At 35.5% G+C, this 116,501-nt stretch overlaps 6 protein-coding genes across 10 annotated transcripts in view; all 6 read right to left on the bottom strand.

The window, feature by feature from the left end:
* Positions 1 to 1,530: 1,530 nt before the first annotated feature.
* On the bottom strand, positions 1,531 to 35,108 carry yrk (Yes-related kinase). 3 transcript variants are annotated; one of them, XM_048201733.1, is made up of 14 exons: positions 34,896 to 35,108; positions 22,257 to 22,293; positions 19,849 to 20,107; positions 19,661 to 19,763; positions 19,391 to 19,489; positions 19,200 to 19,303; positions 18,176 to 18,325; positions 15,407 to 15,571; positions 12,210 to 12,365; positions 11,471 to 11,650; positions 10,029 to 10,105; positions 6,699 to 6,852; positions 6,304 to 6,435; positions 1,531 to 2,847 (listed from the first exon to the last, which is right to left on the bottom strand). In XM_048201733.1, the coding sequence occupies exons 3-14, from the start codon at positions 20,054 to 20,056 to the stop codon at positions 2,639 to 2,641; spliced, it is 1,737 nt and encodes a 578-aa protein (XP_048057690.1). In that variant the 5' UTR covers positions 20,057 to 20,107; positions 22,257 to 22,293; positions 34,896 to 35,108; the 3' UTR covers positions 1,531 to 2,638. The 3 variants fall into 3 exon arrangements, with proteins under 3 accessions (XP_048057690.1, XP_048057688.1, XP_048057689.1); XM_048201731.1 differs by lacking the exon at positions 12,210 to 12,365 and having other exon boundaries at positions 34,896 to 35,106; XM_048201732.1 differs by lacking the exon at positions 15,407 to 15,571 and having other exon boundaries at positions 34,896 to 35,101.
* A 2,911-nt stretch (positions 35,109 to 38,019) lies between these two features.
* sesn2 (sestrin 2) lies at positions 38,020 to 48,657 on the bottom strand. Of its 2 annotated transcripts, XM_048201729.1 has the most exons (11): positions 48,383 to 48,657; positions 46,075 to 46,318; positions 45,237 to 45,305; positions 44,641 to 44,829; positions 43,262 to 43,444; positions 41,454 to 41,666; positions 41,228 to 41,369; positions 40,889 to 41,001; positions 39,352 to 39,542; positions 38,995 to 39,139; positions 38,020 to 38,590 (listed from the first exon to the last, which is right to left on the bottom strand). In XM_048201729.1, the coding sequence occupies exons 2-11, from the start codon at positions 46,078 to 46,080 to the stop codon at positions 38,504 to 38,506; spliced, it is 1,338 nt and encodes a 445-aa protein (XP_048057686.1). In that variant the 5' UTR covers positions 46,081 to 46,318; positions 48,383 to 48,657; the 3' UTR covers positions 38,020 to 38,503. The 2 variants fall into 2 exon arrangements, with proteins under 2 accessions (XP_048057686.1, XP_048057687.1); XM_048201730.1 differs by lacking the exon at positions 46,075 to 46,318.
* A 1,779-nt stretch (positions 48,658 to 50,436) lies between these two features.
* On the bottom strand, positions 50,437 to 64,665 carry matn1 (matrilin 1). Of its 2 annotated transcripts, XM_048201727.1 has the most exons (8): positions 64,562 to 64,665; positions 60,953 to 61,299; positions 58,297 to 58,519; positions 56,934 to 57,062; positions 56,219 to 56,623; positions 55,985 to 56,137; positions 55,823 to 55,903; positions 50,437 to 51,105 (listed from the first exon to the last, which is right to left on the bottom strand). In XM_048201727.1, the coding sequence occupies exons 1-8, from the start codon at positions 64,641 to 64,643 to the stop codon at positions 51,056 to 51,058; spliced, it is 1,470 nt and encodes a 489-aa protein (XP_048057684.1). In that variant the 5' UTR covers positions 64,644 to 64,665; the 3' UTR covers positions 50,437 to 51,055. The 2 variants fall into 2 exon arrangements, with proteins under 2 accessions (XP_048057684.1, XP_048057685.1); XM_048201728.1 differs by lacking the exon at positions 56,934 to 57,062.
* Positions 64,666 to 70,000: 5,335 nt separating this feature from the next.
* On the bottom strand, positions 70,001 to 79,768 carry LOC125275061 (lysosomal-associated transmembrane protein 5). Its single transcript, XM_048201726.1, has 7 exons — positions 79,610 to 79,768; positions 76,261 to 76,369; positions 74,506 to 74,582; positions 72,397 to 72,525; positions 72,189 to 72,284; positions 70,494 to 70,586; positions 70,001 to 70,273 (listed from the first exon to the last, which is right to left on the bottom strand). Exons 1-7 carry the CDS (start codon positions 79,676 to 79,678, stop codon positions 70,199 to 70,201), a joined length of 648 nt encoding a protein of 215 aa, XP_048057683.1. The 5' UTR covers positions 79,679 to 79,768; the 3' UTR covers positions 70,001 to 70,198.
* Positions 79,769 to 82,894: 3,126 nt separating this feature from the next.
* Positions 82,895 to 93,220, bottom strand: LOC125275060. Its single transcript, XM_048201725.1, has 9 exons — positions 93,067 to 93,220; positions 89,694 to 90,620; positions 88,023 to 88,129; positions 87,817 to 87,917; positions 87,631 to 87,734; positions 87,002 to 87,224; positions 85,171 to 85,565; positions 84,788 to 85,098; positions 82,895 to 83,016 (listed from the first exon to the last, which is right to left on the bottom strand). Exons 1-8 carry the CDS (start codon positions 93,179 to 93,181, stop codon positions 84,797 to 84,799), a joined length of 2,274 nt encoding a protein of 757 aa, XP_048057682.1. The 5' UTR covers positions 93,182 to 93,220; the 3' UTR covers positions 82,895 to 83,016; positions 84,788 to 84,796.
* Positions 93,221 to 101,253: 8,033 nt separating this feature from the next.
* The window catches only part of sdc3 (syndecan 3), a 40,026-nt gene continuing 24,778 nt past the window's right edge, over positions 101,254 to 116,501 (bottom strand). Inside the window, exons 2-5 of the mRNA XM_048201724.1 lie at positions 111,926 to 112,007; positions 109,138 to 109,793; positions 107,390 to 107,609; positions 101,254 to 102,583 (exon numbers count right to left, since the gene is read on the bottom strand). Coding sequence (XP_048057681.1) covers positions 102,417 to 102,583; positions 107,390 to 107,609; positions 109,138 to 109,793; positions 111,926 to 112,007 — 1,125 coding nt within the window. The 3' untranslated portion in view covers positions 101,254 to 102,416. The remainder of the gene's footprint in view (positions 102,584 to 107,389; positions 107,610 to 109,137; positions 109,794 to 111,925; positions 112,008 to 116,501) is intronic.

Raw genomic sequence — 116,501 nt, 5'->3', positions numbered from 1 at the left:
AGTAAAAGTTTAAAAAAATCACAAGTGGGTTATAACTGGTGTGCTTTATGTCATAGATCAAAACGTGAAAGTATTTAGAGGCTTTGTTAACCACAGACCTTATTTCAGGCGATTTAGCAAAAACCCATTCAAAAAACCCATCTAGACTTTACGGCGTTGGAACCGGAAGTCCTAAAATGCTAACTCGCTTCCGGGTTTTGCCTACAAAAATAAGTCATCCCTGAGGCACTCTATTTGGGTGTGAGCAAAAACACGCCGTTTTTGTGTGTGTCCCTTTAAATGCAAATGAGCTGGGCAGCTTTCCAGAAGAGGGCGGAGCTTTAACAGCTCACGCTTCGGTTGCTCAACAACAACAAAGCAGGAGAAACTCACGCAGCCAAAATGACGACGGTGTTCAGCCTTTATACAATGTTCAAACCGGAGTCGACACTGATGGAGAGAGTTACAACTTTTAGAATGAAACTGGACGTTTCTGAACGGTTAGTGGATAAATTTATGTAGTTGCTGTGGAGTTGATTCAACTCATCGACTAGCATGTGCTGTCATGTTAATCTTTTGTGCAAATATAGCATTGAATTGACCCTCGTTTGTGGCGTAAAATAAACAACACTACTACAACAACTCTTCATCTTCTCTAAAGCAGCCCAACATGGCCTTGTCCCCTTTGTTGCGTGTTCTCGGGGGCGGGGTTTATGTAAATTTTAGGGTTTGTGATGTCACCAACCTTGGAAGAATCTAGTTGTAGTTCCTACCAGCCGTTTGTTGTAGTCCTTAAAAAAGCGATTTCTGTAAAAGAAGATATCTCCCTTTACATTGAACTTTGAGCGTCGTAATTCAGTAGATGTTTATGCTCTAACAGCAACATTACACACTAACTAAAATTAAAAAAAAATGAAATCATAATCAAGGACCCATTTAAGACTTCACTTGTTACATTATGAATCAATGTTTTTTAAAATAAACTCTTGAATGAATGATTGATTCAATAAAAAATCGATTCAGTCACTTTTCAAAAGGTGATTTACCGTAGAAACTATAATCTTTTAATCCCAGTAATTCTATGATCATTTGAATTGTTTCATACTACCTACTATTCAGGTTGATTGGGACACTTTTTTCCAGTCATCTCAATGGCAAAAAGTATCCCACACAGGCTTCTGAGCTGGCATTTAGGTGTCTTTTTTAATGCTGCTCAGAGGTGGCATACGCATACATGCATTTACACTTATTTCAACTGTATACTTTGATACTAGTGGCTGAGGTGGGTCAGAGTCAGGCATAATTTGGTCTGGCTTTTATGCAACATTATGTCCATACACAGAATTTTGAACAGGTACAGAATAGCCTTAACTGTACTGTGTAAGGAAGCGTGTAGAGACACAGCGAATTGGTGTTATTTAGGAATAAGAGCAAGTGGGTGTTTGAATCAAGATCTTTTAACCATCAATACTGCAGCTGTAATGTGAAAGCATCCTGCAAAAGTGTGAGTGTGGACATTGAGGAGTAAAAGAAACATGTTCGACACATGGGTTCAGTTCAGTAAGCTCAGTATAATAAAATGCACGAACATTACATAACTGTAATACACATTCTTCAGAGTTACAGTAGAATATCACTGACCCTGAATAGAGGAACAGGTTTGATATCCACTTAAATTATAAACCAAATCACAGAGATATGATGTAAAATACAGTGTAAAAATCCAGGAAACAAAACAATAAAAACAGTAGTTTTTCTTCTCATTTTAAAGGACAGCTCTGAAGGAAGTCTTTTTGAATGCCAACATCAATATTGTGTCTTTAAAGTCACCATAAAACAACAGAATTGCTCTCTAACAAGATAATACAAGACTGCTAGCTTCAAAATTAAACAAAAAGGATTATTATAAAGCGATAACATGACTGGCTAAATGAACGCGGCCTAGAGAAACAAACACAAGAGCACTTCAAACTGTTTTGATCAGCTGCGTCTTGAGATGAACACACAAGATTTAATTTATGGCTTCTGCATATCAAGACCTTTGCATTCAATTTGCTTTGCAATTTTTTTTGCCAAACAAAAAAAATAAAGACTGAATTGCTACATTCAAAAATGCACATTCGGGAGCTGGAAGAGCTTTCTTTGTGATTGGAGTATAGACCTGCATGTCACATTCATGTGTGAAAATCTCAGTTATCCGGATTTCCAGTAGAGATTTTCTATTTTATATCAGAGCAAAATGTTCAGTTGACCAGAATAACTCATTAGAAATGACTTGAATATGACAAAATTCAAATGCAGTGGTGGATACAGTGAAACAGGCAGGTATTAATATGATTAAATAGGTAATTATTTGCTATTGCCTAAACAAAGAGATGGAATAAGGTGTATTAATATGCGCTGTCATATTTAAAGTTAAAGAACCAACATTAACATTGTTTTATTTCTTCAAAAAAGTGACCCAATCTTGCAGTATCTTGGAAAGCATTTTCAGTTTGAAGCTCTCAAGCTAAAGCACAAGATCAGAAATTGCACTAAAGCACGTTCAGAGCCTGTGATTGAGGATCCGTGGATCAGTTTATGGAGGTATGGTGATAGAAAGTAAAGGCAATTGCATCTTTCCTGAAGGATATATTGAACTAATGCACATATGCGTCTATCACAGGTTCTCTCCAGGCTGGTACTGGGGTTCAGTAGCAGTAAAGTAGTCCTCCAGGAAGCTCTGCAGGTACTCAAAGGTGTGCCTCTCGTCCGGATCCTTCCTCCAGCACTGCAGCATCAGCTCGTGCAGAGACGCCGGGCAGCCCTGCGGAACCGGCATTCGATACCCACGCTCCACCTGTTCCAGCACCTCTCTGTTGTTCATCCCTACACAAATTCAAACACATAGAAAGAGAAATAAATATACATCAGTTTGGGATAAGTACGATTTTTATTATAAGAATAACTTGCTGCGTCCTGATTCGTCCTACTTAAAACACGCCCTAAAAGTGTCTACTCTTCTTGTGAAGAAAAAGTACATACATTTGAGTGTGTAGCAGGTAACAATAACAGTTAAAGACTTTTATAATGAACTTTTGGTTAGACTTTATTTCGATAGTCCACTTTAGACATTCTACTCACTATAAGTAACTTTGCAACTACATGTCAACCAACTCTCACTAGAATATTAGTACACTGTTAGGTTTAGGTTAGTAAAATAAGTTGACGTAATTAAACGGTTACTTATATAGTCAGTGGAATGTCTGTTGGAAGCATCAAAATAAATTGTTAGCAGAAAATACTACAGAGTGGGTAACAATATTGTAAGAAACACAATTGTGAATTTAAAGTTCAAATTCTTTAAAGGGGTGGTTCAATGCGATTTCACTTTTTTAACTTTAGTTAGTGTGTAATGTTGCTGCTTGAGCATAAACAGTATCTGCAAAGTTACAGCACTGAACGTTTAATGCAAACGGAGATATTAGCTGTGTCTGAAACCGCTCCCTATCCACTATATAGTCCACTATATCGGGTGTCGGCCATTTTGTAGTGGTGTCCGAATTCTGAGTGAACGACTTCATTCCCTACATTCGTTCACTACTTTATACCCACAATTCTCTCTGATTTCGAGTGTAGATTCGATGTACACTTGCTGAAGCACTATTTCCCAAAATCCAATTTTTTTAACCTTTTCTTTTTTTAATTAATCACTACTTGAATAAAACCTACTAAAATGTAGGGGGACATTATTATATAGATGAATTTAAAAAAAAAAGAAATTATATTAATAAAAATATATTCATTATTAAAATATATTATGTAGGCATTAAATCAATTTAATGTGTTTTACTAACAGCAATGTGTTTTAATATTTTGCGGCACTGTTAACTCATTAATCTTTAAAAGATGATAATTTAGTGGATGATTTAAAAAAAATCGTTAATCATAGGTAGCGTATTCAAATCATAACGGTCGCCTGAGGGCGCTCAAAGACCACGTAATCTGTGAGCGTGAGAGTTTCTAACAACTTTATTAAAAAGGATAAATACATGAAATTATGTACACTTGTTAATGTGTTTATTTTTGTTTGCAGTATTTTATAGTATTAAATGATTATGAACACATTAAGCATGACAAAAAATTACATAATTGATTAAACTACAAAGCTGGCACGTATGATTACAAAATAAAGTCATTATGATTGTTATTGTTATTAACATTATTTTATAATGTAAATAACATGTAGGATAAAATAGTTTTAAAGCGTGTCGAGCCGTTTCTGAGATCTCCGACGCACAGTGTATACGTCAGCGTCCGAATTCACTCACTTCATTTCGTTCACTCCATACAGATATAGTGCACTCAAATGCCATACACTATATAAGGATTAGTGAATGAGTGAACGAGTGAGCGGTTTTGGACACAGCTATTGTCTTTTAAAGTTATGGCAGTTTATTGCCTACAAAAACGGCCGGTTTGGACTACAACGAGCTTCTTCCCGGGTTGGTGACATCATAAACCCTTGCTATTAACATAAACACTGCCCCCGGGAACACGCAACAAAGTGGGCGAGGCCATGTGGCGCAGCAAAATGGAAGTGGAAGAGTTGTTTACACCGGACGCGAGCGGCGCGACGCGACGCGTCAAAAGATAATAGAACCCATTATAATCTGTGATATTTTCTACACTGGATGCGGCACTGAAGAAGCTTCCAGAATCTACACGAGTTCAATGCTGGATTTGCACAAAAGCTATTACTGAAAGATGAAGCAGTTCCCACTTTAAAAGCAGAAGCTGCTGTTTATTGGCTTCAAACTGTAAGTACGTTTTATTGTTTGTAAGTTACATGTCTTTTAAACGTAATGTTATAGTTCTGTTGCTATTTTTAATGCATCAAGGACATATACAAAGAGCAACTCGTTTTGCTAGCCAGTTAGCTAAGTTCTAGTGCAACAAACACCAGCAAACGTCTATGTTCATAGACAAACAGTTGTTCATGCTATAAATTAAACGCTACCTTTACAAAAATGCTACTACTCAGTCATGTATTCGGCTACAGTAAAGCTTTAATCAGGATAAAACTGTATATTGAAAGCTAACAAACAGCAGTGACAGCATATCTAAACACTTTGACATAAATACCATTCTTAAACGTCCTTTAAAAGCCACGATTGCAGAGGTTCTGCTTTACCCTCTTCATCTGGGTCTGATTCGGCTCAATTTGATACAGCAATACAGACGCCATTATTTACATTTCCAGCTTTCAGCTCAAAATCCCCCACAGATCATTTATTATAGCTTGTCAAATTTGCCCCTATTTGGGTGTGAGCAAAAACACGCCGTTTTTGTGTGTGTCCCTTTAAATGCAAATGAGCTGCTGCTCCCGTCCCCCTTTCCAGAAGAGGGCGGAGCTTTAACAGCTCGTGCTTCGGTTGCTCAACAACAACAAAGCTGGAGAATCTCACGCAGCCAAAATGACGACGGTGTTCAGCCTTACATTGTTCAAACCGGAGTCGGACACTGATGGAGAGACTCAGGAAGAAGTTACAACTTTTAGAATGAAACTGGACATTTCTGAATGATTAGTGGATAAATTTATGTAGTTGCTGTGGAGTTGATTCAACTCATCCACTAGCATGTGTCGTCATGTTAATCTTTTGTGCAAAACCCGTATGGACGCCCACTATACATAGTGCACCTGTTTGCCAATGGTTTATGTTTATGATGATTGCTATCAAATGCTGTGAACGGTCTAATATTTTTTTCAAAATATCGCTCGGACAGAAACGCTCCTTTTTTATCGAGCTTGCCAGGGTCAACTTGCAGGCTATCCAAGCTAACGAGACTCTATATAGTGTTCAGTGCTCGTCTGTGCAGCCAATGACAGAACAGTTAGCATGTTTTGCTCAAACTTTTGCCATGGCCTTAGAACTAGTACACAGTTTTCACTTGCGAAAACAAAATGGTGGCGCCGTGGGTGGAAACGTGCAGATTAAGGGGCAGTGATATTATAATAAGATCCCCTTCCTACGCCACAAGAGGAGTGAAATCTGAGCGGCTCGTTTTTTCACATGCTTGCAGAGAAAGGCTTGCCAAAACAAAGTTACTGGGTGGTCCTTTTTCACATTTTCTGGGTTGGTAGATGCACCGGGGGCCCAATTATAGCACTTAAACATGGAAAAAGTCAGATTTTAATTATTAGAAAAAATCTAATGGGACAGCAAAGTTTACAGCATTTATGAAAATTCCCAATTATTAATTTACTATTATTTTATCTCATTCTGCCATTGTACAAGTGTGTCTATAGAAGAATAGCCATAGTGATTTAGAGACGTGACGCACCTGGGTAAGGCACTCTGCCCTTGGTGATGAGCTCAGTCAACAGGATACCAAAAGACCACACATCTGATTTGATGGTAAATTTACCATAAAGAGCAGCCTCTGGGGCGGTCCACTTTATCGGAAACTTTGCTCCTATAATATGAGGATCGAGACAATCAGTTCAGCACACATTTAATAATGCTTTATAAAAATTACAGATTAAATGGAAAGTGTTGAACAAAATGACCGAGATGCAGCAGCCCAGAATCGAGAAATGAAATGAGTATTAGAACAAAATGAGCTGGAATGATATTGAGTAGAGGCCAAGAAAGAGATAAATAACATTTGATAGTATCAAATAAAGGATGAAACTCTGGTAGATTAAGATCAAGTTTAGGTCATAGACTGTCAGTGACCTTGTCTAGCTGTGTACTCATTGTCCTCAATGAGTCTAGCCAGCCCAAAGTCTGCAATCTTACAGACCAGACCGTCTCCAACCAGGATATTGGCAGCTCGCAGGTCTCTGTGGATGTAGTTCATCCGCTCAATATAGGCCATGCCTGCAGCAATCTAGAAGAAGCAAAGCACTTTCATTACAATACTTAAGAAGTGAGATTGATATTAGTTTTAGGGTGTGTTCACACTTGTAGTTCAGTTCTCTTGCTTCTTTTGGTCCAGATCAAAATAAATAAAATGATACATTTAGTCCTGGTTTGCATTTTTAACACCGATCCTAAAGACACAAAACAAAAAAAAGCCTTATTGACGTATATTTTGCTACCGAACATCCAAAGCAATGCTGTGCACTGGGCTAAATACGCTTGTTATATGTGTGTACATATGAGAGTATTTTTACTAGCTGAGAACTCAAAAAGAGCTTATAAAATGTTTAAAGGAGTCAAAACAGCACTAGGAATTTTTCAGTCACACACAAATTAAGAAAACGTGGTTCTGACGCCTGTAATGGCAACATCGCGTCTATGACGGGAAGAACCAAGCATTCTTGAGCATTCTGGGTCACATCTTGTGACATCACATCCTGTTTTTGGTTCGTTTAGACGTCTTTTGTCCGTGTTGCAGTCATATTTCAGTCAAACCACACCAGGTTTCAGATTGCAGCGTTCACACTTATTCAAACTGCACTAATAGAGCAATCACACCAGTTTATTTTAATTGAACCAAACCTGCCAAGTGTGAACACGGCCTTAATAAAGACATGCTCTCGAAAAGAGAAAGAAAGATGCTTTTCGTTTCGTTTTTCGAGGCATCTTATTTTTTCTATTCAAAGGTTTGAGGGTGATTGGCCCTGTACAGAACGACTGGGTGTGCATTTCATGGTAATACTCTGATCCAGGATGTGAAGATCTATTATAGCTTGATATGTTACCATTTATAGGGATGGGAAATATAAAGAACAATTCTGGTAATGCTCACGAGTCATTCATTCGAGAATCACACTACATACAGTGGCATGAAAAAGTATGTGAACCCCTTGCAGAATCTGTGAAAATGTGAATAATTTTAATAAAATAAGTGAGATCATACAAAATGCATGTTATTTTTTGTTTAGTACTGTCCTGAGTAAGATATTTCACATAAAAGATGTTCACATTTAGTTCACAAGACAAAACAATAGCTGAATTTATTAAAATAACCCCATTCAAAAGTTTGTGAACCATTGAATATTAATACTGTGTGTGGTTATCTGATGATCCACGACTGTTTTTATGTTTTGTGATGGTTGTTCATGAGTCTCTTGTTTGTCCTGAGCAGTTAAACTGAGCTCTGTTCTTCAGAAAAATCCTCCAGCTCCTGCAGATTCATCAGTTTTCAAGCATTTTTGCATATTTGAACCCTTTCCAGCAGTGACTGAATGATTTTGAGATCCATCTTTTCACACTGAGGACAATTGAGGGACTCAAACACAACTATTAAAAAAGGTTCAAACATTCACTGATGCTCCAGAAGGAAACACGATGCATTAAGAGCCGAGGGGTGAAAACTTTTGAACAGGATGAAGATGTCACAATTTTTCTTATATTTTAATTGATCTTATATTTAAATATCATTGTTTTTCATTTAGTACTGCCCTTCGGAAGCAACAGAAGATATCTGCATGTTTCCCGGAAGAAACATTAAGTACAATTTACCTTGATATTTGAATTCAAAAGTTTTCACCCCCCGGCTCTTAATGCGTCTTGTTTCCTTCTGGAGCATCAGTGAATGTTTGAACCTTTTTTAATAGTTGAGTTTGAGTCCCTCAATTGTCCTCAGTGTGAAAAGACGGATCTCAAAATCATCCAGCCACTGCTGGAAAGGGTTCAAATATGCAAAAATGCTTGAAAACTGATGAATCTGCAGGAGCTGGAGGATTTTTCTGAAGAACAGAGCTCAGTTTAACTGATCAGGACAAACAAGAGACTCATGAACAACCATCACAAAACATAAAAACAGTCGTGGATCATCAGGTAACCACACACAGTATTGAGAATCAATGGTTCACATACTTATGAATGGGGTTATTTTAATAAATTCAGCTATTGTTTTGTCTTGTGAACTAAATGTGAACATCTTTTATGTAAAATATCTTACTCAGGACAGTACTAAATAAAAAACAACATGCATTTTGTATGATCTCACTTATTTTATTAAAATTATTCACATTTTCACAGATTCTGCAAGTGGTTCACATACTTTTTCATGCCACTATAGGTCACGCTGTTTGTTTTCTCACGACTCATTCATTCACACCAAGAAAGATAACTATAACGATTTCTATATTTGCGTCCACACCCACGAACTATAATGGTCTGTTTATTCTAAGCTCACGTGCTGCGGTTTCAAAGTGTGTTCAACATGTTTTTGCTGTTCTTGTTGCATTTACACAGCTTCAACCAGCAGATGTCCTCAGCATGCTATGTTTCGAGAGAATAGCTAGTGTAATCGATATGATCTAACAGTGAATTTAGCTGACGAAGTCAATATAGTGGAATAAAAACAACGCCTAGTCTTTTTCAACTTCAAAGGAAGCAAGACAATGTTGTTGAAACTAGCGCTGGATACCTGAGGTCATTTTTTATGTTACACTGTTTGCTAGCCTGGCATAATGATCTCATCGTTAATACCTCTCACCGTTTATTCCGAGGGTATGACCAATTGTTTTCCACATATCCAGTTTTCTTTAAAGTAGTAAAAGAGGGGTTGACATGTCAAACAGTTGTGGCTTTTTCTGGACCTCAGCGATTAACTATGATTAACTACGATTAAAATGTGCGAGTCCTTAAATAAGAATGGATTCTGATTGGCTGTCAGTGTTTAATTGTTTAACAGCTGGAAAAATCGTTCTGAAAGTGATCCCAACGATATCGTTTCTCTATATCATTATAGATGTGGTGTGGATAGTGCTGTTCTTTTATATTTAGTACTACATCTTTATCGTTATCTTTAAAGTTATCGTTCTTGGTGTGAACGCACCTTTAGACTACAGGTCACGTTGTATTTTTTGATTCACGAGACAGAACATCGGCTTATACGGTTCACTGTTGCGCACTTGTGGAATAGATGCACATTTTTAAAAAACGCTAATGGAAGTGAAAATCATTCGGGTCTGTTTTTTATTGATATAACCTGTTCAAAACAAGAAATGGTCCCAGATTTAAGCATTTAACACTAAGTTGCTTCAGAAAGACTGTTCCAGTAATGGATAACAAGTGTTTGGTAGATATTTGTTGACTAAGAAGCCTTACCTGGGCCGCCATGTCCACGAGTTGAGGCAATTTTAAATTTCTGCCATCTCCATCTTTCAAGAAGTCCAACAAACTTCCTAAACCACAGAAGCATCAAAGCAAAATGTTTATGTACTTTTATACACTGCAAAAAATGCTGTTCTTACTTAGAGTTTTTGTCTTGTTTCTAGTCAAAATATCTTAATATCTTATCTTAGTTTTTCCTTAAAACAAGCAAAATAATCTGCCAATGGGGTAAGCAAAATAATCTTATTTCAAACCAAAAATAAGATATATAATCTTGTTTTCAGTTTGGATTATTTTAAGGAAAAACTTAATTTTGACTTATTTTTCCTAAAAACAAAAAAATAATTTAACTTGTCAAGAAAATGCTTCTTGATCTAAGAATTTTTAGATATTTAGACTGGAAACAAGACAAAAATTCTAAGTAAGAACAGCATTTCTTGCAGTATATATTAATATATATATAATTTTTTGTAATATTTATATAATATAAAATACATTATCGTTCAAAAGTTGGGGGTCAATAAGATTTTTTTGAAAGAAATTAATACTTTCAGCAAGGATGCTTAAAATCAATCAAAAGTGACACAGTGAAGACATTTATAAAATAGTTTGATTTTAAATAAATACTGTTGCTTTGAACCTTCTATTAATCATAGAACCCTGGAAAATATTAAGCAGCACAGCTGTTTTCAACATTGATAATAATCAGAAATATTTCTCGAGTTGAATTAGCAGCTGAAATTGGGAAAATAATAGGGAAGGAGTTGTAATTTTCATTCATTACACTGTACCTAGGAAAAATACCTAAAACACTTTTAAACAGAGATAAATACTTATTAAAAATACTCTTAGCAAGTAGTCGGAAGGCCATAACACGTAAATGGCTGCAGATTGATCCTCCAACAAGAGATCAGTGGATGGAAATTGAAAACAATATATATATTGTATGGAGAGACTTACATTTTTTGTTAGAATTAATTAGGAGAAATGTATTAAGTATTGGCACAAATGGATTGTGTACACAGACCATTGAGTATATGTGAGATATTGCATGCCAAAGAGTGCATGGAAATTGTATTGTCTTGACTTTGTAATGCCTATGATGACCCCTTGTTCTTTGTTTCCAATAAAAAAAAAAAGTAAAAATCAAATCATCATATTAGAATGATTTCTGAAGGATCATGTGACACTGAAGACTGGAGTAATGATGCTGAAAATTCAGCTTTGATCACAGGAATAAATTACATTTTAAAATATATTCACATAGAAAACAGTTCTTTTAAATTGTAATAACATTTATTTACTTAACATTTTTATCAAACAAATGCAACCAAGGTGACTTCTTTCAAAAACCGACCTCAAACTTTTGAACGGTAGTGCATATAAACATTTTGGCCATGCGTTCTCTCAGAAAACACTCTCTTAACTGTATATACCTTGAGTCATGAACTCAGTGATGATGTAGATGGGCTCCTCAGACACCACAGCATACAGCTGTACCAGTTTATCATGCCGGAGCCTCTTCATGATCTGGGCCTCGTCCAGGAAGGCCTCCGGAGACATGGTACCTGGCTTCAGGGTTTTGACTGCAACTTTAGTTGTGCCATTCCACATGCCTACACACAGAAATGGTGTCAGACACAGTCGGAAGAATTGTTTGGACATGGCAATGTTTAGGGGATGAGAGAAGGGGTAGGGAGAAACAGATGTAGAGGCATCTGGGAATACGGCCACACACCAAAGCAACAGGAAGCTGGGATTACTGCAGACAACTGTATACTCTGCTACTGGAAAAGAGCTGAACTTTTTTTTTTACTTTCTTTTTAAATTATGCAATGTTTGGCGAATGTGCTGTTGCATTTTTAATGTCACAATAAACATCGACACAGTGCTAAAATGCTATTGGGGTTTAGCTGACGTAGTGCATTTGAGGATTAGCTGACAGTTCAGAACCACAGACTGATGCTTGGCAAAGCAGGGTCAATCACAGCATTTGTTCAGCATTGTGAATCGCCCACAAAAGGACACCTTTCCATGTTCTCTTGTCATTTTAACTGGACTGAAATAGCGTGCATGGAAAAATGTGCTAAAGAAGGCTGATGCATCCTTTGGGAACACTGGGTGTAGCTTTAGCAAATGCTGACATGGACATTGACACTGTCGTATCCCTCTCACCCATCCAGACGTCGCCAAAACAACCCTGACCCAACTTCCTGTTGAGCTGCAGCGTTTCCCGGGCGATCTCCCAGGCGTCCCGCCCTAAACCCAATGTTTGGGGCGTGGAATTTGGACAGGCTTTAGTCAAGTAGCAACATAGCCCATCATTACTACCTGTTAAGAGTGTTGAAAGAGAGAAAGAGGGAGGGGGGAATGGAAAAGGAGGGAAACAGGGTGGCATGCAATGTTAGAAGGACCAGAGAGAGAGAGAACAAAAACAGCACAGCCTTACGTTATTTCCCTGACATCCATTCTTGCATCTACGCAGTGCCTCGCATATTGTTTTATGTGACTTTCTTTCTTCTATTGGAACGTAAAAGAAGATGTTTTGAGAAATGTCTCTGGTTTTTTGTCCATACAATAAAATTCAATGGTAACCAAAACTGTTTGCTTACCGACATTACTCAAAATATTCTTTTGTGTTTTGCAGAAGAAAGAAAAATCATTCAGGTTTGGTAGGACATGGGGGTTGTGAGTACATGATTTTTATTTTTGGGTGAACTCGCTCTTTAAAGGTACAATATGTAACTTTTTTGTTCAAAACTAACAAAATTTGTCAATGCATCAGCAGTCCTTCTTCCAAAATGTGTTTTTTGTCTTACCCTGATTCATTTATGGTATGGAAGCTTGTTTCTGCCAGTAAATTAAAAAAATAAAAAAGGTAATTGCGAGTTTTTATCTCACAATTCTGACTTTTTTTCTCAGAATTGCGAGTTATAAAGTCAGAATTGCGAGATATAAAGTAGAATTGTGTTTTATAAAGTCAGAATTGAGATATAAACTTTCAATTCTGAGAAAAAGCTTCAGTCTTTTCCCCCTCACAATTGGACATTATAACAGGCAATTACGAGTTTATATGTTGCAATTCTGACTTTAAAAGTTTTTATCTCACAATTCAGACTTTTTTTCTCTGAATTGCAAAATATAAATTCACATTTGCAAGTTATAATGTCAGAATTGAGATATAAACTTGCAATTCTGAGAAAAAGCACCAGTCTTTTCCCCCTCACAATTGGACATTATAACAGGCAATTACAAGTTTATATGTTGCAATTCTGACTTTAAAAGTTTATATCACACAATTCTGACTTTATATCTCATAATTCTGACTTTTTTTCTCAGAATTGCGAGTTTATATCTCATAATTCTGTCTTTTTTCTCAGAATTGCGAGTTTATATCTTGTAATTCTGACTTTTTTTCTCAGAATTCGGAGTTTATATATCACAATTCTAACTTTATAACATGCAATTGCGAGTTATAATGTCAGAATTGTGAGATATAAACTCCCAATTCTGAGAAAAAACATCAGTCTTTTTTCCCCTTACAATTGGACATTATAACGGAGCAACTTTTCTCTGTTTACGGATCTGACGAGACACGCATGGGCAAGTGATGTACGAAGTATCCTGCGAAAACCATCCCGACAGGTCTAAAACATATTCACTTATAACAGGCGTACCATAGAATGGAAGCTTGTTTCTGCCATAAAAAAATAAAAATAAAAAATGTTATTGCAACTTTTTATCTCACAATTTGGACTTTTTTTTTCTCACAATTGCGAGTTTATAGCTCACAATTCTGACTTTTTTTCTCAGAATTGCGAGTTATAAAGTCAGAATTGCGAGATATAAAGTAGAATTGTGTTTTATAAAGTCAGAATTGAGATATAAACTTGCAATTCTGAGAAAAAGCACCAGTCTTTTCCCCCTCACAATTGGACATTATAACAGGCAATTACAAGTTTATATGTTGCAATTCTGACTTTAAAAGTTTATATCACACAATTCTGACTTTATATCTCATAATTCTGTCTTTTTTCTCAGAATTGCGAGTTTATATCTTGTAATTCTGACTTTTTTTCTCAGAATTCGGAGTTTATATATCACAATTCTAACTTTATAACATGCAATTGCGAGTTATAATGTCAGAATTGTGAGATATAAATTCTGAGAAAAAACATCAGTCTTTTTTTCCCTAACAATTGGACATTATAACGGAGCAACTTTTCTCTGTTTACGGATCTGACGAGACACGCATGGGCAAGTGATGTACGAAGTATCCTGCGAAAACCATCCCGACAGGTCTAAAACATATTCACTTATAACAGGCGTACCATAGAATGGAAGCTTGTTTCTGCCATAAAAAAAAAAAAAAAAAAATGTTATTGCAACTTTTTATCTCACAATTTGGACTATTTTTTTCTCACAATTGCGAGTTTATAGCTCACAATTCTGACTTTTTTTCTCAGAATTGCAAAATATAAACTCACATTTGCAAGTTATAATGTCAGAATTGAGATATAAACTTGCAATTCTGAGAAAAAACGCACAATTGGACATTATAACATGCAATTACGAGTTTATATCTCACAATTCTGACTTTATAACTCGCAATTGTGAGTTTATATTTTGCAATTCTGAGAAAAAGTCAGAATTGTGAGCTATAAACTCTCAACTGCGAGAAAAAAGTCTGAATTGTGAGATAAAAAGTTAAAGCCTGTTATAAGTGAATATATTTTAGACCTGTTGGGATGGTTTTCGTGGGAAACTGCGTACATCACTTGCCCGTGCATGTCTCGTCAGATCCGTTAACAGAGAAACGTTGCTCTGGCTACTTTGGCGTGTGTATGGTGTGGGAGTGGCATAGGTTTGCAAGCAAGAAAGGTTGACAGGGAGCCTGTTTATTAATTTTATTATTAGGTATTTTATTAAGGTATTTTATTGAAGAGATAATGTAGCTCTCTAACAGAGGTCATCGTAAAGCATTATCTATTGTGAAGGCTCATTTCATCTGTGCTGGAACTTAGTATTGTGTCTATTAATGGGTAAAGCTACAGTAACGTCTTCAGCTAGTCAGCTTGAGATCCTTTCCATCTAAACTGGTTATATCTCTTAAGCCTAGTAGTGAATGATTTATAAACAGCAGGATAACCATATTCATCCGCAGTCACCGAAGCACAACCAAAACAATGTTCTTCCGCAAAATGCACGCAGTTTTGTTTTTTAACTGCTAGAGGGCCAAAGTTACATAATGTACCTTTAAAAGAAATGTAATATTTTTACAAGGCACTGTACCACGGGCAGGGTGAGCAAGGTTGTGTGAGGTTTGTTCCCTTCCTCCTGCAACATGTTCCCATGCTTTTTGTGGTTCCTACCCATCCACACTTCACCAAACTGGCCATTGCCCAGTTTCTTAATGAGCTGAAGTGACTCCCTGGGAATCTCCCAAACATCCTTAGTCTTCACTGACAGGTCAGCCAGCTTAGGCATGCCCCGTCTACAGCTGCCAATCAAACGGCAGCACAGCCCTGCTGCACGCTCTGGAAGAACAGAGTACGGAAAAAAAGAAAGACATGGATAGAGACGAGAGGAGACAGAAATGCAACACAAGCAGGCGATATAAAAAAAAAAACATTTACAAATACACAAATCACATTAAAGGTGCCCTAGAACTTTTTTTTTTAAAAGATGTAATATAAGTCTAAGGTGTCCCCTGAATGTGTCTGTGAAGTTTCAGCTCAAAATACCCCATAGATTTTTTTTAATTCATTTTTTTAACTGCCTATTTTGGGGCATAATTAGAAATGAGCCGATTCAGGGTGTGTGGCCCATTAAATCTCGTGCTCCCCGCCCCAAGAGCTCGCGCTTGCCTTAAACAACATAAAGAAAAAGTTCAAACAGCTAATATAACCCTCAAAATGGATCTTTACAAAGTGTTCGTCATGCAGCATGTCTAATCGCGTAAGTACAGTGTTTATTTTGATTTGTTTACATTTGATTCTGAGTGAATTTGAGGCTGTGCTCCGTGGCTAACGGGCTAATGCTACACTGTTAGAGAGATTTATAAAGAATGAAGTTGTGTTTATGAAATTATACAGACTGCAAGTGTTTAATAAATGAAAATAGCGACGGCTCTTGTCTCCGTGAAATACACTAAGAAACGATGGTAACTTTAACCACATTTAACAGTACATTAGCAACATGCTAACGAAACATTTAGAAAGACAATCTACAAATATCACTAAAAATATCATGATTATCATGGAATCATGTCAGTTATTATTGCTCCATCTGCCATTTTTCGCTGTTGTCCTTGCTTGCTTACCTAGTCTGATGATTCAGCTGTGCACAGATCCAGACGTTAATATTGGCTGCCCTTGTCTAATGCCTTTCATAATGTTGGGAACATGGGCTGGCATATGCAAATATTGGGGGCGTACACCCGACTGTTACGCAACAGTCGGTGTTATGTTGAGATTCGCCTGTTCTTCGGAGGTCTTTTAAACAAATGAGATTTATATAAGAAGGAGGAAACAATGGAGTTTGAGACTCACTGTATGTCATTTCCATGTACTGAACTCTTGTTATTCAACTATGCTGAGGTAAATTCAATTTTTAATTCTAGGGCACCTTTAAAGAAGGAATCACAAGCACATTTATGCATGAAAAACCTGTATGATACATGTTCACTCAGCAGAGGGCGCCAGAGCTCACTGACAGCCAGTGGACGTCAGCATAAGTCAGAATAGTGTTAGTGAGTTAAACTAATAATACTATAAACTATTCTCTAATGTAATATAACTATTATTACAGTAGAAATACCTTAATAGATGAATAAGCGAATGAAGTAACTGACTGTGTTAACATTAATTTGTGATAGTTTTTCTACTGTCTCACTTCAGTTACACACTACTGCTCAAAAGTTTGGGGTCAATAAGATTTGTTAATGTTTTTATAAATTTTTTGATATTGTGAAATATTATTACAACTTACAATAACTGTTTTCTACGTAAATATATTGCAAAATGTAATTTATCCCAGTGACGCACAGCTGAATTTTTGTCACATGATCAGATATCACATGATATGATTGAATAACATTATTTTTAAGAAATAATATTTATGATGATATTTCTGATTATTATTACCAAATTTGTACTGATTCATATTTTGTGTAAACCGTGACATTTATTTGAATTAGAAAATGTTTATGTAACAATGTAAAAAAGTCTTTATTGTCAGTTTTGGTCAATTTAATGCATCCTTGTTAAATAAAAAAATCTTACTGACCCCAAAAATTGTGTGTTCAATCCAACTCATTAGCTAGCAAACAGTAGTAATACAGTTTATTTAAATAAAAGAAGCAATCTGGTAACATTTGTATTAGTAAAACTGGGACTATTTCAAAATGTAGAGCACAAACTCAGGAAAATGTGTTCAGCATGTAAACTGAAAGTAAATTTTCTGTGGTAATTGGTGGTTTGCCCCATATTTGAAGTTAGGTGGTCTAATTTCAGTTTTACTGTTGAAGTGAATCTGTCTGAGAAGAACCGCTGTATGTTCATGAGAGCTTACATGTGGGTGTGTGCGAGTGACTGTAGATTCAACAATAACAGTGAAACAGGAAGGCTGATAGCACAAAACTGACAGGTTGAGTAGGAGGATCACTAACAGAAACAGATACAAAAAATGATGCACTCAGTCGAAGCAGAGAAAGTCATTTGGACACTAAGAGGAAATGAAGATGGGCAAAGATAAACTGACCTGCTTGATAACTTTTTTTCGCAGTAAATATCAACACATTTGGAGCCAATAAACAATGCTTCCTTCTGAAGAAATTCTTTAATATCAGACAGAAACTTTAAAGGCGTCTTATTATGCTTTTTCACATTTCTTTAGTGTGTAATGTTGCTGTCTTAAAGAAACGGAAACTAAGTGTTCAGACAGAGGGTGAAAACAGGTGATGCAACAATGTAAATTATATTTAAAAAAAGGCTTTTTGAACATTTAATGATGTATTCTAGTACACCACATAAACAAAATTATGAACCTGTAAATGAGCATTTATTAAAATATGCTCTCATGGATGTTGTTGAAATCACAGTATGTTAAGGGCGTGTGAAGTGTACTTGTGTTGCACCGACCTTTATAATGGTCCACCAGCTGCGGGACGGTATCAAACTGTGTCCTTGTTGTGATGTAATAACCGCCATTGTCAAGCTTCCTAATCTTATAGTGCTTGACATGATCGCCCTTCGCATCATCCCAGTCTCTGATGGACAAAGAGTACGCTCCTAAAAAAAGAGGTGAAAAGATGCACATTTACAAAGGCTTAAACACCATTCTGCTTTTAAATTGGTTGTTGAGATGAATTAATTGGATATCAAACTAATTTTAATAATGAAATTAAAAAAAAGAATGAATAAATCTCTCTCTTTTCATAACTGCATTGGCTTTTATGTATCGTCATGCTATTAAAATGACCTGCATTACAGAACATCCACCGTATTGAACACCATTATTATACTGGATCTCATCAGATTTTTCCATTTTCCCTCAGATGTTTCCTTTCTTTGTACATTTTGAATGGTGCATTAAGAGAAGTGACGTATGCGAGATGTTTTTCAATGCATCGAAGTTAATGCATGAGATTAAATTGTTAAATTACTGTTGACATGTTTATTTGAATATTTTGAAATATGATGATTGCTATTTTATAATGGCATTCAATGTAAATAGAGAAATGTGAGATGAGACATATATATCCTGCTCTAAGGGGGACTCGAACCCGGGTCCGCTGGCATGGGAGTCGGGCTCTCTAACGACCGCAGCTCTTCCCAGTTCAATATTTAAAATAAAAACAGAAATCTTTTATAACATTATAAATGTCTTCTGTCACTTTTGATCAATTTAATGCATCCTTGCTGAATAAAAGTATTAATAAACTTACTGACCCCAAACTTTTGAATTGTAGCGTAAATGCACATTTATTTTCCTACTCACACAAATATTTTATTGTTAACTGTTTAATATCTTGATTAATCACAGTTCTACATAATATCAAAATATTACATATAATTTGACAACCTTAATTTTAAAGTATTAGTAGTCTTTAGTGAAAATGAAATGTAAATATACAGTATGTATTGCTAAAATAAATGCATTTACCTTTCGTCGTCTCGCTCTCACGTATTAAGAATGTCCCTCTTTGGTTATTTTGTGCCAACAACTGTCGTTCGGCATCCTTCCGGCCCATCTTCCCAAAATACCACCTGCATTGATTCGAAAAACACATATTTTAAAACTTGTATATAATGTGATTGTGAATTCGTGAAAGGGCATGTTTATGTGTAACTCACTCCTCAGCTTGTATGGAGTCCACAGGGGCCACATAATTACTGGGAATGTACCCAGTGTTCCCTGTGTCCAGAGAGCGAGCCTCCCACCAGTCACCCTCGCTGTAGAGAGGCAGGGGGCAGAGAGAGAGATATCAGAAAGATGAGGTGAAAGGAAATGAGATAGAAAGAGAACGACAGAGAACGGGTAAAAAAAGGAAGATGGTTAGTTTTTGTGGTCTATTTGTGGTCAAAAAAGACTGTGAGAATCAAACTGTTCAGCTTTAAACGTACGTGTTGTTGATAATATGGAACTTTTCTCCTTTCTGGAAGCTCAGGTCATCCTCTGTACGGGCATCATAGTCATAGAGGGCTAAAAAGAGCGTTACGCCTCCTCCTGAACAAACACACAAACATTTGTTTTCAGTAAGGGAAGTAATGCTGTTATCGTTATGAATGACTGAACACACACTTTTACACACCTGTGATGGCGGCTGGGCGGGACGAGGGAGCAGGCATTAGGTTTGAAAAATCATTAAAGTTCGGGATCATCCCCGTCCCGGGGTTAAAAGTTGGATCGGGGATGTATCGGGAGGGATCTGATGCATGGGTCCCATTGCCTGTGTCACACGAGTTGGGATTCGACACAGCTTTACTGGCCTTCCTCTGCTTACAGCAAGCACAGCCCATAATATTCGATATTTTCAAAGCACACAGCTCATCACCCTGGAAACAGAGTTTCTTCCCATAGAAACAAGATAAAGAGGAATTAATTTGATACAGTAGTATCTGGTAAGTCATTTGATATCTAATGCAATGACCTTTATTTTTAAGGTGTGACTAAGTTACTAAGTTTGGACTGCACCATTGTGATTTTTCTGATGAAAATGATTTAAAAAAAGCTCCAAGTTTGTGACGCTTGTTTGAACGGCTGCAAAATTTGGTCAAACAGTTTGTGATTATCTTTCAATATGACTAGTAATAATACTAATAATACATAATAATTATTAATGATCATAATAATCATCATATTTGATATTATTAGTAGAAATACAATTATTATATATTATATTTATTATATATAATAATAATAATTATTATTAATATATTATTTAATTTAATAATAATCATTATTAATGTATATAATATAATAAATATAAAATAAAATAATTTTACTACTAATAATAAAAATAATAATTAGTTGTAAAATAAAGTATATATTATGTATAATAATTATTATATTAAATAATAATTTTACTAAATAAAAATATTAAACAAATTTAAAAAATACTATTGTAATCCTGTTATATTGCACGGTAAATAATATTAGTTTATATTAAATAATAATAATTATTATTCTTATTATATATAATAAATATAATAACTGTATTACTAATAAAATAAGAATAAATTATTATTATTATTGATAATAATCATCATAATTGTTTTTATTATTAGTAATAAAATTATATATTATATTTATCATATTATATATAATAATAATTATTATTATTATTATATTAAATAATAATAAATAAATAAAAATATTACTATTGTAATACTGTTATATTGCACTGTAAATAATATTAGTTTATTATTCTTATTATATATAATACATATAATAACTGTATTACTAATAAAATAATAAATATTAATAATTATTATTATTATTGATAATAATCATCATAATTGTTTTTATTATTAGTAATAAAATTATATATTATATTTATCATATTATATATAATAATAATTATTATTATTATATTAAATAATAATAAATAAATAAAATATTACTATTGTAATCCTGTTATATTGCACTGCAAATAATATTAGTTTATTATTCTTATTATATATAATACATATAATAACTGTATTACTAATAAAATAATAATAAATATTAATAATTATTATTATTATTGATAATAATCATCATAATTGTTTTTATTATTAGTAATAAAATTATATATTATATTTATCATATATAATAATAATAATAATTATTATTATATTAAATAATAATAAATAAATAAAATATTGCATTGTATCCTGTTATATTGCATGCAAATAATATTAGTTATTATTCTTATTATATATAATACATATAATAACTGTATTACTAATAAAATAATAATAAATATTAATAATTATTATTATTATTGATAATAATCATCATAATTGTTTTTATTATTAGTAATAAAATTATATAATATATTATATTTATCATATTATATATAATAATTATTATTATATTAAATAATAATCAATAAAATATTAAATAATAATAAATAAAAATATTAAACAAATAAAAATATTACTATTGTAATCCTGTTATATTGCACTGTAAATAATATTAGTTTTAAATATTTACAATTTATTTTACAGTACAACTGTACACTTACAACGCTAATATTTTTGGCTTTCTTAATTCCTTTGCTATTAAACGTTAAACCATTGATCTTTTATTTGAGTCGAAACCACAGAGAGACAGCTTCTCTTTTGTTGACAATAGCAGGTTTATAAATGCTTCTCATTTCAAGTTTGTGAAGATGAGCGACCTGAAACGCAGCATTTACTGTGAAACGAGACGCTGAAAACACTGGATGTTCGCGTGTAAAAGAACACAGTGCCGCACTTCACTCGACACAAAAGCAGCGCATGTATTTATTTCATTAAACTGCAGCCTTTGCGATTAAATAACATCACTTTAATCGTGAAGCCCTAGCTTAAGTGTTCAGACTGATTTTGGTTTCTGTATGATGAAGATGTTTGTGACATGAGTGTGTCCACGTTAAGACGTTTTTCTCTGTTCCCCTCAGTGGTCAGGATGTAAATGTAATAAATGAACTGTGTAACTCAACGGGAGGTCGACATAATCAGATTTGCTTCTCACCAGATCCTCAGATCAGCTTTCCATACACACCATCATCCTGGGGAGAAAAACAGAGAGAGCAAGATGCAAATATAAGTAACTGACAGAAAGAAAGTGAAATGATTTCATTTTTTGTGACTTAACACTTTTTTTTGCGCTACTTCCTCTTTCTTTCCTGTCTAGAGAAAAGGAAGTTCTCTGTTAAAATTCCCCTTGAAAATGTACGTGTGTGCGCAATGTCCACTCTTTGACTCTATAAAGCTATGTCCTGTATTTCTATCTGACTGACCATCAGTGGATCAACAGGATGCCAGTTTTGCGAGCGTTTCCCGTCCGGCCCACTAAAGCCTCCCCCTCATTTCCTGTCGAGAGGGGAGAGGGTCCAGCTGCAGAGGGGCAACACATTCACAGCACATACCGCTCCACCCCTCGGACAATCTGTTTTCTTTCTGCCACATGAAAATATTCCAAACTTACTCTAAGATACACGTAAACATCCCAACTGAAGATTTCACAGAGCGGACACACACTTGCAAAAGCGACAAAGTCGCCACGCTTACCACATCGACAATCCTCACAAGCTTTTCTTTACAATAGGTGTGTATCATTTTGCTGGAGAAAACAATACAGTCCACCACCCATGCTTATTGTTTCCATTTTTATCATGTCTCTTCAGGAATTTCCCATGAATATTGCTCCATTCACATCTTCGGCCTAACTATATGCAGAATTACAACAAATAAATTATAAGAAACAATTAAGAGCACGTCAAATAAAAACAAAGGCTTGAGCTCATATTTCTTCTTTTCTGTTCAGATAATCATATGTAATCTGATTTGCGCTGATGTAATGGATTGCAAAAGTTGAATTTAATTAGTTGGAAAGGCCTGAACAAATAATGGTCTTATCAAACAGCAAACAACACAAAAGAGAGTTGTTGACACAAGTGAATAAAAGCAAATGTGTATATGGAAAGCAGACTGTCTATATATTTTTCTTCAGGTTTCGAGAACTGGAAATACAATGGGGGGTGAGAAAAGAGGAAAGTGTCTGACATTGCATTGAGTGCAGGACAAAATTATAACATGCTAAGCATTTTAATTTTCCATTAAGTCAGAGAGAGAGCGAGCGATATTTTGATTGGTTTGCATTAGTGCTGTCAATCAATTAAAAGAATTAACTAATTAATCACATGTTTTTCTGTGATTAGTTGCGATTAACCACACCTAACATTGAAGTTTTTTAATTTTTTATATTGTAATTATTTCACAGTTAATCTCCAAATTAGTGTAGAAACGACATAAAGACAGTATATTTTAAATATCTAATAGGTAGGAAATATACAGAAACTGAATAAAGTTATCAAACAAAATGATAAATTAAAGGATTAGTTTAATTTATCATCACTCTCACATCATCCAAGATGTTCATGTCTTTCTTTCTTCAGTTGAAAAGAAATTACGTTTTTTTTGATGAAAATTCCAAAATTTTTCTCCTTATAGTGGACTTTAACAGGGACCAACGGGTTGAAGGTGCAAATTGCAGTTTCAATGCAGCTTTGAGAAATAAGGGTCTTATCTAACAAAACAATTGGTCATTTTCTAAAAATAAAAATAAAAATGATATACTTTTTAACCACAAATGCTTGTATTGCACTGCTCTGCGATGCTCTATGCATTACATAATCATGTTGGAAAGGTCACGCGTGAAAGTACCAATCCAGTGTTTACAAAGCGAACGTGCAAAGATTAAGTCAAACACCGTTTACTAAAAAAAGGTAAAACAACGATGTCGGACGATTTTGAAGTTGGAGGAGAAAATGGAGATGGATTTTTTCACCCTACCGCAGTACTTCCGCTTATGTGACCTTTCTAACATCATGTGTGGAGCTTCGCAGAGCAGTGCAGGATGAGCATTTGTGGTTAAAAAGTATATATATATATATATATATATATATATATATATATATATATTATATAATTTTTTTTTTTTTTTTGATTCGCTACGTAAGACTCTTATTTATTCCTCGTCTGGGATCATGTAGAGCTCTTTGAAGCTGCACTGAAACTGACATTCGGACCTTCAACCTGTTGGTCCCTGTTGAAGTCCACTATATGGAGAAAATCCTGGAATGTTTTCCTCAAAAACCTTAATTTCTTTTCGACTGAAGAAAGAAAGACATGAACATCTTGGATGACATGGGGGTGAGTAAATTATTGGGAAATTTTAATTCTGAAGTGAACTGATCCTTTAAATATAGATTAAAACAAAAGTTATTCAGAAAGAGGAAGTCTTTGTCTTTTGTTCTTTGATTAATATTAATGATGGACAGCAGCAGGTTTATTAGGCTGCTGTCACTTTAAGAGCTGACGCACATGACGCAGATGCTCTGCTAGTTATTTACAATGCATTAAACTGAAAAAATTAATCACATGTGTTAACACATTAATCTTGACACCAATACGCCAAATAAAATATAGAGATGCACTTTATGGTGAACACTTTTGCACTTTGTTTAGAGGTCTACTTTCTGCAGATAAAAATAACTCTTTTTGCTCTTTCAGAGATCAGGAGACCTAATGAAGTTCTAATTTATCTTTTAATTAATATATCTTTTATTAACTAACATTGATATTTAATCAATATGATATGGCCTCTTCTAAAATTAACAAATAAAAATAGACACAAATGAGAGTATAAGAGTATAAAGCTATAAAATGTGCATTGCCACTTGAAAGAATTGTTTAAATTCATATTCAAATCTCTGACATTCAGGTTTATATTTGGTTTAGTTGCTTTGTTCAAATGGAGTTTGATATTACACTTTTCTTTTCATGTTGTACTTTTTTGCCTGAATTATGGTATGTTTGCACCATCAACCTTTGTACAATCTCAGACAAAATGTGCAAAACAGTCACTTTATACCTTATTTACCCCTAAAAGATTCATAGCAGTACATTAAAGGTACATTTTACTACTTCACGGTACTAATATGCTCTTTTTAGCGGTAGATAAAGCACAAAGTAGTTCTTAAAGGGCAGTGCATGACAAGCTGTTGTACCTCCAAAGGTTACAATTTTCGCACATTTTTTCTGACTAATGAGTACTAGTGGTGGCCGTTTACCACAGTAGCTAGGTAAAAGTTTAAGAGTACTCATAGTTGAAGTATTTCTGTCTTTGTCTCCACACCACAAACTATGCAAACAGAATGACACTTGCCTTTATCTGCCACAGGTGCATTGTGAGAGATGTGTAGATTGTGACCTGCTCTCAGTGGCAGAGATAAGCAGCCATGAGAAATGCATAATGCTATAATAAGTGTGACCGCAACCAACCCAAAAAAATAAAATAAAATGCACACTCTGGCTGCATCTGAAATTGCATCCTTCCCTATTATATAGCAGGTGAAAACAGTATGTGTCAAAATAAGTGTCGGAATTCATAAAACAGTAGGCAAAAAGTTCCCGGACCTACTAAAGTGTGCATACGATGGACACTTTACTATCCCATGAGGACACAGGGGAGGATTTGTGAATGGCAGTGAAGCGACGCAACTGACGCTTGTAGGTCACATGATAAGGGCAACATGGCGAATGTAATACGTCTGGATTACATTCATACTATACAGAACATACTTTTTAGCGGTCGTGAAGTAATTACTTATTCAAAATAAGTACCTACTCAAGAGAGTATGCAATTTCGGATACTATCATCCGGATAGCCTTCATGCTATCAATTGGCTAGCGGTTCACTTCCGCAAGTCAAATCACTTTCATTCCAATTGGAAACTAGTGCATGAACCATTCCAAGGTTCGATCATGTGAACCAAACATTTTAAACATTCCATTGGGATGCTACTAGAAACAAGCATTGGAAAACCGCTTTAAAGGTGCCCTAGATTATGTTTTTAAAAGATGTAATATAAGTCTAAGGTGTCCCCTGAATGTATCTGTGAAGTTTCAGATCAAAATACCCCATAGATTTTTTTAAATTATTTTTTTTAACTGCCTATTTTGGGGCATCATTATAAACGCACCGATTTTATGCTGCGGCCCCTTTAAATCCCGTGGTCCACGCCCACAGAGCTCGCGCTTGCCTTGAACAGTGCCTTAACAAAGTTTACACAGCTAATATATCCCTCAAAATGGATCTTTACAAAGTGTTCGTCATGCATGCGGTATGCATGCGTCGGATTATGTGAGTATTGTATACTGTTATATTGTTTACTTCTGATTTTGAATGAGTTTGATAGTGCTCCGTGGCTAACGGCTAATGCTACACTGTTGGAGAGATTTATAAAGAATGAAGTTGTGTTTATGAATTATACAGACTGCAAGTGTTTAAAAATGAAAATAGCGACGACTCTCTTGTCTCCGTGAATACAGTAATAACCGATGGTAACTTTAACCACATTTAACAGTACATTAGCAACATGCTAACGAAACATTTAGAAAGACAGTTTACAAATATCACTAAAAATATCATGTTATCATGGATCATGTCAGTTATTATTGCTCCATCTGCCATTTTTCGCTATTGTTCTTGCTTGCTTACCTAGTCTGATGATTCAGCTGTGCACAGATCCAGACGTTAATACTGGCTGCCCTTGTGTAATGCCTTTTATAATGTTGGAAACGTGGGCTGGCATATGCAAATATTAGGGGCGTACACCCCGACTGTTACGTAACAGTCGGTGTTATGTTGAGATTCGCCTGTTCTTCGGAGGTCTTTTAAACAAATGAGATTTATATAAAAAGGAGGAAACAATGGAGTTTGAGACTCACTGTATGTCATTTCCATGTACTGAACTCTTGTTATTTAACAATGCCAAGATAAATTCAATTTTTCATTCGAGGGCACCTTTAAAATTTGCAATGTTTAAGTCCCCCTGTGGTGAAAATCAAGTTTTTAATGTTGTTTATTTAAGACAAACCATGTGCAATATTGTGGGTGTATGATGTATATTACAATGTTATGATGAACTATATGTCTTTCTCCACTGACGTTTCGAGTTGTTCAAAGAGTATCTAAGGAACATGGTTTGTGTAATATTAGCAACACATTATTAGCTGTTTGATAACGTAGTCAAGCAAAAGGCTAATCATATTAACTACAGTTATCTGATATTGTAAAAAGCGATGCTATTGTGCAGCGTTTACCTCAGTAAGTTGACCGAGTGGATCTCTGAGCTTGTGCAAGTGAGTGGAGGCGGGGCTAATTAGCATATTCATAGTTCCCTGTATACTAAATGAAGGGTGTAGAGTTACATTCAAGCTATTTTAAGGCATTAAGAATTTTTTTTTCACAGGAATGTTTAGAAATCTAAATTTAAGTTTTTTAGCTTTTAGTATGAAGATGTCAGTCTTAAGGTTATGAATAAGTTGGTGTGTTACAAAACAATGATAAAATTGGCATTTAGGAGATATAAGCATCCAAAACTTACAGTCTCTCACTTCCGCTAAAATAGATCACGGATTTTCATCACCTTGTCATCAAATCTTCTGTCCAATCAAATTCTCTCTAGAATCTGAAGTCCCGCCCCCTCCTACACTATTAACAGACGCTGCAGCTGAAATCGGTCATTTGTTCACACATTTACTAGTTTCTATATGGTGATTGTCACATATATAGAGGATAGGGAATGATTCAGACAGTGTAAATATGCCTTACATTGATGCGAATGAAGTCCTTTTTCGCGTTAGACATGAGGGCGCAGACCGGATCAAATGCATATGAGTCGGCGCAGACCATAAAACATTCGGACACATTTGAATTATACAAACAATACTATATTTTAAAGAAATATGGAGAAGAATCGGTTAGAAATTATGAAGAAATTTGGGATTTATGAGCTCAACGGCTCTGGTCGAGCTCTGATCTAGGTGAAATGCTATACATGGGTTTCAAAGACGTATTCCGCTATGCCCGCCGCCAATTTGGGACCAGTCACAGCTGCGCGTCCTGTTTAAGTCTATGGTGACAGCAGCTACAAATACCAGAGGAAGGCCAACAAAACGCTCTCAGAAGGTTCACAGCAAGTTTACAATATATCTGGGATATGTGGTGCTGTTAGCCGTTTCAACAGTCGTCAGAACTACAAATTTATTTGATTTATTTGAAAATATTGTGAATTCTAGTTGCTGTGTTTCGGCGTGTTGTTACAGGATGAACAAATTCACGACACCAGCTGACTACATTACTTAGTCAAGTATGCGTGCATGATTTTGTGCAAATATAAGTGAATTTTATGTAATCTTGTATAAATATATATGAATTACCATATATAGGATGTGTCCCGTTGAGTTAATTAACCTTCTAGCAAAGGCTTCAGTTTACGGGTTCATTCAGTGGGCAGCTCAAATAATACTGTTATCAAAATGAGATGATTTAAAAAAAATTGTTCTGATCCTTATTATTAATCAAACTATGTGTTGATGAAAATAATACTAGAACAATATAAGAGCTAGTTATTAAAAATAATGCATTCATTTTCTAAAAGAAATATTAAAGTTTTAATATTACTGTGTAGTAACGTTAAACATTTTAATGACTTAATCATTGCTGTTTGAGCTGCGCACGCTGAAGCTGAAGATAATAAAAAACCCATAAACTGAAAGTTAATTAACTCATCGGAACACATCCTATATAAAATAATCCAGATATTAATACAAAATAAAAATATTACAACTAGCATTTGCACAAAATCACGCATAGATGAACTTGAAGTAACGTCATTGAAACCCCGAAACACAGCAAATAAGCCCAAATAATTCACAACGTTATTTTACAAATATATACGATTATAATATCATGTATAAGAAGAAGACAGTCCCAATCATATTAATGTTTTGTCTTACTTTTTGAGCGCTCGCGCTGAAGCTATAGATGATCATCAGCTCTGTGGGTTATTTACCTCAACGAAACACATCCTTTATGAGAATAATCAGATATTTATACTTAATAAAATTAATAAGTTTTATCTGTACAAAATGACGCGAATGCACAAGTGAAGTTTGAACAAGTTATGTAATCAATGTAATCAAACTCAGTCGACGCGCTCTTACCACAACAACACGCTGAAACAACAACACAGAGAATTCACAACATTTTATTACAATAGTGTTCTCGTTATAATGTTATGTAAATGACAGTCCCAGCAGTTATTAATGTTGTGCATTGCTGTTTGGCTGCCAGTGGTGTGGTCCCTTCTAAATGAAGCCAATAATTCTGCCGATCTAACTACTTTGGGATCAAATAAATTTGTAGTTCTGACGACTGTTGAAACGGCTAACAGCACCACATATCCAAGATATATTATAAACTTGTTGTGAACCTTCTGAGAGTGTTTCGTTGGCCTTCCTCTGGTAATTGTAGCTGCTGTCACCATAGACTTTAACAGGGCGCGCAGCTGTGACCGGTCCCAAATATGGCGGCGATAGAATACAGTGACGTCACATGAAACCCATGTATTGGCTATTTTGAAAAAAGGTGAGGGGCTTCTAGATATATCCCACCCTATCTTCCTGTTTCATTGGAAATTACGTCAACACAGTGAATAAAGCTGAGCGTTTCAAGGCACTTCAGTGGGCCTTTAAAATTTTTAAAACTTTTACATTTCTTAAACTGAACTCAAATGGACTTGGGTCGGCACTGAGAGCTCTAATGTGAAACTGGCCTTCATTGTATCTTCTGAACCCAGTGTAAGATCTATTCTGAACTTCTAGCAGAGACTCATTTCTTCGAATATCTGAGAATGAGAAGACTTTGAGAAGCAAAAGTCTCAATTTGCTCTCAGTGCTGTTTAGGAGAAACAGTTAAGATAATAAAGAGGAAGAAACATTTCTCTTCTCTTTGCGCTCACATTTTAACAGACGAGTAGAGATGAGTCTACTTTCAGTGTTTAAAAATATTCTAAACCAGAAGACACAGAGACCACACTTTTTTCTAAAAGAGTTTTGACACACATACATGCACGATGAGAGTTAGCACCACCTCTAACAAATCAACTAACAAAATGTAATAAAAACGTCTTGTTATCCCACATTGCTGAAAAATAAGGGCCTTTAAAACCTTTTAAAAGACTTTTAAACTCTATACAGCCCAAAATGCATCAAAATTATTTTCGATAAATGCATGATGTACAGTAACTACACAAACTATACAATGAAATTAATATGACGGATCAAACAAAAAGAGTCATTTCGACTTGAAAACTTGAACAACGTCAAAACACCCAGGGCTTCACACTGACAAGCTCAATGTGTCAAAATGTGTCCTCACCAACCGTAGCATTTACAGCTGTGATGATAAGAGGAAGTTGCAATTGAGGGTTTGAGGGCTTTACCAACAGCAAATGCAGAAGACCATCTAGTTTGCCAACAGAGCAAAGACCATAATCAGATCACAGCCGAAACAAACCTCACATGCATGTATTCAGGTCGTGTGCTGAGCCTTATAGCACCTTTTTGGATTTTAGATGGAGTGAGATGCTTTAAGTTGGTGCAACAGATTACTACGATTATATCTGTATGGGAAGGAAGATGGTGAGACGCTGTGGCCAGACAAAGATGTTCAGCAATAATGGAGGTCACTGTAAATGGTGAAATACACTGACACCTTGCAACATACTGGTACAAAGTTCAGTCAGGACACACCTTTCCTGTGAAGTTTTCAGTGGATATGATAACTGTGGCGAGAGGGAAAGCACAAACACACTAAACAAAAAAGCTGAAGTGTATGTGTTACTGCTGAAGTGATGCACAGTTCATCAGAAACACATTGGTTAAGAGCTGATATTAGAGATTATTTATTTATTCATATCAGTCGATATCGGATATTTCTAATGTTTTTGCATTTAGATTGCTTTTTCTGTCACCAAACACGCCCATAAAGTTAATCATTACAAGCACTAATAATTTAATAACACTGTTAAATACAAACTTTTTGCAGATTTTTTGAATTAATATTCATTTTTATACTGTGCATTATAATAATGTGATGCCTAAATTCACTTTTAGTTTTTATTTTTTTTTATTTTGAATGTATTTGGACATTATATCAAAACATTCTAATATTGGCTGTTTATCTGCAATACAAGAAAATAAAAAGAATTGTTTTTTAATTTAACATACTTTGCTATGTTCTGTACTATGTTAACAGCGCTGTGTATGTCTTCACACTCATTCGTTTCCTCTTTTTTGAGTCTCATCTTTCTCTCTGTATTGCTTCCAAAGAAAGAAATATATATACTAAACTAATACACTTTCAAGACTACTTGTTGCATATGAATGATACATATCATACAAAAAAAAGTGACAAAATACATAAAAATATATCCGTTTAATACATATACAGTAGTGGCCTAAAGTGATGTTCGATCATGGAAAATTAACATTTTACAAATATTATTAAAAATTAGATTTTGTAAGCATTTTGTGTATTTGTGCTTGGAGTCAATCGTTTTATTTGTGAATAAAACCTGCTAAACTGTGCAGCTGTCATACAAAGAAATTATGAACACATGCAAAAACAAGAGAGAACCAATGAAATATTAATAGCTGATCATGTTGAATTCAACATGAGCTTTTTGTTTTTTTATGCCTTTTTTTTTTAGGATCCTCTTTTTCTGTAGCTGTAGTTTGCCAAATAATTTTATGAGAGAAATAGCTTAACCATGTTTAGTGTTCTGTTCTTCCTTCATATTTAAAATATTTAAAAAAATAGGAAATAATTTCCTTATATTTTGATGGTTTAATTCAGGTGGTTCCCAATTCCAGTCCAGTCCCCATTTTGTATGTCTCTCTCATCTGGCACGCTCAGTTGTGGGGTGGGTTCAAATTGACCATGTGTGTGCTGTGAAGTGGACTTACAGTAAAAGGGTATTTCGCCATTTTAAGGGAGATTCCAGTCCGTTTGTATGCGGCTGGTCACGGGTGTAAAGTGTGTGAGATGCGACAGTTACATGTCAATGATTACGGACTTAAATAAGATAAAAAGACATGATACAAAATGTTTATTTTTCATATTAAACATCAAAACATACATTTATCATTTAGTTTAGAGCTTTTGACAGATTAGTCAAATTTATAATTAATAAATATGTATATATATACTATATATACATGTATATTGTATGGTAATTTATTTACAGAAGTACATTATGGCATCAAACCTTAACTTCTCTAATGCAAAACTTGAGTTTCGTCTGTTGTTTGATGACATTGCAGGGTGTTGCGAATGATCACATTTTGTTAAGTGAAGTGAACTTCAACAGATATATAAGTGCTCAGGGAGTAGGGAGCAGTGAACACTGCATAGGGACGCTGTCGATCGGGACGCACCCGAGTTCATGGAGCTCTCTTCTAACAAGCTGATGATCTGAATCAGGTGTGTTGGATAAGAGAGACATACCATGTGCATACTATCCACCCTATCCGCCCTAAATAGTATTGAATATTACTAATGTCACATGCTATTTAGGATGGATAGCATGCACATTGAGACGCAGGCATACAAACTGTGCAGAGCATATGGGAACCCCTGGTTTAATTGAACTTTTATAGGGTGATTAAAAACAAACATCCCTTCCGGACGTCACTTTTGGACACTAGTGTACATAAAATTCTGTAGAATTTAATTCTAAAAAGAGTCATCACTAAAATTTGCAGGATCAGGATAAAATTTTAATTGGTGGACTCAACTGAACCCAGGCCTAATAAGTAATAAGTAAACTCGGGATGCCTCCGAAATCGCATACTTCCCTACTATATAGTAAGCGAAAACGAAGTATGTCCGAATTCACAGCACTCATAAAAGAGTATGCAAAAAATACCCGGATGACCTTACTACTTCTGAAGTGTGCATACTTTGGACACTTTACTATCCCATGAGGCCACGGGAGAGGATTTGTGAATGGCAGTGAAGCGACGCAACATGACAGTGTCAACATGGTGAATGTAGTACAATATAATATATACATATTATATAGAACATACTTTATTCAATCAAAATAAGTGCGTACTCAAGAGTACGCAGCCTATATCTTACATGATGACAGGGCCAACACAAAATGCTTTCTTTCTTTCTTTTCCTACAGCTCATTCTTTTCCCTTATCCCCCACTTCTCATACTCTCAGGCACAGGAAGTTCCCTCCCCCTCCAACAGGAAGTCTTGTGTGAGTGGAACTGGAATGATAGGACACCAGGAAACAAGTTGTCACACTGCAATCCTCTCTCTCATACACACATACATTCATGAAAACACCCACTGAACAAATAAACAATGCGAAAAGACACATTTGAGCCACCAGACAAACCTAGACAAACGCATAAAAGGTAAAAATGAGAAAGAGAGAGAGAAAGGGCGTGAGAGGGAAGACAATAGCAAAGTATGTCCTGGGAACAGAAAGTCAGGTGTCACAAACACAGGCACTTCCTTTTTCCACATGATGTCAGTTTCCTCCAGAGTGAGATTCCACAAACAGGCCTTTCATGAACAGCCGGTATTTTATTCTAGGTGCCTTTGGAAAACAAAATAAATGAAAGCTCACTCACTTCTTTATAGTTTAAGAATGAAACCAAAAAAACATGTTTTTTTAATTTTCTTTTAAGTGAATCAGTCGTACAAACAAAATATAATTAATTTAGAAAACGTATCGTCATACGTGAAAACAACAGGCGACGCGTCGATATTGAGCTGCTCACCAAAATGTTAAAATGCGTAATCAGAGATTTTCACTTGGGTCACTTTTACCATTTGGCATTTTGGACAATTTCACCGGACAGCCGCACCCACTTCCTCCCATAGCGCCAGGGGAGAGCAGCCAGGAAGTGACCTTGTACAGAACAGGAAGTGATGAAGCCTATGGCCTAATCTAATCCTAGAGACATTCCATTCTGTTTTCCACTTTGATTGAACTAATCAAACCAAATAATGCTTTAAATCGATGAGTCTCATGATGATTCCCATCTTCACTCCAGAGTCTTTTCCATTTCTGCCAAACAGATGTATTCCTTGACAAAATCAACCAATGAATCAAAATGACACACAATGAGAAAAGACCAAGATAAAGTTACGCAGCAGAGCAGACAATATATATATATATGTGTATATAGATATCTCTGAAACCACAGCAGCAACTCATTTTTATGCTTTCATTATCTTGCCCTCCATCTTATTAAGTTCACTCACACAGCTATAGAAGATACAAATACATTGCTTCATGCAAACATTCAAAGATGAGTAAAGAAAGCAATGCAATTGCACAAAGAAACTTCAATGCACCTGCTGTCAGTCTCATCCAAACACATTTAAAGGTTTCAGATCATCTCAGCTCTCAGTTTCACCCCCTCATAATGTGTCTTCTTTGCCTTTCACTTGTACAGACAGAGCAGTCATCAGACTCTCATGGGGAACTCACAGCTTCCACTATCTAAAACTATTGCAACTCTTGAACTTTATGTACAGATCAGTTTTGCAATGTTAACTTATGAACACTAAAACATAAATGCATCACTAAATAAGACATATTTAGCATTTGTGAGCAGACACGAGTTTGTTTCTTCATTTGTGAACCTGCCACTAAAAATACTTTATTTCAAATCTATTTCTTATTATCATAAGTATTTGTTAGTAATCAAAAACGCGTAGTTGATTCCTACCTTTATGAATCTCTAACACACTGACAGTGACAGAGGTGGGTCAGGCAGAACGGTGTGAATTCATATGAGTGACCGACGCAAGAGTCCGTGCGGCGTTCAGCCGGCCGCGGATGCGCTCGCTCGAGTCGCGCGGTGTCCGGAAGGGCTGCTGAATTCTGCGCGCTCCCTGAGACAAGCCAAGCGCGAGCCAACTCCGCCTCCTCTCACCATAGAACTGCAGAATTCTACGTATTCAAATTATTTCCGGGAAATTATATTTGTTTGCTAAATGCTTCTCACTCTACTGAGGCTCTAACACCTAAATAGCAGGGCGGTAAACTGTCATGACTCGTCTCACATCGTTAACCGCTTGTGACTTACATTTTAATCTGTTTTATAGAAGCTTCTAGTTGAAGTTGTCATGTTCTGAGAGAAAAAAATCGCTGGTAGTTGAGTGCAGCAAACATATTAATGCGATTAAATTGTATTTGTGTTGTAAACAGTACCCACGTTTACTAACTTGCCACCGGAAAACGTTTCTTGGCCGTTACCGACGGCTAGTGTCTGTTTCGTGGTAGTGCAGTTCTGTCTTAATTTAACACAAGGTGTTATTTTCAACGATTAGAGAACAAAATATGACCTAAAACACTTTAAAAGGGTTTAACTTAAAGGATTAGTTCACTTTCAAATTAAAATTTCCTGATAATTTACTCACCCACCATGTCATCCAAGATGTTCATGTCTTTCTTTCTTCAGTCGAAAAGAAATTAATGTTTTTAATTAAAACATTCCGGGATTTTTCTCCTTATAGTGGACTTCAATGGACTCCAAACGGTTGAAGGTCAAAATTACAGTTTCAGTGCAGCTTCAAAGGGCTTTAAACGATACCAGACGAGAAATAAGAGTCTTATCTAGAGAAACCATCGCTCATTTTCTAAAATAAAAAAAAAAATTATATACGTTTTAACAAAAAATGCTCATCTTGAACTAGCTCTCTTCTTCTTCTTCTCTATTTGAATTCAGTGTAGACACTGCTAAGTGTATTACTGCCCTCCACAGGTCAAGGTTTGAACTAAATTGTCATATTCAATATGCTAGTGCAAGTATATAACAGTTAGTTCAAACTTATCCTGTGGAGGGCCAGTAATACACTTAGCAGCGTCTACACTGCTGGAATTCAAATAGAGAAGAAGAAGAGAGCTAGTTCAAGATGAGCATTTTTTGTTAAAACTTATATAATTTTTTATTTTTTATTTTAGAAAATGAGCGATGGTTTCTCTAGATAAGACCCTTATTTCTCGGCTGGGATCGCTGTAAACTGTAATTTTGACCTTCAGCCATTTGGTGCCCATTGAAGTCCACTATATGGAGAAAAATCCTGGAATGTTTTCATCAAAAACCTTAATTTCTTTTCGACTGAAGAAAGAAAGACATGAACATCTTGGATGACATGGGGGTGAGTAAATTATCAGGACATTTTAATTTGAAAGTGAACTAATCCTTTAAAGGGATAGTTCACCCAAAAATGAAAATTCTGTCATCATTTAGGCTACTCACCCTCAAGTTTTTCCATACAATGGAAGTCAATGGGGTCCATCAAATGTTTGGTTACCCATATTCTTCAAAATATCTTCTTTTGTGCTCAGCGGAAGAAAGAAATTTGGTCACACTTTAGTTTACGGTCCAATCCTCACTATTAACCATGACTTTTGCCTCAATAAACTCCTAATTGATGCTTATTAATAGTTAGTAAGGTAGTTAAGTTTAGGTACTGGGTAGGATTATGGGACCTAGAATATGATCATGCAGAATAAGACATTAAAGGGTTAGTTCACCCAAAAATGAAAATTCTGTCATTTATTACTCATCTTCATGTTGTTCCACACCCGTAAGATCTTCGGAACGCAAACTGAGATATTTTTGATGAAATCCGATGGCTCAGTGAAGCCTGCATAGGGAGCAATGACATTTCCTCTCTCAAGATCCATTAATGTACTAAAAACATATTTAAATCAGTTCATGTGAGTACAGTGGTTCAATATTAATATTATAAAGCGACGAGATTAATATTAATAAATATCCTGATGAATCCAAGCTTTATAATGGCAGTGAATGGGGACCAATGAGTATGAGCTGAAGAAAGTGCATCCATTCATCATAAACGTACTCCACACGGCTCCAGGGGTTAATAAATTCCTTCTGAAGCGAAGCGATGCATTTGTGTAAGAAAGTAAAAAAAATATCTAGCTTCCGCCAGACCGCCTTACGTAGTCAACTTACAAAGAAAGTATAAAACTCTCACAGACCATCAGGCCAGTTACACTTACACAACGTCAGTTAAGCTTTTTTTGTAAGTTGAATACAGAAGGCGGTCTGGCGGAAGCTAATTTTACCTTATAACTTGTTAAATATGGATATTTTTCTTACACAAACGCATCGCTTCATTTCAGAAGGCCTTTATTAACCCCTGGAGCCGTGTGGAGTACATTTATGATGGATGGATGTACTTTCTTGAGCTTCATACTCGTTGGTCCCCATTCACTGCCATTATAAAGCTTGGAATCATCAGGATATTTATTAATATTTATAACTCATATGTGTTCATCAGAAAGAAGAAAGTCATATACACCTAGGATGGCTTGAGGGTGAATAAAGCTTGGGATAATTTTCATTTTAAAGTGAACTAATCCTTTAATATGTGCTTTATAAGAACTAATAAAGAGCCAATATCATAGTAATATGCATGCTAAGAAACTAGTTAATAGCAAACATTGGACCCAAATTAAAGTGTTACCAGAAACTCATACAGGTTTGGAACAACTTGAGGGTAAATAATGACAGAATTTTCATTTTTTAGTGAACTATACCTTTAAGAAAATTAGATGAGCTGTTGTATTTTTAATTAATGTTCTTTTTTGCAACTTGATCAAATGTCTTTTAAAGTTTAAAAGTGCGTGTACAATTAAAATTCACAATAATATTATAGTAAACTATTTCTGATGTTAATTTTATGTTAGATAATAGTTTATCAAGCATATTTATAGGCTCTCATAAAAAAAGCTTAAAAACTAATGGGAAATATGGCAAAAGAGTGAAATTTGCCTTATGCACATCATATACAAGCACATGAATCAAAACAGGAATGTCATAGTAAAATATTTTATTACACATAAAAATGCACAAATAACACCAACAAACAAAGTGTGCTTTTTTTCATCCAGTTTTGCTCACTTTAAATCAGCTCTCAATCTGAGAGAGAAATAGGCAGTTCTTAGTGTCAAACTTACATAAATATTCATCAAAACGCACACACAAAGAATACTGCAGCAGGGCAAAGACACATTCACAGTATAAGGAAAAAGACCACAACGAGGCAATTTACTCAAAGGACATGTGCAAAATTCGCTGCCTCCTAAATCCAATCATGATCCAGTAGCAGATGATCAACCAGCCCATAGAAGCCAAAAATATTGCAAAGAAGAGAGAAAATTACACAAAAAACTCTTGAGCCTTTGTGCTTTAAAGTGTGATTGTGTGCAATTTGTGTGCCAACACACGCTACAATCAGAGCATATTAGTGTATACAGGTCATCCCTTGTTTTAATGCTCTTTGGAAAAGCTTGTGCGCATTAGGTCATGTAGCGTGTAATTGCTCTGAGAGCATAAAGTAAAGCTGCCTGCAGTCGCGCCTCCATCAGTAACAGGTTCACATGGACCTGCATAAAGAGATCAACACAAATGACACATTTAGGTAATGTACATGTATTTGTACTACCCTCAACTGATAACCCACGTGTGAAGAAATGTATGTGTTATGAAACTCCTACCGCAACATGATTAACAAAACAAGCCACCGGCCACAATAAAAACTTGATGGCTATCTGATTTTATTTTTAAAAGGTGTTTTAAAACATCAAAAAAAAAAAAAAAAAAAAAAGTTTAATCCTGAAGAGAACCACTAGAGGCCACTAACACATCACACCAATTAAATCAACTACAGTGTTCAGAAAAATGACAAAAGAGCAAGCAAGCATATTCATTGAATTGCTTAAGCAAGTTAAACTTTTATGAACATGCTTGTTGACACTACCATCAACAAGAATTCTCACACATCTTGTACCTTTTCTGAGTGTCGAAACTGCCTCCAAAAAGAGAAGTACATTCTTGGTGTGGTTTTCTCTGGGTGACAAGCCACCGTCTTGACATACACCTTTAAACTGCGCTCCAACAGCTGGTTGACCCCCCCGTAATTGTAATCGTCATACCTGTGAATGCAAACGTTGACATGCAGGTGCATACATTCACATTAGAACAATTTTACAACTTTAACAACCAAAATTATTGCACTTTATGGCTACACCCTTTTCCTGATAATGTGCAGTCCTTATATTTGATTTTTTCCTTCTTAAATTCTTATATAAACGTAACCCTAACTCACTTTTTGTTGTTTCAAGGCTATGATGGCTGCATGACTGACCTGATGCCGTAGATACAGTGGATGTATTTCCAGATGGCTTTGCGGAGTGTGGAGGTGTCCACGTGCGAGTGCATGGCCATGGTGTTATATGTGAGGGCGCACACCACCTGAAATTTCTCATCCAGAAGCTGTGCCATCTCCCCATACAGCCTGTTCATCAGAGAGAAGCCGTGATCTTCCCACGAATAGTCCTGCAAGCACAAAAACATACACAAAAATCAATGATGTAACCAGCTTTGTTATTGTTAACTAAAACAAAAACTATAAAATAATCAAGTTTAAGCTGAAGTACTAAAATTACTAAAACTGATATGAGAATAAATTAAAGGTAAATTAAAGAAATATTTTAAAACAAACAAAACTTAAAAAAGCCAAAAGCACATTAAGTTACTACAACTTAAACTGAAAATATAAACCTAAAACTGAAATATTAAATTAATAATAAAAAAGGCAAAAGCATATAAAGTTACCAAAAATTACACTCAAATAATAATAATATTTTTTTTTTAAAAAACTAAAACTGAAATAATAATACATTAATAATAAAAAAGACAAAAGCACATAAAATTACTAAAACTTTAACTAAAATTAAACTGGAAATATAAACCAAAAACTGAAAAAATAAAGTAAATAGATTTTTTTTTTTTTTAAACAAACAAAAATAAAAAGGCAAAAGCACATAACAAAATGACTAAAACTTAAACTAAAAATATAAAACTAATAATAAATTAAAGCTTAAAAAATACAGAAATATTTTAAAACAAACAAAAATTAATAAAGGAAAAAGGACATAAAGTTACTAAAGCTTAAATTAAAATTAAACTGAAAATATAAACCTAAAACTGAAATAATAATAAATTAATAATAAAAAGGCAAAGCACAAATTATTAAAACTTAAGCTAATATTAAACTGAAAATATAAAACTAATAATAAATTAAAGGTAAATTATAGAAATATTTTAAAACAAACAAGGAATAAAAATAAAAAATAAAAGGAAAAAGCACATTAAAAAATTAAACCAAAATTAAACTGAAAATATGAACCTAAAACTAAAAATTAATTAAAGCTAAGTTATAGAAATATTTTAAAAACAAAAAAGGCAAAAGCAAAGTTACTAAAATTTAAATTAAATTGAAAATATAAACCTAAAACTGAAATAATAATAGAATTTTTTAAAAACAAAAATTTATAAAAAAAAAGCAAATGCACAGTTACTAAAACTTAAAATAAAACTGAAAATATAAACCTACTGAAATACTAAATTAAAGTAAACAGATTTAAAAAAACAAAACAAAACAAAAACAGACTAATAAAAAAGGTAAAAGCACATAACAAAAATACTACATTTTAACTAAGAAAACATAAATAAAAGCTAATTTAAAAAATAAATACTATAATATTATATAAACAAAACTAAAATAACACTAGTTATAATTCACATTATAAACTTCAGCAATAAAAGTGCCTTCTGTTTATAATTCTGTTAAGTAGATCTTTGACACAGTGTTTGAGAATAAATATATATGAGTACTGAACCTGAGCTCTCATGGTTGGAGGGGCCTGCACTCCTCTAGGACTAAAATCCTGGTAAGTAAAATCTGCTTCAGCAACGAACCGCGAGACACAATCAGGAAGAACAGAGTGCTGAACTGAAAAACACAGATCACAGAGTGAAGAAAAAGGAAGCATAAAAAGATGCAGTGCAAACTTGTGCTTTTGTGTGTCACATCCATAATAAAAGCATTGGAAATGTTCATCTTAGGGGAAAAATTCATCCAATGTTATAAAATTGCAGGAGAAAGCCATAAATTTCACTTGATGTCTGTTACATTTAATTTGATTTATGGGATGTAATGTAATTGATCAACTTCATACCATCAGCAGGTTCCAGCAAACTCTCTGTCCTTTCTCTTTCAAAGCGAGTAACCATCTCTTCCTGAGTGAACTCTTCACCTTGCTGCTGAACCATCATCATCTTCTCCATCAAAAGCTTAACCTCGTTCACAGCCTCAGACCACTGCACACACATATATTCACATTAAAGAGATTTACCTGAAAACTAAATCTTTAACTTCAGATACGTCAGTCATGATTTCAATACCTCTTGCTGTTTTCTGGCCTTGTCTCGGGCAGAACAACAGGACTCTGTGGGCGAACACGGTTGGAGCGACGGATCTCCAGACTGCTCAGGCTCTGGGAGAATGCCACAACCCCAAACGAACGAGGCCAGAGAGTGGGCGTGGCTCATCAAAACAACCGCCTGAATCAGTTCTGCCAGGGACCATCGAGCCTCTGCACCAGGACACACTAACTCCTGTGAATACAGAAGAGGTCTATAAAAACAATGACTATAATCAAAGTCCCTTTAAGACAAGTCAGTTCACTCGGCGGCCATCTTTGAAACGCCTCTCGGGCATCCATGCAGCTCCTATCTCTTTGAATGGGGAAACATCAAATTCTCCAAAGCTATTTGCCAAGCTTTCGATTAAATTTCATATTTGAAATCACCAATGAAATCTGAAAACAATTGTCTTCCAAACGCTCGAATCATGACAAAAAAAACTGTATTTTTTAGGCTGGATCAAGCTAATGCGCATGCGCAGACCTAAATGCGCGTCTCTAGTGCCTCATTTCGGAGGCGCGCGTCTGACCGTTTCTATAGAAACCAGTGCTTCTAACGGCCGCTGCAGTGACGCGATGACTTTACCAGTCGGCGATTGGCTCTTATTTTGAAGGCGGGACTTATTCCGCCATATTGCGCGTTACACTTTCTCCCATTCAAAACAATATAAGTGTGTTATTCTATAGTCTTTGCTATAATAGTGGCCAAAAGTGATGTCCGGAGAGCATGTTTGTTTGTTTTTAATGACCCTACAAGTTCAATAAAAAAAACAATGTTCAATTATCCTCATATTTTGAAGACTTTATTCAACAATATCTAGTGATGGGCGATTTCAATACACTGCTTCATGAAGCTTTGAAACGTTATGAATCTTTTGTTGTGAATCAGTGGTTCGGACGGAGTGCATATCAAACTGCCAAAATCACATGATTTCAGTAAACGAGGCTTCGTTACGTCACAAGTGTTTCGAAATTTCAATGTTTCACCACTGGGGGGCGTGACTTTGGCAGTTTGATACGCGCTCCGAACCACTGATTCGAAACAAAAGATTCGTAAAGCTTCATGAAGCAGTGTTTTGAAATCGATATTGTTGAATAAAGTCATTATTTTGGGGGGGTTTTGGTGCACAAAAAGTATTCTCATCGCTTCATAACATTAAGGTTGAACCACTGTAGTCACATGACTGTTTTAAATATGCCTTTAGTAGCTTTCTGGTCATTGAAAGTGTTAATTTTCTTGCTGTGAATGCAGGCCTCACTGAGACATCGGATTTTATCACAAATATCTTAATTTGTTTTCTGAAGATGAACGAAGGTCTTACGGGTGTGGAACGACATGAGGGTGAGTAATTAATGACAGAATTTTCATTTTTAGGTGAACTAACCTTTTAACATGACGACATAAGCTAGTCGATGAATTGAATCAACTCCACAGCAACTCCATAAATTTATCCACTAACCATTCAGAAACACCGTTACTGACAATCCTCATTTTGGCTGCGTGAGATTCTCCAGCTTTGTTGTTGTTGAGCAACCGAAGCACGAGCTGTTAAAGCGCCGCCCTCTTTTGGAAAGTGGGCGGGAGCACAGCTCATTTGCATTTAAAGGGACACACACAAAAACGCTGTGTTTTTGCTCACACCGAAATAGAGGCAAATTTGACAAGCTATAATAAAAGATCTTCACAGACACATTCTAATGAAATTTAAAATGAATTTTATTAACACATCTCCCATTTTCTTGAATTTCAAAGCATCTTCCCCAACACTGATGATCTCTGCGTTTTACCTGTATATGTTCCTGGGTGATGATCCAGGGTCTGTGTGCGAGCAGCTTGTTGAGCGTCTGCAGGTGCTGTATTTTAGGTGGTGCACAGTCAAGTCCTCTAAGCCAGGACTCGTCTCCACCAGCCAGCAGAAAAGCAGAGCTGTGGTGCTGCACTAAATACGAGCACTGGTGACGTGCAGACGCCTGCAAAGACAGAGAAAACGACTGTTCTTTCATGGCCACTCTCGTAGTGTTTGGCATGGTAATGGATATGACAATTTGACTACGGATATGACAATGGATTTGGCAGATTGAGTTAAAAGGTTAGTTCCCTTTAAGGACCTATAAGCTTGTGCCATCTAGAGTTTCATGACAGAACTTTGTATTTGTGTACACTACCAGTCAAAAGTTTGGCAACATTACTATTTTTAATGTTTTTCAACAAAGTCTCTTATGCTCATTAAGGCTGCATTTATTTCATAATAAATACAGAAAAAACAATAACATTGTGAAATATTATTACAATTTAAAATTATGGTTTTCTATTTTAATATACTTTAAAATATAATTTATTTCTGTGATGCAAAGCTGAATTGTCAGCATCATTAAATCCAGTCTTCAGTGTCACATGATCCTTCAGAAATCATTTTAATATGCTGATTTATTATCAGTGTTGGAAACAGTTGTGCTACTTAATATTATTTTATAACCTGTGATATTTTTTCAGGATTCTTTGATGAATAAAAAGTTAAAAAATATCAGCATTTATTTAAAATAGAAATCTTTTGTAACAATATACACTATCATTCAAAAGTTTGGGGTCAGTAATTTTTATTTCTTTATTTTTTTTAAAGAAATTAATACTTTTATTCAGCACAGATGTGTTAAATTGATAAAAAGTGATAGTAAAGATTTATATTGTTAGAAAATATTTCTATTTTGAATAAATGCTGTTATTTTTAACTTTTTATTCATCAATGAATCCTGAAAAAAGTATCACAGGTTCCAAAAAAATATTAAGCAACACAACTGTGTCCAACATTAATAATGAGTATCAAATCAGCATATTAGAATGATTTCTGAAGGATAATGTGACACTGAAGACTGGAGTAATGATGCTGAAAATTCAGCTTTGCATCACAGAAATAAATTATATTTTAAAGTATATTAAAATAGAAAACCATAATTTTAAATTGTAATAATATTTTACAATATTAATGTTTTTTCTGTATTTATTATGAAATAAATGCAGCCTTAATGAGCATAAGAGACTTTGTTCAAAAACATTAAAATAGTAATGTTTCCAAACTTTTGACTGGTAGTGTATATTATAAACACATACTCATTTGTGCATATTTAAAACTTTTGCACCAAACGAAAATATAAACTTCCTCCCTCACCAGGATGATTATAAAATGTCTCCATGACAAAGGCAGAGGGCCATCCAGCTGGAGCAAAGCATGCTGGGTGCGCAGGAAACAGGTCAAGTAGGTGGGATGCAGCCCCATCGCCATGATGATATGATCGGCACGTCCTTCTGACAACAGAGCCTCTGACATCACTTCCTGTGCGGACCCTTCCTCCAGAATCTGACACATACAGATATTCAGTGAACAGTAAACACTGACAACAACACTACATCTATCATTTAAAGGGGCGGTCACATTTACTGTCACTCAGAGAAATTTCACATGCAAAATACAGGAATCACCTGTGCAATCAGGAGTTTCGCCCGAGGTCAAAAAAAAATCCCCATGAAAATTTTGCTCATGTTCAATTTGGTCATTCATGAGTTTGATTGTTATTTTGATTCTAATTTCATTTTTTTATGATTTAATTAAATATTAGCTTTTCATAAACCTAAAAAACCCTTGCAATTTCCCTCACACAACACATATTGGAAAACCCTGACCTAAAGAAACAGTCAAACAGATCAGAATTTGTTGCACCAATACCATAAACACAAAAACAAAGATGTTAAAAAACAACACCACACCTCTTCAATTGGGATAAAGGCACTGGGCCCAGAGGGCAACGCCTGGGGTACGTCAACTCCTGCTTCCTCCTGAGAAAAACAAAGAGAGACAATAGAGATGTAGAGCATATAAAGGCTCTTTGTTGTCTAGTTAAAAGGTTTCGAGAAAATATAATACTTCTTTTATCAGAGAGATATTAATGTGCATTATCATACAACTGGCACCAAGCTGTCATTCCAGTTTATGCTGATAACTGCTTACTAACAACTAAATGGTTGAGAGACTCCGAATCATTTGAGCAAATCGGTTCGTTCGAACAGTTAATTTAAAGAACACGATTCAGTGGTTCTTTGCGTCATCGTACGGTTAATTAAAATCAATTCGGTTTCTTATTGACTAAACTGTCAAACAATCAAATCATAAACATATTTCACATAAGATGTCTTAAAAGATGTCTTATGTTTCGCCTCATATCAGTCAAACGGGCGACACACCCCCAAATTATCCATCAATTCATCAGTTGTCAGGGTCAATACGACTCGGACATGTTCAAAAGAAACGGTTCTGGGTTCAATGAGTCAGTGAGTCGTTGACAGACACAAAACCGACTGGACCGATTCATAAATAAATCATTCGAACCGGTTCGGTGAACAGGTTTTACAGAATTCACTAAAACGAACAACTAAAAGATTCGCAAAAATGGACATCGCTAGTTCAAATAGACCAATAACAAGACTTTAACGAACATTGCAACTGATATTTCAGACTACAAACTTTAAAAGTGGGCCGTGTAAAACAGACAGTCTAGACGCTGACACAGACACAAGTGACTCGGTCAGACCGGCTGAATGAGCTCACCTTCATCGGATGAATAAAGGTGTTCAGAAGTCACAGGTTTAACAGAATAATGATGATGAAGAGTCTCGGAGGGTTTGTGCTCTATGACTTCATTGCGTCTGTAAGAGTCTAGTTTGGAAAGCAGGAAACAGCACCGGGAGGAGGCGTGGCGTACGTGAACACACAGCGCCGGACTCTTGCATCACCTCTGCGGCGCAGCATGACGCAACCCGCCGGTAACGGAGATCAGAGCTCCCGGCTCCAGCTGGTAGGGTTAGGTAAAGCTGTAAAAGTCTTCTTCACAATATGACATGAAAGGGGGTGTATGGAAATGTCTTTTTCCTGAATTCATTTGAGAAAGAGCAGTGTTTTTTCCTCAGTAACAGGTTAGATGTGCTCTAAAGAAACATTCAGGCTATTTGACAGGTAGGTTGAGGTTTAAAATAATAAACTGGTCCAAGCTGGTCATTAGTTGGTGCAGGCTGGTATAAGGCATGTATAAGCTTGTCAAGTCAGCTTAAAGGCACAATATGTAGTTTTTCGCCGCTAGAGGTCGCCTATTCAAAACAAAGAGCGAGGAATCATGTTTTCACCTCACAGCCAGGGGAAAAATCTGACAGGATTCGGGCAGAAATCATGTTAAAGGATTAGTCCACTTTTAAATAAACTTTTCCTGATAATTTACTCACCCCCATGTCATCCAAGATGTTCATGTCTTTCTTTCTTCAGTTGAAAAGAAATGAAGGTTTTTGATGAAAACATTCCAGGATTTTTCTCCATATAGTGGACTTCAATGGCCTCCAGACGGTTGAAGGTCAAAATTACAGTTTCAGTGCAGCTTCAAAGAGCTCTACATGATCCCAGACGAGGAATAAGGGTCTTATCTAGTGAAACGATAGGTTATTTTCGAAAAAAATAAATAAAAATACAACTGTATATGCTTTATAAACACAAAATAACGCCTTGAATGTACTTCCGGTTTCCGCATTCCGCATTCTATGTCCTACGCCTTCCCTATTCTACTTATGGAAAATAACGTTCCGTAAGTAGAATAGGGAAGGCGTAGAACAATACAGCCTACGGACCTCCATGTCCTGGTTAAAATTGCTTATTTCTCTAGATTTAAACATTCTTGGAAACATCTGAGATAATGTAAGTAACAAGTCAACAATACACTGCCCAGCCAAAAAAAGTTACTGTTTGGATTTTAATAGGCAAATACTTAATATCTATGACTGGATCATTATTACAGTGATTATTATGTTTATAGCATGTTATATGTTTGGAAACAGTTCTTTTAACCATTGAAGATGGAGTGTGTAGCTTTTCATTTCTTAAACAACTATGTAGGAAGACACATGATGACCATATTCCAGGATGACAATGTCAAGGGTTAAAATTGTGAAAGAATGGTTCAGAGAGCATGAAGAATCAGTCCAGACCTTAAAGGTGATTCATTGATTCATTGTGCTCCGAATCTTCAAGCAGTGTTTTGAAATCGGCCATCACTAAATAAGTTGGGTTTTTTTGGGTTTTTTTTTTGGTGCACCAAAAAATTCTCGTCGCTTTATAATATTAATATTGAACCACTGTACTCTCATTAACTGATTTAAATGTGTTTTTAGTACATTAATTGATCTTGAGAGAGGAAATGTCATTGCTCCCTATGGAGGCCTCACTGAGCCATCGGATTTCAACTAAAATATCTTAATTTGTGTTCCGAAGATCAATGAAGGTCTTACATGTGTGGAACGGCATGAGGGTGAGTAATTAATGAAAGCATTTTCATTTTTGGGTGAACTAACCCTTTAATTTCATTGAAATTCTTTGGGATGTGTTGAAGTAGACTTTACAGAGTGCTCACCTCTTGCATTGTCAATACAAGATCTTGACCAAAAATTGATGCACCTCTTGCCATCACAACATTTATATCCATCAAGAGGTTCATCATTTTTTGGTCAAGATCTTGTATTGACAATGCAAGAGGTGAGCACTCTGTAAAGTCTACTTCAGCACATCCCAAAGACTTACACTGAGGTTGAAAGAAGGTATTTTGTAGAATATGGAATTGACTTTCATAGTATGGAAAAAAAAATAATATGGAAGTCAATGGGGTCCATCAACTGTTCATTCTTCAAAATATCTTCTTTTGTTTTTAGCAGAAGAAAGAAATTCATACAGGTTTGGAACAACTTGAGGGTGAGTAAATGATTTTCATTTTTGATTGTAAATGATTTTTCACCCTTTAACAGTAGCTAAATTCATGCAACTGGCCCCCAGTTCATCCATGCATATTTTTTACAACAATGTTTTACTCAGAATGTCATACCTCGGCCTTCCGGTGAAGCGACTGGGGACTTATGCCGGACTTCTCCAGTAATTAATCCACTTAAACCCCTCTCCTCTACAATCAACTGCAAGCTTTAATTCAGATCTGCCTTCATCCAGTCAACAACAGATAATTGATCATTTGCTTCACAATCCAGAAGAAAATATCTGTCGATACTTCTGTTTCATTGTGACTTTAAAGTGGGCTGCATCCGAAATCCTACGGTGGCCCAGTAGTGCACAACACAACGAAATTAAAAAAGCAAACATAAGTTCACAACACAACGGAAACAAGCCACAACACAACGAAATAAAGCCACAACACAACGGAATTAAACCACAACACAACGGAATTAAACCACAACACAACGGAATAAGCCACAACACAACGGAATTAAACCACAACACAACGGAATAAGCCACAACACAACGGAATTAAACCACAACACAACGGAATTAAACCACAACACAACGGAATCAAGCCACAACACAACGGAATTAAACCACAACACAACGGAATAAGCCACAACACAACGGAATCAAGCCACAACACAACGGAATTAAACCACAACACAACGGAATAAGCCACAACACAACGGAATCAAGCCACAACACAACGGAATCAAGCCACAACACAACGGAATTAAACCACAACACAACGGAATCAAGCCACAACACAACGGAAATGCTCCCGACCACTTGGGGGCTCTCAGAGCTAGGTAATATTACTATTCCTTGCCACTGTTCTATAAAGTCGACAGTTTTACAAAGATATCAATACCATGATTAGTTTTAAGTATGTAAGCATTGTATATCGACATGGTATATTAATTAAAAATCAACTACGTTCACAATAGCTTCATATTTATACTTGTGAATGATTTGACGCGATACCACGAATCATGATGAAGGGAACGTCTGCCAGTTCCACCAAGTGGTTAAAACGTATAATTTGTATTCATTAAAATTACTTTTAACATTTAAAAACAGACATGTTCAAATTCCAAAGGTTGTTAGTTCCTGTTGGTAATACTGACAAGCTTTGGAATTTGAATATGTCTGTTTTTAAATGTTAAAAGTAATTTTAATGAATACAAATTATACGTTTTAACCACTTAGTGGGATTGGCAGACGTTCCCTTCATCATGCGCCGTGGTAGCGCGTCAAATCATTCACAAGTATAGGCCTAAATATGAAGCTATTTTGCACGTAGGTGATATTGAATTAATATTTCATGTCGATATGCAGTGGTTACATACTGTTTAAACTAATCGTGGTATTGATATTACTGCCGACTCTATAGAACAGTGGCAAGGAAAACTAACTTTACCGAGCTCTGAGAGCCCCCTAGTGGTCGGGAGCATTTCCGTTGTGTTGTGGCTTGATTCCGTTGTGTTGTGGCTCGATTTCGTTGTGTTGTGGCTTTATTCCGTTGTGTTGTGGCTCGATTCTGTTGTGTTGTGTCTCGATTTCGTTGTGTTGTGAACTTATGTTTGCTTTTTTAATTTCGTTGTGTTGTGCACTACTGGGCCACCGTAGAAGTCACATAGGCGAAAAACCGAATGTAAAAAGAGTATGAATTCACCACATTCATAAAACAGTAGGCAAAAAGTACACGGATGTCTTATTACTTCCACTAAGATTCTGAAGTGCACATCCGATGGACACTTTATGAATTTATGAATGGCAGTGACGCAAATATCACTGGTAGGTCACATGACAATGACAACATGGCGAGTGTAGTGCGTCCGGATTACATTCATACTACACATATTCATTAAATACTGTGTTGTACCCAACATTAAAATTGTCTTCTGCAGAAAAGCAGATAATGAAGGCTCTGTAGTTAGTGAGAGAACGCCTCTTTCACTTCATCTACAACCTTTAATTATGTAACCACAGCTGCTATACATGCTTGCACTTTACATCCCTCTGTACCCGGGACTCCTAATAATTACCCTGAACAATTTCTCTTATGCAACCTTGCATTGAAATGAAATCAAGCCTAACTCAGCTGTTCGACACGCACAAAAACAAGGACACAACAAACAAAGACACAGACACAAAATGGGATTTTATTGAATCATCACAAGCAGCATGTTTAGCACTTGCCGAACCAGTGAATGTTTGCCTGTGAGTTACGTGTGTGTGTGTGTGTGTTGTGTCTGCGTATGTGTGTGCTTCATGGAGTGTTTTATTTGAGAAAATAATCAAGCATTCACACATTTATTTCAAGTCAAAACTTATATTAAATTACCATTATATATATACTCCTTATAAAATAATACTTTCGGGGCAGAATCTGAAAGACTGTGTTTGAGAAAAGCAAAGACAGAATGAAGCTGGATCGCACCGCCTCCCCACAGGGAAGACTTGTATGTGAAGATCTTCTTATATTTTTTACTCAAGCATACAGAGTTTTGTTGGGGGGGTACGGTTGTTTGAAAACGGACACCTTCCGCTTTTATGGTGACCATAATTCAGAGCAGGCGTGGTCAGGTAAACCATGCTCACCATGACAATCAGTGCTCCATCCCCGTGGACAATAGTGATGAAGGCAGAGTAGCAGAAAGAAATGGAGTGGATCTTAAGCATTAGGGTCAGAGGTCACAGGAGGCATTTTTTACAAGAAAAGAAAGGGATGGTAGTGTAAGAATTAGAGGTTGGCTCCTTCTCAAACAATCTTGTTCTCTAGAGCAGCGATCCTTTTCGTCACAGCGTCCAGTGATGCTTTTGTCAAGGAAATGATGCAATAGTACCGTCCTAACCAGCTCTACACATTTCTCATGATTAATACATTCTGAAGCATTATGCATTTATACTTGCACAGGTTTTATTTAGAGATTCTGGTTATTACCGATAAGCCGATCATTTTTTCATGTTGTGGCTGATAACCAGTGAGTGACCGATACTATAATTTTATACTTTTATATTTTTTTATATTCATGTACAGATCTTATTATTTAATACAATATATTATAAATTATATACTATTTTAAACAATAAAAAAATCAATTGAGTGAATTTAGGTATAACAAATATTATGTACAGTATGAAAAATGGATATTCACTAAAGATTACATTTAACAGTGTTATTAAATTATTGTTTTAAATATTTTTTATTTAATTTTGTATTATATTTTGTATTTTTTTATATTTGTATTACCTGTTTTATTTTTTAAAATAATTATTTTTAAAATATTTCTAAGCTTAATTGTTCATTTTTTTTTAATTATTGATTTAAAGAACTACAGTTTCGAGACAATATGATGACAAAGATAATCAAAAAGTACAAATAGGTGAAAATAAGCATGCATAATTAAATTTTCAATATCGAAAATATATATCCAATAAACCCAATAAAAATCTAATATCGGCCATTAACCAATATGGTACCACTATATTGTGCATCCCTAATTTCTTTACATTTGATTTTAATTATCAAACAGCGAGTCCAAATGTATTTCATCTCCAAACATTATTAAAAAAGGCAAATCTTACCTCAAAAGATGAAACATTCAGCTATACGGAGCCCCGCACATGAAATGCAAGAAAAAAAAGTAAATCGCACGTACGATTTACTATTTCGTTCCCTCGATTTGCTCAATCGCACACAATTTACTATTTCTTTCCTTTGATTTGCTCAATCGCACGCACGATTTACTATTTCGTTCCTTTGATTTGCTCAATCGCACACAATTTACTATTTCTTTCCTTTGATTTGCTCAATCACACGCACAATTTACTATTTCTTTCCTTCGATTTGCTCAATCGCACGTACGATTTACTATTTCTTTCCTTTGATTTGCTCAATCGCACGTACGATTTACTATTTCTTTCTCTCGATTTGCTCAATCGCACGCACGATTTACTATTTCGTTCCTTTGATTTGCTCAATCGCACGCATGATTTACTATTTCTTTCCTTCGATTTGCTCAATCGCACACACAATTTACTATTTCGTTCCTTTGATTTGCTCAATCGCACGCATGATTTACTATTTCTTTCCTTCGATTTGCTCAATCGCACGCACGATTTACTATTTCTTTCCTTCGATTTGCTCAATCGCACGTACGATTTACTATTTCTTTCCTTCGATTTGCTCAATCGCACGTACGATTTACTATTTCTTTCCTTCGATTTGCTCAATCGCACACACAATTTACTATTTCGTTCCTTTGATTTGCTCAATCGCACGCATGATTTACTATTTCTTTCCTTCGATTTGCTCAATCGCACACACAATTTACTATTTCGTTCCTTTGATTTGCTCAATCGCACGCATGATTTACTATTTCTTTCCTTTGATTTGCTCAATCGCACGCACGATTTACTATTTCTTTCCTTCGATTTGCTCAATCGCACGTACGATTTACTATTTCTTTCCTTCGATTTGCTCAATCGCACGTACGATTTACTATTTCGTTCCTTCGATTTGCTCACGCACGTACGATTTCTTTTCTTTCCTTCGATTTCAGTCGCACGTACGATTTACTATTTCTTTCTCTCGATTTGCTCAATCGCACGCACGATTTACTATTTCGTTCCTTTGATTTGCTCAATCGCACGCATGATTTACTATTTCTTTCCTTTGATTTGCTCAATCGCACGCACGATTTACTATTTCTTTCCTTTGATTTGCTCAATCGCACACACAATTTACTATTTCGTTCCTTTGATTTGCTCAATCGCACGCATGATTTACTATTTCTTTCCTTCGATTTGCTCAATCGCACGCACGATTTACTATTTCTTTCCTTCGATTTGCTCAATCGCACGTACGATTTACTATTTCTTTCCTTCGATTTGCTCAATCGCACGTACGATTTACTATTTCGTTCCTTCGATTTGCTCAATCGCACGTACGATTTACTATTTCTTTCCTTTGATTTGCTCAATCGCACGTACGATTTACTATTTCGTTCCTTCGATTTGCTCAATCGCACGTACGATTTACTATTTCTTTCCTTTGATTTGCTCAATCGCACGCATGATTTACTATTTCGTTCCTTTGATTTGCTCAATCGCACGCACGATTTACTATTTCGTTCCTTTGATTTGCTAAATCGCACGCACGATTTACTATTTCTTTCCTTTGATTTGCTCAATCGCACGCACGATTTACTATTTCTTTCCTTCGATTTGCTCAATCGCACGCACGATTTACTATTTCTTTCCTTCGATTCTCTTTGATTTGCTCAATCGCACGCACACGATTTACTATTTCTTTCCTTTGATTTGCTCAATCGCACACACAATTTACTATTTCGTTTCCTTTGATTTGATTTGCTCAATCGCACGCACGGTTTACTATTTCTTTCCTTCGATCTGCTCAATCGCACGCACGATTTACTATTTCGTTCCTTTGATTTGCTCAATCGCACGCACAATTTACTATTTCGTTCCTTTGATTTGCTAAATCGCACGCACGATTTACTATTTCTTTCCTTTGATTTGCTCAATCGCACGCATGATTTACTATTTCGTTCCCTCGATTTGCTCAATCGCACGCACGATTTACTATTTCTTTTTGATTTGCCTTTGATTTGCTCAATCGCACGCACGGTTTACTATTTCTTTCCTTCGATCTGCTCAATCGCACGCACGATTTACTATTTCGTTCCTTTGATTTGCTAAATCGCACGCACGATGTACGATGTTCACTCGATTTGCGAAATAGCGCACACAATTTACTATTTTGTTCCCTCGATTTGCTCAATCGCACGCACGATTTACTATTTCGTTCCTTTGATTTGCTCAATCGCACGCATGATTTACTATTTCGTTCCTTCGATTTGCTCAATCGCACAATTTACGTTCCTTTGATTTGCGCAATCGCACGTTTACGATTTACTATTTCTTTCCTTCGATTTGCTCAATCGCACGCACGATTTACTATTTCGTTCCTTCGATTTGCTCAATCGCACGCACGATTTACTATTTCTTTCCTTCGATTTGCTCAATCGCACGTACGATTTACTATTTCTTTCCTTCGATTTGCTCAATCGCACACGTACAATTTACTATTTCTTTCCTTCGATTTGCTCAATCGCACGCACGATTTACTATTTCTTTCCTTCGATTTGCTCAATCGCACGCACGATTTACTATTTCGTTCCTTTGATTTGCTCAATCGCACGCACGATTTACTATTTCTTTCCTTCGATTTGCTCAATCGCACGTACGATTTACTATTTCTTTCCTTTTTGATTTGCTCAATCGCACGTACGATTTACTATTTCTTTCCTTCGATTTGCTCAATCGCACGCGTTTACTATTTCGTTCCTTTGATTTGCTCAATCGCACGCATATTTCTATTTCTTTCCTTTGTTCCTCGCACGTCGATTTGCTCAATCGCACGCACGATTTACTATTTCGTTCCTTCGATTTGCTCAATCGCACGCATTTACTATTTCGATTTGCAATCGATTTACTATTTATTTGCTCAATTTCTATTTCTCGATTTGCTAAATTTTACTATTTCGCACGCACGTACGATTTATTTAGTTCCCTCGATTTGCACGCACTATTTATTTATCGATTTGCTAAATCGCACGCACGATGTACGATGTTCACTCGATTTGCGAAATAGCGCACATGATTTACGCACGCACATATTTCATTCCCTCGATTTGCTAAATAGTGCGCAAGATTTACTATTTCTTTCCTTTGATTTTCAATCGCACGCACGACTTCTATTTCCTTGATTTGCTAAATCGTGTGCACGATTTACTATTTTGTTCCCTCAATTTGCTAAATAGTGCGCAAGATTTACCATTTCGTTCCATTGATTTGCTAAATCGTGTGCACGATTTACTATTTTTTCCTTTGATTTGCTCAATCGCACGCACGATTGATTTGCTAAATAGTGCTCAATCGCACGCATTTTTTTCTATTTCCTTTGATTTGCTAAATCGTGTGCACGATTTACTATTTCGTTCCCTTGATTTGCTTCGCACGCACGATGTACGATGTTCACTCGATTTGCGAAATCGCACACATGATTTACTATTTTGTTCCCTCGATTTGCTCAATCGCACGCACAATTTACTATTTTTCCTTCGTTTGCTCAATCGCACGCACACTAATTTACTATTTCTTTCCTTCGATTTGCTCAATGACGCACGGTTTACTATTTCTTTCCTTCGATATTTACTATATTTGCTCAACGATTTATATATCAAGGGAACGAAATAGTAAATCGTGTGCATGATTTAGTAAATCAAGGGAACAAATTAGTAAATCGTGCACACGATTTAGCTTGCTATTTTTCTCCTGCATGTTATATGCGGGGCTCCGTACAGCTAATATATAGAACAGCATTCAGAAGCAAGTCGATATAGAATATTGTGCGTAATAGGAATTTGTGTAGTGTATATTTTCAGCATGGCAGATGTGGAATTGAGCTCTGAACTTCAACACCCTGTTTAGGAAAGGATATATTTCTTTGTTAATGCCAGTAGTGCCTCCTCCACCTTTTTCTGGAACTTGACAATGGAATTACATTCACAGGGATCTTCCTCTGTAAGTAACAGCACAGCAAAAAACAAATTCAGTTGATGAAATACTAGTTTCAATGCTATTTTTTTGTGGTTTTATTTACCTTGACAAACATTGATTTGCAGCTTCTTGGCAATTTGGTTCATGGTTTTGAAGTCAGCTGTGTAGAAGTAATGGTCAACGACAGGTTCAGACGCAATCTCTCTCAGCTCGTCCTCAACAGCATTACCAACGCCCACAGCATACATCTTAAAGCCTAAAGCACACACAGTGCGCTGTAAAAACACTCAGACTTTGCATTGCATATCTGTGTGTATGTGTGTGTGCTTTCCCTAACCGTTCTCCTTGGCCTTCCTGGCGGCGTCTCCAATGTAGTCTTGCGACCTGCCATCAGTGAAGACAATACCGACCTTTGCCACTCCAGGTCTGGCGCCCTGGTTGGGAGCGAAGCTGTTGTCCACCAGGAAATTGAGGGCCTGGCCAGTCATGGTTCCCCTCTCCATATAGTCCATCTTTTTCACAGCATCTTTCAGGGCCTTTTTGTTGTTGTAGCGTCCCAGAGGGAACTCCTGCTTCACAGAGCTGGAATACTGCACCAGTCCCACGTGGGCGTTGGTTTCTGACACGTCCAGTTTGTCGATGATCAGGTTGATCCATTTCTTGACCAGCTCGAAGTTCTCTGGTCTCACACTCTTGGACCCGTCGATCAAGAAGACCACATCTGTGGCTGCGTTACTGCAAGCTGAGATAAGAGAGATAAAGTGTTTGTTGAATGGGGTTTCCAAACTGGGGTCCAGGGGGCCGCAAGAGGGTCCACCAATTTTTACAAAATTAATTTACGACTCTCAAAGTTAATATGTAACCTTAAGATGTTATATAATATTTATTATTATTACTGATAATTTTAGATCAATTTAATTAAGTGATTTTTCTATTGATGGCCCTAGATTTCAGCAGTAAAGCAGAGGTTTTATATACATCAAAAACTGCAAATGTATATGGACTCTTTTGCTCATGTCTTTGAAACTTACCCAACATTCACACATACTCACCGCTGCATGATCGGCTGTCGTTCATGAGTGTATGGCCATCTCTGCAGGCGCACTTGAAAGATCCGGGTGTGCTGATGCAAATGTGCTCACAGTCATGATCGCCTGTCGCACATAGGTCCGACACAACCTCTACCATGAATGTAACACACACACACACCGGGTGGGGGAAGGAAGGGTTAGCGAGGAGAGAATAACTCTATGTGAAAGTGGAAAATTAATGCGTTTTAACAATCCGCTGCACTCAAAACGAACAGCAAATCTTTAAAACACACAGAAATATGTCAGAGACCCAGGCACTTGAGGACAGCAGAAAATAAAAGTTTTGGCGTTTCTCTCAATGTTGTTTGTCTCAGGTGGCTGTTGCTCTGATGCAGACTATCTACCGCATTGGTTCTCAACCTTTTAAAGTTCGAAATTGTCCAATTGGAAAATTCTCAAATGTCACATACAGTGCAAAAAATGATGTCTTGTTTTCCATTACAAATATCTAAAAATTCTTAAATCAAGATACATTTACTTGAGAAGCAAAATGACTTGTAGTCAATAATTTTATCCCTTAAAACTCATCTTTGATCATCAAAAGTACATTTAAACATTTTTTTCCTGTGAAAAAAAAAAATGTCATGCCTTAAAATAGCTTGAATGTAACCCTTGCCTCATTTAATATACGTGGAACAATGAATATGCAAATTAGCCCCGCCTCCACTTACTCACGCCAGCTCACGCCAGCTCAGAGATCCACTCGGTCAACTTACTCTTTACAACATCGGACACATAACTGTAATAAATATGATTAGCCTTTTGCTTGACTACATTATGAAATGGCTAATAATGTGTTCTTGTCATTTCATAACATTGGAAGGTTGAACCACTGTAGTCGCATGGACTATTTTAATGATGTTAATCGATGTTATGCTCTCGGATTTCATCAAAAATATCTTAATTTGTGTTCCGAAGATGAACGAAGGGTCTTACAAGTGTGGAACGACATGAGGGTGAGCAATTAATGACAGAAATTTTCATTTTTGGGTGAACTAACCCTTTAATATCTTATGTCATCTTGCCTCTCAAGTAAATATATCTTGATTTAAGAATGGAAAACAAGATGAAAATACTATTATTTTCCAGTGTATAGCCAAGCTGAGAACCACTGCACTGCAGCGATTATACACATGCTTTTACTTCCTCCCCCGGAGAACCGAGTGCAGTGGAGCATCAAGCACAAGGTGGAGATCTACGTCTGGAAGTGAGATTTATGATCACATGCCCTATCATGCCCTCGTATATACACCTTTAATATCGCTGGCCGTGGTGAGGAGAGTCCCGAGACCTCTATTCCCTTCCCCTTCGTCCTCTCACTTACCACAGAAGGCCTCCTGGAACTTCTTGGTGAGCTTCTCAATGAGGCTGTAGCTCTCCACGTAGTCCACGTGATCCTCCAGAGGCTCGCTGGCCATTTGCCTGAGCGTGGTCATGTCTACGCGGCCCACTCCGATGGCGAATATCTCAATGCCGGCCTCACGCGCCCTTGCTGCATTGTCACGGATGTTGTCCTGCGGTCTGCCGTCAGTCACGATAATTGCCACCTGCAAATGTTTATTAATGACATTTTTTAATAAAAAGATCTAAAACTGGACATATTCTTACATAATAGTTGATTCAGATGTTCGCCCAGGCCTAATTCATCCATTGCGGATTACTGTACGTAACGATGCATGTTGCCAAAGAAGAGGCTTAATGCTGTTGATCATGCCAATATGGGGTTTTATGAGATTTATGAGACACTTTTCACAGCGATGCCATGCATAGAAGAACCATAGGCTGCTTTCACACTTGGTCCGAACCAGAGTTTGATTGCTTTCCCCTTCTCCCGTTGGTCTGTTCACATTAGCCGTGTCCCAATTCAGAGGCTGCATCCTTCGAAGGCTGCTTTTGAAGACCTGTTTACACCTGGTATTAAGATGCTTTTTGGTCGATCGGATCACAAGTGAATGACACTAAATACAGATGTAAATGGGGTGTAAAACATTTTGAGCTTGTCCACTTTCGACCACTTCCAGAGGTAGTTGCATACGCATTCGTAGTCTAAACGCTCCTGTTGTCGAATGTGATCGAACAGCCACAAAAGACCACCTACTCTCCGCCTACTGACCTAATGTGTAAACATTATGGGAAGCGCTCTAGCTAGACGGGATTTAAACTTTGTCGACTGAAGACCCAAGTTTGGTTTGAAGACCAAGCGCAATGTTCTCTCACCATTCCTGATTTCTAACACAACAGCATTCGGCCGGTCTTGCGGCTCTCAGAGCAGAAACGAAAGCTGCTGCTCTCCGTGTTTTTCTGTCATCTATGGACGCGAATGTTATGTAAATTGCGCAAGTTTATTTTGTCCATTAGATCAAAAGATCTGAAAAAACCAGAAAACAAGAAATCAGGACAGAAATGTTTGAAAGTGGACAAAAGAGACGGATTTAAACACCAGGTGTCTCCTTCGTCCACTTGTGATCCGATCAACCAAAACGCATCTTAACAATAAACTGGGCCACAACAAAGGCTGTCCCAATTCAAAGGCAACGTCCTTCATTTCCTCGGCCACAAAGGATACGAGTGGAGTTCACAGCCTATCCTATCCCAAGATTCATTGCGTTCTGGTGACGACTGGATTTTTTTTTTTAGATAAAATGGCAAATTACACTTTTAAATGTAAGTATTGGATTTCAATTTACTTAAAGGATTAGTTCACTTTTAAATAAACTTTTCCTGATAATTTACTCACCCCCATGTCATCCAAGATGTTCATGTCTTTCTTTCTTCAGTCGAAAAGAAATTAAGGTTTTTGAGGAAAACATTCCAGGATTTTTCTCCATATAGTGGACTTCAATGGGCACCAAACAGTTGAAGGTCAAAATTACAGTTTCAGTGCAGCTTCAAATTGTTCTACATGATCCCAGACGAGAAATAAGGGTCTTATCTAGAGAAGCAATAACTCATTTTCTAAAAAAAAAAACAAATTATACATTTTAACCATAAATGCTCATCTTGAACTAGCTCTCTTCTTCTTCTCTATTAGAATTCCAGCAGTGTAGATACTGCCCTCCACAGGTCAAAGTTTTGAACTAAATTGTCATATTCAATATGCTAGTGCAATAGTATATAACAATAAGTTCAAACTTTGACCTGTGGAGGGCAGTAATACACTTAGCAGTGTCTACACTGCCGAAATTCTAATAGAGAAGAAGAAGAGAGTTAGTTCAAGATGAGCATTTATGGTTAAAATGTATAAAAAATTTTTTTTTTTTTTTAGAAAATGAGTGATTGTTTCTCTAGATAAGACCCTTATTTCTCGTCTGGGATTGTGTAGAACAATTTGAAGCTGCACTGAAACTAATTTTGACCTTCAACTGTTTGGTGCCCATTGAAGTCCACTATATGGAGAAAAATCCTGGAATCCTGTTTTCATCAAAAACCTTAATTTCTTGAAAGAAAGAAAGAAAGACATGGACAACTTGGATGACATGGGGGTGAGTAAATTATCAGGAAAAGTTTATTTAAAAGTGGACTAATCATTTAAATATCTAACGAAACGCATGTAAAAAAAAAATAAAGCAGTTCAAATGTTGATATATCTTACTAAGATGCGATTTTATAGATAGTTTGTACTTTTTATTACGGTATGTATCTAAATGGTCAAAGGATGCAAAGGCACCAAAATTGAATCAGTTTTATAGTGGTTCACTTCCATGTTTTAGTATGATTACATTCATATCAGCAGCGAACCAAACAACGAACTCTGACGTCAATCGAACACGGGTGCACAACAAAAGTCCTAGTGTGAAAGCACCCTTTGTGAAAAGTTCTTAAAAGAAACATTTTTTCTTAGTGTGAATAATCTTTTAAAAATCTAAAGAACCTTTTTCCAAATATAAAGTGGCTTTTGTGCATTTGAAAGGTTCCACTGATGTCAGAGGTTCTTCAAGGAAGCATAGATCCCAATATTTAAAAGAGTGTAGGACTCTGACCTTGCTGATGCCTGGGGTTTTTCTTGCTCCTTCGGCTTCGCTGAAGGCCACGTTCATGGCGAACTGGATGGCGAGGCCTGTCATGGTACCGGTGGACAGTGGCTCGATCTTGGACACGGCCTTGACAAGCGCAGCCTTGGTTTTGTGGGACTTTAGAGAGACCTCGTTCTTCACCCGACTGGCGTAGTTCACGACGCCCACACGAGTAGCATCAGGTCCGACGTTCAAGCCGTCAATCACTTTGGCCAGGAAGACCTTGACCTGCTCAAACTCAGCGGGGCGGACGCTTCGAGAGCTGTCGATGATGAACACTACATCGGTGGGCTTGGTGTTACACAAGCCTGCAGCTGAAAAGAGTGAAAGAGCAGAGAGAGGATGTAAATATGTGTGATCACCAGACATTTATTTTAGAAAAACCATGTACTTGCAGTCACTATGACATTTGGCTATTTATTGATTATGGCAAAAAAGGCTCAGTGGGTTTCTATATAGAACCCTAGGGTTCTTGACTAAATTTTAAAGGGGTTATTATGATTATGATTTCACTTTTTTAACTTTAGTTAGTTTGTAATGTTGCTGTTTGAGCATAAACAACATCTGCAAAGTTACGACGCTCAAAGTTCAATGCAAAGAGAGATATTTTCTTTTACAGAAATCACTTTTTAATGACTATAACAAATGGCTGGTAGGGACGTGTTGACATCACAAACCCCAAAATTTACATAAACCCCGCCCCCCGGGAACACGCAATAAAGGGGGCGAGGCCATGTTGGGCTGCTTTAGAGAAGAGGAAGAGTTGTTGTAGTAGAGTGTTGTTGTCATGCCGTCAATTTATGCCGGACTGCTTCACAAACGAGAGTCAATTCAATGCTGGATTTACACAAAAGATTAACATGACGGCACATGCTAGTGGATGAGTTGAATCAACTCCACAGCAACTACATAAATTTATCCACTAACCATTCAGAAACGCCCAGTTTCATTCTAAAAGTTGTAACTTCTTCCTGAGTCTCTCCATCAGTGTCGACTCTGGTTTGAACAATGTAAGGCTGAACACCGTTACTGACAATCCTCATTTTGGCTGCGTGAGATTCTCCAGCTTTGTTGTTGTTGAGCAACCGAAGTGTGAGCTGTTAAAGCTCCGCCCTCTTTTGGAAAGGGGGGCAGGAGCAGCAGCTCATTTGCATTTAAAGGGACACACACAAAAACGACGTGTTTTTTCTCACACCCAAATAGGGGAAAATTTGACAAGCTATAATAAATGATCTGTGAGGTATTTTGAGCTGAAACTTCACAGACACATTCTGGGGACACCAGGGACCAGGGAACCCCAAAATGTTCTATATAAGGAGAAATGTCTTAAATGAAACACCTATAAAACACTAAGAGAGAATCAAGTGACATAAATATGATGCATGCATGTGATCTGTAGATAATATTCCCTACATTCTCATTGGTTACAAATATCCTGAGAGTTGCCCAATTTAATCATTACAGTCTAGACATATAAAATCATGTTGTTTGTTATTGAAATTATTCATTTGCTTATTAAACCCTCCAGCATATTTATTTAGAAGAGAAGTACTTTGCATAACCTTCACAGGACATTTCAACATGACTGATTTCAACACGAGCATATTTTCAAATCATAAAGTAGGAATTGAGTAAAATTAATCATTAAAACATAATTTTTTTATCTTCCTCAAATTACTTTCATAACACTTTTTCAGGACTCTTTCAGGACTTTTTATCAGAAAATTCTTTGCCTTACATTTACTTTATCATTACTCCAGTCTTCAGTGTCACATGATCCTTCAGAAATCATTCTAATATGATGATTTGCTGCCGAAGAAACATTTTTGATTATTATCAATGTTGAAAACAGTTGTGCTGCTTCATGTTTTTGTGGAATCTGTGATGCATTTTTACAGCATTTATTTGAAATAGAAATCTTCTCTTTACTGTCACTTTTGATCAATTGAATGCCTCCTTGCTGAATAAGAGTATTAATTTCTTTTAAAAAAAACAAAAACAAATTGGAGTGTGTGAAAGAAAGTGAGAGTGAAAAGCCAGACAGTCTGCATGTAGCTCAATAAATGTACAGTGTTGGCCGTTCTCATAATAACTCCCATTGATTATACATTCAGCCTCAGGTATGCATGCTCACGCAGATTTACGCACACACACACACACACACACGCGCACACAGTACAGGGCCTCTTTGTGTACCAATGTACTTACATTTAAAACCTTAAAAACACATACAAGTTGTGTACAACCACTGGAAACACAACCCTAATTACCTACTTGATTGAAGTATCTCTCTTAGATTTTAACACCTAGATCTGCATAAATAAACTAATAATTAAATACTAAAGGATCTTGAGCACTGGAGGAGATAATGTAATTCTACACAGAAGTTAAAATGAGAAAAATGCTACATGGAGAAAATGAAGGCTTCAGAGTACATTCCCTTCAAAGGTCAAAGGTCACATATTTGCTTAACATTGAACTCCACCATCCAAACTGTTGTGTAAAACAAAAATATAGGTGATTTCAGACACATTTTTAGCACTTCAGTCTTTCTACAAATGTGATAATGCTTGTGTCCGTGCTTCTTAACTGGCTTAAACCAGAAAGACTATCTGGCTCAAGCAGTTTCACCAAAAAGACCATGCATTTTCTTTTGCTATTCTGTCTAGTTATCTGGTTATTTAGCAGCGATAAACTAAACTGAACCAGCTAGACTTTTAGTTAGAAGGTAGATAAACTCACTGCAAAAAAATGTTTTTCTTCTTGTTTTCCAGTACTAAACATTCTTAAATCAAGATACATTTACTCGAGAACAAAATGACTGTAGATATTACCTCTTGTTTACTGAAAAATTGATCAGAATTAAGTGAGTTTGTGCTTAAAACGACATAAAATGTGACCCTGGACCACAAAACCAGTCATAAGTCGCACGGGTATATTTCTAGCAATGGCCAACAATACACTGTATGGGTTTTTCTTTTATGCCAAAAAATCATTAGGATATTAAGTAAAGATCATGTTCCATGAAGATATTTTGTAAATATCCTACCGTAAATATATCAAAAATGTATTTTTGTGAGTGGATATGCATTGCTAAGGACTTCATTTGGACAACTTTAAAGGCGATTTTCTAAATATTTTAATTTTTTTGCACCAATTTTTTTTTCGGCCAAATATTGTCCTATCTTAACAAACCATACATCTAAAAAAATTGACCATAATGACTGGTTATGTGGTCCAGGGTCACAAATATCTGTCGATGATGTAAGAAAAATGATTCCCTAATTAGTGTAAGTTAATTTTTTTGACCCGACTGGCAGACAGTTTTCGTATTTTAGATATAAACTCACTTAAACTCATAAGACTTAACATCTTTTTTGCTTCTCAAGTAAATGCATCTTGATTTAAGAATACTTAGATAAGAAGACAAAAATACTGAGCAAGTAAATCATTTTGTGAGTTGGGATGAAGGTTGCTCTTCATTACAGCATTTAACAGCAAAACATGTTGGCATCATCAGCATCCAGTGATAAATGAATGACATTGATGGATCTGTTAATGATGCTATTTTCTTACCCATAGCAGCAGCATTTCTCAGATCCACGGTGGCTTGAGCTCCCAGGATGCATAGCAGCATCACAAACCCCGGCAATGTCATACTGTAATGCGGCGTGAGTCCTGATGACCTGCTCGACAACCAGAGACAGACTGATTCACAGAGAGAGAAACGTGCAGGTTATCAACACACACATATACACAGATACACACTTACGCTTCCAGACGCCGCCCTCAAATCCATCTCCCCCGAGGTGTGCGAGCTGTTTTGGGAGGAGGGGGGATACCTGGTCCGAAAAACCTAGAGTTTGGGTAGGAAAGACAAACACACCTTGATCTGTGTATGTGTTTGTATAAGGGAAACCGAGTTCATTTGGAGCCCTAGGAGGGGTCTCTAACTTGGGGTTGAACTCAAATAAACATTAGGATGAATCTGTCTTTTCTGGGCACTTTTCCTCTCAAATTAATCTCACACACGCAGGAATTTATGCACAGGAATTATGTGGGAAGCCTCCGTGCCTGATCCAACACTGACGGCCCTGTTCTGACTGTGTGTACGTGTATGTCTGTGTTTTTCTACTATACGCACCATGCCGTGTCTAGTATGCATGCTGGGAAATGCGAGTATTACACGTGAGCATGTGTGTCTGAGACAAAATTTGATCATATTGAGTGTGATACGCCATTTCTAAAAGGTTTCCATTGGAGGAAGCTCTATTTTCACCTACAAACACAAAATGTTGTTATTTCTTATGGAATTTTGTAGTGTTTATTATAAATTATTTATCTTTTAGTAATTCACGTGCCCTCATAAACTTTTATCAAAATAACTTCCCCTCCCTCTTGGAGTGATATATCTTCTCTGATGATGAGGGCGGGGCAACCTGTCACTCACCTGAGATCCACCAATAAAAAACCTCAACTATCCAATCAATTCCCCACAGACAAAATCAAGCCCCGCCCTACATTTATTCTTGTTTGAGAAGCCATTTCACTCGATATACATCACAATAGGGAAGAAAAGACTATCGCAACTTGTTTCATGTCGACTTTAAATGATTTATTCGTAATGTACTGTCACTGTCATGTCTTTCTAAACCTCTTTAAGCATGAAAGGAGATATTTAGAAGTATCCAAAATGAAAATGAAAGTGACCGCAGCTATCAAGCTAGATTTTTGGTGAACAATGACTTAAAGGGTTAGTTCACCCAAAAATGAAAATAATGTCATTAATTACTAACCCTTATGTCGTTCCACACCCGTAAGACCTTCGTTCATCTTCAGAACACAAATTAAGATATTTTTGTTGAAATCCGATGGCTCAGTGAGGCCTCCATAGCCAGCAATGACATTTCCTCTCTCAAGATCCATTAATGTACTAAAAACATATTTAAATCAGTCCATGTGAGGTTCAATATTAAAATTATAAAGCAACGAGAATATTTTTGGTGCGCCAAAAAAACAAAATAACAACTTATATATACTTATATTTCAAAACACTGCTTCAGGAAGCTTCGTAACATAATGAATTAGCGTATCGAATCATGATTCGGATCACGTGTCAAACCGCCAAACTGCTGAAATCACATGACTTTTGGTGCTCCGAACCGCTGATTTGACACAAAAGAATCATAACGCTCCGAAGCTTCCTAAATCAGTGTTTTGAAATCGGCCATCTTGAGAGAGGAAATGTCATTGCCGGCTATGCCTCACTGAGCCATCAGATTTCATCAAAAATATCTTAATTTGTGTTTCGAAGATGAACGAAGGTCTTATGGGTGTGGAACGGCATGAACGGTCAATAATTTGATCCCTTAAAACTCATCTTTGATCACCACAATTACATATTCACTCTGTAACTCTACACCCTTGCCTCATTTAATATACAGGGATCTATGAATATGATAATTAGCCCCGCCTCCACTCACTCGCACGAGCTCAGACGAGATCCACTCGGTCAACTTACTGAGGTAAACGCTGCACAATGCTATCGTGTTTTACAACGTCGGACACATAGCGGTAACTAATACGATTACCGTTTTGCTTGACTACATTATCAAACAGCTAATAATGTGTTGCTAATGTTACACAAACCATGTTCACATTCACAAGTCAGTAACAATCAGTATCCTTAGAAATGCTTTGAACATCTCAGAACGTCAGCGGAGAAAGGCATATAGTTCATCATAACATCGTAATATACATCATACACCAGCCATATTGCTAAATCTACACAATTTTACATATCAACAGAAAAATATACCGGGATAACCTTCTTTTGAGACTCCCTTGCAAGGTCAGTTAATAGGTTACAAGGTAGTTTGTGACATCAGAAACACCAGCGATTTCAAACCGCGGGTTTGAGACTGTCTTTGTTTCACTGCAGTTTTAAAGAGAAAATACTCAGCAATGGTGCTAACTTATGAATTTGCGCATGGTTTGTGCTTAAAGCATGTTAAAAACAGCAGATAGACATATGAACAACATTGAAAACTTGATTTTCACCACAGGGGGACTTTAAATTTCAGTCAGATAATGAATGGTTTGAGAAGGCTTGAAATTCAAGCACAAATTGTCAACATGTTTTTTTTGCCCTTGCCACCATCCATTTCACCATTTCAGCTTTAACATTCTGCTAAACGTTTCGTTTTTTGTTTTTTCCTCCAGAGAATAAATGAGTTTGGAACAACGTGAGGGTGAGAAACCGCCTGTGAAGTACCCAGGAGTAACACTCAGAAAATAATTCACCGGTAGTCCCCTGTTTGTCTATGTAAATGAGGTGTGTGTGTTTGTTTATATATTGCATAACACAGCAATTAAGGTTTCTGAACACATACTGTTTCTCTCTGCCTCTTGCTTCCATTCATCTCGAACCTGCCGGAAAAAGCCCTCCGTACCTGAAGTGCGCCAATGACTTTGACGAGAACATTAAAGTTTCCTTTTTCTTGCACCATCTGTAGCGCAGTACAGCGTACTAAAGTCTCATGGAAAACAGCTTGCGCTCTTTAAAAAAAAAAAAAAATAGTGACTTTATAATTATTTTTTTTTAAAATGATTGGCTATTGACCAAATTAAGTGGAAATTGAAATATATACAGTCCTGTACAACTGTCTTAGGCCACCAGCTTTGATGTTTTAGCAATGTTTTAATGAACGTCCATATTTATTTTTCAGTCTACAAACAAAAAATGTAGGAAATATGTACACAAAATGTAAAAAAAATTCTGCTTCTTTAAGCAAAATTCAGTATTTAGTGTGACTTCCTGGACTTCTTCCATTTTCTCAAAAATGAAACTTTGCTCATATTTTGAAAGTTTTCTTGTCCTTCCAGTCCTTTCTGTTTCATTTAGGTTTAAGAGAGCGGGTTCCTGCTACTGTTCAAGTGTAAAGAGAGGTCACTAAATACTTGCCACTTTAGCCTATAAAAGCTGTTTTTTTCCCCTGATTTTTCTTCTTTTGTTTTTTAATATCGCAAGTTTACTGTATTGTCTGGTTATATTGTAATAAAGAGACTGAGAAATAATTATATATGGTCATTATATCACTGCTGAAACATCTAATGATGGCCTGAGACTTTAGCACAGTACTGTATATATATATATATATATATATATACATACAGTACAGTCCAAAAGTTTGGAACCACTAAGATTTTTAATGTTTTTAAAAGAAGTTTCGTCTGCTCACCAAGGCTACATTTATTTAATTAAAAATAGAGTAAAAAACAGTAATATTGTGAAATATTATTACAATTTAAAATAACTGTTTTCTATTTGAATATATTTGACAAAGTAATTTATTCCTGTGATCAAAGCTGAATTTTCAGCATCATTACTCCAGTCTTCAGTGTCACATGATCCTTCAGAAATCATTCTAATATGCTGATCTGCTGCTCAAGAAACATTTAATGTGTACAATTGTACAAAATATTTGTGTACAATATTTTTTTTCAGGATTATTTGATGAATAGAAAGTTCAAAAGAACAGTGTTTATCTGAAATCTAATCTTTTGTAACATTATAAATGTCTTTACTGCCACTTTTGATTGATTTAATGCATCCTTGCTGAATAAAAGTATTCATTTCTTTAATTTCTTTTCAAAAAAATAAAAATAAAAATTCTTACTGACCCCAAACTTTTGAACGGTAGTGTATAATGCTACAGAAGCTTTGTATTTCAGATAAATGCTGTTCTTTTGAACTTTCTATTCATCAAGGAATCCTGAAAAAAAAAAAGTACACAACTGTTTTCAACATTGAAAATAATCATAAATGTTTCTTGAGCAGCAAATCAGCATATTAGAATGATTTCTGAAGGATCATGTGACACTGAAGACTGGAGTAATGATGCTGAAAATTCAGCTTTGCATCACAGGAATAAATTACTTTGTCAAATATATTTAAATAGTACACAGTTATTTTAAATTGTAATAATATTTCACAATATTACTGTTTTTTACTGTATTTTTAATTAAATAAATGTAGCCTTGGTGAGCAGACGAAACTTCTTTTAAAAACATTAAAAATCTTAGTGGTTCCAAACTTTTGGACTGTACTGTATATATATATATATATATATATATATATATATATATATATATATATATATATATATATATATATATATATATATACAATACCGTTCAAAAGTCTGGGGATGGTAAGACTATATTTTTGAAAGAAGTCTTTCTTGCTCGATAAGGCTACATTTATTGCATTAAGAATACGTTAAAAACAGTAATATTGTGAAAAGTTTTTTTCTTTTTTTTATTTGAATATATTTTAAAACGTAATTTATTCCTGTGATCAAAGCTGAATTTTCAGCATCATTACTCCAGTCTTCAGTGTCACATGATTTTTTCTTTCAAAAACCCCCGAACAAAAAACTCCCAAACTTTTGAATGATGTATTTTGTCATGTATCAGTGAGCACAATGTGAAGATTTGTTTCTTGGAATTTTATAACATTAAATCAAGCAATTAATATAATATTTTATTATACAGATTAAATATTCCCTCTCTTTTCTTACACATACAGCTGTCAAAATAAAAAGCTTCACATTAGTTACTATCTCATAATCATAAAAAAACCCAGATATCACTAGTTTCTGGCTCCTGATATCATAATCAGTGGTGCATCACAGAAACTGCAAAAAATATTTTCTTAGTGTTTCTGTCTTGTTTTCCAGTACAAATATTCTTAAATCAAGATACTTGAGATTTACAAGATTTACTTGAGAAGCAAAATAACTTAAGATACTGGTTTACTGAAAAATGTATCATAATTAATTGAGTTTGTGCTTTAAACAAGAAAAAATATATTGTCTATATAAGATCAGAAAAATAAACTTAATTTTGTGCAGTGTATTTAAACCATAACTAGTTACTGTTTAAACTGAATGCCTATCTCCCTTCTCCATGCTTTCCCAACCAGTAAAGACACAATAATCAGAAACACATAAATCATTAATGAATTACCTTTATTGTATTAATTACCTTTATTGTGCCAAAGCAAGGATGTAAGCAGGCATGTCTGTTTATGTGTTGCTTCTGGTTGTTTGCATGCGTGTGAATATTTGTGCTTGTGGTTTAACCCAAAAGGGTTTTTTTTTTTCATTTTGCGTCATAAAAGCATGCCGGAAATAGGTATTTTGTTTTATTTTAAGGCTCATTATAGGTCGGGGGTGTGTCTTCTGCTTTCATTTTGAGAGCTTCATCATAAGAAGGGAGCTTCACCTGTTAGTCAAACACACAATAAAATGGTGATTTGTTTTATTTGATCACAACAGTAGATGAACTGCTATAAAAAAAAAAAAAATATATATATATATATATATATATATATATATATATATATATATAATATGATCAAAAAATACAATTACATATTATACAGCAACATTACAACCACTATATCTTGTCACACTAAAACAATCTCTACTATAAATGCACTTACTGTCACAGTATTTCCAGTGTCAACATGGATGGCAGCAAGCCTTCTTTCCTTTAGGGCGTAGAAACACCTCATTGACACCTGAAGCATATACACCTACACAAAAAACACAGAGATACTAATTAAAGCCCAAATGCACAGAATTATTCTAAACATAAATGAACACAGTTATCCAGAAACCATCCAGAGGGCAGTTTAATTTCCCTCTACCTTTTCCTAAATCCTTCTCAATCAGCTAGAGGGAGCGAACACACGTTATGACTGGCTCTATACATCGCTTTCATACCTCAAACCCCCCGTACAAGCAAAAGGAGATTTGGTTTAGACTGTATAATTTAGAGCAGCAGACAAAATAACACTGTGTGTGTGTGTGTGTGTGTGTGTGTGTGTTTGCATGAGTTAGTTTTTTAATAGAATGATGACATATCATGTGTTTACATGTATACAGTGGCATTCAGTTTTTTTTTTTTTTTTTCAAAACAAATATTATCAACATACACAACCATTAAATTATTAAAAAAATGTAAAAAAATATATATATATAAAAATGTGTGCATGGAAGGAAGCATTAAAATGATCAAAAGTGATAGTAAAGGCATTTATAATATTATAAAAAGATTTTTATTTCAAATAAAATGCTGTTCTTTTGAACTTTCTATTTATCAAAGAATCCTTAAATGGTTAGTTCACTGTCATTAATTACTCACCCTCATGTCGTTCCACACCTTCGTTCATCTTCAGAACACAAATTAAGATATTTTTGATAAAATCCGATTGCTCAGTGAGGCCTCCAGCAAGATAATTAACACTTTCAGATGCCCAGAAAGCTACTAAAGACATATTTAAAACAGCTCATGTGACTACAGTGGTTCAACCTTAATGTTATGAAGCGTCGAGAATACTTTTTGTGCGCCAAAAAAACAAAATAATGACTTTTCAACATTATCTAGTCATGGGTGATTTCAAAACACTGTTTCATGAAGCTTGAAGTCACGTGAACCATTGCAATTTCGAAACATTTTGAAACACTTATGATGTAACGAAGACTCGTTTACTGAAATCACGTGACTTTGGCAGTTTGATACACGCTCCCAACCACTGATTCGAAACAAAAGATTCGTAAAGCTTCATGAAGCAGTGTTTTGAAATCACCATCACTAGATATTGTTGAATAAAGTCGTTATTTGGTTTTTTTTGCCGCATGAAAAGTATTACATGAACTGTCACATGAACTGATTTATGTCTTTAGTAGCTTTCTGTGCATCTGAATGTGTTAATTATCTTTCTGTCAGTGCAGGCCTCACTGAGCCATCGGATTTTATCAAAAATATCTTAATTTGTGTCTTGCGGGTGTGGAACGACATGAGTAATTAATAACAGAATTTTCATTTTTGGGTGAACTAACCCTTTAAAATGATTACAGTTTCAACAAAAATATGAAGCAGCACAACTGTTTTCATCATTGATAATAATCAGAAATGCTTCTTGAGCAGCAAATCAGCATATTAGAATGATTTCTGAAGGATCATGTGACACTGAAGACTGGAGTAATGATGCTGAAAATTCAGCTTTGATCACAGGAATAAATTACGTTTTAAAATAGATAACATTTATATTAAATTGTAGTAATATTTCACAACAACATACTGTATTTTTGATCAAATAAATGCGACCTTGGGGAGCATAAGAGACTTATACCTTCAGCAGTATGTCCAGCATAAAGAGCACACTGTACCACACGGCGTACTGGCCAATGTCCTCCTCATTCAACATACTGACTCCTTTCTGTCTCTTCTGTTAGGGACATACACACAAGTGCACATTAATTGGGTGAAATTCATCTAAATAGGCATGTAGTTTTCATGAAGTCAGTATCTAGTTGTGTGTCCAAGTGTGTGATTCTCACTACAGCCTGCAGCACGTCTCTGTATTTGGGGGTCCCTGGCAGAATCCAGGCTCCATCAAACAGCGAGAGAAAACTCAGACTCAACTCCACGAACATCATCAGCACAAACGGCAGCACAAACATCGGGCCCTTATACAGAGAAAGAGAAATGTTCAGCCACACATTTAATCAAATGCAAAACAGTAAGAGATTGAGAGGGGGAAAAATTTGTTTCCCTGTTATAGACTGATCGGGTTTGAAATGTGTAGTTTGGAGAGAGTGCTAGGATTTCGTGTTTCACCAGCTTCATAAATATTGAGACAAGCTCTCTTTCTGGAAGCTGGGTAAATATTGGGTTCAGAGTTTAAAATCGAAGTTTCACACACACTCACTGAACCATTGCTTATGCACAGTCACATACATACACATCCTATAAAACAAAAACTGACTAGACTTATTTAAAACGTATCACCACAGATGGTTGCATTACAGATTTAGTGTGTATATTTGACTTCAGTAGCACAGATTTATTATTGTTCTTGTAAACTCTTCAGTGAGAATGAGTTATTTGCTGGAATGAATATGGTGCACATTCAAACAGCACAGTAAATCACGGTATGATAATGGCATTAATATTTATGTATTTATATATTTATGTCTACAAAGCAAACGTGCAAAGAATAAGTCAAACGGCCTTTACTAAAAAAGATAAAACAACAATATTGGACGAATTTGAAGGAGCTTTTTGAAGCTTCACATTGAAACTGCAATTTGGACCTTCAACCCATTGGTCCCTGTTAAAGTCCACTATACAGAGAAAAATCCTGGAATGTTTTTCTCAAAAACCTTAATGTTTTTTTCAACTGAAGAAAGAAACATCTAAACATCTTGGATGACATGGGGGTGAGTAAATTATCAGGAAATTTTAATTGTGAAATGAACTAATCCTTTAAGTATCAAATCAGCATATTAGAATGATTTCTGAAGGATCATGTGACACTGAAGACTGGAGTAATGATGCTGAAAATCCAGCTTTGATCACAGGAATAAATTACGTTTTACAATATATTAAAATAGTAAACAGTTATTTTAAATGGTAATAATATTTCACAATTTTACTGATTTTACTGTATTTTTGAATAAATAATTGCAGCCTTGGTGAGCATGAAAGTCTTCTTTCAAAAACTTTTGAACAATGGTGTATAAATTTAGTTCCTGTTGAAATGTGATTTAGCATTGTATTTTATTAGTATGCTTGGAAAATTGAAACATGAGCTGATGTAGTAAAGCAATTATTTGAGATGTAAATTTTGGACCTAAAATGGTATATGCATCATATGTAACTACCATTACTATTGCAATTCACTTTATGTAATCAATAAATAAAAAGAAAAAAAATTTAATATTAACAATTCATATCTACACTCTAAAAAATGCTGGGTTAAAAACAACCCAAGTTGGGTTGAAAATGGACAAACCCAGCGATTGGGTTGTTTTAACCCAGCGGTTGGGTTAAATGTTTGCCCAACCTGCTGGGTAGTTTTATTTAAACCAACTATTGTTTAAAAATTGCTATATGGCTAGCTTAAAATGAACTCAAAATAGTTGGGAAATTAAAAACCAGATGCAATTATAGAGGCAACAATAATAGACAAAAGGTGAATGTTTATTAATAAGCTTTAATATTTTATTAATATAAATTTAATAGTTTAATAGTTTATTAATATACATTTATTAATAAGCAATTTAATAAATGTTTATTGTTTAATAATTATTCATTGAACATTAATAAATGTTCATTTCCAACATACTTTGGGTTAATTTTAATTAAGCAATACAGTAATTTTTAAACAATATTTGAGTTAAATAAAACTACCCAGCAGGTTGGGCAAACATTTAACCCTACCGCTGGGTTAAAACAACCCAATTGCTGGGTTTGTCCATTTTCAACCCAACTTGGGTTGTTTTTAACCCAGCATTTTTTAGAGTGTATGCATTTATTAATGTATGAATGTATTCAAATGTATTTCGTAATGCATCACTGTGTTTTTTCCCCTCATAAACCACATTTCCATGAATTTCTGTTTAGAGTGTTTTTCAGTGAGTGGCAGTAAACACGTCCAGCGGTACCTTGCGTTGAGAGAAAAGAACCAGCACAGCAGAGATCGACATCATGAACAGCATCAGAATGTTAGTGCTGATGTCAACTGGAAAAAACAAAGAGAGAGAAATTTAATGGCTTTCAATTATTTCTATATTATCTATGATTATTTTAATGTTTTTGTGTTGTGCTAAAGGATTAATTTACTTATGCAAAGTCTTATACCAAACACTCTAAATAATGCTGGGTTAAAAACAACCCAAGTTGTGTTGAAAATGGACAAACCCAGCGGTTGGGTTAAATGTTTGTCCAACTGTTGTTTAAAAATGACTATATGGCTGACTTAAAATGAACCCAAAATCAGACACATAATTACTAGAGGCAACAATAATAATCAAAAGGTGAACATTTATTAATAAGCAATTTAATAAATGTTTATTGTTTAATTATTATTCATTAAACTTATTAATATTAATTTCCAACATATTTTGGGTTCATTTTAAGCAAGCAATACAGTCATTTTTAAACAATAGTTGAGTTAAATAAAACTACCCAGCAGGTTGGTCAAACATTTAACCCAACTACTGGGTTAAAACAACCCAATCACTGGGTTTGTCCATTTCCAACCCAACTTGGATTGTTTTTAACCCAGCATTTTTTAGAGTGAACAATGTTTGGTCAAGATGCAGCATTTAGGATTTCATGAAAAGCTTCTGTTTTGTATAGATAAACTAAAGGTGTTTTTATTGATAAGACATTTTCTTGGAAAAAACATTTCCACAAAAATCTGAAGCAGCACAACTGATACATTGATAACAACATTGATAATAATCAGAAATGTTTCTTGAGCAGCAAATCAGCATATTAGAATGATTTCTGAAGGATCATGTGACACTGAAGACTGGAGTAATGAAGCTGAAAATTCAGCTTTGATCACAGGAATAAATTACATTTTAAAAATATATTCAAATAGAAACAATTATTTTAAACTGTAAAAATATTTCAGATTTTTTTACTGTATTTTTGATCAAATAATTGCAGCCTTGTTTTTTCAAAAACATTTTTAAAAAATCATACTGATCACAAACTGTTGCAACTGTAATGTAGACTTTAGAAATAATGGTCCCACTTTATATTAAGTGGCCTTAACTACTATGTACTTACGTCAAAAATAAGTACAATGTACTTATTGTGTTCATACTGTATTGCAAAACACTTTTGCTGCTATTGAGATGGATACGGGTAAGGTTATGGGACAGGTTTGGTGGTATAGGTAGGTTTAAGGGTGGGTCAGGGATGGGTCAACAGTGTAATTATAAATGTAATTACAGAAATTAATTGCAGATGTAATTACATGCAAGTATTTTTTACATAAGTACAGTGTAAAAACATGCATTTACACATTAAGTGCATTGCATGAAATGGTTAATTTAAATGTAATTACATAGCAGTTAAGGCCACTTAATATAAAGTGGGAACGAAATAATTAAAATGAAGAAGAAATATTTAAGATTCTGTTTTAATTCTAGGTCACTAATCAAATATTACATTTATCATAATGATCACGTGAACTCTAATGTGAAATTCTGAAATAAGAAATATATACTTTATTTTAGTGTCCTTGTTACATGTAATTACGATAGTAATAACTATGAATTATGCATTTAACCCTACAGTAAGTACATGTAGTTAATTAATATTGCTCAGTACTTAAATGTATAATTACACAGTAACAAATAAGGTGTAACTTTGTAACTGAATGAAGTTGTGTGAAGTGAACTTACAGACACGCTGGCCCCTGGGAGCCTTTGATTCATGAAAGGGGACAGAATATTCCACTTTCTCCCATGAAACCGTATAAACGATGCCCACCAGTTTCAGCACATTACAAGTCTAGAGACACACACACACACACACACACACACACACACACAGAGGGGGTACAGATGAAATGAATGTGACAGAATGAATTCATAAAGGTAAACGTGTGTCTCAGTTTGTGTGTACTCTGGCAGCGGTCTGTTTGGTCTCTCTCCTCAGAGCCAACACCAACAGAACAAGTTACACAAGAACAGCGGTTCATTCAGAAAAACCTGTAAAAGTGTAAATGACATAACATAGACACAACCTCCTCCCTCAGCTAGAGATCCTATAGAGCTTTAAATACAGACAGAGGGTTTCCTGTAAACGTATTTATTCCTAAACCGATGATCATGATTATTGGTGTGTCCAAAATGGCCAATATTCATATTCATGCATTTTATTCATATTTCATGCTTATGATTTATCAATATTATGTTTGATTTCATATATCCATGTAATCCTACTCTATATATTAAACTTCATCATATATTTAAGTACACTAAAAATGTTGGGTTAAAAACAACCCAAGTTGGGTTGAAAATTCACAAACCCAGCAGGTTGGGTTAAATGTTTGCCCAATGTGCTGGGTAGTTTTATTTAACCCAACTATTGTTTAAAAATGACTGTATTGCTTGCTTAAAATGAACCCAAAATATGTTTTAACATTTATTAATAAGTTTAATGAATAATAATTAAACAATAAACATTTATGCTTATTAATAAATGTTCGCCTTTTGATTATTATTGTTGCCTCTAGTAATTATGAGTCTGATTTTTAATTTCCAACATATTTTGGATTCATTTTAATTCAGCCATATAGTCATTTTTAAACAGTAGTTGGGTTAAATAAAACTACCCAGCACGTTGGGCAAACATTTAACCCAACCACTGGGTTAAAACAACTCAATCGCTGCACTCTAAAAAAAAAATGTTGGGTTAAAACAACCCAAGTTGGGTTGAAAATTCACAAACCCAGTGGTTGGGTTAAATGTTTGACCAACCTGCTGGGTAGTTTTATTTAACTCAACTATTGATTAAAAATTATTGTATTTCTTGCTTAAAATTAACCTAAAGTATGTTGGAAATGAACATTTATTAATACGTTTAATGAATAATACACTCTAAAAAATGCTGGGTTAAAAACAACCCAAGTTGGGTTGAAAATGGACAAACCCAGCGGTTGGGTTAAATGTTTGCCCAACCTGCTGGGTAGTTTTATTTAAACCAACTATTGTTTAAAAATTGTTATATGGCTAGAATGATGAACCCAAAATAGTTGGGAAATTAAAAACCAGATGCAATTAGAGGCAACAATAATAGACAAAAGGTGAATGTTTATTAATAAGCTTTAATATTTTATTAATATAAATTTAATAGTTTAATAGTTTATTAATATACATTTATTAATAAGCAATTTAATAAATGTTTATTGTTTAATAATTATTCATTGAACATTAATAAATGTTAATTTCCAACATACTTTGGGTTAATTTTAATTAAGCAATACAGTCATTTTTAAACAATATTTGAGTTAAATAAAACTACCCAGCAGGTTGGGCAAACATTTAACCCTACCACTGGGTTAAAACAACCCAATTGCTGGGTTTGTCCATTTTCAACCCAACTTGGGTTGTTTTTAACCCAGCATTTTTAGAGTGTAATTAGACGATTTATCAATTTTTTTTATTAATGTTCACCTTTTGATTATTATTGTTGCCTCTAGTAATTATGTGTCTGATTTTTTATTTCCAACCTATTTTGGGTTCATTTTAAGCCAGACATATAGTAAATTTTTAACATTTGTTGGGTTAAATAACACTGCCCTGCATGTTGGGCCAACATGTAACCCAATCGCTGGGTTTTTCTCCATTTTAAACCCAACTTTGGGTTGTTTTTTAACCCAGAATTTTGTGCATTTCCTACTCATTTATGCTTATTTTTCATTATATTTTCATCTTCTCAAGGTATAATTGATGCTTGTTGTCTTCAATTGTTCTTCAAATGTTCCTATAAATGTGACAAGATATTCTGTACTCCTTTGTGGTTAGATATTGGACACCTGCCATGCACTGCAAAAGCGACAATGTTCTCAGAATTTGTTGCTCATTTGAACAAGATGATAATATTTTGCACAACATAAGACTTGATATTTGAAATGTGCAAGCTTTCCAATTCCTGTTGATCCAAAAAGGTGTTAAACCCACATCTTGCGTAGTTAACGTTAACTGTCACAGGATCAGTCACGAAAACATACACCATTGACACAATGTGTTCAGTCTGACCTTTCCTATCCTAGGTGTATAACTGAAGTCTGTGTTAGTTTCACCTTTTCTGCTTCTGACTTCTTGCTCTCTGCTATTTTGGCACTCCAGCCTTTTGATATCTTCCGACAAAGACTGTTTTTCTCAGAATAGACTTTTGATTGATGGTCTTTTGTATCAACAATGTATTAAATTTGATTATCGTTTATTTATTATTGATTATTCATATTCTTCCATTTCAATTTTCATCAACTTCTTCGACTGCCTGGATCTCATTTCATTAATTATATAATGTGGTTTGTTTAAATATTCATAAAAGTATCTAATTCAATTTGGAATATCAATTTCTCACTCCATTTTTTTCAGATCATGAATGTTTCTCAGTAGTCTACGCATAGTTAGTTTCTCTATTTATCTCATCTACTGGTTGCTAAATAAATATCAGCTTCAGATAAAGACATGGCTAGTGCTGTACGACAAACATTGTGTTAAAAAGAGAAATGTAACACTTTATTTTGATAGTGCACTTTAGATAATCTAACTATCAGTAACTTTGCAACTACACCTCAACTAAGAGTACTAGTAAACTGTTTGGTTAGGGTTAGTAGAATAAGTTGACACGTATATGCAAATTTACTTATAGTTAGTAGAAAGTGGGTTATCGAAATAAAGTGTAACCAAAAGAAGAGTCAGCATTGAATGAGGCTCAGTAACTGATAATGACTTCAAAATGGAGCCAGCTTCCTCTACCTGCACAAACTTCTCCTTTAAGTTTGTGCAACTGACAAATAACAGCAACAAAATGGCTGTGCTGTCGTACCAGAGTACAAAACCTTTATATATTCATGTACAGACACTCTAGTGACTTTGAAAGTCCCTTGAACTATTACTGCAAGTGAATTCACCTGATATTTTATACTAACCAACAATTAGAGATTTAGAACAGGAAAGCACTCTTTAATTGTAACTATATAAACACATATTGTATGTTTGTGTGAAGCTGTTTTACCAGATATAAGATGGCAAACGAGAGGGTCGCCGTGTTGACATGGCAGCAGAGTGTGCGTGTTCCAGACATCTTTTCTCTTCGGCTTTCTCAATGTGACAAACCCTCAGAAACAGACACATACATCCTCCTGCTGTTACTGACGAACACGCATGCACTTGTAGGTTCCTGTGTGGTGGTCAGGGCTTCCTGTGTACTTTCCGAGAACTTCGTGAATTATTTTTGTTATCATCTTAGGCTGATTTTAGCGATTTTTATCATGACTTACTCCATGAGAACCGACACTTTCAATTCTGTAGAAGAATGCATCACATTTTTGATGAACAACTCTACATAAAGATAAAATTAAACATTGATAATGAGAAATGACTAGCATGTTTATGGCCAAACAATCAGGCATTCTCTAAAAAGTCGAGCCTTTTGGGTCATTTTTTGGGTTATTTTTCCAGTGTTTGGGTAGTTTTTGTTTTACCCAGCTCTTGGGTCAGACATGACATAACCATAAACAAAAATGCATGCTGGTCCTGAGCTGGTCCATGCTGATCCTGGACCAGCATAAACCAGCTCAAACGAGCATACCAGCTTCAAAACCTACCTTACCAGCATATGCTGTTTTTTTCAGCAGGGTTACCCAGCCCTTGGGTTGAAAACCCCCAAATTGGGTTATTTTTAACCCTGTGTTTTTTAGAGTGCAACTACAGTAATTACCTAAACATGCCACTTTATTTGACTTTAAAACTTTGAGCAACTGTTCAAAAGTAAGGAACAAAAAAAAAAAATCTATAAGACTTTATTTCTGAAGTCCACTTTAGACATTCTACTGACTACAAGCAACTTTGCAACTACATGTCAACATATCCTACTAACCTAAAAGTCTACTAATACTCTAATGGTCATATAATTAGAATATCATCAAAAAGTTGATTTATTTCACTAATTCCAAAGTGAAACTTGTATATTATATTCATTCATTACACAGAGACTGATATATTTCAAATGTTTATTTCTTTTAATTTTGATAATTATAACTGACAACTAAGGAAAATCCCAAATTCAGTATCTCAGAAAATTAGAATATTACTGAAGACCAATAGAAAGAAAGGATTTTTAGAAATCTTGGCCAACTGAAAAGTATGAACATGAAAAGTATGTTCACTCAATACTTAGTTGAGGCTCCTTTTGCCTGAATTACTGCAGCAATGCGGCGTGGCATGGAGTCGATCAGTCTGTGGCACTGCTCAGGTGTTATGAGAGCCCAGGTTGCTCTGATAGTGGCCTTCAGCTCTTCTGCATTGTTGGGTCTGGCATATCGCATCTTCCTCTTCACAATACCCCATAGATTTACTATGGGGTTCAGGTCAGGCGAGTTTGCTGGCCAATTAAGAACAGGGATACCATGGTCCTTAAACCAGGTACTTGTAGCTTTGGCACTGTGTGCAGGTGCCAAGTCCTGTTGGAAAATGAAATCTGCATCTCCATAAAGTTGGTCAGCAGCAGGAAGCATGAAGTGCTCTAAAACTTCCTGGTATATGGTTGCGTTGACCTTGGACCTCAGAAAACACAGTGGACCAACACCAGCAGATGACATGGCACCCCAAACCATCACTGACTGTGGAAACTTTACACTGGACCTCAAGCAATGTGGATTGTGTGCCTCTCCTCTCTTCCTCCAGACTCTGGGACCCTGATTTCCAAAGGAAATGCAAAATTTACTTTCATCAGAGAACATAACTTTGGACCACTCAGCAGCAGTCCAGTCCTTTTGTCTTTAGACGTTTCTGACGCTGTCTGTTGTTCAAGAGTGGCTTGACACAAGGAATGCGACAGCTGAAACCCATGTCTTGCATACGTCTGTGCGTAGTGGTTCTTGAAGCACTGACTCCAGCTGCAGTCCACTCTTTGTGAATCTCCCCCACATTTTTGAATGGGTTTTGTTTCACAATCCTCTCCAGGGTGCGGTTATCCCTATTGCTTGTACACTTTTTTCTATCACATCTTTTCCTTCCCTTCACCTCTCTATTAATGTGCTTGGACACAGAGCTCTGTGAACAGCCAGCCTCTTTTGCAATGACCTTTTGTGTCTTGCCCTCCTTGTGCAAGGTGTCAATGGTCGTCTTTTGGACAACTGTCAAGTCAGCAGTCTTCCCCATGATTGTGTAGCCTACAGAACTAGACTGAGAGACCATTTAAAGGCCTTTGAAGGTGTTTTGAGTTAATTAGCTGATTAGAGTGTGGCACCAGGTGCCTTCAATACTGAACCTTTTCACAATATTCTAATTTTCTGAGATACTGAATTTGGGATTTCCCTTAGTTGTCAGTTATAATCATCAAAATTAAAAGAAATAAACATTTGAAATATATCAGTCTGTGTGTAATGAATGAATATAATATACAATTTCACGTTTTGAATGGAATTAGTGAAATAAATCAACTTTTTAATTATATGACCAGCACCTGTAGTTGCAAAGTTACTTACAGTCAGTAAAATGTCTGTAACCGAATAAATAAATAACTTCATCATTAATGTTATTTAATTGAATTTTTGCAGCCTTTTAACATTTTTTAGAGTGACCACTGAATAAATAATTACTCATGACTTAAGTTTGCATTCCCAGTGATTTAATTTGTAAGTATTAAGAGGTCAGACTAACAAGCAAACATGCCACAGGCGTTTACTTTTATCTCACCAAGTTTCTCACTACATCTGAAGGCAACCAGAGACAGGAAGTGGAAGGGAAGTAGAGCATGCATTTGCGTATGTGTGATGGTTATATTAACACTGCGTAAGAGCAGGCTGTGGTGTAATGATCATGCAGTATTTCTGGCGTATTTTTTTAAATTTTCTTTGTACAAAAATATCTTTGAAAAAAACATGTCCTGTCCTTATTCAATCCCACTTGAGAGCAGCTGAGTAGATCTATGGAGAAAGAGAATAAAAGTATGTAGTGATGAGAGGTGAGGACGACTGAATGCTTCCAAAAAAAACCTTTCAAAAAGACCTCAGTAGTGTGTTGTAGTGTTATAGAGAAGTGTGCAGGACTCTTAAACTGAGATCAATGCTCTTGTAAAACAGCGCCCCCTTGTGGCAATTGCTAGTCTCTTCTACAGGTGCTCACGCACACTTTTTTCCCCAATCTCTGGCTGTGTCCGGAATCGAATACCTCCCTACTATGTAATAGGTGAAATACAAAAAGGGGGGCCAAACATAAAGGCCTGAACACATCCTATCATCACTGCCTGTGTATATGACTGATTCTTAGTCCACTAAATCTTGTGCTCAAACATAATAACCAACACAGCAAAACTTCAGAGAAAGAGCATTTTAATGGCTCCTGCACACCACAGCAAAAACAGAAGACAAACATATAAAGAAATGAAAATATTGCCTGTGGATCTTCTCAGTCGGTACCCTGAAACACAACACAGACGTTTATCAGTAACATCAGGCACTGACACAAAAGGGCACCTGAACACAAGTTGGCTAAATGAAACAGCTGGTTTGATGGTCTGACAGCCTGGCCAAGTTGGTCCCTCTAAATATCCTGCAAAACCTGCCAAAAGATCAGCGTGACCAGTGTTTTCTATCTGTGTAATAATCACTATGCTGATCTACTTCAAGGGTTTTCAAACTTTTTGATACAAAGGACCCTCAAATATCCTATTGTAAAATATAAAGGCAGATACATAAATTCATGCATCAAGACTGATTTAAACTGTATAATGAAATAGTATGTGATATTATTTAGCATTAAATTATTAATGACTTTTATACTATTATACAGCTATGGAAAAAAATTAAGAGACCACTCCAAGTTCAGAAATCAATGTTAAGTGGTCTCTTAATTTTTCCATAGCTGTATATATATATATATATATATATATATATATATATATATATATTAGAAAACATTTTCAGACTTATAAACCTAAAAAGAATCTAAATCTATTTTAAAATCTATCTTTTCTAAATCTATTTTAATTTATTTATACAATTATTTTTAAAATATAAAGACTCAGCATCATTCAGACACTATGATTAATTTTAGCTTTAATTAATATTTTAAATTCATTTTTATTTTTTATTTTCAGTTTTCATTTTCATTTTATTTTACTGAATGTGTTGAATGTTTTTGTCATTTTTATTAGTTTTAATTTTTTTTAAAATGTCTATTTTTTAAATTAATTTTTATTCCAGTTTTAGTTATTATAGTTATTATTAGTACAAGTTAAATTAAATGTAAATTTTCACTATATCCATTTTTTTTATTCATTTCACTTACTTTTAACGTTTATTTTCTTTCAAGTAACAAAAAAATGTTTTTTTAATTCATTTTTATTTTATATTTTCAGTTTTCATTTTAATTTTATTTAAAGTTATAGTGAATTTGTTGTGTTTTTGTCATTTTTATTAGTTTTTTTTTTTTTTTAAATTTCTATTTTTTAAATTAATTTTTATTCCAGTTTTAGTTAGTATTAGTACAAGTTAAATTAAATGTAAATTTTCACTATATCCATTTTTTTTATTCATTTCACTTACTTTTAACGTTTATTTTATTTCAAGTAACAAAAAAAAATTTTTTTTTGAATTCATTTTTATTTTATATTTTCAGTTTTCATTTTCATTTTATTTAAAGTTATAGTGAATTTGTTGTGTTTTTGGCATTTTTTTTTTTTTTTTTTTTTTTTTAATGTCTAGGTGTTTTTTAATTATTATTTTTTGTTTTTATTCCAGTTTTAGTTATTTTACTAAAGGTAAATGAGAAATGTCTGAATTTTTTTATTCACTATATCTATTTTTTTTTTTTTTCACTTGCTTTTAACATTTATTTTAGTAACAAAAAATGTTTATTTATATGGTTTTAGTTTTAGTTAACTATAATAATCCTGATTCAACACAAACACTTTGCAAGGAGAGAGATTTTAGAGATGTTAGAGATTTTTTTTTTTAACTTAATGAAATTAACTACTGAATAAACTATGTTTTCCAGTCTTTAGTTTTTTTTTTGCACATTTTTTCCACTAAAATTTCTCCTCAGAACCTCCAGCATCCCTTGTCGGCCCCCTGACCCGTTTTCAAAAATAATAATGACTCTAATACTGTTCTATTAGCAATTATAAAACACACAATATGTGTATACAGACTCTACATTCACACTGCACAATAATTAAAACAAACATCACCTGCTGTTGTTAAAAGTTGATTGGTGAAAAATCGCAATGAAAGGTAGGCTCCGCCTCGCTGACTCTGATTGGCTGACTGTGGCCCATGTCCTCAGACTCCACCTTGACACTGGGCAGTAGGGGGTCAGGGGTGGGTTTAGGCAGGCTGGGCAGCTGCGGCGCTCCTTGGAGCTGAACGTAGTGCTGCTGGGGCAGGAGCTGAGTGTACTGGCTCTCATGACCCTGTGACGATAACTGTGGCCGAAACACCGCCTGTGTATACTGACCCGGCTGACTATACATGTCAGTAGCCCAAGGGTAGGCCTGAAATGCTTTATAGAAACATGTAAGTTACCACTATATATAAAGATGTTTCCTCCAGTGGTGTAATGTGGAGGACTTACCATGAACTCCTGACTGGAGCAGCATCTGGTTGCCGGTTTGAGGCTGGAGATACGCGTGTCCACTGCTGGTGTAGGCGGGAAGAGTGTTGTTGAGGGGCAGATATGGAGCGCTGCTGCTCTCGGTAGGGTTGGGCGTGAGGTAAGGAGAGGGCGTGAGGTACGACAGGTGAGAGTACTGGGGCATTAGTGTGCTGGACTGCTGGGGCATAAGACAGCTAGTTTGTTGGGGTAACAGAGTGTTTGTTTGCTGAGGTAGGAGACTATTAGTCTGTTGAGCTAATAAGGTGTTAGACTGTTGAGGAAATGTGTTGAGCTGGTAATTTAAAGTGCTGTTCTGTGGAGCAGAAGTCATGAAGTCCATCTTTACAGAGTTGCCCAGGCTGTCATAGTCAATCCTGTGAACAGCAGAAATAGATTTGAGGATCAAAATTATGTGACATTAAAAGATTTGATTGTTTTGAACATAAAGGTGGTATTCCACCTGCAGCGACAAAGCAACCAGATCGCACTGATTTTAATGAGAGCTGGAAGTTTGCAGCAACATGATGTGGGCGTGTCCAGTTTTAATTTATGCAAACAAGCAGTGCAGTGACAACCAACAGGAATGAAGACAGTGGAGCACATGTGATCCGTCTCCTGTGAGACACTAGACTGTACTATCTTTCAATAGTAATAATAATAATAATAATAAGCCTCATATAAGCCACTATTTTTCCCGTTTAAAAAAAAAAAAAAAGTTGCCAGTCACTTCTAGCATTTTGGATCATTTTCACAAAAATTTCAGGTGGAGAAAAAAAAGTTAAAATTATATTTTGTTTGTTTAGTAATTTTTTACTACAAACACAAAGGTCAATATCATAATCCATAAAATTTGCATTATTATATAAACATTTCAAGAACTAAAATGAATAATGATAAATAATCGATATTACTAAATATTATTAATTTATATAAATACCATTAATTCTAGGAATTATATACATTTAGAAATAATGACATGATGTGTGGAAACTGAATAGATTGATTTATGCATTAATAATTCTATCTTGTCCATACAGTTTACACACAAACACTTTTTCTAAAGAATGCTGCAAGAAATCTGATTCAGTCAAAATAAAATGACTTTCTTTGTTGTTGTTTTACTAACAATACACTACAATTCAAGTTATGTTTTTGAAAAAAGTCTCATACTCACCAAATCTGCATTATTAAAAATTAAATAAAATTAAAAAATACAGTAATTACTCATTTGTAAGTCATTTTAGATAAAAGCATATGCTTAATGATTAATTGTACATGTAAACGAATGCATACAAAAACAATAATATTCTGAAATATTATTACAATTTAAAATAACAGCGTTCCATTTTAATATATTGTAAAATGTAATTTATTCCTGTGATCAAAGCTGAATTTTCAGCATCATTACTCCAGTCTTCAGTGTCACATGATCCTTCAGAAATCATTCTAATATGCTGATTTGCTACTTTTTTTTCAGGATTCTGTGATGAGTAGAAAGTTACAAAATAACAGCATTTATTTGAAATATAAATATTTTGAAATATTATAAATAACTTTACTCTCATTTTTTGGTGAATTTGAAAAAAAAACAAAAAAAAACCATTCTCTTTGTGATCAGATTTTCCACATCTATGGCCAGTTATGCAGATTTAGACTACAAATAATATTAAGACATTTAGCAGCAAGAACACCTGCTAAACTGTAGTACAGGCCTCCACTTTTGAAAAATCACTATATGAAATGCCGTCTAGTGACACCTAGTGGTTAACAAAGGAACTGCATCAGATGAGTAACCTAGTTTCATACTAACCCTGTGTCAGTCTGCAAACTCAGCGGTGTTGTGTCTGCGGAGCTGGGCTCACTGTGCTCAGGTGTGTCGAGCAGCAGGGACACGGTGTGAGTCGAGGGGTTGTATGCCGTGATGAGAGGCAAGGAGGCTCGTCGTATCGGAGGAGGACTGTGCATGGGAGGGGGCATGTACTCCAAAAAACCTCCTTGAGACACACAAGGTGCCACATCAACACAAGCTGGACCTGATTGCATATGCACAAAAAACAGGGGTTACTCTTTATTTTGATAATCCACAGTAACTACATGCCAACTAACTCATTAAAGTATAGGTAGACTGTTAGTAGAATATGACATGTACCTGAAAAGTCACTAATAGTCAGTAGAATGTCAAAAGTGTTAGCAAAAGAAAGTGTTAGCAGTCTACAAATACTCTAATGACTGCTAGTTGACATGTAGTTACTTATAGTTAAAGCAGACTATCGAAATAAAGCGTTTCCAAAACAGGTGCCCATGTTTTGAATGTGCAGGCATTTTCAATTAGCTCTAAGTCCTATTGTGTAGCTTAAACAGTCTTAATGCATAATTGAATTAAATAGTCCTAATATAGAGCTTAATTAAAAGGTTTAGGTGTATGTTTGAGCATGTGACCTTGTGGACTGGTGCGGCTGGTCCGGATGGTACTGTAGGGGGGGAGTGTGTTCCCAGGCTTGGGATGTTGAGATGCAACAGCAGGAGCTGTGAAAACTGGTGGCCTGTGCACACAAATTAATTACACAATCGATTATACGCATTACATCACACACAATATGTTTGCTGCATTGTGTAAACACTAACCTGTTGACCTGGACACAAGGTTGACCCCGACTGGCAGGAGGCTTTTTTGTTGTGGTTTTCGCTGTTTTTCTCCATTTGGCTCGACGGTTCTGAAACCACACCTGATACGAGGATCAGAGTACAATTATTCACACTTGCATGTATTTTGATTAATTTAATGACAGATTAATGTGAGAAGGGGCTTGGGGTCATAAGGAATGGATGACCATGATTCTCTGGGGCGTAACACCGATGGAGGCCGCGATCTCCTTTCTCTTGTCTCCATCAGGGTAGTGATCATCCTGAAATACACGTTCCAGCTCCTCCAACTGATCTACACACACACAAACATGTTGGTACACCTATTATTATGAGGACATTTCATAGGCGTAATGGTTTTTATACTGAGCTAATGACATTTTCTAGCCCTTACCCCTAAACCTACTCATCACAGAAAATTCTCTGCATTTTTAATATCTTTTTAGTATGTTTATTTAGCATTTTGAATTATAAGGACATCAGCATGTCCTCATAATGTAGGGGGCGTGGCCTACAATATAAGGAATACAACACACACTACAATATAAGGACTTTGAGTCCTCATAATGTAGGTCAAACCAGTGCACGCGCACACACACACACACACATTTATACATTCATATATATATATATATATATATATATATATATATATATACAGTACTGGTCAAAAGTTTGTTTTTGAAAGAAGACTTCTGCTCATCAAAGCTGCATTTATTTGATCAAAAATACAGTAAAAACAGTAATATTGTGAAATATTATTACAATTTAAAATAATGGTTTTCTATTTTAATATACTTTAAAATATAATTTATTTATGTGATTCAACACTGAATTTTCAGCATCATTACTCCAGTCTTCAGTGTCACATGATCCTTCAGAAATCATTCTAATATGCTGATTTGATACTCAGTTATTATCAATGTTGGAAACAGTTGTGCTGCTTTTTTTAATAACCTGTGATACTTTTTTCAGGATTCATTGATGAATAAAAAGTTAAAAAGAACAGCGTTTATTCAAAACAGAAATATTTTTCTAGTCTTTACTATCACTTTTTTTTATCAATTTAACACATCCTTGCTGAATAAAAGTATTAATTTCTTCCAAAAAAAAAGAAAAGAAAAAATACTGACCCCTAACTTTTAAACAATAGTGTATATTGTTACAAAAGATTTATATTTTAAATAAACACTGTTCTTTATAAACTTTATATTCATCAAAGAATCCTGAAAAAATTATCACAGATTATAAAAAAATATTAAAGTAGCACAACTGTTTCCAACACTGATAACAAATCAGCATATTACAATGATTTCTGAAGGATCATGTGACACAAAAGACTGGAGTAATGATGCTGAAAATTCAGCTTTGCATCACAGAAATATATTATATTTTAAAGTATATTAAAATAGAAAACAATTATTTTAAATTGTAATATTTCACAATATTAATGTTTTTTCTGTATTTTTGATCAAATAAATTCAGGCTTGATGAGCATAAGAGACTTCATTCAAACACATTAAAAATAGTAACTTTTGACCAGTACCAGTATATATATGCATATACATATATACATACATTTTATATATATATATATATATATATATATATATATATATATATATATATGACACATATTTATACAAATATTTATATATTAAAGTCCAAGTGTTCTTCCGTGGAACACAAAAGAAGATATTTTGAAGAATTTTGGATTGTATGAACAGCAAAACACTGAGACACTTTTCAAAATATCTTCTTTTGTGAGTCATGGTTTGGAATCACATGAAGGTGAGTAAATCATGACAGATTATTCATTTTTCAGGCGAACCACTCCTTTAATATGTACATTCTCTCACCAGTGCTGTAGAAGGTGCGTGTTTTCTTCTTCGGAGGCATTAGAGGCACGTCAGCGCTGATGGAAGGTAAAACCTGAGTGCAGGTTTCTCCTCCGACGGAGGCCAGAGGCATAAGGGCCGCTCTGCTGGCGAATCGGGTGTATCGGCGAGTGGTGTACACCTGCCGCAGCGTCACCTCCAGCGGCCTCATGGCCTGGGGATCAACAGCAGGGCTGCTTCCATAGGGCCGTTTGCCCAAGCACGAGGCCTCCAACTGGACCTGCGGTGGGATCTGAGGTTGAAGAAGCGGCTGGGGCTGAAAGGGGAACGCTGTGGGATTTTGAGGCGGTAACGTGATAGATAATGGTCTTGGTGGGGATTTTATAGAGGGCTGCTGGGAGAAATCTGAAGACTTGGGGGGGCATAACAAAAGGTCTTCATTCATACACCTCGCTACCGACTGATCACACACCATCACCAGGTCTATGGTGCAATCTGGGCCCATCTGCAAAATACAGTCGTCCTCTAGAGGAGGCACCAGCAAGTTGCTTGCCTCTTCGTCATCATCATCATCACCACCATCTGTCTTTGTTTCATCATCTTTGTTTAAACCTAACATACTTTCCTGCTTATCTTCTTCATCCGACTCAACGATATCTACTTTCTTGTTTTGCTCTTCTTCTTCTGTGCTTTTCTCATTTTTCTGCTTGTTGTCTTCAGTTTTTTCTTCCTCTTCCGTCTCTGTTTTCCTTTCTTCAGGTTCTGCTGTCTGGTTCTCCTCAGTTATTTCCTCTAGTTTCAGCTCAGAGTCACTCTTGAACTCGCTTGACTCCTTGTCTTCCACTTCTTCTGCATCACTGTTTATTTCTCTCTCATTCTCTTTCTCTGCATTTCTGTATCTACAATACCCTCTCTGCTCATCCTCTTCACACAGAAAACAAGAACCATCTATAAACATGAGATCGCAAGAAAAAGACTAAGTAAGACTAACCAGCAAACTTGCAATGAATGAAATCTACTTTAAAGGTGCCCTAGAATCAAAAATTGAATTTACCTTGGCATAGTTGAATAACAAGAGTTCAGTACATGGAAAAGACATACATTGAGTCTCAAACCCCATTGTTTCCTCCTTCTTATATAAATCTCATTTGTTTAAAAGACCTCTGAAAAACAGGCGAATCTCAACATAACACAGACTGGTACGTAACAGTCGGGATCATTAATATGTACGCCCCCAATATTTGCATATGCCAGCCCATGTTCAAGGCATTAGACAAGGGCAGCCAGTATTAACGTCTGGATCTGTGCACAGCTGAATCATCAGACTAGGTAAGCAAGCAAGAACAATAGCGAAAAATGGCAGATGGAGCAATAGTAACTGACATGATCCATGATAACATGATATTTTTAGTGATATTTGTAAATTGTCTTTCTAAATGTTTCGTTAGCATGTTGCTAATGTACTGTTAAATGTGGTTAAAGTTACCATCGGTTATTACTGTATTCACGGCGACAAGAGCCGTCACTATTTTCATTTTTAAACACTTGCAGTCTGTATAATTCATAAACACAACTTCATTCTTTATAAATCTCTCCAACAGTGTAGCATTAGCCCGTTAGCCACGGAGCACCATCAAACTCATTCAGAATCAAATGTAAACATCCAAATAAATACTATACTCACATGATCTGAAGCATGCATGCAGTATGCATGATGAACATTTTGTAAAGATCCATTTGAGGGTTATATTAGCTGTGTGAACTTTGTTTATGCACTGTATTATAGTCGAGAGCCTGGGGGCGGGGAGCGCGAGGATTTAAAGGGGCCGAAGCCTGAAACGGTGCTTAGTTAATGATGCCCCAAAATAGGCAGTTAAAAAAATTAATAAAAAAAATCTATGGGGTATTTTGAGCTGAAACTTCACAGACACATTCAGGGGACACCTTAGACTTATATTACATCTTGTGAAAAAACGTTCTAGGGCACCTTTAATTTAGAACTGATTATTATCTCTCTGATCTATAAAACTCTCAAACTTTGTTTTCTAAAGGGACAATTCACCAAAAATGACAATTCAGTCATCATTTAGTCACCTTCCTGTTGTTCCAAACCTGTGTAACTTACTTTCTTCTGTGGATCACAAAAGATATTTTGAAGAATTTTGGTAACCAAACCGTTTTGGTTACCATTGACTTTCATTGTATTAAAGGGTTAGTACCCAAAAATGAAAATAATGTCATTAATTACCCTCATGTCGTTCTACACCCGTAAGACCTTCGTTCACAAATTAAGATATTTTTGATGAAATCCGAAGGCTCAGTGAGGCCTCTATTGACAGCAATGTCAACAAACCTTTCAAGATCTAGAAAGCTACTAAAGACGTATTTAAAACAGTTCATGTGAGTTCAGTGGTTCAACCTTAATATTATAAAGTGACGAGAATACTTTTTGGGAGCCAAAAAAACAAAATAACGACTTTTCAACAATATCTAGTGATGGCCGATTTCAAAACACTGCTTCGAAGCAGTGTTTGGCACTTTGGTACTACGAACCACTGGTTCGAAACAAAAGATTTGTAATGCTTCGAAGCTTCACGAAGCAGTGTTTTGAAATCAGCCATCACTAAATATTGTTGAATAAAGTCGTTATTTTGTTTTTTTGGCACCCAAAAAGTATTCTCATCGCTTTATAATATTAAGGTACATTGAGCCATCGGATTTCATCAAAAATATCTTAATTTGTGTACTGAAGATGAACGAAGGTCTTACGGGTGTGGAACGACATGACGTAATTTTCATTTGTAGGTGAACTAACCATTTAAAACACATACAAATAAAAAAGAAAGAAAAAAAGAAACCTGAGACATTCTAAAAATATATTTTTTATGTTCCACAGAAGAAAATCATACAGGTTTGGAACAACTTGAGGATGAGGAAATGACAGAGTTTCCATTTTTGGGTGAACTATCCCTTTAAATTCGAATCATGGCTCTCCTTACCTCAAAAAAGAAACTGTTTTAGTTTTAGATTAACTTTATCATAAACTCTTTTACAGTTCAAAGTTCTTTATGCGTTGAATGTTACTATTGTTCAAAAGCACGTGAAAAAAACGTGTCTTTCTCTGTGTGTGTGTGTGTGTGTGTGAAAACAATAAAAATGATACTGCCTGAGACTTTACCATCCAGTTAAAGTTATAAAAATTACTTTAATGTTATGTGTTAAACATGACGCTTTCTCCACGTGCTTATTTATCACTAATTAGAGAATAAATTGAACCTCCGCCCTGAGTATCAAACCATTAGACCTTGTATCCGTTTTAGAAATGAGTCCAATTAGACAATTATCGGTGTCAAAAACAATGAGTCAATCAGCTCATTTACATCACATCACCCACCGTAATCACTGACAAACAAGGCATCTTCGGCCATCGTGTTGCCGCGCGCACAGGCGTCTATCTGTAAACCTGATATTAAAGTTATTGAGCTTGAGTGAAGCGCAAACTCGAGCATCAGTATTGATTGATAACCTGCAGACGCCGCTCAGGTTACATCACGTGACATGACATGCAGAGGAGGCGTGTTTCCATCAGCTTCAGTATGTACTGTTGAATTCACCTTCACTAACAAGTAATAAAAATAAAAATATTTATAGTATATAGAAATATATAGGCATATATCATAATGTCTGTCATTTTGACCTTATTTTTCTTCTCACTACTTTTTTTTAAAATTTAATTCTAACTAAAGTTTCAGTAGCTTGTATTTTTGTAATTTTTATATATATATATATATATATATATATATATATATATATATATATATGTGTATATATATATGTGTATATATATATATATATATATATATATATATATATATATATATATATATATATATATATATATATATATATATATATATATATATATATATATATATATTTTTATATATTTTTATATATATATATATATATATATATATATATATATATATATATATATGTGTATATATTTTTAATAGTGTGCTTATTTAAAAAAAAAAAATAGTTTGAAACTTGACACACTGTCCAACAATAAATGTTTCAAAAACTGTGTTTCGTGACCTGTGCACTTGTGTGTTTGATTCAGTGTGTGCCCGGTTATCCTCTGAGGAAAGAAAATCGACTTTGCATTTATTTTTTGCACTCCAACTTTGCATAAAACTCTTGATAGTCTGCTCAATAATGAAGATGCCAAAGAAATCGCATACTCTCTTGAGTAGGTACTTAAGTAATTACTTAGCAACCGTCCAAAAAAAAGTACATTCTATATACGGTGCGTTCCAAACGGGATATATTGCCCTCCGAAGGGCACTTCGGAGTGAAAATAATCATGGTCGCCATATTGAAAGGTCGTTCCAAACCGAAGTGCTCAAAACAGGCCACATGAAAGGGCCCTTCTGAATGAAGGATTTCAAAGGGTACATCTGATGGACACTTCGGGCCCCCATGATCCTTTGCACAGGGAAGTTGTTTGACGTCACAGAATGGGTACAGGAGGCTCAGAGTTCGATTTTTAACTATAAATGTATGTATAATATTTTTCTATACTACTGCAGTATTTATATGAGTTAGATTTGGCACATTATTATGGTCAAAACGACATTGTACTTCAACAAAAATACTTTACAGCTCCCTTTATCAGTCCATTCAAATGTTTAAAATACATAGATACAATATAGCCTATATGCGATAAACCTAAAATAAACTAATGTTAAACAGGGCGCAGGCTTGCACAATCTACTCCTTGATTGTCTCGTTAAGATGACGCAGAAGTGCGTTCCAAAAAAAAGAGTTTTTTTGACCCCTACACCCTTCATCCCTTCGAAGTTCTCACTCCGGAGGGTAAACCCTCTGAAAGGATTAGGGCATAGGGATGAGCCCTTCCGAATGGAACGCAGGGATAGTATGAGTGTGTGTGTAGTATGAATGTATTCCGGATGTACTACATTCACCATGTTGACACTATCACGTACCAGCGTCAGAAGCATCGCTTCACTGCCATTCACAAATCTTCTCCCGTTGCCTCTAGGGATAGTAAAGTGTCCATCGTATGCACACTTCAGAATCTCGCTGGAAGTAGTAGGTCATCCGGGTACTTTTTGCCTACTGTTTTATGAGTACTGTGAATTTGGACATACTACTTTACTGATAAACTCTGATGTGACAGAGACAGAGATAATTGATGCGAGAGGTCCCGGGTTCAAATCCCGGACGAGCCCCCAAACTGTTAGATCAAAATCTCAATAATAGGTAGAATATTTGTAGACTCAGTCATCAGTTAAGAAACAGGCGCCTCAACCCCTGTGATGTGTGGCAACAGCAGCGCGAGGCCTCGGGAGAATGACCAAGCAGACATAGATCAAATGTGGTACAAAGCATTCTCAGATTTATTCAGGAAGAAGGGTGATATTTATAGACATAGGTCAGACAACAATCTCCAGGATGGCTTGAAGCATCCAATTATACGACTTAAGAATCAAACCTTTCCATGTGTCATGAATCCTGACAGTTCCGGACTATACTTCCCAGCATCCTCCTTGCCTATCACCTGTACTCACTCCACCAATCACCTATTGCCACATACTCCTGAAGCTCTTTACCTGGACTATAAAGGACTCTCACTCACAGACACATATTGCGAGGTCTTGTTTCACCCAGTGTACAATTCTGAGCGTTATTTACCCTGTCTGTCTGCCTGCCTGTTTCTGATCCTGTCTGTTCCCCGTGTTCGTATCTCTGCCGCCTGCCCTTTGGACCTTTTGGATTGTTTATTGTTTCCTGGTTTTGTGAAAGATATCTGCCTGCCCTGATTCTTTGCCTGTTCCTCGACTACAATTCTGCCTGCTCTCTGCCATACCTGTTTGCCACTGTTTGACCATTGCCTGTTTAACTACGAACTCTGTTTAATAAAGCCTGCAGGTGGATCTTACCTTGAGTCCTGCCTCGTTACACCATGTATGGCATTTCACGAAATATAATAACAAATAAGAAATGTATGTGCGTAAATGTGTGCGTGTCTTCAACTTCTGGTTACGCGTGAGAGTGTCAGTGTGTCCAAGGACGACTACTTCTTGTTTTGTCTAGGTAGGTACATGATGTGCACAATGGAAAAATCCCAAGACACAGAGAAAGTCAAAAAGTGAAGCCCAAGAAATAAGAAATTATTTAACACCAACTATATAGTAGGGAAGTATGCGATTTCAGACGCAGCCGGAGTTAAAATTGTGGCTGATATTGTTTCTGGATTAACAATGACAGCAAATGGAAGGTCAAGTCAAGCACATGCCATTGGCTGCATCCAAAATCACATACTTCCCTACTATATAATAAGCGAAAAACAGTATGTGACAAATATGTGAATTCACAGTACTCATAAAAGGGTAGGCAAAAAGTACCCCAAAAAGTCATCTGATGAGATTCTGAAGTGTGCATACGATGGACACTTTACTATCCCATGAGGCCACGGTAGAGGATTTGTGAATGGCAGTGATGCTGGTAGGTCACATGATAATGACAACATGGTGAATGTAGTACGTCCGGATTACATTGGCCCTGTCCCAAATGGCACACTTCATGTGCATTTTCGGTCTTGTGGACTTACAATGGCCGCTGCGTGTCCGTTAAGACCGTAGGGTGTCCCATTCGTCATTTAAGCTTAAAGAAGGGTGCTCGTGAGCGCCCCCCGTTTCGGCTGCTATGCGTCCTCGATGTGCACTTCTGCTGAGCCCGCAAGACTGTGACCTACGTAGAGGACTTTACCCGGCAGTCAAAGAGGCATTACGTCGTGAAAGTGCGGACTCAGAGGAAGACTGTGAGGGTTTAGGGTGCCATTTGAGACAGAGCCATTGATACTACACACATTTTTTGCTTTTTTTTTTTAGAGGTCGTGAAGTAATGTTTGAAAAAGTAGTACCCACTCGAGTATGCGATTTAAGTACGCAGCCATTCGGTGTGTTCAACTTGAAGCTGTGCGCTGCACAGACTGATCGGTGAATGACATCAAAGTACCACAGATTAGAGTACAGACGGAGGTTCAGTATGCTTTTGAATCTCTCGCTGTACTTGGATGTCAGACACTGATCGGTCTGTGCAGCGCCGCTTCAACACACCTATTGTAAGATGCAGAATTCTGAGCACTTAGTATACTACAGACAGTGTTGGGGGTAACGCATTACGAGAAACTTGAGTTACATAATCAGATTACTTTTTCAAATAAGTAATGCAAGTTACTTTTTCACATTATTGACTGACAGCTCTCCTGTCCCCATGTTGAGAGAAATAAAGTTCAGAGGTGTTGTATGCGCTGTGTGAACATGATTATTGTACTTCTAGACTAAATGTGAACATGCATTTACTCATCTCACTTGCACGAAAACATTCAGTATTCCTCAAAATGAATAAAAACAGTGAAATGCAATCTCAGAATTTTACACAAACCTGTAATAATTAACTATATTAAAATATACAAATATACTTTATATCTCACATTATTAACCAATGTCTTTGCTGCTGACCTTCAATGATCTAATTCAACTATACTAATTATCAAAAATGACTTTAGATTAGATTTAGAAATAAGAGTGTTGAACTTTCTCCTCCTGTATAATATTCTTCTGCAATCCAGAATGGCAGCACAGCTGAAAGGTTTGTTTGAGTTGCACCCTCTAGTGTACAGGAGTAAATATGCATTTCCTTCAGCATGAGGCTTATTCATTTCATTTTTGGTGTGAAATGACCTTAACATTAGCAAAAAATAGAACTTTTTGTTGTTGTTGTTATTAAAAAACAAACAAGCAAGACCAGCCCAGATGAGAAAAAGTAACACAAAAGTAACTTCTAGAAATGCAATTAGCTACTTTTTTTTTTTTTTTTTTACGAAGTAACGCAATATTGTAATGCATTACTTTTAAAAGTAATTTTCCCAAACACTGACTACAGATATAGTATGAATAGTATAGTAGTATGGTATTCCAAGCATAGCCAACTTCAGGCTTTTAACCAATTAAATCACAGCAGCTACAGAGATAACCAATCAGGTTTTATTTTGAATAGAGTGGCATATTAGTGACAGAACTTTGCCTCTTTATACACAAATCAACCAATGAGGAAAAAAAATTAAAAACAAAGAAAAAACAAAAAAGTTCTTTTAAAAAAATGTGCATGTATAAAACCACGCTGGGCGACCATCAGACCAGGACCATGCTGGTCTGTGATTGGCACACAGACACAGGAAGGCCCGCCTCATATTTGGCTATGAATAGAAAGAGTTACCGGTAGAAATGAGTAGAAAAGACAGCAATGCAAACTCAAAGATTCACTGACGTCCATGACATTAACACACAGTGAGCTCCAGACGTTCTCGAATGGACAGGTGCAGGTTTGTTGTTGGGAGGTGGGGGCTTCACAAGGACATGTGAATGTGTTAGATTGTGGTGGGGTGAAAGCGGTGAACATCATTTTGATCGAAATATTAAACCTCCAGCACCAACAGCTTCTTTTTTTTTGTACAAAAAATGTTAAACAATCATCACGTCTTAATACCTGAATTTCACATACTAATTGTAGGCTTGCAACTATATGTTTAGCATGTAAGCGTTTGATTAACATTATTCACATCCGTATTCCAATTAGACACATGATTGCTGAGGTTTTGTGAGTATTTGTCGTGACGGTGTTAGAGCCAGTTTCTTAGACACAAATGAAAACAAACTAATAGATTTTAGTTAATGACCAATTTTTAATAACCCTTATTTTCATTTTTTTTGACTAATTAAATAAAACATATGCATTATAATTTGTTTCCAGATAATTTTAAATATTAATAATAGCATTTTTTGCATTATAATTTGGTTTTTGTTTTAACGCACGATATATCGGCCACCATATTGGTATCGGCCGATATATGTTAATTTTTAATATTATCGTTAATCGGCCCGATAAGAAAATTTGGCCAATATATTAAAGCAGATAAATAATGGATTAATTTTCCTTCAACTGAAACATTTTAGATGCCCACTGTCCACCATTATGGTTTTGAATTGCTTGAAATATAATTGAAATCATTTAATAAAAGGAAAATACAGTTAAGTACAATGTACAATGCAAGTCTGTCATATAGGCTACATAATATTATAATGAGAACATTATAATTGTGTGCTTTTTTAAATAAATTTTATTGGCCAATATATCAGTAATCGGCTTTCAAATATAAAGAATTATCGGTATTGGCCAAAATTTTCATATAATTGTGTGCTTGGGACATGGCTTTTTAAAATTTAGATTTATCGGCCAATATATCGGTCATCTGCTTTCAAATATAAAGAATTATCTGGATTGGCCAAAATGTTCATTTATTTAGATTTATCGGCCAATATATCGGTTATCGGCTTTCAAATATACACAATTATCGGTATCGGCCAAAATATTCATATAATTGTGTGCTTGGGACATGGCTTTTTAAAATGTTAGATTTATCGGCCAATATATCGGTCATCTGCTTTCAAATATAAAGAATTATCTGTATTGGCCAAAATGTTCATTTATTTAGATTTATCGGCCAATATATCGGTTATCGGCTTTCAAATATATACAATTATCGGTATCGGCCAAAATATTCATATAATTGTGTGCTTGGGACATGGCTTTTTTAAAATTTAGATTTATCGGCCAATATATCGGTTATCGGCTTTCAAATATAAACAATTATTGGTTATCGCCCAAAATGTTCATATCGGTGCATCCCTATTTAGTTGTTTTGAGATTGCTTGCAAATTCATTTTCATCTGTTTTGGTCTAACCGACAATGCTTCATGTTTCTCATTGTTTTGTCATGTAAAAAGCAAATTATGCAAACATTTTATTTTGCATCAACATAAAGTTGCACAATGGCATTGTTGCCTATTCTTTAGACCTCTACTAAATGGCACACTTCAGTACCTATCATTAAAGAACCGATAACCAAGCAAAAAATGTGAATATCGGTAAAAAAAAAAATTAATATCGGTTGCCAAACCGATTATTAGTCTCAAACTTTTACTCAGTGTCCAAGAGACTGGCTCTTACTATAGTAATTTATTCCAAGGTGTGTTGTGATGGGTCAGAAATTCTTCTAGGTATATACAATAATAATAATAATAAGGCCGAGGCTGTGATGCTTTAGGTAACGTGTTTTGTGTGTTTGTGCAATTGTCAGTGTCACATAGCAATTTAAGTGCAGGGAGAGGAGAACATGTCCCCACGAAGGAAGAACTATCGGGGAGTGAAACACACTTGCAGATGCATTAAAACAAGCCAATATTCACACTCTCACACACTGTCAGGACATGATCATACAGAGTACAATATTCAAGCTACAGGTACTGTTGCACAGGTGTGACATTACAATCTTAGACTGAAGTACAACCACCCCGTATGGGTCTCAAGATTTCCCCCACCTGCCCGAAATGTCCCACAGAGAACAGTGTGGCGTCTTGCATGTGCTCTTGTACACACACTCAGTGGAATATGCTTGAGTGCAGGTTTCTCACATAAAAAAAACACCACCATGCATTCTAAACGCATGATTTGTGATATAATAGGAAGCGTTATTTGATGTCACGTTTCAGTGTTATGGCAGCTTTACCCTCAGCGATATGTTTATAAATGGGCGTGGGTGTAATTCTCCGTTACTGTGGATATAAAAAGGAAATTTCGGGGACTGCGTGTGCCGATACTGCACACAAGCCGTCCCAGATTCGATATAGTACGTTTGCACGTTCAGATATTTAAAATGATATGTGTTAAGACAAGTAATGTCATTTCAGCATTTTGCTAACATCTTGTGCTACATCTGCGAGTAACACTGACATCACACCACATGACATGTCACATACATTCTGAGCATGTCAACCACAGAGTCTGTTGTTGATAGCTTGTTATTGCTAATTCATGCATTTCTAGTCATTTTGCTTTTATGAATGAAATGTATTCTGATATAGCATATCAAATAAAACAGAATAACCCAGGAAAAAAAAAATGATAGTAATTCTGAAATCGTACTATTTAAAGCAGGGGTCTCCAAACTTGATTCTGAAGGGCCGCTGTCCTGCAGAGCTTAGCTCCAATCTCAATTAAGCACACCTGAACCAGCTAATCAAGGTCTAATTAGGCATACTAGAAACTTCCAGGCAGGTGTGTTGAGGCAAGTTGGAGCTGAAACCTGCAGGAGAGCGGCCCTCCGGGAACGAGTTTGGAAACTCTTGATTTAAAGGCTTTCAGCTCGGATATCTTTGTTAGACACGCTATTTTTCTCCCGAAAAGTTGCATTTGTTACCCACAGCGATAATGTCCCAACCCCAATCCCCATCAACACGTTCCTACGACATCCATCTTGAGCATGACTGTCCATCAGGCTCGTTTGTGCGAGTGGAAATGTCTCCGTTTGAGAGTGAATGTGGCTGTGCGAAAGACTAACCTTTCAAAACAAAAACCAGACACTCGGCTAATGATCGGTGACACACTAAACGCTGAGCATTCAGCATTTCTCCAGGTTAAACTGATAAAACAATTTTTAAATGATGTCCAGGTGGATGTGTGCATGTTTATTTTTTACTACAATAGCATGGTTAAAAGCATGACAAACAAAAAAAGTTGAATTGATATTTACACCGATAAAACCTTACTGCACAGCTAAATAGATAATATCCTTCACTACGAATATTATGATCACCAATTTCCTTCCATTCAGAGCTGCTGATATATTATTGATTATTACTAATGATTACTAAAGTTTTTATACAGAGCAGAGGAGAGGCTAGTCCTCTGATTCTATGCATGCGCTCCCTCACAGCAAACCTTAGGAGTTTGTAGTGTGCTGTGTACATGTTTCGGGCTCTCTGCTCCAAACGGACAGTACCGCCGTGCCGATACGTGCTCTCGCCAGCAGAGGGAGTCGTGCTGCGTGTGTGCGCCTGCGCGCGTGCGCGTGCGTCTAGGCTGGGGTCACAAGGGCACCTTTGACATACAATCGCACATATATGCGCAAGCACACACACACATACTCGCTCTGCTCGAGCTCCGTTTCTAGCACCTGGGTAATGGAAGGCACCACACAACGCTGGATCACTGACCTTGGTGACAGAAGAGCATTTCGAGTACGGACTCTACTTCTGCCATGCAACTCTTATTTCAGCTCCTTTTTCTCCCTCTTGTCTGACTTGCACAATCCCTCCATGACCCCAACTGTGTTCTTTTCCTCTCCCTCAATTTTATCATGCTGTTTTTTTTTTTTTTTAGCTCCCATGTTTTCAGTCTGAGAGTAATATTGTGCAGGAAACACATCTGAAACGGAGTGTCTTTACAAAAAAAAAGATTCAGGTCATAATTCCATAGAACAACAATCCTAAACATATCAATAATAACATGTTCTTAAAAAAGTTTTTTTCTTCTCTGTGTATGTGTAGACTCAAGCCCCGCCCTCACTGACCCCACCCCTAACCCAAGCCCCTCCCACAACCAATTCCATTTGTTTCTACATTGATCTTTTTCAGTTTTTTTTTTTTTTTTTTTTTGGAAAAGAAAGTTCCGAGTCCGTGGAATGAGAGGCACTCTCATGGGGAAACGAGGGAAGAAAGGGATCAAAGGAAAAGGGGCGAGATGAAAAGAAAGGAGGTGGGGTCAGACAGAGACGGGACAAGGTTGGAGAGATGGAGGAGGGTGAATGTATGGATGTTAGGCGTAGAATTCTTCCTGCTTGTCCGGTTTCTGGTAGGTGACGGTGGCTTGTTTAGGCTCCTCTAATGTGTAGCTGCCTTCATCTTTCTTTTTCATCCGGTAGACGAGTAACATTACAAGGAACGCAGCGAAGAGTGCTCCAACTACACCTCCGACAATCACCGCTGGAGAAAGAACAAGAGACGCTGATTACTTACAGCATTTCATTATGAAGACTTCAGCAACAATTACATTCTCTCCCAGCATCCATAAATGTGCAAGTGTCATCTCTCTGGGTTAAAGACAAATGAGAGTGTTCAAGATAAAGAAAAGGGATTTAAATAGCTTTTTAAATCAAGCACTGAAGACTGGAGTAATGATGCTGAAAATTTAGCTGTGCATCACAGGAATAAATTACTTATTTAAAAAAATATTCAAATAGAAAACATTTATTTTAAATTGTAATTGGTGAGCAATTTGGTGAGCGTAAGTATGGAAGCTTGTTTCCGCCAATGAATAAAACATAAAAAAGGTAATTGCGAATTTTTATATCACAATTCAGAATTGCATGATATAAACTCGCAATTGCGGAAAAAAGTCAGAATTGTGAGAAAAAAAGTCAGTATTGTGAGAAGTCAAAATTGAGAGAAAAAAAAGTCAGAATTGTGATATACATTTTAAAATATATTCAAATAGAAAACAGTTATTTGAAATTGTAATAATATGTCACAATATTACAGTTTTTATTGTATTTTTGATCAAATAAATGGAGCCTTGGTGAGCAGAAGTATGGAAGCTTATTTCCGCCACTGAATTAAAAAAAAAGAAAGAAAGGTAATTGCGACTATCTAACAATTACTTTTTTCTCAGAATTGTGTGATATAAACACAATTGTAAGAAAAAGAGTCATAATTGCGAGATATAAACTCACAGTTGTGAGAAAGTCAGTATTGCAAGAAAAAGTCAGTATTGCGTGAAAAAAGTCCGAATTGCGAGGGAAAAAAGTCAGTATTGCGTGAAAAAAGTCATAATTGCGAGAAAAAAGTCAGAATTGCGAGAAAGTCAGTATTTTGTGAAAAAAGTTAGTATTGCGAGAAAAGTCAGAATTGTGAGAAAAAAGTCAGAATTGCGAGAAAAAAAGTCAGAATTGTGAGAAAAAAAGTCAGAATTGCGAGAAAGTCAGTATTTTGTGAAAAAAGTCAGTATTGCAAGAAAAAAAAGTCAGTATTTTGTGAAAAAAGTCAGAATTGCGAGAAAAAAGTCAGAATTGCGAGAAAAAGTCAGAATTGCAAGAAAGTCAGTATTGTGTGAGAAAAGTCAGTATTGCGAGAAAAGTCAGAATTGTGAGAAAAAAGTCAGAATTGCGAGAAAAAAAGTCAGAATTGCGAGAAAGTCAGTATTTTGTGAAAAAAAGTCAGTATTGCAAGAAAAGTCAGAATCGTGAGAAAAAAAGTCAGTATTGCGAGAAAAAAGTCAGAATTGCGAGAAAAAGTCAGAATTGCGACAAAGTCAGTATTGTGTGAGAAAAGTCAGTATTGCGAGAAAAGTCAGAATCGTGAGAAAAAAAAGTCAGTATTGCGAGAAAAAAGTCAGAATTGCGAGAAAAAGTCAGAATTGCGTGAGAAAAGTCAGTATTGCGAGAAAAGTCAGAATCGTGAGAAAAAAAAGTCAGTATTGCGAGAAAAAAGTCAGTATTGCGAGAAAAGTCAGAATCGTGAGAAAAAAGTCAGAATTGCGAGAAAAAAGTCAGAATTGCGAGAAAGTCAGTATTGCGAGAAAAGTCAGAATTGCGAGAAAGTCAGTATTGTGAGAAAAGTCAGCATTGCGAGAAAAGTCAGAATTGTGAGAAAAAAGTCAGAATTGCGAGAAAGTCAGTATCGTGAGAAAAAAAAGTCAGAATTGCGAGAAAAAAAGAGTCAGAATTGCGAGAAAAAGTCAGAATCGTGAGAAAAAAAAGTCAGTATTGCGAGAAAAGTCAGAATTGCGAGAAAGTCAGAATTGCGAGAAAAAGTCAGTATTGTGTGAGAAAAGTTAGTATTGCGAGAAAAAAGTCAGAATTGCGAGAAAAAAGTCAGAATTGCGAGAAAGTCAGTATTGTGTGAGAAAAGTCAGTATTGCGAGAAAAGTCAGAATTGCGAGAAAAAAAGTCAGAATTGCGAGAAAAAAAGTCAGAATTGCGAGAAAGTCAGTATTTTGTGAAAAAAGTCAGTATTGCAAGAAAAAAGTCAGAATTGCAAGAAAAAAGTCAGAATTGCGAGAAAGTCAGTATTGTGTGAGAAGTCAGTATTGCGAGAAAAGTCAGAATTGTGAGAGAAAAAAGTCAGAATTGCGAGAAAAAAGTCAGAATTGCGAGAAAAAGTCAGAATTGCTTGAGAAAAGTTAGTATTGTGAGAAAAAAGTCAGAATTGCGAGAAAAAGTCAGAATTGCAAGAAAGTCAGTATTGTGTGAGAAGTCAGTATTGCGAGAAAAGTCAGAATTGTGAGAAAAAAGTCAGAATTGCGAGAAAAAAAGTCAGAATTGCGAGAAAGTCAGTATTTTGTGAAAAAAGTCAGTATTGCAAGAAAAGTCAGAATCGTGAGAAAAAAAGTCAGTATTGCGAGAAAAAAGTCAGAATTGCGAGAAAGTCAGAATTGCGACAAAGTCAGTATTGTGTGAGAAAAGTCAGTATTGCGAGAAAAGTCAGAATCGTGAGAAAAAAAAGTCAGTATTGCGAGAAAAAAGTCAGAATTGCGAGAAAAAGTCAGAATTGCGTGAGAAAAGTCAGTATTGCGAGAAAAGTCAGAATCGTGAGAAAAAAAGTCAGTATTGCGAGAAAAAAGTCAGTATTGCGAGAAAAGTCAGAATCGTGAGAAAAAAAGTCAGAATTGCGAGAAAAAAGTCAGAATTGCGAGAAAGTCAGTATTGCGAGAAAAGTCAGAATTGCGAGAAAGTCAGTATTGTGTGAGAAAAGTCAGTATTGCGAGAAAAGTCAGAATTGTGAGAAAAAAGTCAGAATTGCGAGAAAGTCAGTATTTTGTGAAAAAAGTCAGAATTGCGAGAAAAAGTCAGAATTGCGTGAGAAAAGTCAGTATTGCGAGAAAAGTCAGAATCGTGAGAAAAAAAGTCAGTATTGCGAGAAAAAAGTCAGAATTGCGAGAAAGTCAGTATTGCGAGAAAAGTCAGAATTGCGAGAAAGTCAGTATTGTGTGAGAAAAGTCAGTATTGCGAGAAAAGTCAGAATCGTGAGAAAAAAAAGTCAGAATTGCGAGAAAAAAAGAGTCAGAATTGCGAGAAAAAGTCAGAATCGTGAGAAAAAAAAGTCAGTACTGCGAGAAAAGTCAGAATTGCGAGAAAAAGTCAGAATTGCGAGAAAAAGTCATAATTATCTTTTAAATGGTTTTATTCTGTGGCGGAAACAAGCTTCCATACATTAGACTTTTTTCTAAAACATTAAAAAATAAAAAAATCTTACTGACCCCAAACTTGTGAACAGTAGTGTATAAATTTCAATCAAAATTTTTCAGAAATTAAAAACATTTTAATCATATATGAATAAATAAACATCATGACATTGATCCCTTTCTTATGTTCATTTTAAAAATCAGTCTTAGGGGATGCAATGCCAACAATGAGCACAACTATAAATGAACTCAAAGAGACAATCGTTTTAAGTTTCATTAATGTTTCTGAACAGCGATAAAAACCAAACCAACAAAAAGACAGGAAAAAAAGACACAGTCAAACAAACACGAAACACATTTAATCAAGGCAGGGAGAGTTTTAAATGTCTAACACTAAAGCTTAACTGCGAGAGCGTAAAATACGATGTATGAGCTAAATTCAAACTAATTTCACGCTATAGCCTGCGACTCCTACGTCTTTACCTATGACCAGGAAGTCTGCAAATACAAAGGCAAACAGTCCTCCAATCAGAATGGCTGAGAAGAGAGAGACAGCATATCAGATGACAGAGAGAAACGAGAGGGGAGAGACTGAGGCGCAGCTAAACAAACAGAGGTGAAGGTGAATGAGGAAGCGAGACAAAGAGCAGAAGACCGTGTTCTCCACAGAGAGCTAAAATAAAGTCCACTGGAGGCTCTTGCTTGAGATCATAGGAGCTGTTCTTAAAGGGCCAGTACAACAAAAATAAAGTAAATCAATATAAATCATTTCTGGGTGAACTGTTCCTTTAAACAACTGATACTCCAAATAAAATACTATTGATAATGATACTAACAGATAATGACTAAAAGTTTCATGCTTGAACATAATATATACACACTACCATTCAAAAGTTTTGGGGGGTCATTCAGATTTAAAAAAAATAAATAAATAAATAAATAAATAAATAAATTAAAAAAAGAAATTAATACTTTATTCAGCAAGGATGCATTAAATTGATCAAAAGTAAAGACATTTATAATGTTATAAAATATTTCTATTTCAAATAAATGCTGTTCATTTGAACTTTCTATTTATCAAAGAATCACCGTTTTCATAAAATATGAAGCAGCACAACAGTTTTCAACATTGATAATAATAAATGTTTCTTGAGCAGCAAATCATCATATTAGAATGATTTCTGAAGGATCATGTGACACTGAAGACTGCTGAAAATTCAGCTTTGATCACAGGAATAAATCACATTTTAAAATATTTTTAAACAGTTATATAATATTTCAAAATGTAGTGTATTTTTGATCAAATAAATAATGCAGCTTTGGTGAGCATAAGAGACTTCTTTCAAAAACATTAAAGGAATCTTACCGACCCCAAACTTTTGAACGCTAGTGTGTTAAGCTTTATAATAATGCAAATAAAGTTTTTCTGCTGTAGGGTTTTCAGTTCAGTGTGATCTCTTTTATAAGCAACAGGGAGACAGACAAAGATATGTACAGAAAAAAATAGTAAATTAAAGATATATACAAGACAGACAGGTTCACAGACAGAAGCCAAAAAAAGGTTGAACCGGGTTGTGGAAGTGGATTTGAATGTGTCAGGCATCTCTCACCTATCAAAACTTCCTTCCTCTCGAGGATGTTCTTCTGTGGAAGTTGAGCGGCGGAGCTTCCCGCAGCATCTACTGTGTTTCCAGTCAGATCTGCATCTCCAGCCTTTCTGCCTCGGCCGACCTCGTTGCCTTGGTGAACTTCATTCTCGTGGATTTCAAAATCACCACTTGGACCTGGTCCTGCAACTTCATTATTTACAGTTTCATCTGGTGTTTGTGTCTAAATGAGGAAGAGAAAAGAAAAAAAGATAACCCTTCACAATTGCACAATAGATCATGTGTAGCTGAACATTTGCAGGGAAGCACAGCAAAAACTGCAGACCGAGACTGACCATTTTGTAGAAGTTCTTGGTTTTAAGCAAAATTGTCTAAATCATCTGATGAAAGTGTGATTTTGATGCAATACTCACAGATGATATTCATATGCACAAATAATACAATTCTTTTTTCTCATTTCTTTGTCTTAAATGTCCGAAATTTGAACCCAATGTGAATGAGAGCAAAAAGCAATATGGATGATATGGTCATGAATAGGGTAATATGATTTTTTTTTTATTTTTTAAAGGATCTACATTTGCTGACATTGGATATTTAACTGTGCATTTCCACTATTTTTGCACCTAGATTACCTTGCCATCATCTAGCGCTCACTGAAATGTAATCTTTAAAAATATTAATAATTCATTAATACTGTTAAATGTAATATTTAGCAAATCTTAAAATGAATATCCATTTTTAAAGCTGTGCATTATAATGTTGTGAAGACTAAATTTACTTAAAGCATTTAAAATTAATCATTTGAATTTTGTGTGTTTTATGTTTAATTTAAGACTTTGAATAATATAAAATTTTAATATCTACCATTTATCAAAAATAATTACTGGCTTACTTCAATTGGCTGGAATTTACATTTTAGCGCATACTTGTACGGAATATTATTTATTTTTTGTTATTTCATTTATGAATTTATTTAACAACATATGCAATAATATAACATTTTAATACCTGCCATTTTTTTGTATAAATAAAATAAAAATGAGTGGCATATCTGTATTCCCAAAATGTTCATATCAATGCAGCCTTATATGAAACATTATGTATTTATTTCATATAGATAATATACAAATTTAACTTCTACCATTTATGGAAAATAATTACTGGCAAAAATGTTAAAATTGGTGCATCCTTACATGGAATTATAATATTATTTATTAGTTTTATTTAACGATATATAGATAATATACAATTTTAATATCTGCCATTTATTGAAAATGATTACTAGCTTAATTTTATTTGCTGGAATTTACATATTGGCACATACTTGCATGGAATATTATTTATTTTTTTGTTATTTTATTTAACAACATATGCAATAATATAACATTTTAATACATGCCCCTCCCTTTTTTTTTTTAGTGGCATATCTGTATTCCCAAAATGTTCATATCAGTACAGCCTTACATTGAATATTATTTATTTATTTATTTAAGGCATATAGATAATATTTCATTTTAACATTTACCATTTATTGAAAATAATTACTGGCAAGAATTTTCGTATTCATGCACCCTTACATGGAATATTATTTGTTTGTTTTATTTATATATTTATTTAAATTTATAAATAGATAATACACAATTTTAATATCTGCCATTTATTGACTCTGCATTGGCCAGATTTGTTTTATATCGGTGCATCATTACTAACTAACTAACTATTTAGAGTTCAAATAAATCCAAATATCCAACCTGTGTTGTGGAGCTCATCAGCGAGCGAGTGCTGCTCTCCGGCAGGGCGGCTCTACTCGGGGTGGTCTGCGGTTGCCGGGGTCGTACGGGGGCGGAGCTTGGAGTGGTCAGGGCAGGACGTGGTCTTGGCGGCTTAGCAGTGGTGGACGAAACGGTGGTGGGAATAACCTCGGTGGTTGTGATGATGTCTTCTTCTGTCGTCGTCTCTGGTGTGCTGGACAGCTCAAACATCATTTCCGTAGTAATGAACAGATCGTCGTCCTCCACTGTAGTCTCATCCGGAGCGGTGGATGAGTCCATGAACACTACAGGAACGTCAGTCAGCCGGGGTGCAACCGTAGCTTTCGTCGTCTCTTGTCCCCGCTCTTTGTCAGCATCCAACCTTATTACCATCTCGGATTCTCGTTCTCTATCCGGCTCCTTCGTCGTCCTCATTTCCTCCTCCTCAATCTCAGTCTCCACTTTGCTGTCTCTGTCTAGTACATCTTGACCCAAGCCGCTCTCGCGCTCCACCTCAGGTGGAGGTGGGCTACTCGGCTCTGCGGCGGGGGAGGCCGAGGGGGCGGGGCCAGTGGCCTGTGTGGTAGAAAGTGGGAGGGGCTCCTCCGTAGTGACAGCCACACCTGCTGCAGTCGGACGAACGTTTATATCTGGAACTGAAAGCGTAGAGAAAGAGCTATGAAAACACGGTGAGACAGGGTGAAGGAGATCAATACTCACAGCCATTTTAGACCGTGTTAATGTGTCATATGATACCTTGCACAAGCGTCTGCAAGGCTTCAAAGCAACCTTTAGATTGGTCAGCCCAGGAATGTGAACATCCCCATGGCAACACATGAATAAAATATCAATAACCTTGGTAAGAAATACACACGCAGAACAAAGCAAACAGCCCTGCATCACACAAACTCTCCTCATGAAGCGCACACACAGAGATGGTCTTCTTTAACTACAGGCACTTTTATGTCCCAAGGGTTGATTTTTATCAAAGCAGACTGATTTCAACAGATAACAGATGTTTTTCTTTTGATTATATGAAGGTCACATTAAAATTGTCTTAGAAACTTTGCCTTCATCATTTCTTTTTGCTGCTTTTTATGTGTGGATTTTGTTTACCCTTGACCTTGACGTTTTAACTCAAATTATGAAAATCCATCATATATTTAATAATATATATTTAACAATAAATATATTTTAAAAACTATCATCTAAATAGAGTAAAATAATCAATATTTATTGTGTGAACGTACTTGCATTTATATAGTCTATTTTTTTTTTTACATAAATAAGTTATAAGTTGTGATATAATTTCCTGCAAATGTTAGTGTAAATGGGGGGAAAAATAAGTAAATATTACCTTTAATAAATAATACCTTTTTACATTGTGTATATATATATATATATATATATATATATATATATATATATATATATATATATATATATATTTTTTTTTTTTTTTTTTTTATATATATATTTTTTATTTTAAAAATTATAAAATTATACAACAGCAAAAAAAATTAGCCGTTTATTTTATATACTTTTTTGTACAATTTGACAAATACAGATTGATTAAAACATTTAAGATTATATATATATATATATATATATATATATATATATATATATATTTTTTTTTTTTAATAATTAAGATCGAAAATATAAGATAGAATATATATATATATATATATATATATATATATATTTATATATTTTATATATTTTTTATATATATATATATATATATATATATATATATATATATATATATATATATATATCTAATTTTCGATCTTAATTTTTTTTAATCAATCTGTATTTGTCATATTATACAAAAAAGTAAAAAAAAATTAGCTGTTTATTGCATTTTAGTCCAAAACATTTTTTATATTTTCTATTATATTTTAGTTATTATATCTTATTATTGTTAAACAAAACTAAAACTAAAACCATAAAAACATTTTATTAAAACCATATAGACATTTAAAAAACATGACAAAAACAACAAATCATTAAAAATTGAAAATGGAAAATATAAAGATAAAAACCAATTCAAAAATATTAATAAAAAAAATAAACAATACAAATAAAATAACACTGGTCCAAAACTGTTGAAAAAAAAAAAATGTCATTTCCACCACAGAATTTCTCAAAAATATAATACATACTTTGAGACATAACTGAAATGACATTGTGGTGGAAATGTTCATGATTTTCAGAGAAATTACAGTAGTCTCCTGTGAGATATCAATGTCCGCTGTTAAATACAGTTAGTGGTCAAATTAAATAATGTGTGAAAAGTGTGTTTGAAGACAGTTTATTTTCTAAGCATCCACAGGGCACAAAGTGCACAGAAGAAACATCCAACACTAGTGGATATTAACCGTCCACACCCAGATTCCTGCTGATTAAGTGATCTTATTTACAGTAATCTGATTACTGAGGATCAGATGATCACACACACACACACACACTAATACATGAAGAAGTGCTTTTATGTACAAGAAAAGAAGGTTGTATTTCACTGTCAGTCTGTGGGCTTCAGTTTAGCAGAGGCTAAAATAACTGTATGAAGTTGTGGGAGGAATGTGAAAGAGAGAGAGAGCAAAGTGAGAGAGAAAGAGCAAGGCGTTGAGTTGTGAGAATTATACCAGCTGGTGAGGGGATTGGAAGTCCGGGATGGACTTTTAAACAAGGCAGCTGTGACCTCTTAATGAGTGATTCACACTCACATGTCACAAACACACTAAAGCGACACGCAGACAAACACAACACACATCATACTCACAGCCAGAGCCAGATCCGGAGTAGAAGTCCTCATCGTCGGGAAATTCATCTCCGGAGCCCTCATCGTCGCTTGGTCGGGATGCCTTGAGACAGAGAGGAAGATAAAGTCAGAAGTGTTTGTGATGTCACAGGAAGTGGAATGATTTAATGGTACGATATATCAGATTCACAGTGTGTGTGTTTGTTCATGTGTAAGTGTGAAGGGGTCTAGCGTGGGGAGCCGTTTCATCGAGAGGCCCGTTGCTAGGGGCAACACTTGCCTTTAACCCAATTTCTTAAATAGGGATGAAAATTCAGCAGAAACAGAGCTCTAGACTGTCCTCAGACCCAATGTGTCACATTAACGAGAAAACTGTGGTCATCAAATACACATAGTACAAGAACGTATTGTACATTTAAAGCTATATAAAAGTACAATGCTTCACAAATCAGCAGAACACATAAAAATAAAAAACATTTTAGAGGCTGTTTTTGTACTTAAAGAGAACCTGTTATGTCCTTGGCTCTACTGGGATAGGTTTTCTAGCTTGAAAGACATTATTTTTCACAGAGGGGTGAATTCAGGTTGATTGGGACTAGGGCTGGCAAACGATTAATCACGATTAATTGCATACAAAATAAAAGTTTGAGTTTGCATAATATATGTGTGAGTACTGTGTGTAATTAATACGCATATATAAATGCACACAAGTTAATTTATATATTTAAGAGAAATATGTTATTTATGTACAAAATATTTGTATTTAAATTATATAAAAATATAAATAAATACATATACTTGTAAATATTTCTCAAATATATACATGAATGTGTTTGTATTTATATGTACATAATAATTACACACAGTACACCCACATGTATTAGGCAAACTTAAACTTTTAGTTTGCATGCGATTAATCGTTTGACAGCCCTAATTGGGACACTTTTTCCCAGTCATCTCAATGGCAAAAAGTGTCCCAATCAACCTGAATTCATCCTATTCTCCATTGTTGCAGCTCCTCTCTTCCCAGTCTGACAGTAACGCTCTGTTTAGTTCCTGTCTCTTTGAAGCCCCTCCTTCTGAAAAGCTCAGTGTGCTCTGATTGGTCGGCTGGAGCAGTGTGTTGTGATTGGTAAAGTGCGTCGAGTGTTTTTGGAGAAATGTCCCGCCACTTACCATAACCGCCAGTCTCAACACACTACTAACTAACTAACTCAACCAGGCCCCGCCCCTTTATTTAGCATATGTCTTGGGCGGGGATTATTTAAATGAGGAATATTGTGAGGTGTTTGTTCCCAGAAGAAAACTCAAGACTACAATGGAGGCGTTTCAGGGAGTTCGGAATTAGTGACACTGATATAGAGAATAATTCCTGCTGGAGGGACTTTAAAGACCTTTTCCGTGCTCAAACAGCATCAATACACACTAAAGAAAGCATAATAGGTCCTCTTTAAAAAACACTGAATTTAATTACAGTCAGCACACAGCCCAAGTGTTCAGTGAGGTTTTCTAAACAACATTACGTAACACCCAACCGGCTCTTCTACACCCCATGTCTGTATCATTCTTTACTCTTGTGGTCTCTTTCCTTCCCCCACTCTCGTGATTGGTTGACCTCCATCCCGGCAACACCCCATAAATACTTAAACCAATAAACCGACCCCATGCCCTCCCTATAACCCCACATAAACACAAACACTGGCCCAAAAATGCTGTCAGTCATCAGTATGGCCCTAAGCTTAAAGGATTAGTTCACTTCAAAATGAAAATTCTGTCATCATTTACTCCCCCTCAAGATATTTGGAAGAATGTTTGTAACCAAGCAGATCTCACCCCCCCATTGACTGCCATAGTATTTATTTTTCCTACTATAGTAGTCAATTGGGGTGAGATCTGCTTGGTTACAAACATTCTTCCAAATATCTTCCTTTGTGTTCAGCAGAACAAAGAAATTTATACAGGTTTGGAACAACCTGAGGGAGAGTAAATGATGAGAGAATTGTCATTTTTGGGTGAACTATCCCTTTAAATGCATCACACACATAAACAGACACACAAACATGATTGCACCCAGTTCTGTATCTGGTTTAATTACATATGCACATAATGTCTGTTTATGTCTTCATGTTTTGCACTGTAAGCATGTGTTATACACTCTGCCTATGTAAATGATCATTTTAAAAAAATGTACATAAATATAAATGCTTATTATATAATATGGAATTGTAATATTTTTTTTAAAAATGTTTTTGTAAAATGCTCACCAAGTTATTTAAAAATACAGCAAAAAGGCAGTAATATCATAAAATATTATTAGAATTTAAATAACCATTTTCTATGTGAATATATTGTAAAATATAATTTATTCCTGTGATCAAAGCTGAATTTTCAGCATCATTACTCCAGTCTTCAGTGTCACATGATCCTTCAGAAATCATTCTAATATGCTGATTTGCTGCTCAAGAAACATTTCTGATTATCATCAATGATGAAAACAGTTGTGCTGCTTCATATTTTTGTGGAAATTCAGGATTCTTTGATGAACAAAGTTCAAAAGCACAACATTTATTTGAAACTAATCTTTTATAACATTACACATTTTTTTTTTTGCTAAAATATGTAAATATATTAACAAATCCAACAGATTTCCATGAACATGCTGAAGCAGACAACATGTTTGAAATCAAAACAAGTCACTGATTCACTGAATAGTGTTTCAGATCAAATTCATTTATGATTTATGGTTAATCATTTCATTGCAATGAGAAATTTTAACTGATTCCTGCTATGCAAATAAAATCAGAAACGTATCTCTGTCTTAACACTCTTGTACTCAAGAGACGGGGCATTTAAAAAAAGGACATTTAAATCATCACAACATTCATGATACAAAGTTATTTTGCCAGCAAAATCACTGACATTTCAGCCAGCTCTAGTAAACTAACAAACTGAAGCGATTCCAATTACTATTCTAGCCATTTTATCAAGTAAAACAGTTCTAAATGGTGGGATGGATTCATGCTGATCTTTTTATAAACACAAAGTGCATGTGAACACCAGGGAATCAGATCCAACTGCGCCTCAATCTGAACTGCTATTAACCACAGGCCATTCACCAAATGCAATCAAGTCTAATGCGATTTCCTCTCCAACCTGTACAACACTCAGAAATACATGCTGCAGATGCACCGGATCTCCTTTCCAAATCCTTGCAAAATCTGCTGCTCAAGAAGCAGGATTCAGCCAGTATGCATATTTGGATAGATTGTGTGTTTGTGGACGTCTGCGTATCCTCCCCTGTAATGGCGGGGTTGGTTTGTGGTGTAATTTGGTCTACGATATGATTAAGGGGTAGAACTGGCTCGCACAGCAAGGGTTCTTTCACAAACGGTTGTGTGTGTGTGTGTGTGTGTGTGTGTGTGTACATAGAGATAGAGAAGGGGTGTGGGTAAAAGCTTTTTAGAGTCAAATGTAAATATAACATCCATCTGTCTGGCAGCACAGAATTATATAGTAACCATAGCAGGGCTGCACGATTATGAATTATCAGTTTCCTTTGATATTGTAATCAAGATTATTCTTTTTGTTTAACAGAATTTGCATAATAATGCTTATTTTGTGAGAGGCAATGTAAACGAAAAAAGTGTTGATATGAACATTAGCCCTCTTTTCCAGCATAAGAAATAAATTATGAAATATAAATTTGTTTTTTATATTTATTTTTTTATGAATAAATGCTTTTTATCCATCCATCCATCCATCCATCCATCTCTACAAAAAAAGGTTTCAAATATAAATATATAACTAGACACTTTTAAAGAATAGAAGCAAATGGAAGTCAGTAAATGACACTTTTCAAAATTAATTGTGACAGCCGTAACAATTTTGATCATTTATTTGAATAATTGCGCAGCCCTAATTAATGGAAATATGTATCTATTGTGCTCTCTTTCTCTGCCAAATTTAATGTTGTTCTGTACTGACATCTATCTAGAGGAACAGCTGTGAGGAGGACGAGAGATAGAGAGAGTGTGTGAAAGAGAGAGAGAGAGAGAGATCAACATGTAAGTAAAGTTAAGAGGTGAGTTGGTCACTAGGTAATGACCTCATTATGAGTTAAACACACGTGTGTTAATGCACATCTACATTTGCCATTTAAATACTCACAGTTACACATTACTGCACCTCCACCTACAACACATCTGACCGTCAAGTTTAAACTTTGTCTCTTGAAATGTGTTGTTATGAATACGTGTATGAAGTGGACAGCTGTTTCTATGGGACAATCCTTAATCCAACCAGCAAGTGATCCCATAATCCCACGGGATTAGGACCATGTCGGATGCCCATATGGGTAAGACGCCCTGTGTGTCAGTATAAGAGCTCCTCCGTTGCATACAAGTATTTAGCATTTATGATGCTGGGACAAAATCTAACCCTGGTTTAATCAACAAAGCGGGGTACATAATAAAATTCAACATTTTCAAAAAGATAATTATTAAATTTAAATGCAACAATAGCCCACTTCTGTTGTATCTGTAATGTGACATATTTAAGAGTAAAATAGGATATTCAATGAGAAACAAATGTAAGCTGG

The sequence above is a fragment of the Megalobrama amblycephala genome, linkage group LG9 (assembly GCF_018812025.1).
Source record: "Megalobrama amblycephala isolate DHTTF-2021 linkage group LG9, ASM1881202v1, whole genome shotgun sequence".
NCBI lineage: Eukaryota > Metazoa > Chordata > Actinopteri > Cypriniformes > Xenocyprididae > Megalobrama > Megalobrama amblycephala.
Note: the sequence above shows the minus strand (reverse complement) of the source record. Positions and strands in the feature narration are given on the sequence as shown.

What these genes read in the sequence shown, in the direction of transcription:
- matn1 (XM_048201727.1), bottom strand. Translation starts at nt 64,643, where the DNA reads ATGACATTGCCGGGGTTTGTGATGCTGCTATGCATCCTGGGAGCTCAA. An exon ending in CAGGAAGGCCAAGGAGAACG is followed by an intron (nt 56,138 to 56,218) that starts GTTAGGGAAAGC and finishes TGTGTGCTTTAG; the next exon opens with GCTTTAAGATGTATGCTGTG. An exon ending in GCAAATCAATGTTTGTCAAG is followed by an intron (nt 55,904 to 55,984) that starts GTAAATAAAACC and finishes TGTTACTTACAG; the next exon opens with AGGAAGATCCCTGTGAATGT.
- LOC125275060 (XM_048201725.1), bottom strand. Translation starts at nt 93,181, where the DNA reads ATGCTCGAGTTTGCGCTTCACTCAAGCTCAATAACTTTAATATCAGGT. An exon ending in CTTGTTTGTCAGTGATTACG is followed by an intron (nt 90,621 to 93,066) that starts GTGGGTGATGTG and finishes TCATGTTTATAG; the next exon opens with ATGGTTCTTGTTTTCTGTGT. An exon ending in AGTTTGCAGACTGACACAGG is followed by an intron (nt 85,566 to 87,001) that starts GTTAGTATGAAA and finishes TGCTGTTCACAG; the next exon opens with GATTGACTATGACAGCCTGG.
- sesn2 (XM_048201729.1), bottom strand. An exon ending in AGGCCAGAAAACAGCAAGAG is followed by an intron (nt 41,370 to 41,453) that starts GTATTGAAATCA and finishes ATGTGTGTGCAG; the next exon opens with TGGTCTGAGGCTGTGAACGA. An exon ending in CTCCAACCATGAGAGCTCAG is followed by an intron (nt 39,543 to 40,888) that starts GTTCAGTACTCA and finishes TTGTGCTTGCAG; the next exon opens with GACTATTCGTGGGAAGATCA.
- yrk (XM_048201733.1), bottom strand. Translation starts at nt 20,056, where the DNA reads ATGGGCTGTGCTTGCTGTAAGCAGAGGAAGGCCAGTAAAGCTGTGTCG. An exon ending in TGAGAGCGAGACGACGAAAG is followed by an intron (nt 18,326 to 19,199) that starts GTAAATGCATTT and finishes CTCTTTTTTTAG; the next exon opens with GAGCGTACTCTTTGTCCATC. An exon ending in TTTTGGCGACGTCTGGATGG is followed by an intron (nt 11,651 to 12,209) that starts GTGAGAGGGATA and finishes TTCTGTGTGTAG; the next exon opens with GCATGTGGAATGGCACAACT.
- LOC125275061 (XM_048201726.1), bottom strand. Translation starts at nt 79,678, where the DNA reads ATGTCTGGAACACGCACACTCTGCTGCCATGTCAACACGGCGACCCTC. An exon ending in CGTTTGCCATCTTATATCTG is followed by an intron (nt 76,370 to 79,609) that starts GTAAAACAGCTT and finishes GTGTGTCTCTAG; the next exon opens with ACTTGTAATGTGCTGAAACT. An exon ending in TTCTTTTCTCTCAACGCAAG is followed by an intron (nt 72,526 to 74,505) that starts GTACCGCTGGAC and finishes TCTCTGTATAAG; the next exon opens with GGCCCGATGTTTGTGCTGCC.